Raw genomic sequence first — 108966 nt, 5'->3', positions numbered from 1 at the left:
CATGCACTGTTTTCAAAGTCATGCTATTTCAATGGTTAATAATAATCATTGCTCTGTTTAATCACAAAACAAATACCTTTTCTAGCACAAGAACTGCTATTCACATGGCAATGATAATAGTCTAAGTAGTCAACAGGCACAGTATGTCACTAGCATTATCAAATTCTTTATTTTTTAATTTATTAACATCAGTTGTGTTATCACAGGGTTGATATATCTAATCTATCATAATGTTAATTCAACACTGTTTTATAAAACTAAACATTAAAAACAAGTAAAACACTCTTGTAAACATATTCTCAGAACTAAAACATGCACTTAAAGAGGAGATAAAGTGAAAGTAGTATGAGATTTTATATAAATTGAGTGAATGCTGAAAGTCAGCATTTATCTGTTAAAATATAATTATGCTTAAATTTTGACAAAAGTATATCGGTCCTAGTTCATCCAAAGTAAGATCTGCTAGAACAGTAGATGTTGCAATCATATATTGCACAGTATGTGCATTCATAACCCAAACTGTATTGTGCTATTTCACACAACTTTCATGTGTCAGAATTTGCTTAATTTCTTCAAGTTTTGCATTACTGGTTGATACTAAAAGATGTTGATTCTGCACAATGAACTAATTATACATAACAGATCAATTTTTCATAAGAAGTTAAAATGTAGATGTACTCTGCATAAACTGACCAGGTTTTACAGTCCAAAGCAGAACACCTAAATCAGTTTGAATGTTAATATATGAAGATAAAAGATATTATACAAGGGCAGAACAAATCTTACATAATCATAGTATAGCAGTGCCTACCTTTATTAATTTTGATAATATGGGACATTTAAGTTCATTATATTCCAAAGCATGATATTTTCACATCCTCTAAAGCTTCTGGAGGATAGCAGATGGACCGTATGTTAATTTGTATCGAAACTATAACTGTATTTTTAATTTATTAAAGAAAAATGACACATTCTTAGTACTAACCAGTTTCGCAAAAGTATTCGGAACCTTCAAACAGTAAATTATGATTCTCCACTTGTTTATTTGCTTTGCAGTGTGATTGTGAAATATTACGTATAAATTTACAGTGTATTTTAGAACAACTACTACTAATATTAGTAATAATATAGTTAATAGTTGTATTACTATTAATTACTAATACTAGTAGTATTAATAGAACTTAGAAGTGTTAATATTACTATTAGCATCGTAAATCGTATATTAACTACATCGTAAATGTCCTTTACATTTACATTCGACGTACCTTTATTCTTTTGGGTACGTGTGATTTCTTTTTCAATTTCACTTATTTTATCAAGAATCCCCATTTTTTACCTTAAATGTATCAAACTACTATCACCCTCTAATAATTAATCTCAAAAACAACTTATCGCCAATTATAGTACACTACCACACAGAAATAATAACGCGGCCTCTGGTGTTCACAAAAATAATCACAACTTCAAATACTAAAATACATTATTTATGGTTGTTGTTTTTTCTTCACGTAATTTTTATTACAAAAAAATGCATTTAGTATACACTGCATCTTGTAAAAACAATTACAAAACTTTAAACAGTTAATGAAGAGAAATGTTGCTTCAGCTAGTAATAGCTTACCGTATAGTATGTAGAACACAATATCTCAGATACATCTTTACACCACGCTACATTCTGTAGAAATACTAAATAACAAAACCTAATAATTAAAACTAATTGTCCGTAGAGAGCTTTGAAACATACAATAATTAAAGTAACGCTACTTAGGTGTGTGTATCTATAAATATGTATACTTGAATAAATGCCAATATTAAAAGGTAAAAAACTGTCTTTTATCAAAGGAAATTCTCTATAAAACATTAAATGTTACTAATTAAATTATTAAACAAACTCAAACATTACGTTTCACAAAATTTTTTCCAAGATTGGATAAATGTTTGCTATTCAAGAATATCTTTACGACGTGATATGTCTTTAGTTTGTTAAAAATAAAAGATAATCTGAAAGACAGGAAGAAATAACTCATTGAATATTTTACAATAGTAGACAATAATTAGTTTTACGGTTTAGTAATATTACTTTGACTTGCATTTCTTGTATTAATAAACAAAAGTAAAAACATACATAATACCTAATATCTAAGATAAAATTAAATTTATTAATAAGAATCAATTTTAGACCGCAGTCAAACCGGGAATACTTACAACTGATGCTATTGTGATGTACAGGAATATATTATGTTTTCTACATGCTTTAGCAATATTGAGATTATTGCAATTTTCGGTTTTTAGTTTCCCTGCTGTAATCATAACAGTAGAGTAACATTTTAACTCATCTATCCCGCCTTATTCATAATGTTAAAATGAACACTAAAAATATCAAATCCTTCCTTTATCAATCAAATATATACGAAGCTTTCCCTTAAACTCCAGTGAATTAACTGCATCAGCCATATTTGATCCAATGGGCAACCATGTTGTGAGAAAAAAAAAACTGTATTAGCTGAAGATGTAACCTGCCCTGCTAAAATTTATACTTGTGTCCCCTAGTCTTACCACTCTCACCATTTAATATGAGAAAAAGATGAGGCGTCAACTCTATTCCCTAAACAATCTTAAACAGCTCAAACAAATCCCCTTTAGTTATTCTTTTTGGCTCGGTGGTTAAAACACTCGACTCGTAATTCGAGGGTGGGGGGTTCGAATCCCCGTCACACCAAACATTCGCGCCCTTTCAGCCGTGGGGGAGATATTATGTGACGGTCAATTCCACTATTTGATGGTGAAAGATTGATCAAAGCAGGCCTCTTTTCTTTCAGTGCAACATTCAAGCCCTCTAACTTTTGATAATAGAATTCTGATATAATCGTTACATTGAGTGGCAGCAACACAAAGTGAACCACACCAATAATATCACACCAAACGCTTAACAAGACTTTCTTAGGGTGGAAGTCCATTTTTAGCTGTACATTAGCCAGTGTACCTGCACTGAACCATTGTCTGTGGCACTTAACAATTTCATAAGATATCCATTTTTCATCTCTAGTCACTAACCTGCCGAAAAAAAAGTGAGTTACATTAACGAGAATGCAGAGAAGTGCAAATTTCCATTATTGCTCTGAGGTTGGCTTCTATAAAATCATGGGTGACCCATTTTCCACGTTTTGACACCTTTCCAAGTTGTTTCAGATGACGGTGAACTGTTATGGGTTGAATTAAGCTTCTGTGCTAATTTTCAACTGTTACAGCACGATATACACCAATTGCAGCCAGCAGCAAGTTATCATTAAACTCAACAGGACGACCTGAACGTAACGCATCACTTAAGCTGTAATCACCTGATCTTAACTTTTGAAACCACCTTTGAATGTTTCGCGTAGTTTATACTGCACTATTGCCTTTTTTAAACTCATAAAGCCTAATGTGCTCCTCAAACACATCCATGTTCATGAGAGTTATTTGGATAAATGATTTGAAAAAGTGGACTTGGGTTAATTTCTTTTATTTGTCTGAATATTTTTATACACGTCTATTACACATTTCGCCATTAAACCTTCTATAGAATCTACAAAGACAGAAATGATTATCCACTTTCTGTATTAAATTTTCGGACATTATTGATGGGATGACCTGATATATGTATAATGAAACAAAGAGGTTACTCGACTAGAGATTGCTTAACAGCTTAATAAAGGTATTTTGACACTGCTTGGTGTTAATTTTGTCCAGTTATGATGACTTCGTTTTGTTTTGCGTTTATTGATGTTCGGTTCTTGTTTAAAATTACGGTGAGTTGATATACCCAATTAACAAACAAACGAACTATAGAGAAAAAGTTACAATAGATTCATACCATTTTAAATGACCGGTTTTAACAACATTAAGTAACATTCCATCTGAAATAGTGTTAAGACGATCAAGCATTAATAGCTGCCTTAATGACACGCCAGAATGAAATATCCAAAGTAAGTTCTAGAGCAGGATATGAAGAAAATAGGTGATCTTAGTCAAGTATGCAAAATATTTGGAGAAGTTTGCCAGTATCTTATACAGATATTTCGTGTAAAATGACGGATTCATGGCACATGACAAATTAATAAAAGCCGTAGCAGCATAGACATGAGAACTGGACAAAAGTAAAGTAGATGTACCTCTTTAAAATAACATATTAATATTTTACCATTTAATGATATTTCTTGAAATTAAATAATCTCACTAAAACGTATAATTTTAATTAAATATGAAATATTTTCGTTTTTTATTTTCTCTTTCTGGAAACAATGAAAGAATGAAACACTTCTACAAAAAGTGAAAGTTAGAGACAACCATAAAGCCAAATTAAAATCTAGTTGTCGGTAATTCTAGCACTAGGAGATAATGATAGCGTCAATCTAACCATAAGGGAATAAAAAGATTAAACTGAGGAGTTGTTTTAGAATGATGCTCGAATATGATGATGATTGTCAACTCGAAGAAGATAAATTGTAAGAATGAAAAAATATGTTATAACAATTTTCTACTCGTAAAATTAAATTGTGAATTTTGGTCTAAGACACACTGGAGTATGTAGTGTAGATGTTGAGCTTGCGTTCAAAAGTAAGGCTAAGACTAATTCTGCTGGTATTTCCGTGCCGGTGACGTGTAATAGTTTAGACTTGGTGATAATACTGTAATTGTACAACTTGTTGAAAATAGTAGCAATTAGTAGGAAAAAGACTAATTACACATTAATAAATGTTTATATATACCAACAAAAGTAAACATTAGGCTATTTCAAGTCTTAAAAACTAATCAAACACGTTAAAGTTCTGTTACTAGTCTATAGAGTTTATTATAATTTTGCTTGGTATTACTTTGATTTAAAGTTTAAATGTTTTTTTCTGGTATTGGTTCTGTGTTTTGCAATTTTAGTTAGACTAACTAAGACATGCATCTCAAATAAACAATTTGTAGGTATTCATATATTTTCATAACAAGTAACTTAAAATAACCTATCAGTAATGTCGAGAAAAGCCACTTGTAGAGAAATATATATGCAAAAAATATTCTACGTAAAATATTTTCACAACCCAAACGAGCCGTTTTTGCATAAAAAAATAACAAACTATAAAGGAGCATTCTTTTTATATTTGTAGTATGTTTATCTTTGCAGTTTTTCAGAAATGTTTACTTTTAACACAACAAATAGAAAAGGACCAAATGGTAGACCAGCATGTAATTTATGTTTATATTAATGTTTTGTGCATGATTGAGCCGTTTTGTTCATTACTTTTGTGTTTGTGTGAAACTTGTTGTGACATTCAATAATAAATATTTGCAGAGATCAAGTTTTATTCAGTTGTAGGAAATAATATTATCTGCTTGTTTTTTTTTCTCATTAATTTTATTTAGCTACATGTAAGGAAAGCTGCTCGCACAGTGTTTTCTCTTATGATCTACTCTGTGTAGTAATAAATCATGTAGAATATGTCTGAAGAAAAACACTACAAATACCAACTGTTGTCTACTGTGGACCCTGAAGAGCATTATTCATTTGAATTTTTCACTATGATGGAAGATCGCATGTATGTTTCAAGTTTTTTTTTGTCATTCTGCTTTAATTTATTTACTCAGTTTCTTTTGTATGCTTTGTTTGTTATGTATCTGTATTTACTGTTTTTCGATCTTTAGCATTCAAACTGTTTTTTGTGTTTGTATATTTTTGTCTAATTTCTCAGTATGGTATAATTAAATGATCATATGGCATGATTTATATTTTGTAAATATTTTCTATTTTAATCTTTATCTTTGTGACTGTTTCCTTCATGGTGTAACTAAATCATGTGAAGATTGGATTTGAGCTCATAATGTTGAGTAATTATTAAGAAGTACAATCTCAATGTGTTTATGTGTAATGAGGTGAAATGACTATTATGTCAACCACGATTACTTATTTCATAACCAGTGTTAAATTTTTAGGCACAGTAAATATCAACAGAAATAAAGGATACAAGTGCAACAATAATAGCCAAAAATCACTATCTAAGTAAGTTTGGTTTGCACAATAACATGTCTATTGTTAGAAGGTTCATACAACAGTAAATTTGGTTTACACAATAACATGTCTATTGTTAGAAGGTTCATACAACAGTAAATTTGGTTTACACAATAACATGTCTATTGTTAGAAGGTTCATACAACAGTAAATTTGGTTTACACAATAACATGTCTGTTGTTAGAATGTTCATTCAACATTTCCTAATGACTGACCAGGTTTTAAATATCTTAAATATTTTTTAACCAAGTAATCTTTGACTCGATGACAGATGAAAATGTCTATTTTGGTAGATGGTGGATATCCATTGGATCCAGAAACCTATAAACAAGGTAAATGACCATGTAGGACATGATTCAGTTATCATTTTGCCATGCTCTTTACTTTGATCTAAATGATCATTGATGTGTTTATGTCATTATTGAAGTGAACACTCATCAAGCATGTTATTTTGCTATTATTATAGTACCTCTATTCAACTTATCCTTGTAAAACTCTTATCCTTCACTTAGAAAGCATCTTTGTGTTCTCCATTTCCTATCTGATGTTGAATGTTTCCATTTTTGTTACTCTCATCCAAGTTTGTTGGATAAATGCCCAAGTTTACTGCTAGTTTTCTTCAAACATTTGACGTTATCTCTAGCCAAAGATTCACTGACATCTGCTAATTTTTTGAGCAACTGGTGTGTCATCAAAGTTGCACATACGTGTTATACTTGTAATATGTTGGGTATTTTGCTGCTTTTACATTTACAGGTTAAATTTAAAACTTATCTTGTTTACATTTTATCAAAAATAGACACTCAGAGATTCTGGCTTGTTTTCTCAGCATTTATTTACAGGTTTCATAATATCTTTAGGAAATGGTGTGTTTTCCACAGGTAATATCCTAAACGAATGACATGACAGTTATCTGAATCAGGGTGAAAAAAAACACTCAACACTAGTGACAAAAGAAAGAGTCATAACCTATTTGGATGTTATCTCATTATACATTGGTGTATGCTTCTAGATTACTTATAAAATAATGCTAAATGTGTAGATTTTTCAAAAACAAAAATAAATTCCAGATATAATTCCTATTCTTTCTGTTGTTGTTGAGTTAGAGATTTATTTTTAACATGTTCTGTGCATGAACTTCACTGCTTTGTGAAGCACGGTCTCATACATTATCCAGTATACTGATGAAGGATGAAGTTCCCTGAAATCAGTATAACTTTGTCACAAGTGGTGAATTGAGAAGTAGATTAGGCTTAACAACTTTTATGAAAAACTTATGATGATGAAAACATTGGTTTATTGAAAATAGGAAGCTAATTTTTAGATTTTTAAACATCTATGCATGTTGTCTGGGTATTGGTATTGAAGATTTTCAAACAATGCATGTTGTCTTGGTATTGGTATTGAAGATTTTCAAACAATGCATGTTGTCTGGGTTTTGGTATTGAAGATTTTCAAACATCTATGCAAGTTGTCTGGATATGGGAATTGAAGATTTTCAAACATCTATGCAAGTTGTCTGGATATGGGTATTGAAGATTTTCAAACAATACATGTTGTCTGGATATGGGTATTGAAGATTTTCAAACAATGCATGTTGTCTGGATATGGGTATTGAAGATTTTCAAACAATGCATGTTGTCTGGATATTAGTATTGAAGATTTTCAAACATTGCATGTTGTCTGGATATTGGTATTGAAGATTTTCAAACATTGCATGTTGTCTGGATATTGGTATTGAAGATTTTCAAACATTGCATGTTGTCTGGATATTGGTATTGAAGATTTCCAAACATCTATGCAAGTTGTCTGGATATGGGTATTGAAGATTTTCAAACATCTATGCATGTTGTCTGGATATGGGTATTGAAGATTTCCAAACATCTATGCAAGTTGTCTGGATATGGGTATTGAAGATTTTCAAACATCTATGCAAGTTGTCTGATATGGGTATTGAAGATTTTCAAACATCTATGCAAGTTGTCTGGATATGGGTATTGAAGATTTTCAAACAATGCAAGTTGTCTGGATATTGGTATTGAAGATTTTCAAACATCTATGCAAGTTGTCTGGATATGGGTATTGAAGATTTTCAAACATCTATGCAAGTTGTCTGGATATGGGTATTGAAGATTTTCAAACAATGCATGTTGTCTGGATATTGGTATTGAAGATTTTTAAACAATGCATGTTGTCTGGGTATTGGTATTGAAGATTTTCAAACAATGCATGTTGTCTGGGTATTGGTATTGAAGATTTTCAAACAATGCATGTTGTGTGGGTGTTGGTATTGAAGATTTTCAAACAATGCATGTTGTGTGGGTATTGGTATTGAAGATTTTCAAACAATGCATGTTGTCTGGGTGTTGGTATTGAAGATTTTCAAACAATGCATGTTGTCTGGGTGTTGGTATTGAAGATTTTCAAACAATGCATGTTGTCTGGATATGGGTATTGAAGATTTTCAAACAATGCATGTTGTCTGGATATTGGTATTGAAGATTTCCAAACATCTATGCAAGTTGTCTGGATATGGGTATTGAAGATTTTCAAACATCTATGCATGTTGTCTGGATATGGGTATTGAAGATTTCCAAACATCTATGCATGTTGTCTGGGTTTTGGTATTGAAGATTTTCAAACATCTATGCAAGTTGTCTGGATATGGGTATTGAAGATTTCCAAACATCTATGCAAGTTGTCTGGATATGGGTATTGAAGATTTTCAAACATCTATGCAAGTTGTCTGGATATGGGTATTGAAGATTTTCAAACAATGCATGTTGTCTGGATATGGGTATTGAAGATTTTCAAACAATGCATGTTGTCTGGATATTGGTATTGAAGATTTTCAAACATTGCATGTTGTCTGGATATTAGTATTGAAGATTTTCAAACATTGCATGTTGTCTGGATATGGGTATTGAAGATTTTCAAACAATGCATGTTGTCTGGATATGGGTATTGAAGATTTTCAAACAATGCATGTTGTCTGGATATTGGTATTGAAGATTTTCAAACATTGCATGTTGTCTGGATATTAGTATTGAAGATTTTCAAACATTGCATGTTGTCTGGATATTGGTATTGAAGATTTTCAAACAATGCATGTTGTCTGGGTATTGGTATTGAAGATTTTCAAACAATGCATGTTGTCTGGGTATTGGTATTGAAGATTTTCAAACAATGCATGTTGTCTGGGTATTGGTATTGAAGATTTTCAAACAATGCATGTTGTCTGGGTATTGGTATTGAAGATTTTCAAACAATGCATGTTGTCTGGGTATTGGTATTGAAGATTTTCAAACAATGCATGTTGTCTGGATATGGGTATTGAAGATTTTCAAACAATGCATGTTGTCTGGATATTGGTATTGAAGATTTTCAAACATTGCATGTTGTCTGGATATTGGTATTGAAGATTTTCAAACATTGCATGTTGTCTGGATATTAGTATTGAAGATTTTCAAACATTGCATGTTGTCTGGATATGGGTATTGAAGATTTTCAAACAATGCATGTTGTCTGGATATGGGTATTGAATATTTTCAAACAATGCATGTTGTCTGGATATTGGTATTGAAGATTTTCAAACATTGCATGTTGTCTGGATATTGGTATTGAAGATTTTCAAACATTGCATGTTGTCTGGATATTGGTATTGAAGATTTTCAAACATTGCATGTTGTCTGGATATTGGTATTGAAGATTTTCAAACATTGCATGTTGTCTGGATATTGGTATTGAAGATTTTCAAACAATGCATGTTGTCTGGATATTAGTATTGAAGATTTTCAAACATTGCATGTTGTCTGGATATTGGTATTGAAGATTTTCAAACAATGCATGTTGTCTGGGTATTGGTATTGAAGATTTTCAAACAATGCATGTTGTCTGGGTATTGGTATTGAAGATTTTCAAACAATGCATGTTGTCTGGGTATTGGTATTGAAGATTTTCAAACAATGCATGTTGTCTGGATATTGGTATTGAAGATTTTCAAACAATGCATGTTGTCTGGGTATTGGTATTGAAGATTTTCAAACATTGCATGTTGTCTGGATATTGGTATTGAAGATTTTCAAACATTGCATGTTGTCTGGGTATTGGTATTGAAGATTTTCAAACATCTATGCATGTTGTCTGGGTATTGGTATTGAAGATTTTCAAACATCTATGCATGTTGTCTGGGTATTGGTATTGAAGATTTTCAAATTATAAAAGTATTGTCTTCAGATTATACAAATTATTGATTTCATTCTTTACAGTTGATTCTTAATAATGGTATGAGTAAATAAATATTTTAAATGTTCCACTGAATTCTTGTTTTGTTAATAGTTAAGTCTTTTCTGAAATGAGTGTCTTTCAGTACAGTTTTTAATAATAGATGATTGTATAATTTTACTATACCTTGTAATAATAGTTGAAAGTTTTACCTGTTTGTACAGTTTTATTTATAGATGATTGTGTAATTTTACTCTACTTTGTAATGATAGTTGAAAGTTTTACCTGTTTGTCCAGTTTTATTAATAGATGATTGTGTAATTTTACTCTACTTTGTAATAATAGTTGAAAATTTTACCTGTTTGTACAGTTTTTAATAATAGATGACTGTGTAGTTTTACTCTACTTTGTAATGATAGATGAATGTTTTACCTGTTTGTACAGTTTTATTAATAGATGACTGTGTAGTTTTACTCTACTTTGTAATAATAGTTGAAAGTTTTGCCTGTCTGTATAGTTTTATCAATAGATGACTCTGTAGTTTTACTCTACTTTGTAATAATAGTTGAAAATTTTACCTGTTTGTACAGTTTTAATAATAGATGACTGTGTAGTTTTACTCTACTTTGTAATAATAGATGACTGTGTAGTTTTACTCTACTTTGTAATGATAGATGAATGTTTTGCCTGTCTGTATAGTTTTTAATAATAGATGACTGTGTAGTTTTATTCTACTTTGTAATGATAGATGAATGTTTTGCCTGTCTGTATAGTTTTTAATAATAGATGACTGTGTAGTTTTACTCTACTTTGTAATGATAGATGAATGTTTTGCCTGTCTGTATAGTTTTTAATAATAGATGACTGTGTAGTTTTACTCTACTTTGTAATGATAGATGAATGTTTTGCCTGTCTGTATAGTTTTTAATAATAGATGACTGTGTAGTTTTACTCTACTTTGTAATGATAGATGAATGTTTTGCCTGTCTGTATAGTTTTTAATAATGGATGACTGTGTAGTTTTACTCTACTTTGTAATGATAGATGAATGTTTTGCCTGTCTTTATAGTTTTAATAATAGATGACTGTGTAGTTTTACTGTCCCTTGTAACACTGCACAACAAAGTTTTGCTTCTTGAACACTGTTGAGTGTTCCTTAAAGATTTTGGCTGCTGATCACGAAAATCACATCCAGATTTGCCCATCACGCACAGTTTCATTGAAATCTTCAGTTTTGCTACAATGGAAAAACGATATCAGGTCAACTGAAATCCATCAATGCTTACTGACTACTGTTGGACACTGCAACGTGATGCACCGGACATTGAATACAAATGAAAATCAGGAGGAAAACACTTTTAATTATGTTGAACTTAATAGCGTATTAGAAACATAAACACAATTAAATACATTATTGCCGGTAAACAGTTAACTGTTTATTTCTCAAGAGGTCCCATGTGATGAAGCAAAACCAGAACTCTATTTGTGCATACCCACCATGTACCTGTCACAATCAGCAAAAACTTTTTAAAAAAATGTTGTGCAGTTGTAATAACACCTGTTTGTATAGTTTTTATTGATAGATGATTGTGTAATTTTAGTGTACCTTGTAATAATAATTTAAAATTTTACCTATTTGTGCAGTTTTATTAATAGATGATTGTGTAATGTTACTCTACCTTTTAATGATAGTTTAAAATTTTACCTATTTGTGCAGTTTTATTAATAGATGATTATACAATTTTAATGTATTGTGTAATGATAGATGAAAGTTTTATGTGTTTGTGCAGTTTTTTAATAATAGATTATAGTGTAATTTTAATGTATTGTGTAATGATAGATGAAAGTTTTATGTGAGTGCAGTTTTTTAATAATAGATGATAGTGTAATTTAATGCATCATGTAGTGATAGATGAAAGTTTTACGTGTTTGTGCAGTTTTTAATAATAGATGATAGTGTAATTTTAATGTGTTGTGTAATGATAGATGAAAGTTTTACGTGTTTGTGCAGTTTTTTAATAATAGATGATAGTGTAATTTAATGCATCATGTAGTGATAGATGAAAGTTTTAACGTGTTTGTGCAGTTTTAATAATAGATGATAGTGTAATTTTAATGTGTTGTGTAATGATAGATGAAAGTTTTAATGTTTGTGCAGTTTTTAATAATAGATTATAGTGTAATTTTAATGTATTGTGTAATGATAGACGAAAGCCTTTACGTGTTTGTGCAGCCTTTAATAATAGATGATAGTGTAATTTTAATGTATTGTGTAGTGATAGATGAAAGTTTTACGTGTTTGTGCAGTTTTTTAATAATAGATGATAGTGTAATTTTAATGTATTGTGTAGTGATAGATGAAAGTTTTACGTGTTTGTGCAGTTTTTTTAATAATAGATGATAGTGTAATTTTAATGTGTTGTGTAATGATAGATGAAAGTTTTACGTGTTTGTGCAGTTTTTTAATAATAGATGATAGTGTAATTTAATGCATCATGTAGTGATAGATGAAAGTTTTACGTGTTTGTGCAGTTTTTAATAATAGATGATAGTGTAATTTTAATGTGTTGTGTAATGATAGATGAAAGTTTTACGTGTTTGTGCAGTTTTTTAATAATAGATTATAGTGTAATTTTAATGTATTGTGTAATGATAGATGAAAGTTTTAACGTGTTTGTGCAGTTTTTAATAATAGATGATAGTGTAATTTTAATGTATTGTGTAGTGATAGATGAAAGTTTTACGCGGTTTGTGCAGTTTTTAATAATAGATGATAGTGTAATTTTAATGTATTGTGTAGTGATAGATGAAAGTTTAACGTGTTTGTGCAGTTTTAATAATAGATGATAGTGTAATTTTAATGTATTGTGTAGTGATAGATGAAAGTTTTACGTGTTTGTGCAGTTTTTTAATAATAGATGATAGTGTAATTTTAATGTATTGTGTAGTGATAGATGAAAGTTTTACGTGTTTGTGCAGTTTTTTAATAATAGATGGTGTAATTTTACTGAATCTTGAAATGTTTTCATTGTTCGTTAAATCATAGGTAGTAGTTTGTCAGTGTGTGTTAAAAAATAGAAAAAGGTTTATTTGTGGAAAGTAGTTTTTCAAAATAGAAAATGGTTTGTTAGTTGAAAGTAATGTGTCAGTAGGTATTAAAAAATAGAAAATGCTTGTTAGTGAAAAGCAGTTTTTCAGTATTTGTCAAAAGAGGAAAGTGGTTTGTCACTGTATGTTGAGAAAAAGGAATAAATTTTGTCTATTTGTGAAAAATGGAACAAAGTTGTTTCATAGTTTATGTTCATTTATCTTTATTCAGGGATCGAAATTTTCTATTTAAAGCCAGACATGTCCGTTAAAAAATCAAGTTTGACTAGCACTTTCCCATCTATCGCCTGACATTGTGACCAGTGGTCATATTCCTAACATATTGGACACAAATACATCATCCCATCAAAAATAAGCGAGGCAAAAGCTGTGTATGCACAGCCCAAAGATTTTGCTTAAAAGTATATTCTATAATGAGTGGAAAATAACTTCCAAAATTTAAGATTTAATTTAAGACAAAAAATAAAGCAAATTTAAAAAAATAACGGTCGTGAATGCTCCCAAAATGCTCTTTTTAGGTTGCTTTATTAGTGCCGTCCGGATATGTCATGTAACTGCCAAATTTTCATGACGATCTGATCATGGCGTCTGATAGTAAATAAACGGGAAAGTCTCATGATCTGTTTCAGTTTGGCTTCACAAGCAAGACTAATAAATCAGAAGACAATACTACGGAACCCCGAGTGAAAAAACCCAAGCTTGTTGACCCAAGCCCAAGTGTTAAAGCAAAAACTGTTACCGCTAGTACTGGTGCTAAGCCTACTCGTTTCCAGGATGAATGGAATAGAGGCCGACCATTGCTGGAGTATAATAATGCTACTGGACTGATGTTTTGCTCAATTTGTCAGGAATATGACCAAAGTAGTGGAAGGCAGAAGAACACCTTCATAACAGGATCTTCCAACCTGAGAGCAAGTACTGTTAAGGAGCATGAAAACAGTCGTGGCCACAGTCTAAGTTGTCAAGCTAAGACAGCAAAAGAAACACCTGATTTAACTCCCATGATGAAAGAATTGAGCAAACTTACCAGACTGAGGAAGATCATTTGCTTGTGCTGTTCAGGACTGCCCTTTATATGGCTTTGAATGCCCAACCATTCAGCGATTTTCAAGAGCTTCTGTTGCTGCAGGAGCACAACTTTGATATGAACTTAACAGAACATTATGCCAGTGACAAACAAGCAGTTATCTTTACGAAGTATGTTGCAGAAACAATTAGAATTAATGTCATATCTCATCTGCACACCTCATTATTCTTTGGCATTGTGACTGACGGCTCAACAGACACTGCCAACATTGAGCAGGAGATAGTCGATGTGAGATACTTGGACAGAGACTGTTACCCAGTAACCCACTTCCTGTGTCTGCAGTCAGTTGAGAAGGTTGATTCTGAACACTTGCTACAGGCACTTAGTTCAGGTAAAGGTTTCTTAATTACCTGGGATGAGAATTTTCTGGATTTATCCTGAATTAAGAAAATTAAAATGGACAATATTTCATGCACATTTGTGTTTTAACTCAGGTTTACATAGTCATTCCATTATTAATATACATCAGTGAAAACTCGAGCATTTTTCAATTGATTTAAACCAAGAAGAACCATGTATTTACCACTGACAGCTTAACCCCGCACAACTAGCATAATCGGTAATGGAGCAATTGATTGTGTTAGTCACAGATTGGAACTTGTAATTAAGAAGACCATCAAGGATATCCCTTACCTTGATAGTATCCAAACCTTTTTAGAAAACCTATGAAAGTTTTATGACAATTTGCCACAGAACTGGGCTGGCCTCAAAGAAGCTGGTAAAGCCAACAACATTGTTGTTAGAGAGCCAACAAAAGGGACAGGAACCCGGTGGGTGGCCAACAAAGAGTGCACTCTGGAGTCAGTTTCTCATAATTGGCCAGCTTTAGCAGAGCATTTGTATCAAGTAAAACTGCATGACAAAGGGGAACATGAACAGAAAGCTGCAGGATTATACAGTACTTTGACAAGCCTTCAATTCATCCTATACATGGACATACTCTTGGCAGTTCTGCCTGTTTTGACATCTCTTAGTCTCATAATGCAAGACAATTCTGCTACTGTGAACATTGTTTCTGACAAACTCACTGCTTGCAAAGAGAAGTGGGCAATCATGTTGAGAGATCCCAGAAAATTGTTAAAGATCTCACAACATGTGAACTAGCAAGTGGTTACATTGAGGAAAGGTGATTGTTATTAGTGGTCAGACAAGGGCCAGAGGCTCAAAAAGTGCCACAAAAGAGAAAGTTGCTCAATCCATGGCTGAAGAAATTGCCATCTTCATAGGTAAATCTATCACATATCTGAATGAGAGATTTGAAGAATTTATAAGGATTTTATTGGTGCCTTTCAAATTGTTTGAACCAAGCAACTGGCCTAAAAGCAAGGAAGCATTGTCATCTTATGGCCACAATGAACTCCAGACACTATTGGACCACTTTGGTGCTCTTCTAGAAGCTAAGGGTTTCAACATTGCAGCTGATATTTGCCAAGCTGATTTACATGAAACATTGCTCAAAGCCACAAAACTTGCCAAATCAGCTGAGTCCCTGGCTAGTAGTGCAAGTGGATTGTGGGCCCACATATTAAGTCAAATTACCATTGAGGACAGTAAACCTTTCTACATGTCCTGCTGAAAATTTAGAATATTTCTACCCCTGTTATCAGTCTGAAAATTACTAGGTATGTAATTAAATCATGTATAGATATCATTGATGTACTATTATTGTATTAAAAATGTGTGTGTGTATATATACTTTGTTTAGGGGAATGACTGTGACTTCAGGCAGTGTCACAATACACAAAGATGAAAGTAACCTGATTGGAATCAGTATAGGGGGAGGAGCACCACATTGTCCATGTCTATATGTTGTTCAGGTGTTTGATAACACCCCTGCTGCCAAAGATGGCACTATACAGTCTGGTGATGAAATTGTGGGAGTTAATGGAACATCTGTGAAAGGAAGAACCAAAGTTGAAGTCGCAAAGATGATCCAAGGGGTTCAAGTTAGTTGACTGTAATTGTAAAATGGTCTAATCAGGAATATTTCTCAATTTTAACTTGTGTTAGTTGGCTCTAGTTGTAGTACAGTCTAACCAGTAAGATTTCGTAGTTTAACTAGTGTTACTTGACTCCAGTTGTTGTACAGCCTAACCAGGAATATTTATCAAAGTTCTGTTGGTGTTAAGAGTAAAAGTTGTCTTGTGTAGGCTGTTGTTTATAGAAAGAATTGTTTATAATTACAATTAAAAAAATCAAACTTAAAGAAATGTTGCTGTGAAAAGTATATTTTGTTTGTACCTAGTTATGTGAATATAGTGATGAAAGCAGTGAGTGTGTTCACAGTTTCTACCTGGTTATGTGTCTGTAGTGTTGATTGCAGTGAAGTCTGTTCACAGTTTGTACCTGGTTATGTGTCTGTAGTGATGAATGCAGTGAAGTCTGTTCACAGTTTGTACCTGGTTATGTGTCTGTAGTGATGAATGCAGTGAAGTCTGTTCACAGTTTGTACCTCGTTATGTGTCTGTAGTGATTAATGCAGTGAGTGTGTTCACAGTTTGTACCTGTTATGTATTTCTAGTGATGAATGCAGTAAGTCTGTTCACAGTTTGTACCTGGTTATGTGTCTGTAGTGATGAATGCAGTGAAGCCTGTTCACAGTTTGTACTTGGTTATGTGTCTGTAGGGATGAATGCAGTGAATTCTGTTCACATTTTGTACCTGGTTATGTGTCTGTAGTGATGAATGCAGTGAATTCTGTTCACATTTTGTACCTGGTTATGTGTCTGTAGTGATGAATGCAGTGAATTCTGTTCACAGTTTGTACCTAGTTATGTGTCTGTAGTGATGAGTGCAGTGAAGTCTGTTCAGTTTGTACCTGTTATGTATTTCTAGTGATGAATGCAGTAAGTCTGTTCACAGTTTGTACCTGGTTATGTGTCTGTAGTGATGAATGCAGTGAAGCCTGTTCACAGTTTGTACTTGGTTATGTGTCTGTAGGGATGAATGCAGTGAATTCTGTTCACAGTTTGTACCTGGTTATGTGTCTATAGTGATGAATGCAGTGAATTCTGTTCACAGTTTGTAACTGGTTATGTGTCTATAGTGATGAATGCAGTGAATGCTGTTAACAGTTTGTACCTGGTTGTGTCTGTAGTGATGAATGCAGTGAATTCTGTTCACATTTTGTACCTGGTTATGTGTCTGTAGTGATGAATGCAGTGAATTATGTTCACATTTTGTACCTGGTTATGTGTCTGTAGTGATGAATGCAGTGAATTCTGTTCACATTTTGTACCTGGTTTTGTGTCTGTAGTGATGAATGCAGTGAGTGTGTTCACAGTTTGTACCTGGTTATGTATTTGTAGTGATGAATGCAGTGAGTGTGTTCACAGTTTGTACCTGGTTATGTGTCTATAGTGATGAATGCAGTGAGTGTGTTCACAGTTTGTAACTCGTTATGTGTCTATAGTGATGAGTGCAGTGAATTCTGTTCACAGTTTGTACCTGGTTATGTGTCTATAGTGATGAATGCAGTGAATTCTGTTCACAGTTTGTACCTGGTTATGTGTGTCTAGTGATAAATGCAGTGAATTCTGTTCACAGTTTGTACCTGGTTATGTGTCTCTAGTGATGAATGCAGTGAATTCTGTTGACAGTTTGTACCTGGTTATGTGTCTGTAGCGATGAATGCACAGTTTGTACCTGGTTATGTGTCTGTAGCGATGAATGCACAGTTTGTACCTGGTTATGTGTCTGTAGCGATGAATGCACAGTTTGTACCTGGTTATGTGTCTGTAGCGATGAATGCACAGTTTGTACCTGGTTATGTGTCTGTAGCGGTGAATGCACAGTTTGTACCTGGTTATGGGTTCGTAGTGATGAATGCAGTGAAGTCTGTTCATAGGAAATGTAATTAGCATTTGAACATATGCTTTCATTGTTATTGCTTTGATGAATACAAATAAGATAGTAATGGTTTTCTAATGTATCCAGCAGCTTCTGTTATAAATTTATTTTATTACATGTATTGGAAGTAAGCACCTCCTCTTAGAATGTTTATTTCTATTAGGATAATCAACTCATATTCTGAAGTTCTCTTTAATATCAAGTTATCAGTATAGAAAGTTAATGATGCTTGAGGTGGCTGTCAGATAATCTATTAGTGGAGGTCGTTATTTCAAATCTGTTTAACTTTCCTAAGTGTTAAGTAAGTACAAATTAAATTTGAGAGAAAGTAGAAAAATATGTTTATCATTGTTTTTTTTCAATATTTGGCAGGATGAAGTTACTATTAACTATAACAAGCTTCATGCAGATCCCAAGCAAGGAAGGACACTGGACATAAGTATGTTGTATGTTTTTGCTTTCATCATGTTGATTTGTTACAGTAGTTTTACAGATAATGAATATTGTTGTTTCCTACATATTGAGGTCTTTCAATATGAATTACTGAAAAGAAATGTATAAAAATTGTTTCTGTGTGTGATAATCTTACTGTAATGAGAACAAATACTACATAGTTTATTTGTTGTTGTTGATACACTACACTGAGTGTGTTTAATCTTAAATGTGATAAAATATACAAAGTATAAATATATGAAAGATTTCATAGGACATAAATATACATTTCATTATTCACGTCCTGTGTGTAAAACAATCCAATAACACAATTTTTATTCAGTAGAGTAGATAAAATGTCTCTTCTGTTTTAAAACTGTGTTTGTTACATACTACTAAATCTGCATGTACCCTTTATTCTCTGGTAAATAATCATACTATAATGGAACTTTTGCTTATATGATACTGGAAACAGTTTTTTATTACATGATGTGCAACCCTTAACTTTCCACAATCTTTATCCTGTGTGCATGTAGATTTGTAACAGGTGTCATGATTTTCCTCTTTCACCATCATTTCCCACCATGGGAAAACTTTATTCACTTCATTCTCAAGATGCATGTATAATGTCATGAAAACATCACATGCAGATCTAATACATTTCTAATTTCAGTTTTCATGCTTTATACAAAAAATTATAAATATAGTGTCATGAAAGTTCTATCAACTTTATTGTCTAGAGTACTAAACCAAGAAATATCTTTATTAATGTTTCTATTTACCTTCATAGTCAGAAACAGCCAAGGAAAACTTGTACACTGTACATTATAGAAAACTTTTACTCAGAGACTCATAACTAACCTGTACACTACTACACTATACATTATAACTTTATTTTTTAAGATCTGGTGCCTTCAGTGCATCAGTCTGTTTCTGACCCTTGAAGTAACATACCGTGTTATCTCGTAGTGTGACAGTTTTATTTTATGCATGAAGTACTTTTATTTATTTATTGAATGTATTGTGTGACATTTTAATGATTTGTCTACAACTATTACAATTTCAGTTTTGAAGAAGATGAAACACAGAGTGGTTGAAAACATGAGTTCTACTACAGCAGATGCCCTTGGTCTAAGCAGAGCAATATTATGTAATGGTATGTTGAGAAGTTGTTCCTTACCAGTATAGAAACAGTATTATGTAATGGTAAAGTGACATGCTTAGTTGTTGTTTACCAGTATAGAAACAGTATTATGTGTAATGGTAAGGAGACATGCTTAGTTGTTGTTTACCAGTATAGAAACAGTATTATGTGTAATGGTAAGGTGACATGCTTAGTTGTTGTTTACCAGTATAGAAACAGTATTATGTGTAATGGTAAGGTGACATGCTTAGTTGTTGTTTACCAGTATAGAAACAGTATTATGTGTAATGGTAAGGTCACATGCTTAGTTGTTGTTTACCAGTATAGAAACAGTATTATGTGTAATGGTCAGGTGACAAATTTAGTTGTTGTTTACCAGTATAGAAACAGTATTATGTGTAATGGTAAGGTCACATGCTTAGTTGTTGTTTACCAGTATAGAAACAGTATTATGTGTGATGGTAAGGTGACAAATTTAGTTGTTGTTTACCAGTATAGAAACAGTATTATGTGTAATGGTAAGGAGACATGCTTAGTTGTTGTTTACCAGTATAGAAAGAGTATTATGTGTAATGGTAAGGTGACATGCTTAGTTGTTGTTTACCAGTATAGAAACAGTATTATGTGTAATGGTAAGGTGACAAATTTAGTTGTTGTTTACCAGTATAGAAACAGTATTATGTGTAATGGTAAGGTGACAAATTTAGTTGTTGTTTACCAGTATAGAAACAGTATTATGTGTAATGGTAAGGAGACAAATTTAGTTGTTGTTTACCAGTATAGAAACAGTATTATGTGTAATGGTAAGGAGACAAATTTAGTTGTTGTTTACCAGTATAGAAACAGTATTATGTGTAATGGTAAGGTGACAAATTTAGTTGTTGTTTACCAGTATAGAAACAGTATTATGTGTAATGGTCAGGTGACAAATTTAGTTGTTGTTTACCAGTATAGAAACAGTATTATGTGTAATGGTAAGGTGACATGCTTAGTTGTTGTTTACCAGTATAGAAACAGTATTATGTGTAATGGTAAGGTGACAAATTTAGTTGTTGTTTACCAGTATAGAAACAGTATTATGTGTAATGGTAAGGAGACATGCTTAGTTGTTGTTTACCAGTATAGAAACAGTATTATGTGTAATGGTAAGGTGACATGCTTAGTTGTTGTTTACCAGTATACAAACAGTATTATGTGTAATGGTAAGGAGACATGCTTAGTTGTTGTTTACCAGTATACAAACAGTATTATGTGTAATGGTAAGGTGACATGCTTAGTTGTTGTTTACCAGTATAGAAACAGTATTATATGTAATGGTAAGGAGACATGCTTAGTTGTTGTTTACCAGTATAGAAACAGTATTATGTGTAATGGTAAGGTGACATGCTTAGTTGTTGTTTACCAGTATACAAACAGTATTATGTGTAATGGTAAGGTGACATGCTTAGTTGTTGTTTACCAGTATACAAACAGTATTATGTGTAATGGTAAGGTGACATGCTTAGTTGTTGTTTACCAGTATAGAAACAGTATTATGTGTAATGGTAAGGAGACAAATTTAGTTGTTGTTTACCAGTATAGAAACAGTATTATGTAATGGTAAGGTGACATGCTTAGTTGTTGTTTACCAGTATACAAACAGTATTATGTGTAATGGTAAGGTGACATGCTTAGTTGTTGTTTACCAGTATAGAAACAGTATTATGTGTAATGGTAAGGTGACATGCTTAGTTGTTGTTTACCAGTATAGAAACAGTATTATGTGTAATGGTAAGGTGACAAATTTAGTTGTTGTTTACCAGTATAGAAACAGTATTATGTGTAATGGTAAGGTGACATGCTTAGTTGTTGTTTACCAGTATAGAAACAGTATTATGTGTAATGGTAAGGTGACATGCTTAGTTGTTGTTTACCAGTATAGAAACAGTATTATGTGTAATGGTAAGGTGACAAATTTAGTTGTTGTTTACCAGTATAGAAACAGTATTATGTGTAATGGTAAGGAGACATGCTTAGTTGTTGTTTACCAGTATAGAAACAGTATTATGTGTAATGGTAAGGTGACATGCTTAGTTGTTGTTTACCAGTATACAAACAGTATATATATGTAATGGTAAGGAGACATGCTTAGTTGTTGTTTACCAGTATACAAACAGTATTATGTGTAATGGTAAGGTGACATGCTTAGTTGTTGTTTACCAGTATAGAAACAGTATTATGTGTAATGGTAAGGTGACAAATTTAGTTGTTGTTTACCAGTATAGAAACAGTATTATGTGTAATGGTAAGGAGACATGCTTAGTTGTTGTTTACCAGTATAGAAACAGTATTATGTGTAATGGTAAGGTGACATGCTTAGTTGTTGTTTACCAGTATACAAACAGTATTATGTGTAATGGTAAGGAGACATGCTTAGTTGTTGTTTACCAGTATACAAACAGTATTATGTGTAATGGTAAGGTGACATGCTTAGTTGTTGTTTACCAGTATAGAAACAGTATTATGTGTAATGAATGCGGTGACATGCTTAGTTGTTGTTTACCAGTATAGAAACAGTATTATGTGTAATGAATGCGGTGACAAATTTAGTTGTTGTTTACCAGTATAGAAACAGTATTATGTGTAATGGTCAGGTGACATGCTTAGTTGTTGTTTACCAGTATAGAAACAGTATTATGTGTAATGGTAAGGTGACAAATTTAGTTGTTGTTTACCAGTATAGAAACAGTATTATGTGTAATGGTAAGGTGACAAATTTAGTTGTTGTTTACCAGTATAGAAACAGTATTATGTGTAATGGTAAGGAGACAAATTTAGTTGTTGTTTACCAGTATAGAAACAGTATTATGTGTAATGGTAAGGTGACAAATTTTGTTGTTGTTTACCAGTATAGAAACAGTATTATGTGTAATGGTAAGGTGACAAATTTAGTTGTTGTTTACCAGTATAGAAACAGTATTATGTGTAATGGTAAGGTGACAAATTTAGTTGTTGTTTACCAGTATAGAAACAGTATTATGTGTAATGGTAAGGTGACAAATTTAGTTGTTGTTTACCAGTATAGAAACAGTATTATGTGTAATGGTAAGGTGACAAATTTAGTTGTTGTTTACCAGTATAGAAACAGTATTATGTGTAATGGTAAGGAGACAAATTTAGTTGTTGTTTACCAGTATAGAAACAGTATTATGTGTAATGGTAAGGAGACATGCTTAGTTGTTGTTTACCAGTATAGAAACAGTATTATGTGTAATGGTAAGGTGACATGCTTAGTTGTTGTTTACCAGTATACAAACAGTATTATGTGTAATGGTAAGGAGACATGCTTAGTTGTTGTTTACCAGTATACAAACAGTATTATGTGTAATGGTAAGGTGACATGCTTAGTTGTTGTTTACCAGTATACAAACAGTATTATGTGTAATGGTACGGTGACATGCTTAGTTGTTGTTTACCAGTATAGAAACAGTATTATGTGTAATGGTACGGTGACAAATTTAGTTGTTGTTTACCAGTATAGAAACAGTATTATGTGTAATGGTCAGGTGACATGCTTAGTTGTTGTTTACCAGTATAGAAACAGTATTATGTGTAATGGTAAGGTGACAAATTTAGTTGTTGTTTACCAGTATAGAAACAGTATTATGTGTAATGGTAAGGTGACAAATTTAGTTGTTGTTTACCAGTATAGAAACAGTATTATGTGTAATGGTAAGGAGACAAATTTAGTTGTTGTTTACCAGTATAGAAACAGTATTATGTGTAATGGTAAGGTGACAAATTTTGTTGTTGTTTACCAGTATAGAAACAGTATTATGTGTAATGGTAAGGTGACAAATTTAGTTGTTGTTTACCAGTATAGAAACAGTATTATGTGTAATGGTAAGGTGACAAATTTAGTTGTTGTTTACCAGTATAGAAACAGTATTATGTGTAATGGTAAGGTGACAAATTTAGTTGTTGTTTACCAGTATAGAAACAGTATTATGTGTAATGGTAAGGTGACAAATTTAGTTGTTGTTTACCAGTATAGAAACAGTATTATGTGTAATGGTAAGGAGACAAATTTAGTTGTTGTTTACCAGTATAGAAACAGTATTATGTGTAATGGTAAGGTGACAAATTTAGTTGTTGTTTACCAGTATAGAAACAGTATTATGTGTAATGGTCAGGTGACAAATTTAGTTGTTGTTTACCAGTATAGAAACAGTATTATGTGTAATGGTAAGGAGACATGCTTAGTTGTTGTTTACCAGTATAGAAACAGTATTATGTGTAATGGTAAGGAGACATGCTTAGTTGTTGTTTACCAGTATAGAAACAGTATTATGTGTAATGGTAAGGTGACATGCTTAGTTGTTGTTTACCAGTATACAAACAGTATTATGTGTAATGGTAAGGTGACATGCTTAGTTGTTGTTTACCAGTATAGAAACAGTATTATGTGTAATGGTAAGGTGACAAATTTAGTTGTTGTTTACCAGTATAGAAACAGTATTATGTGTAATGGTAAGGTGACAAATTTAGTTGTTGTTTACCAGTATAGAAACAGTATTATGTGTAATGGTAAGGAGACAAATTTAGTTGTTGTTTACCAGTATAGAAACAGTATTATGTGTAATGGTCAGGTGACATGCTTAGTTGTTGTTTACCAGTATAGAAACAGTATTATGTGTAATGGTAAGGAGACAAATTTAGTTGTTGTTTACCAGTATAGAAACAGTATTATGTGTAATGGTAAGGAGACAAATTTAGTTGTTGTTTACCAGTATAGAAACAGTATTATGTGTAATGGTAAGGAGACAAATTTAGTTGTTGTTTACCAGTATAGAAACAGTATTATGTGTAATGGTAAGGAGACAAATTTAGTTGTTGTTTACCAGTATAGAAACAGTATTATGTGTAATGGTAAGGTGACAAATTTAGTTGTTGTTTACCAGTATAGAAACAGTATTATGTGTAATGGTAAGGAGACAAATTTAGTTGTTGTTTACCAGTATAGAAACAGTATTATGTGTAATGGTAAGGTGACAAATTTAGTTGTTGTTTACCAGTATAGAAACAGTATTATGTGTAATGGTAAGGTGACAAATTTAGTTGTTGTTTACCAGTATAGAAACAGTATTATGTGTAATGGTAAGGAGACAAATTTAGTTGTTGTTTACCAGTATAGAAACAGTATTATGTGTAATGGTAAGGAGACAAATTTAGTTGTTGTTTACCAGTATAGAAACAGTATTATGTGTAATGGTAAGGAGACAAATTTAGTTGTTGTTTACCAAGTATAGAAACAGTATTATGTGTAATGGTAAGGAGACAAATTTAGTTGTTGTTTACCAGTATAGAAACAGTATTATGTGTAATGGTAAGGAGACAAATTTAGTTGTTGTTTACCAGTATAGAAACAGTATTATGTGTAATGGTAAGGAGACAAATTTAGTTGTTGTTTACCAGTATAGAAAGAGTATTATGTGTAATGGTAAGGAGACAAATTTAGTTGTTGTTTACCAGTATAGAAACAGTATTATGTGTTATGGTAAGGTGACATGCTTAGTTGTTGTTTACCAGTATAGAAACAGTATTATGTGTAATGGTAAGGTGAGATGCTTAGTTGTTGTTTACCAGTATAGAAACAGTATTATGTGTAATGGTAAGGTGACATGCTTAGTTGTTGTTTACCAGTATAGAAACAGTATTATGTGTAATGGTAAGGTGACATGCTTAGTTGTTGTTTACCAGTGTAGAAACAGTATTATGTGTAATGGTAAGGAGACAAATTTAGTTGTTGTTTACCAGTGTAGAAACAGTATTATGTGTAATGGTAAGGTGACAAATTTAGTTGTTGTTTACCAGTATAGAAACAGTATTATGTGTAATGGTAAGGAGACAAATTTAGTTGTTGTTTTCCAGTATAGAAACAGTATTATGTGTAATGGTAAGGTGACATGCTTAGTTGTTGTTTACCAGTATAGAAACAGTATTATGTGTAATGGTCAGGTGACATGCTTAGTTGTTGTTTACCAGTATAGAAACAGTATTATGTGTAATGGTCAGGTGACATGCTTAGTTGTTGTTTACCAGTATAGAAACAGTATTATGTGTAATGGTCAGGTGACATGCTTAGTTGTTGTTTACCAGTATAGAAACAGTATTATGTGTAATGGTCAGGTGACATGCTTAGTTGTTGTTTACCAGTATAGAAACAGTATTATGTGTAATGGTCAGGTGACATGCTTAGTTGTTGTTTACCAGTATAGAAACAGTATTATGTGTAATGGTAAGGTGAGATGCTTAGTTGTTGTTTACCAGTATAGAAACAGTATTATGTGTAATGGTAAGGAGACATGCTTAGTTGTTGTTTACCAGTATAGAAACAGTATTATTTGTAATGGTAAGGAGACAAATTTAGTTGTTGTTTACCAGTGTAGAAACAGTATTATGGAGTGGTAAGGAAACAAATTTAGTTGTTGCTTACCAGTATAGAAACAGTATTATGTGTAATGGTAAGGAGACAAATTTAGTTGTTGTTTACCAGTATAGAAACAGTATTATGTGTAATGGTAAGGAGACAAATTTAGTTGTTGTTTACCAGTATAGAAACAGTATTATTTGTAATGGTAAGGAGACAAAGTTGTTGTTTACCAGTGTAGATATTGTTTTGTAATGGTAAGGAGACAAATTTAGTTGTTGTTTACCAGTGTAGAAACAGTATTATGGAGTGGTAAGGAAACAAATTTAGTTGTTGCTTACCAGTATAGAAACAGTATTATGTGTAATGGTAAGGAGACAAATTTAGTTGTTGTTTACCAGTATAGAAACAGTATTATGTGTAATGGTAAGGAGACAAATTTAGTTGTTGTTTACCAGTATAGAAACAGTATTATTTGTAATGGTAAGGAGACAAATTTAGTTGTTGTTTACCAGTGTAGATATTGTTATGTAATGGTAAGGAGACAAAGTTGTTGTTTACCAGTGTAGATATTGTTATGTAATGGTAAGGAGACAAAGTTGTTGTTTACCAGTGTAGATATTGTTATGTAATGGTAAGGAGACAAAGTTGTTGTTTACCAGTGTAGATATTGTTATGTAATGGTAAGGAGACAAATTTAGTTGTTGTTTACCAGTGTAGAAACAGTGTTATGTAATGGTAAGGAGACAAATTTAGTTGTTGCTTACAGGTGTAGTTATTGTTATGTAATGGTAAGGAGACAAAGTTGTTGTTTACCAGTGTAGATATTGTTATGGAGTGGTAAGGAAACAAATTTAGTTGTTGCTTACAGGTGTAGATATTGTTATGTAGTGGTAAGGAGACAAATTTAGTTGTTGTTTACGGGTGTAGATATTGTTATGTAATGGTAAGGAGACAAGTTTAGTTGTTGTTTACCAGTGTAGAAACAGTATTATGGAGTGGTAAGGAAACAAATTTAGTTCTTGCTTACAGGTGTAGATATTGTTATGTAGTGGTAAGGAGACAAATTTAGTTGTTGTTTACAGGTGTAGAAACAGTGTTATGTAGTGGTAAGGAGACAAATTTAGTTGTTGTTTACCAGTGTAGAAACAGTATTATGGAGTGGTAAGGAAACAAATTTAGTTGTTGCTTACAGGTGCAGATATTGTTATGTAGTGGTAAGGAGACAAATTTAGTTGTTGTTTACAGGTGTAAAAACAGTATTATGGAGTGGTAAGGAAACAAATTTAGTTGTTGCTTACAGATGTAGATATTGCTTTGTAATGGTAAGGAAACAAATTTAGTTGTTGCTTACAGGTGTACAAATAATATTATGGAGTGGTAAGGAGACAAATTTAGTTGTTGCTTACAGATGTAGATATTGCTTTGTAATGGTAAGGAAACAAATTTAGTTGTTGCTTACAGGTGTAGAAACAGTGTTATGTAGTGGTAAGGAGACAAATTTAGTTGTTGCTTACAGATGTAGATATTGCTTTGTAATGGTAAGGAAACAAATTTAGTTGTTGTTTACAGGTGTAGAAACAGTGTTATGGAGTGGTAAGGAGACAAAGTTAGTTGTTGTTTACAGGTGTAGAAACAGTGTTATGGAGTGGTAAGGAGACAAAGTTAGTTGTTGTTTACAGGTGTAGAAACAGTGTTATGTAGTGGTAAGGAGACAAATTTAGTTGTTGCTTACAGATGTAGATATTGCTTTGTAATGGTAAGGAAACAAATTTAGTTGTTGTTTACAGGTGTAGAAACAGTGTTATGGAGTGGTAAGGAGACAAAGTTAGTTGTTGTTTACAGGTGTAGAAACAGTGTTATGTAGTGGTAAGGAGACAAATTTAGTTGTTGCTTACAGATGTAGATATTGCTTTGTAATGGTAAGGAAACAAATTTAGTTGTTGTTTACAGGTGTAGAAACAGTGTTATGGAGTGGTAAGGAGACAAAGTTAGTTGTTGTTTACAGGTGTAGAAACAGTGTTATGTAGTGGTAAGGAGACAAATTTAGTTGTTGTTTACAGGTGTAGAAACAGTGTTATGTAGTGGTAAGGAGACAAATTTAGTTGTTGTTTACAGGTGTAGAAACAGTGTTATGGAGTGGTAAGGAGACAAATTTAGTTGTTGTTTACAGGTGTAGAAACAGTGTTATGGAGTGGTAAGGAGACAAATTTAGTTGTAGAAACAGTGTTATGTAGTGGTGAGGAGACAAAGTTAGTTGTTGTTTACAGGTGTAGAAACAGTGTTATGTAGTGGTGAGGAGACAAAGTTAGTTGTTGTTTACAGGTGTAGAAACAGTGTTATGTAGTGGTAAGGAGACAAATTTAGTTGTTGCTTACAGGTGTAGAAACAGTGATATGTAGTGGTAAGGAGACAAATTTAGTTGTTGTTTACAGGTGTAGAAACAGTGTTATGGAGTGGTAAGGAGACAAATTTAGTTGTTGTTTACCAGTGTAGAAACAGTGTTATGGAGTGGTAAGGAGACAAATTTAGTTGTTGTTTACCAGTGTAGAAACAGTGTTATGGAGTGGTAAGGAGACAAATTTAGTTGTTGTTTACAGGTGTAGAAACAGCAGTGCTAGAATAGAGGGTGCATTGATGTGGGTGGAGTACTCAGCAGTGCTAGAATAGAGGGTGCATTGATGTGGGTGGAGTACTCAGCAGTGCTAGAATAGAGGGTGCATTGATGTGGGTGGAGTAATCAGCAGTGCTAGAATAGAGGGTACATTGATGTGGGTGGAGTAATCAGTAGTCCTAGAATAGAGTGTATATTGATGTGGGTGGAGTACTCAGCATATCAAAGATTACCAAGATCATTTATGAGTGGTATAAAAGCATGTGAGACCAATGTTTAGATAGACAAAGGGAGAATTACAGAAGCAATACTATATAATAGTAAGGTGACGCATTAGATCTTGTGATTTGTAGCCTTGAACAGTTTCCATTAAGGAATGGTAATGGTTTATGTGATATAGTTTTTCACAGGTGTTAGTAGCTGAGAAGGAGCAAAACTGATCTGTTGTTCATTATATTTGTTTTCACATGGTTTCTAGGTGTTTAGTAATTCAGAATGAATTATAAACTTACTTGTTTTTATAGTTTTTCATATGGTTTCCAGGTGTTTGGTAATTCATAATGAATTAAACTTGTTTGTTGTTCAAGTTTTCACATTGTTTCCAGGTGTTTAGTAATTCATAATGAAAGAAACTTGTTTGTTGTTATAGTGTTTCACTTGGTTTCCTGGTGTTTAGTAGTTTGGAATGAATAAAACTTTGTTGTTGTTATAGTTTCGCACATGGTTTCTAGTTGTTTAGTAATTAAGAATGAGTAAAACTTGCTTGTTATAGTTTTTCATATGCTTTCCAAGTGTTTAGTAATCCCGAATGAGTAAAACGTTCTTGTTATTATAGTTTTTCATATGGTTTCCAAGTGTTTAGTAATTAAGAATGAGTAAAACTTGCTTGTTATTAGTTTTTCATATGGTTTCCAAGTGTTTAGTAATTAAGAATGAGTAAAACTTGCTTGTTATTATAGTTTTTCATATGGTTTCCAAGTGTTTAGTAATTAAGAATGAGTAAAACTTTCTTGTTATTATAGTTTTTCATATGCTTTCCAAGTGTTTAGTAATCCCGAATGAGTAAAACGTTCTTGTTATTATAGTTTTTCATATGGTTTCCAAGTGTTTAGTAATCCCGAATGAGTAAAACTTGCTTGTTATTATAGTTTTTCATATGCTTTCCAAGTGTTTAGTAATTAAGAATGAATGAAACTTGCTTGTTATTATAGTTTTTCATATGCTTTCCAAGTGTTTAGTAATTAAGAATGAATGAAACTTTATTTGTTTTTATAGGTTTTTACATAGTTTCCAGGGTTCTAGTGATTGTTCTTTATTATAATTGTTTTTCACAGCATCCATCAGCTTGATCACTTACCATTTTCATTGTTTTATACGAGTAAAAGAAAATTCATATGTTGGTGGTGACAGCAATATATATTACTAAGCTTCAGTAAAAATAAGTTCTTGTACAGATAGTTGTGTAAATTTTCCATTATGTGTTGTTTTGACAAAATGAATTTGTATTATACGTGTTTATGACATTGCAACAGATTGTGTGTGATGTGATGCCAAGTTTTGTTTTGTCATCATTGTCAGACAGCCTAGTAAAGAAGCTTGAAGAACTGGAAAGAAATGAACACATGTATAGGGGAATAACAGAGCACACAAAATCAGTGCTTAAAGCATTTTTTGATGTTTGTAAAGTCTACAGAGGTATGTATTCTCTTTTTCACTGATGTCAAAGTTACAACAGTCAAGTAACAAAGCATAAACACAATAGGGTTAAGTGAAAAGTGTTGAGTACAAAAACATTCTCTGTGTTTGGGTTTTGGATGTAAAACTAGTTGGATGAAGTGTTATACAAAACTTAGTTGTGGTGTTTGGAATGGTAGGTTTCTATCATAGGGATAGCAGGGGTGGTGTTGTGTTACTTTATGGAATGGTAGGTTTCTGTCATAGGGATAGCAGGGGTGGTGTTGTGTTACTTTATGGAATGGTAGGTTTCTGTCATAGGGATAGCAGGGGTGGTGTTGTGTTACTTTATGGAATGGTAGGTTTCTGTCATAGGGATAGCAGGGGTGGTGTTGTGTTACTTTATGGAATGGTAGGTTTCTGTCATAGGGATAGCAGGGGTGGTGTTGTGTTACTTTATGGAATGGTAGGTTTCTGTCATAGGGATAGCAGGGGTGGTGTTGTGTTACTTTATGGAATGGTAGGCTTCTAACATTGAATAGCAGGGGTGGTGGTGTGTTACTTTATTGAATGGTAGGTTTCTAACATAGGATAGCAGGGATGGTGTTGTGTTACTTTATGGAATGGTAGGTTTCTAACAGAGGGATAGCAGGGCTGGTGTTGTGTTTCTTTATGGAATGGTAGGTTTCTAACATAGGATAGCAGGGGTGGTGTTGTGTTACTTTATTGAATGGTAGGTTTCTAACATAGGATAGCAGGGGTGGTGTTGTGTTACTTTATGGAATGGTAGGTTTCTATCATAGGGATAGCAGGGGTGATGTGTTACTTTATGGAATGGTAGGTTTCTAACAGAGGGATAGCAGGGCTGGTGTTGTGTTACTTTATGGAATGGTAGGTTTCTAACAGAGGGATAGCAGGGCTGGTGTTGTGTTTCTTTACGGAATGGTAGGTTTCTATCATAGAGATAGCAGGGGTGGTGTTGTGTTACTTTATGGAATGGTAGGTTTCTAACAGAGGGATAGCAGGGCTGGTGTTGTGTTTCTTTATGGAATGGTAGGTTTCTATCATAGGGATAGCAGGGGTGGTGTTGTGTTACTTTATGGAATGGTAGGTTTCTGTCATAGGGATAGCAGGGGTGGTGTTGTGTTACTTTATGGAATGGTAGGTTTCTGTCATAGGGATAGCAGGGGTGGTGTTGTGTTACTTTATGGAATGGTAGGCTTCTAACATTGAATAGCAGGGGTGGTGTTGTGTTACTTTATGGAATGGTATGTTTCTATCGTAGGGATAGCAGGGGTGGTGTTGTGTTACTTTATGGAATGGTAGGTTTCTAACATAGGATAGCAGGGGTGGTGTTGTGTTACTTTATGGGATGGTAGGTTTCTAACAGAGGGATAGCAGGGCTGGTGTTGTGTTACTTTATGGGATGGTAGGTTTCTAACCGAGGGATAGCAGGGGTGGTGTTGTGTTACTTTATTGAATGGTAGGTTTCTAACATAGGATAGCAGGGGTGGTGTTGTGTTACTTTATGGAATGGTAGGTTTCTATCATAGGGATAGCAGGGGTGGTGTTGTGTTACTTTATGGAATGGTAGGTTTCTAACAGAGGGATAGCAGGGCTGGTGTTATGTTTCTTTATGGAATGGTAGGTTTCTAACAGAGGGATAGCAGGGCTGATGTTGTGTTTCTTTATGGAATGGTAGGTTTTTATCATAGGGATAGCAGGGGTGGTGTTGTGTTACTTTATGGAATGGTAGGTTTCTAACAGAGGGATAGCAGGGCTGGTGTTGTGTTACTGTTTGAAATGGTGGGTTTCTAACATAAGGATGGTAGGTAGAGGTTAGATGTTACTGTTTGTATCATATTTAACACAGGGATGGCAGGTAGTAATGTATTATTTTAAATGACATGTCAGAAAGGATTGTGAATGATATTTTGTGTTTTTATAAAACTCTAGGTGGTTTTTGTAATGTATTAGAGAAAGGCAGTGGAACTCCATGTCTTTCTAAGAGAGGTTAAGTAAAGCATAATTTATACTTTATATTACAATCAGGTAATGGTACAAGTGTGTATACTATGTTTTGGAATGTTTTTTATATCTATTTTCAATATACTTAAAGAATCATAGATTTTATTAAACACATAATATAATGTGGTATGATGTACTATTTTATGTTAGTTTGGTAGCTTGCTCCATTTGTGTAAAACATCAAGTTTTATAAAAGAAAAAAGTTCAATTTTTAGCCACATAGTTAGTTCTTTATTTAAGGTTTTGGTGACGTATTTTCATCTATTGGTGTGAGAGAACCACAGAAAAGAGCCAGTGAAGCTTTTACGAGGTTCGGTGAAGCTCATCGGTCAATGGAAAAATATGGGATTACACTTTTAAAAACTGTCCGGCCAGTAAGTTTGTAGTGTTTGTTTAGTAATTTTGTTTGCAGATAATGCATTGATCATCTGTTTTAACAGACTGCAACAGTTTGTGAAAAAACTAATTATGTGTATTGGATGATCTTGATAAGATAATGGATTCTAGGTTATTGCTTGAAAGGCTAAATGTATAGTTTTCAGTAATACTATGCCTATGTACTTAGATCTGTTACCTTTAGGTAAAGTGTTTGAATTTTATTCAGTGTACCTGACTTTTAACTTAAGGGACATGAAGGTAAAACCAAATCATGATATGATTACTGCAGGTACTTAAATCGGTTTTTAATGTATTTTCTATTCAAGCAATTGTGTTTAGAATGTAATTCATAATTGACCTTCTACCAGATGCTAAATGACCTGAACACATACCTGAACAAAGCAGTACCGGACACGAGGCTGACCATGAAGAAGTATGTTGATGCCAAGTTTGAATATCTGGTAAGTGGAACATCCTTACATACAGTCTTACTTCATAGATCATCACCATGTTCCTTAATGTTTGACTAACGCACATGAAATATTTGTTTGTAGTTCTATATCCACAGAAGATAGATAGTTTGGTAGATGTCTGAAAATTAAAATATCACATTACACTATTGTTTTATATAACTTAGTCAAACTGTCTGTATCACAATATCATTATATGTAGCTTCCAGTCATACTGTCTGTATTACATTACAGTGTCATTTTATGTAGCTTCCAGTCATAGTGTCTGTATTACATTACAGTGTCATTTTATGTAGCTTCCAGTCATAGTGTCTGTATTACATTACAGAGTCATTTTATGTAGCTTCCAGTCATAGTGTCTGTATTACATTACAGTGTCATTTTATGTAGCTTCCAGTCATAGTGCCTATATCACATTACAGTATCATTTTATGTAGCTTCCAGTCATAGTGCCTATATCACATCACAGTATCATTTTATGTAGCTTCCAGTCATACTGTCTGTATTACATTACAGTGTCATTTTATGTAGCTTCCAGTCATAGTGTCTGTATTACATTACAGTGTCATTTTATGTAGCTTCCAGTCATAGTGTCTGTATTACATTACAGAGTCATTTTATGTAGCTTCCAGTCATAGTGTCTGTATTACATTACAGTGTCATTTTATGTAGCTTCCAGTCATAGTGCCTATATCACATTACAGTATCATTTTATGTAGCTTCCAGTCATAGTGCCTATATCACATCACAGTATCATTTTATGTAGCTTCCAGTCATAGTGTCTGTATTACATTACAGTGTCATTTTATGTAGCTTCCAGTCATAGTGTCTATATCACATCATATCATTTTATGTAGCTTCCAGTCATAGTGCCTATATCACATCACAGTATCATTTTATGTAGCTTCCAGTCATAGTGTCTGTATTACATTACAGTGTCATTTTATGTAGCTTCCAGTCATAGTGTCTGTATTACATTACAGTGTCATTTTATGTAGCTTCCAGTCATAGTGTCTGTATTACATTACAGTGACATTTTATGTAGCTTCCAGTCATAGTGTCTGTATTACATTACAGTGTCATTTTATGTAGCTTCCAGTCATAGTGTCTGTATTACATTACAGTGTCATTTTATGTAGCTTCCAGTCATAGTGTCTGTATTACATTACAGTGTCATTTTATGTAGCTTCCAGTCATAGTGTCTGTATTACATTACAGTGTCATTTTATGTAGCTTCCAGTCATAGTGTCTGTATTACATCATAATATCATTTTATGTAGCTTCCAGTCATAGTGTCTGTATCACATCATAATATCATTTTATGTAGCTTCCAGTCATAGTGTCTATATCACATCATATCATTTTATGTAGCTTCCAGTCATAGTGTCTATATCACATCACAGTGTCATTTTATGTAGCTTTCAGTCATAGTGTCTGTATCACATCACAGTATCATTTTATGTAACTTCCAGTCATAGTGTCTGTATTACATCATAATATCATTTTATGTAGCTTCCAGTCATAGTGTCTGTATCACATCATAATATCATTTTATGTAGCTTCCAGTCATAGTGTCTATATCACATCATATCATTTTATGTAGCTTCCAGTCATAGTGTCTATATCACATCACAGTGTCATTTTATGTAGCTTTCAGTCATAGTGTCTGTATCACATCACAGTATCATTTTATGTAACTTCCAGTCATAGTGTCTGTATCACATCACAGTATCATTTTATGTAACTTCCAGTCATAGTGTCTGTATCACATCACAGTATCAATTTATGTAACTTCCAGTCATAGTGTCTGTATCACATCACAGTATCAATTTATGTAAGTTCCAGTCATAGTGTCTGTATCACATCACAGTATCATTTTATGTAACTTCCAGTCATAGTGTCTGTATCACATCACAGTATCATTTTATGTAACTTCCAGTCATAGTGTCTGTATCACATCACAGTATCATTTTATGTAACTTCCAGTCATAGTGTCTGTATCACATCACAGTATCATTTTATGTAACTTTCAGTCATACTGTCTAAAAGTAAAAGAAATGGATGATGAAGAATACACTTATCAAGCACTTCAAGAACCTTTGTACAGAATTGAAACAGGAAACTATGAGTACAGGTGAGTTTTAATAACATTAAAACTATGAGTAAAGGTGTGTTTTAATAAGTAACATTAAAACTATGAGTGAAGGTGTGTTTTAATAAGTAACATTAAAACTATGAGTGAAGGTGTGTTTTAATAAGTAACATTAAAACTATGAGTACAGGTGTGTTTTAATAAATAACATTAAAAATGTGAGTACAGGTGAGTTTAATAAATAACATTAAAACTATGAGTACAGGTGAGTTTAATAAATAACATCAAAACTGTGAGTACAGGTGTGTTTAATAAGTAACATTAAAACTGTGAGTACAGGTGTGTTTAATAAGTAACATTAAAACTGTGAGTACAGGTGTGTTTAATAAGTAACATCAAAACTGTGAGTACAGGTGTGTTTAATAAGTAACATCAAAACTGTGAGTACAGGTGTGTTTAATAAGTAACATCAAAACTGTGAGTACAGGTGTGTTTAATAAGTAACATCAAAACTGTGAGTACAGGTGTGTTTAATAAGTAACATCAAAACTGTGAGTACAGGTGTGTTTAATAAGTAACATCAAAACTGTGAGTACAGGTGTGTTTAATAAGTAACATCAAAACTGTGAGTGCAGGTGTGTTTAATAAGTAACATCAAAACTGTGAGTGCAGGTGTGTTTAATAAGTAACATCAAAACTGTGAGTGCAGGTGTGTTTAATAAGTAACATCAAAACTGTGAGTGCAGGTGTGTTTAATAAGTGACATCAAAACTGTGAGTGCAGGTGTGTTTAATAAGTGACATCAAAACTGTGAGTGCAGGTGTGTTTAATAAGTGACATCAAAACTGTGAGTGCAGGTGTGTTTAATAAGTGACATCAAAACTGTGAGTGCAGGTGTGTTTAATAAGTGACATTAAAACTGTGAGTGCAGGTGTGTTTAATAAGTGACATTAAAACTGCGAGTGCAGGTGTGTTTAATAAGTGACATTACAACTGCGAGTGCAGGTGTGTTTAATAAGTGACATTACAACTGCGAGTGCAGGTGTGTTTAATAAGTGACATTACAACTGCGAGTGCAGGTGTGTTTAATAAGTGACATTACAACTGCGAGTGCAGGTGTGTTTAATAAGTGACATTACAACTGCGAGTGCAGGTGTGTTTAATAAGTGACATTACAACTGCGAGTGCAGGTGTGTTTAATAAGTGACATTAAAACTGCGAGTGCAGGTGTGTTTAATAAGTGACATCAAAACTGCGAGTGCAGGTGTGTTTAATAAGTGACATCAAAACTGTGAGTGCAGGTGTGTTTAATAAGTGACATTAAAACTGTGAGTGCAGGTGTGTTTAATAAGTGACATTAAAACTGCGAGTGCAGGTGTGTTTAATAAGTGACATTACAACTGCGAGTGCAGGTGTGTTTAATAAGTGACATTACAACTGCGAGTGCAGGTGTGTTTAATAAGTGACATTACAACTGTGAGTGCAGGTGTGTTTAATAAGTGACATTACAACTGCGAGTGCAGGTGTGTTTAATAAGTGACATTACAACTGCGAGTGCAGGTGTGTTTAATAAGTGACATTAAAACTGCGAGTGCAGGTGTGTTTAATAAGTGACATTAAAACTGCGAGTGCAGGTGTGTTTAATAAGTGACATTAAAACTGCGAGTGCAGGTGTGTTTAATAAGTGACATTAAAACTGCGAGTGCAGGTGTGTTTAATAAGTGACATTAAAACTGCGAGTGCAGGTGTGTTTAATAAGTGACATTAAAACTGCGAGTGCAGGTGTGTTTAATAAGTGACATTAAAACTGCGAGTGCAGGTGTGTTTAATAAGTGACATTAAAACTGCGAGTGCAGGTGTGTTTAATAAGTGACATTAAAACTGCGAGTGCAGGTGTGTTTAATAAGTGACATTAAAACTGCGAGTGCAGGTGTGTTTAATAAGTGACATTAAAACTGCGAGTGCAGGTGTGTTTAATAAGTGACATTAAAACTGCGAGTGCAGGTGTGTTTAATAAGTGACATTAAAACTGCGAGTACAGGTGTGTTTAATAAGTGACATTAAAACTGCGAGTACAGGTGTGTTTAATAAGTGACATTAAAACTGAGTACAGGTGAGTTTTAACAACATTAAAACTGTGAGTACAGGTGTGTTTAATAAGTGACACTAATAATCAGAAAAGTTTTATTACTTTTGAAAAGTTAAGAAAAATTGTATTTAGATAAAATTTTATGTTATGTATCAATTTTCTGTAATATTGTACCATATTACACAATTTATATCTTGTTTGTAACAAAACTCATAGTCCAGTGGTTAAGACATTCAACACTCAATCTGAAGGCCACTTGTTTGTTTCCTCAACACCTGTATGGTTGCTGAAAGGGCTGGTCAACCACAAACATTTTGGGATTAACTCTATCTGTACAGGCTTAGTCAATTTGTCTGAGATTATGACCCAAAAACTCTTCAGTGTTTCTGTTACTGTAACATCTAATATTTTGTTTCCTTGCTGTAACGTCTAATATTTTGTTTCCATCCTATACCCTCTATTATTTTGCAGGCTTTTAATAAATATTGTCTTTCATAGAAAAAAAACAGAATTATTAGTAAATATATAAAGTCAAATTGTGTCGACCGGTTTAAGTGCAAAGTAATTTGCATGATGATATTACAAACATCTATGTTCTTAGAGCATCATATACTTGGACTACTTGTGAACTCACCTAGTGAAAAATTATTTTTCTCTATACTTCCTAATCTAGCCCAACTAGTTTCTTGTCTTCATATTTTAATTACTTTTATAATAATAATAAAGAATGTATGTGGAAACATACCTTAGTAACTGATTCCTACCTTTTCTTTATACTTCTGATCACTTGTTTATTTAGAACTTGGTTGTTTCTCCTACTGATCACTTGTTTATTTAGAACTTGGCTGTTTCTCCTACCGATCACTTGTTTATTTAGAACTTGGCTGTTTCTCCTACTGATCACTTGTTTATTTAGAACTTGGTTGTTTCTCCTACTGATCACTTGTTTATTTAGAACTTGGTTTGTTTCTCCTACTGATGAGTTATTTAGAACTTGGCTGTTTCTCCTACTGATGAGTTGTTTATTTAGAATTTGGCTGTTTCTCCTACTGATCACTTGTTTATTTAGAACTTGGCTGCTTCTCCTACTGATCACTTGTTTATTTAGAAATTGGTTGTTTCTCCTACTGATCACTTGTTTATTTAGAACGTGGTTGTTTCTCCTACTGATCACTTGTTTATTTAGAACTTGGCTGCTTCTCCTACTGATCACTTGTTTATTTAGAACTTGGCTGTTTCTCCTACTGATCACTTGTTTATTTAGAAATTGGTTGTTTCTCCTACTGATCACTTGTTTATTTAGAACTTGGCTGTTTCTCCTACTGATCACTTGTTTATTTAGAACTTGGCTGTTTCTCCTACTGATCACTTGTTTATTTAGAAATTGGCTGTTTCTCCTACTGATCACTTGTTTATTTAGAACTTGGTTGTTTCTCCTACTGATCACTTGTTTATTTAGAACTTGGTTTGTTTCTCCTACTGATGAGTTGTTTATTTAGAATTTGGCTGTTTCTCCTACTGATCACTTGTTTATTTAGAACGTGGTTGTTTCTCCTACTGATCACTTGTTTATTTAGAACTTGGCTGCTTCTCCTACTGATCACTTGTTTATTTAGAAATTGGTTGTTTCTCTTACTGATCACTTGTTTATTTAGAACTTGGTTGTTTCTCCTACTGATCACTTGTTTATTTAGAAAGTGGTTGTTTCTCCTACTGATCACTTGTTTATTTAGAACTTGGTTGTTTCTCTTACTGATCACTTGTTTATTTAGAACTTGGTTGTTTCTCTTACTGATCACTTGTTTATTTAGAAATTGGTTGTTTCTCCTACTGATAACTTGTTTATTTAGAACTTGGTTGTTTCTCTTACTGATCACTTGTTTATTTAGAACTTGGTTGTTTCTCCTACTGATCACTTGTTTATTTAGAACTTGGTTGTTTCTCCTACTGATCACTTGTGTATTTAGAACTTGGCTGTAACTGCTAGTGATCACTTGTTTATTTAGAATTTGGCTGTTTCTCCTACTGATCAGTTGTTTATTTAGAATTTGGCTGTTTCTCCTACTGATCACTTGTTTATTTAGAATTTGGCTGTTTCTCCTACTGATGACTTGTTTATTTAGAACTTGGCAGTATCTCCTACTGATCACTTGTTTATTTAGAACTTGGCTGTTTCTCCTACTGATCACTTGTTTATTTAGAACTTGGCAGTATCTCCTACAGATCACTTGTTTATTTAGAACTTGGCTGCATCTCCTACTGATCACTTGTTTATTTAGAACTTGGCTGTAACTGCTACTGATCACGTGTTTATTCAGAACTTGGATATATCTCTTAGTGATCACTTGTTTATTTAGAACTTGGCTGTATCTCCTACAGATCACTTGTTTATTTAGAACTTGGCTGTATCTCCTACAGATCATGTGTTTATTAAGAACTTGGTTGTTTCTCCTACTGTTGAGTTGTTTATTAAGAACTTGGTTGTTTCTCCTACTGTTGAGTTGTTTATTTAGAACTTGGATGTATCTCCTACAGATCACTTGTTTATTTAGAACTTGGCTGTTTCTCCTACTGATGAGTTGTTTATTTAGAACTTGGATGTATCTCCTACAGATCACTTGTTTATTTAGAACTTGGCTGCTTCTCCTACTGATCACTTGTTTATTTAGAACTTGGCTGTCACTGCTACCGATCACTTGTTTATTGAGAACTTGGCTGTAACTGCTACCGATCACTTGTTTATTGAGAACTTGGCTGTAACTGCTACCGATCACTTGTTTGTTTAGAACTTGGCTGTAACTTCTACCGATCACGTGTTTCTTTAGAACTTGGCTGTTTCTCCTACCGATCACGTGTTTCTTTAGAACTTGGCTGTTTCTCCTACTGATCACGTGTTTATTCAGAACGTGGTTGTATCTCCTACTGATCACTTGTTTATTCAGAACGTGGCTGCATCTCCTACTGATCACTTGTTTATTTAGAACTTGGCTGTAACTGCTACTGATCACGTGTTTATTCAGAACTTGGATATATCTCTTAGTGATCACTTGTTTATTTAGAACTTGGCTGTTTCTCCTACTGATCACTTGTTTATTTAGAACTTGGCTGTATCTCCTACAGATCATGTGTTTATTAAGAACTTGGTTGTTTCTCCTACTGTTGAGTTGTTTATTAAGAACTTGGTTGTTTCTCCTACTGTTGAGTTGTTTATTTAGAACTTGGATGTATCTCCTACAGATCACTTGTTTATTTAGAACTTGGCTGTTTCTCCTACTGATGAGTTGTTTATTTAGAACTTGGATGTATCTCCTACAGATCACTTGTTTATTTAGAACTTGGCTGCTTCTCCTACTGATCACTTGTTTATTTAGAACTTGGCTGTCACTGCTACCGATCACTTGTTTATTGAGAACTTGGCTGTAACTGCTACCGATCACTTGTTTATTGAGAACTTGGCTGTAACTGCTACCGATCACTTGTTTGTTTAGAACTTGGCTGTAACTTCTACCGATCACGTGTTTCTTTAGAACTTGGCTGTTCCTCCTACCGATCACGTGTTTCTTTAGAACTTGGCTGTTTCTCCTACTGATCACGTGTTTATTCAGAACGTGGTTGTATCTCCTACTGATCACTTGTTTATTCAGAACGTGGCTGTATCTCCTACTGATCACTTGTTTATTCAGAACGTGGCTGTATCTCCTACTGATCACTTGTTTATTCAGAACGTGGCTGTATCTCCTACTGATCACTTGTTTATTCAGAACGTGGCTGTATCTCCTACTGATCACTTGTTTATTCAGAACGTGGCTGTATCTCCTACTGATCACTTGTTTATTCAGAACGTGGCTGTATCTCCTACTGATCACTTGTTTATTCAGAACGTGGCTGTATCTCCTACTGATCACTTGTTTATTTAGAACTTGGCTGTATCTCCTACTAATCACTTGTTTATTTAGAACCTGGCTGTATTTCCTACTGATCACTTGTTTATTAAGAACTTGGCTGTATTTCCTACTGATGAGTTCTTTTAAGAACTTGTCTGCATCTCTTACTGATCACATGTTTATTTAGTACGTGGCTGTATCTCCATATGATCACTTGTTTATTTAGAACTTTGTTATACTTCCTACTGATTAGTTGGTAACATTGTGTACTTTTGAACGTGGTAAGTTAACCCTTTTAGGTACAGTTAATTATTATACTTGTTAAGAGAAAAATCAATACACATATTTCTATCTCAACCTGTTAGAGCACAATTGTTAACAACTGCAAGTTTTACAAATTAATCTGTATCAAGAAGTTCTTATTTAGTGTGACAATAATTAAATCTTGAACTCATAATATTATAGTTTGGTGACAGATAATTTTGTACTTTTCACAGTGAACCAGTTTTCCTGTTATGATTCTTGTTGTTATTTAAATTTGACTTCGTTAATGAAATGATAGTTTTCTTTTATTGCATGTAGAATAAATAAACTTTTCTATTGCATCCACTGGTGTCTCGCTTTTAAGTTCTTCCATTTATGTTCTGTATAACAAATAGTTTCTGCTGTATGTTTTTGTCTGACTTATTTTATTTTTGTAAAACGTCACGAAAAAATAAATATTATTTCATATATTAAGTTCTTCAGTGTGTCTTCTTTGAAAACACTGATTTTTTTTTTTACATTATTTCCTGGAGTCTTGTACAATTACTTTAAGTTTAGTTCTTAGAATATACATTATGCCATGAATATAAGTGTTGTAGCTCTAATAAAATTTTCTTCATGTTTTTTTATATTACAGGTTAGTCTTAAGATGTAGACAAGATGCAAGAGCAAGATTTGCCAAACTAAGATCTGATGTCCTTGTTAAACTTGAACTACTGGATCAGAAACATGGTAATCAGTGATTGCTTCTGTCTGTCCAGAATGTACATACATATGTAATCAGAATATTAGTGATGGCTTCTGTCTGTCCAGAATGTACATACATATGTAATCAGAATATTAGTGATGGCTTCTGTCTGTCCAGAATGTATATAAGTATATAATCAGAGTATCAGTGATGGCTTCTGTCTGTCCAGAATGTATATAAGTATATAATCAGAGTATCAGTGATGGCTTCTGTCTGTCCAGAATGTATACAAGTAGGTATATAATCAGAGTATCAGTGATGGCTTCTGTCTGTCCAGAATGTATACAAGTAGGTATATAATCAGAGTATCAGTGATGGCTTCTGTCTGTCCAGAATGTATACAAGTAGGTATATAATCAGAGTATCAGTGATGGCTTCTGTCTGTCCAGAATGTATACAAGTAGGTATATAATCAGAGTATCAGTGATGGCTTCTGTCTGTCCAGAATGTATACAAGTAGGTATATAATCAGAGTATCAGTGATGGCTTCTGTCTGTCCAGAATGTATACAAGTAGGTATATAATCAGAGTATCAGTGACGGCTTCTGTCTGTCCAGAATGTATACAAGTAGGTATATAATCAGAGTATCAGTGACAGCTTTTTGTCTGTCCAGAATGTATACAAGTAGGTATATAATCAGAGTATCAGTGACAGCTTCTGTCTGTCCAGAATGTATACAAGTAGGTATATAATCAGAGTATCAGTGATGGCTTCTGTCTGTCTAGAATGTATACAAGTACAGGGTGTTTGGAAAGTCACTGTGCACTTATACATTAACAGACATGTTTCAGTATAGAATACAGGAGGTAAATATGAATGACAATTATAAACAATGTTGAAAATGACCCCTGTTGGCATCAATACAGGCCTGGATCCTTCTTATTTTGTTTCTAAACACTGCTATCAGTTGCTGGCTTGAAATAAACTGAATAAAATATGATTACAGAACTGCACGGTGACTTTCCGAACACCCTGTATATAATCAGTGTTGCTTATGCCATCTCTACAAACCCTAACTGATGAGTCATGTTCCTGAAGGAATATAATGGTGGATCAGAATGCTATCAGTTTGTGTAGATCACTGACAATATTGTACTGACTTTTGAACCACACATCACTGGATATGTATTTTTTTATATTCAATAAGATAAACTGTTCATAATTGTGGAATATCGCTCAAACTTGTATTAATCTATAATAAGCACACACATTCTAGTTTGCTCATTCTCTGTTTGTTGTGTACTGTCCACCTCAACCTTTTAGTTAGATTACTTCTCCTGTGTTTGTGGTGTGGTGTCTACTTCAACTATTTTAGTTAGGTTGCTTCTCTGTGATGTGATGTCCACCTCAACCTTTTAGTTAGGTTACTTCTCCAGTGTTTCTCATGTGATGTATAACCTTTTAGTTAGGTTACTTCTCTGTTTGAAATGTATCTACTTCAACCATTTCAATTAAGATACTTCTCTGTTTGTGGTGGAATGTCTACTTCAACAATTTTAATTAAGTTACTTCTGCTCTGTTTGTTGTGGAATGTCTACTTCAACAATTTTAATTAAGTTACTTCTGCTCTGTTTGTTGTGGAATGTCTACTTCAACCATTTTAGTTGGGATACTTCTCTGTGATGTGTTGTCTACTTTAACCATTTTAGTTAGGTTACTGTGAGATGTGTCTACTTCAACCATTTCAATTAGGATACTTCTCTGTTTGTGGTGGAATGTCTACTTCAACCATTTTAGTTAAGTTACTTCTGCTCTGTTTGTGGTGGAATGTCTACTTCAACTATTTTAGTTAAGTTACTTCTGCTCTGTTTGTGGTGGAATGTCTACTTCAACCATTTTAGTTAGGTTACTTCTGCTCTGTTTGTGGTGGAATGTCTACTTCAACTATTTTAGTTAAGTTACTTCTGCTCTGTTTGTGGTGGAATGTCTACTTCAACTATTTTAGTTAGGTTACTTCTGCTCTGTTTGTGGTGGAATGTCTACTTCAACTATTTTAGTTAAGTTACTTCTGCTCTGTTTGTGGTGGAATATCTACTTCAACTATTTCAGTTAGTTTACTTCTGCTCTGTTTGTGGTGGAATGTCTACTTCAACTATTTTAGTTAAGTTACTTCTGCTCTGTTTGTGGTGGAATGTCTACTTCAACCATTTCAGTTAGTTTACTTCTGCTCTGTTTGTGGTGGAATGTCTACTTCAACCATTTCAGTTAGTTTACTTCTGCTCTGTTTGTGGTGGAATGTCTACTTCAACCATTGTAGTTAGTTTACTTCTGCTCTGTTTGTGGTGGAATGTCTACTTCAACCATTTCAGTTAGTTTACTTCTGCTCTGTTTGTGGTGGAATGTCTACTTCAACCATTTTAGTTAGTTTACTTCTGCTCTGTTTGTGGTGGAATGTCTACTTCAACCATTTTAGTTAGTTTACTTCTGCTCTGTTTGTGGTGGAATGTCTACTTCAACCATTTTAGTTAGTTTACTTCTGCTCTGTTTGTGGTGGAATGTCTACTTCAACCATTTTAGTTAGTTTACTTCTGCTCTGTTTGTGGTGGAATGTCTACTTCAACCATTTTAGTTAGTTTACTTCTGCTCTGTTTGTGGTGGAATGTCTACTTCAACCATTTTAGTTAGTTTACTTCTGCTCTGTTTGTGGTGGAATGTCTACTTCAACCATTTTAGTTAGTTTACATCTGCTCTGTTTGTGGTGGAATGTCTACTTCAACCATTTCAGTTAGTTTACTTCTGCTCTGTTTGTGGTGGAATGTCTACTTCAACCATTTCAGTTAGTTACTTCTGCTCTGTTTGTGGTGGAATGTCTACTTCAACCATTTCAGTTAGTTTACTTCTGCTCTGTTTGTGGTGGAATGTCTACTTCAACCATTTCAGTTAGGTTACTGTGAGATGTGTCTACTTCAACCATTTCAATTAGGATACTTCTCTGTTTGTGGTGGAATGTCTACTTCAACTATTTTAGTTAAGTTACTTCTGCTCTGTTTGTGGTGGAATGTCTACTTCAACCATTTTAGTTAGGTTACTTCTGCTCTGTTTGTGGTGGAATGTCTACTTCAACCATTTTAGTTAAGTTACTTCTGCTCTGTTTGTGGTGGAATGTCTACTTCAACTATTTCAGTTAGTTTACTTCTGCTCTGTTTGTGGTGGAATGTCTACTTCAACTATTTTAGTTAAGTTACTTCTGCTCTGTTTGTGGTGGAATGTCTACTTCAACCATTTTAGTTAGTTTACTTCTGCTCTGTTTGTGGTGGAATGTCTACTTCAACTATTTTAGTTAAGTTACTTCTGCTCTGTTTGTGGTGGAATGTCTACTTCAACTATTTTAGTTAAGTTACTTCTGCTCTGTTTGTGGTGGAATGTCTACTTCAACCATTTTAGTTAGGTTACTTCTGCTCTGTTTGTGGTGGAATGTCTACTTCAACTATTTTAGTTAGTTACTTCTGCTCTGTTTGTGGTGGAATGTCTACTTCAACTATTTTAGTTAAGTTACTTCTGCTCTGTTTGTGGTGGAATGTCTACTTCAACTATTTTAGTTAGGTTACTTCTGCTCTGTTTGTAGTGGAATGTCTACTTCAACTATTTTAGTTAGTTTACTTCTGCTCTGTTTGTGGTGGAATGTCTACTTCAACCATTTTAGTTAGTTTACTTCTGCTCTGTTTGTGGTGGAATGTCTACTTCAACCATTTCAGTTAGTTTACTTCTGCTCTGTTTGTGGTGGAATGTCCACTTCAACCATTTCAGTTAGGTTACTGTGAGATGTGTCTACTTCAACCATTTCAATTAGAATACTTCTCTGTTTGTGGTGGAATGTCTACTTCAACCATTTTAGTTAAGTTACTTCTGCTCTGTTTGTGGTGGAATGTCTACTTCAACCATTTTAGTTAGTTTACTTCTGCTCTGTTTGTGGTGGAATGTCTACTTCAACTATTTTAGTTAAGTTACTTCTGCTCTGTTTGTGGTGGAATGTCTACTTCAACTATTTTAGTTAAGTTACTTCTGCTCTGTTTGTGGTGGAATGTCTACTTCAACCATTTTAGTTAGGTTACTTCTGCTCTGTTTGTGGTGGAATGTCTACTTCAACTATTTTAGTTAAGTTACTTCTGCTCTGTTTGTGGTGGAATGTCTACTTCAACTATTTTAGTTAAGTTACTTCTGCTCTGTTTGTGGTGGAATGTCTACTTCAACTATTTTAGTTAAGTTACTTCTGCTCTGTTTGTGGTGGAATGTCTACTTCAACCATTTTAGTTAAGTTACTTCTGCTCTGTTTGTGGTGGAATGTCTACTTCAACCATTTTAGTTAGTTACTTCTGCTCTGTTTGTGGTGGAATGTCTACTTCAACCATTTTAGTTAGTTACTTCTGCTCTGTTTGTGGTGGAATGTCTACTTCAACCATTTTAGTTAGGGTACTTCTGCTCTGTTTGTGGTGGAATGTCTACTTCAACCATTTTAGTTAGTTTACTTCTGCTCTGTTTGTGGTGGAATATCTACTTAACCATTTCAGTTAGTTTACTTCTGCTCTGTTTGTGGTGGAATGTCTACTTCAACCATTTCAGTTAGTTTACTTCTGCTCTGTTTGTGGTGGAATGTCTACTTCAACCATTTTAGTTAGGTTACTTCTGCTCTGTTTGTGGTGGAATGTCTACTTCAACTATTTTAGTTAAGTTACTTCTGCTCTGTTTGTGGTGGAATGTCTACTTCAACTATTTTAGTTAAGTTACTTCTGCTCTGTTTGTGGTGGAATGTCTACTTCAACTATTTTAGTTAAGTTACTTCTGCTCTGTTTGTGGTGGAATGTCTACTTCAACCATTTTAGTTAGTTACTTCTGCTCTGTTTGTGGTGGAATGTCTACTTCAACTATTTTAGTTAAGTTACTTCTGCTCTGTTTGTGGTGGAATGTCTACTTCAACCATTTCAGTTAGTTTACTTCTGCTCCGTTTGTGGTGGAATGTCTACTTCAACCATTTTAGTTAGTTTACTTCTGCTCCGTTTGTGGTGGAATGTCTACTTCAACCATTTTAGTTAGTTTACATCTGCTCCGTTTGTGGTGGAATGTCTACTTCAACCATTTCAGTTAGTTTACTTCTGCTCTGTTTGTGGTGGAATGTCCACTTCAACCATTTCAGTTAGGTTACTGTGAGATGTGTCTACTTCAACCATTTCAATTAGGATACTTCTCTGTTTGTGGTGGAATGTCTACTTCAACCATTTTAGTTAAGTTACTTCTGCTCTGTTTGTGGTGGAATGTCTACTTCAACCATTTTAGTTAGTTTACTTCTGCTCTGTTTGTGGTGGAATGTCTACTTCAACTATTTTAGTTAAGTTACTTCTGCTCTGTTTGTGGTGGAATGTCTACTTCAACTATTTTAGTTAAGTTACTTCTGCTCTGTTTGTGGTGGAATGTCTACTTCAACCATTTTAGTTAGGTTACTTCTGCTCTGTTTGTGGTGGAATGTCTACTTCAACTATTTTAGTTAAGTTACTTCTGCTCTGTTTGTGGTGGAATGTCTACTTCAACTATTTTAGTTAAGTTACTTCTGCTCTGTTTGTGGTGGAATGTCTACTTCAACTATTTTAGTTAAGTTACTTCTGCTCTGTTTGTGGTGGAATGTCTACTTCAACCATTTTAGTTAGGGTACTTCTGCTCTGTTTGTGGTGGAATGTCTACTTCAACTATTTTAGTTAAGTTACTTCTGCTCTGTTTGTGGTGGAATGTCTACTTCAACTATTTTAGTTAGTTTACTTCTGCTCCGTTTGTGGTGGAATGTCTACTTCAACCATTTCAGTTAGTTTACTTCTGCTCTGTTTGTGGTGGAATGTCTACTTCAACCATTTCAGTTAGTTTACTTCTGCTCTGTTTGTGGTGGAATGTATACTTCAACCATTTTAGTTAGTTTACTTCTGCTCTGTTTGTGGTGAAATGTCTACTTCAACCATTTTAGTTAGTTTACTTCTGCTCTGTTTGTGGTGGAATTGCTACTTCAACCATTTTAGTTAGTTTACTTCTGCTCTGTTTGTGGTGGAATGTCTACTTCAACCATTTCAGTTAGTTTACTTCTGCTCTGTTTGTGGTGGAATGTCTACTTCAACCATTTTAGTTAGTTTACTTCTGCTCTGTTTGTGGTGGAATGTCTACTTCAACCATTTTAGTTAGTTTAATTCTGCTCTGTTTGTGGTGGAATGTCTACTTCAACCATTTTAGTTAGTTTAATTCTGCTCTGTTTGTGGTGAAATGTCTACTTCAACCATTTTAGTTAGTTTAATTCTGCTCCGTTTGTGGTGGAATGTCTACTTCAACCATTTTAGTTAGTTTACATCTGCTCTGTTTGTGGTGGAATGTCTACTTCAACCATTTTAGTTAGTTTACTTCTGCTCCGTTTGTGGTGGAATGTCTACTTCAACCATTTCAGTTAGTTTACTTCTGCTCTGTTTGTGGTGGAATGTCTACTTCAACCATTTTAGTTAGGTTACTTCTCTCTTTAATGACATCACTGTAAGAGGCACAGTGTGTTACGACTGTATCACATACTGTTTGGTAACCTCATTGTAACAGATGCACAGTGTCTAATTACTGTATCACATACTGTTTGGTAACCTCACTGTAACGGATGCACAGTGTATAATTACTGTATCACATACTGTTTGATAACATTTCCGTAACACACACACACTGTATAACTACTGTATCACATACTGTTTGATAACGTTACTGTAACAGAGACGCAGTGTATAACTAGTGTATCGCATACTGTTTGATAACGTTACTGTAACAGAGATGCAGTGTATAACTAGTGTATCACATACTGTTTGATCACGTTACTGTAACAGAGATACTGTGTATAACTAGTGTATCACATACTGTTTGATCACATTACTGTAACAGAGACGCTGTGTATAACTAGTGTATCACATACTGTTTGATCACGTTACTGTAACTGTGTATAAATAGTATATCACATACTGTTTGATCACGTTACTGTAACTGTGTATAACTAGTGTATCACATACTCTAGGATATATGTGGATGACCAATTATGTTTTCCAAGACTGGGCTGTAAGTTTCAACAAGTGCATGAAACGACAGCATCATGTTGTTGTTTTAGTATTAGACAATGTCATATTGCACAGTCAAAAGAATCTAGGAATATCAGAATTGTGTTCTAAGTTTGCAGTGCAGCATAAGTGCTAAAGCCTCATGACCCAGGTATCTATCATTCATGCATTGAAAGCCAACTTTGAAAACCACCAACTTCGAGAAAAATGTCTGTGTGCAAGAATGCTTGTGTTGAGTGAAATAAAGAACAGAACAGTGTAAAAGTAGACAAGAACAGTGTAAAAGTGGACAAGAACAGTGTAAAAGTGGACAAGAACAGTGTAAAAGTGGACAAGAACAGTGTAAAATTGTTTCATCAACTTCCCTTCAGAAGACAACAGAGAAGATGAAGACTAAAACATCCTTTTCCACAACAGCTTCAGCTGGCTGAAAACATCTTCCAAGGAATGTGTTGACCAAACAACAGTGTGCCTTCATCCAACGTTCTGTGACAACTGGGTACAAGAACATTTGACCAACCTGAATAATGACAGCAACCAGTACACAGACACAGAAGAGTGTACAATCAAGTCAAGATTGAAGTGTGTTGAATACGTTAAGAAGTTTGCAATGAAAGACCCAGCACTCCTTACAGTGATGAACAATTTGAATAATGTAGAAGATATTGTTTAAAAACCCATCACTTCAAACAGTGAAGGATAATTTAAATAATGTAGAAACATGTTCTGATGATATTTCTTGTTCATCTAGTACAATACAAGTCCAGCTGAACAGTTTTGTGTTAATACTGTCCCACTACTGCATATTGTAATGATGTTTTCTGTTTTATCTGATACAAGATATATAGTCCTCCACCTGAACAGTTTTGTGTTAATACTGTCCCACTACTATATGTTCTAATGATGTTTTGTTTTATCTAGTACAAGATAGTCCTCCACCTAAACAGTTTTGTTTTAACACTGTCCCATTACTATATGTTCTAATGATGTTTCTGTTTTATCTAATACGAGATGTTTAGTCCTCCACCTGAACAGTTTTGTGTTAATACTGTCCCACTACTATATGTTCTAATGATGTTTTCTGTTTTATCTAATACAAGATAGTCCTCCACCTAAACAGTTTTGTTTTAACACTGTCCCATTACTATATGTTCTAATGATGTTTCTGTTTTATCTAATACAAGATGTTTAGTCCTCCACCTGAACAGTTTTGTGTTAATACTGTCCCACTACTATATGTTCTAATGATGTTTTCTGTTTTATCTAATACAAGATATATAGTCCTCCACCTGAACAGTTTTGTGTTAATACTGTCCCACTACTATATGTTCTAATGGTGTTTTCTGTTTTATCTAATACAAGATATATAGTCCTCCACCTGAACAGTTTTGTGTTAATACTGTCCCATTACTATATGTTCTAATGATGTTTCTGTTTTATCTAATACGAGATGTTTAGTCCTCCACCTGAACAGTTTTGTGTTAATACTGTCCCACTACTATATGTTCTAATGATGTTTTCTGTTTTATCTAATACAAGATAGTCCTCCACCTAAACAGTTTTGTTTTAACACTGTCCCATTACTATATGTTCTAATGATGTTTCTGTTTTATCTAATACAAGATATATAGTCCTCCACCTGAACAGTTTTGTGTTAATACTGTCCCACTACTATATGTTCTAATGATGTTTTGTTTTATCTAATACAAGATAGTCCTCCACCTGAACAGTTTTGTTTAACACTGTCCCACTACTATATGTTCTAATGATGTTTCTGTTTTATCTAATACAAGATATATAGTCCTCCACCTGAACAGTTTTGTGCTAATACTGTCCCACTACTATATGTTCTAATGATGTTTCTGTTTTATCTAATACAAGATATATAGTCCTCCACCTGAACAGTTTTGTGCTAATACTGTCCCACTACTATATGTTCTAATGATGTTTCTGTTTTATCTAATACAAGATATATAGTCCTCCACCTGAACAGTTTTGTGTTAATACTGTTGCACTGCAACATGGTATTATGATGTTTTCTGTTTTATTTAGTACAATGTAAAGCCTTCCAGCTGAACAGTTTTGTGTTAATACTGTCCCACTGCAACATGGTATTATGATGTTTTCTGTTTTATTTAGTACAACGTAAGCCTTCCAGCTGAACAGTTTTGTGTTAATACTGTCCCACTGCAACATGGTATTATGATGTTTTCCGTTTTATTTAGTACAACGTAAAGTCTTCCAGCTGAACAGTTTTGTGTTAATACTGTCCCACTGCAACATGGTATTATGATGTTTTCTGTTTTATTTAGTACAACATAAGCCTTCCAGCTGAACAATTTTGTGTTAATACTGTCCCACTACTGCATGTTCTAATGATGTTTTCTGTATTATCTAGTACAAGATACAGTCACAAAAGAAAGTGTTCGTACCCCTGCGTCCCGAGTAATTTTTTGCTCATAACTTAGAAAGTATCACGATTAGGCTAATAGAAGTATAGTATTTTATAAATATTATACTAACACACATCTACATAAATTTTTATGTCAGTTAAAGGACAAATAAACTGTTTATAAACAAATAATCAAAAATAGGAGGAGCAGAAAGTGTTTGTGCAGTTCAGAATGTGTGAAAAAACTGATATTCATGTAAACATTTTGTTTAGTTTGGCAAATAAACTACATTATACCATTCCAGAACTAGACACTGGGTTCATAATTATTGCAATTTAGCCAGTAAAAATATGTACTTCTGGCAATTTAGCGCAGTCTCTGTCATTATCTGCTTGGTCATCATAGCGAACAGGAAACAACTGTCCAGTGATTTAAAAAACCGAATTATTGTAAAATACAAGTCTCGTGTATCTCTTTCCAGTATTGCTACACAACTTAATGCGCCAAAATCTACTGTTCAAAGCATAATTGTCAAGTTTAAGCTTACAGGGTCAACTGCTAACCTCCCTCTTTCTGGATGCCCCACCAAATTTCCAGAGAAAACCAAAGGAAGGTTCTCGGAGAAGTTAGTAGGAATCCTCGTTTAACACATAATGGCGTGCAGAAACTGGTAAGGAAGCGGGGTTGAAGTAAGCACCTATACAGTTATGAACATGTTATGCTCTTCTGGGTTCAAAGCATGCCGTCCTCGTAGAACTCCATATATAAAGCCTGTTCATTTAGAAGCACGATTGAGGTATGCAAGAAAGCATGTAGATAAACCCTTTACCTTTTGGAAAAGTATCCTTTGATCAGATGAGACTAAAATTGAACTTTTTGGCTACAACAATGTTAGCTATCCTTTCCATAAGAAGGGGAACAAAATCTTCAAAGAACACCGTCCCTACAGTTAAACACAGAGGTGGCTCGATCATGCTATCGGGTTCCTTCAGCTCTTCTGGTGTAGGCATCCTTAACCATGTCAACAGAATCATGAAAAAGAGAATGCGTTGATATATTAGGCACTTATATCAAGAATGATGCTCGGAACTTGCGACTTGGCGTCGTTGGATCTTCCAGCACGACAATGACTCTAAGCACACATCGAAATATGTGCAATCCTGGTTGCAGAGAAATCATATAAGTGTTCTGTAGTGGCCATCACAGTCACCCAATCTAGACCCAATTGAAAACGTTTAGCATGAGTTGAAAACCAGGGTTCATCAGCATCATACAAAAAACTTAGAAGAGTTGGAGGCATTCTGTAAAGAAGAATAGAAGAAAATACCAGTCGAGTACTGTCAAGCGATCATGGAGGACTATGAGGAGAGATTGTGCCAAGTAATTCACCTAAAAGGCTACACAACTGACCATTAAAGTAGATGCATGAACACTTTCTGCCCCTCCTATGTTTGGTTATTTGTTTATAAACAGTTTGTCGTTCAATTTACATAAAAAATTATGTAGATGTGTGTTAGTATAATATTTATAATATACTGTACTTTCATTATCCTAATTGTGATACTTTTTACGTTATGAGGAAAAAACTCACGGCCTTGGAGTCTGAACAGTTTTGTGTTAACACTGTCCCACTACAACATGGTATAATGATTTTTCTTGTTTCAACTAGTACAAGATAGTCCTCTAGCTGAACAGTTTTGTGTTAACACTGTCCTACTGCAACATGGTATAATGATGTTTCTTGTTTCATCTAGTACAAGATAGTCCTCTAGCTGAACAGTTTTGTGTTAACACTGTCCCACTACAACATGGTATAATGATGTTTCTTGTTTCATCTAGTACAAGATAGTCCTCTAGCTGAACAGTTTTGTGTTAACACAGTCCCACTGCAACATGGTATAATGATGTTTCTTGTTTCATCTAGTACAAGATAGTCCTCTAGCTGAACAGTTTTGTGTTAACACTGTCCCACTGCAACATGGTATAATGATGTTTCTTGTTTCATCTAGTACAAGATAGTCCTCTAGCTGAACAGTTTTGTGTTAACACTGTCCCACTACAACATGGTATAATGATGTTTCTTGTTTCATCTAGTACAAGTTAGTCCTCTAGCTGAACAGTTTTGTGTTAACACTGTCCCACTGCAACATGGTATAATGATGTTTCTTGTTTCATCTAGTACAAGACAGTCCTCCATCTGAACAGTTTTGTGTTAATACTGTCCCACTGCAACATGGTATAATGATGTTTCTTGTTTCATCTAGTACAAGATAGTCCTCTAGCTGAACAGTTTTGTGTTAACACTGTCCCACTGCAACATGGTATAATGATGTTTCTTGTTTCATCAAGTACAAGACAGTCCTCCATCTGAACAGTTTTGTGTTAACACTTTGTCACTACTGCATGTTATAACGATGTTTCCTGTTTTATCTAGTACAGGATATCGTCTTCCAGCTGAACCGTTTTGTATCAGCACTGTCCCACTACCATAACAATTGTCATGCTGTGATGAAAACAGCCAACATTTTTCCCATTGAAGTGGATCTATCAGGCAGCACTTTTCACTACCCAGATCCAACTGTTAGTCCATACCAAGATGAAGAGGATGACGATGATGATGATGAACTTTTGGAAGCAAAAGAAGCCAAAGAGATTGTAGAAGGCAATCTTCTAGGGGACTAGTGTGTATTAATTAAATAGGTTGGTTTCTCAAATGTATAAATATGTTACAGTATTCAAGGGTCCATTGAAACATAGCAAGAAAGTTAAGAGTTTTCACGAATGTAGTGTAGCATCATTGTGATGAATTATCTTTACACATTTATGTAGAAATGATTTATTTCTCTTTGTTACTTTGTTGTTTTGATTAATATGATCTCTTAGTTGGAAACAACAGGATGTGAACATGTTAACATGTATGAACTGCAGATTAGTTAAGCAGGTATGGTGTTCAGGTGTGACTTTTTTTAAAAATTTAAACTGTACTTTGTATGTCAGAAAGTTACATTATAATGAATGTGTAAGTATTCTGAATGTGATAGTGTCAATATGTTCAAATTATCTGTATGTTTGAAATGGCAAACTTCTTTTCTAGTCACTTTTATGTGAGTTACAGCATGATGACCAAGAACATTACAGATTATCTGAATGTGAGTTACAGCATGATGACCAAGAACATTACAGATTATCTGAATGTGAGTTACAGCATAATGACCAAGAACATTACAGATTATCTGAATGTGAGTTACAGCATGATGACCAAGAACATTACAGATTATCTGAATGTGAGTTACAGCATAATGACCAAGAACATTACAGATTATCTGAATGTGAGTTACAGCATAATGACCAAGAACATTACAGATTATCTGAATGTGAGTTACAGCATGATGACCAAGAACATTACAGATTATCTGAATGTGAGTTACAGCATGATGACCAAGAACATTACAGATTATCTGAATGTGAGTTACAGCATAATGACCAAGAACATTACAGATTATCTGAATGTGAGTTACAGCATGATGACCAAGAACATTACAGATTATCTGAATGTGAGTTACAGCATGATGACCAAGAACATTACAGATTATCTGACGTGGTAGACACTTTAAACTAAACTCGAGTCAATATGAAAAATCATTAACTCTGCAATTATGGCTTTTAAATAACAAATTTAATAAGTTATCATAAATTAATGTAATATATATATATATTTGTGCACGTTCTTAAGAGTTTCACTTATGATGATATGTAACATTTCTGTTATCTTTAGACAAGTGTATTTTCAGTTTTTGTTGTTTTTTAAGTTACATTTCACTTTTTTCTAAGTTGTTAAAGATAGAAAGTATGGGTTACTGTTTTTGTCGTTGAAATAATATTTCTATGCATAGTAATCTGATTTTATCTAGAAGGAAAATGTTTTGTCACATTTTAAAAGCTAAATCAAAACAGTAGTGTTTTCTGACATTCCAGCTTGTGATTCATGTTGTAGTTAAGTTTATGACCTGCTCTGTATTTCTAATTGGTAATTCTAACTTCATTTTATCTGTTAAAATGTTTAGAAGACAACTTAATGTGTAACTTTTAAAGTTGATCTTACCCATAAAAGTTTTCCAGAAATACATGGTTTTATAACTGGTATTTATTCTTATTACTACATCAGTTACAGGTGTTATGTAAACAAGGTTCTTGCAAACATCATTCTCTGAGAAGTACTTGTCACTAATTAACACAAATATTTTCTGAAGAGATTTTTAAACTGATATGATATATTTGAGATTTTTTCTTACATTTTAGTTAAGGTTTTATTTAGTCACCTTTCTGAGATGTCTTGTTTTTGAGGTCTTGAAATAAAATAATAAGATAAAAAAAAAAAACCATCCTGTTTGAATTATTCCATGTGTAGATTTATGGCAAGTTGCTGAAGTTTAGTACCCTTCTGAATAACACAGTATCTCAATATCTTTATAATTTAATGCCATATTTTAAAACCCACTTTTGTATATTAGATCAGAGACCCATAAATTAATGGAGATGTATATTTACTACACCTAAGATAGGAAGTTATAACAACTATGAAGAATTCCTGTAGATGTGCTACTAAAAATAAATATAATGAACATTTATAGAATGTTCTTGTGTATTGGAAACAAGTATTTCTATGTATACACTCAAACATTTCTGTTTTAAGATTTGGAAAACGTATCTTTTTTTTGGTTAATTTTGTGAGTGGATGTATAAACTGGCATGTTATATTAACACTGATGTAGGTTATAATACAGTGAATATTGTGAATGTAAGTAATTTATTGTCTTTAATTAGGCTAGACAAAAATATTTAGACAAACTATGGTGTTTAGTTATTTACAAAACTCAAGACTGTGGAAATGTTATATAAGGAAAAAATTAAACAAGGGCTGGAAAAGAAATATAAAGCATAAACTATGGTTTACTAATCACAAAATTATTTCTCTTTAATTCTCAAACTGGCTTTCTAAATTTAACTTGAAATCACTACTGTGTGTCTATAAAATGTGTTTTAAAAAGACAGAAGTCAACACAGGCATGTTTACCAGTCAGCTTTAAGAAGAGAGGTTTTAGCACACATCTATGTAAAAGGATAAGTTATATGTTAAAACCTGTGATTTAAAATAATGTCATGACTACATGTAGAACCACAAATAAAGATCTAAACTGACTTAGGAAAACATGCACAGATAATATTAATAGGATTATTTAAAGATGCTAATATAATTACAGAGATAACTGTTGCGTAAATATGTACTGCGGGTCCAACTGAATATTCATTTGCATCCTGTAAATGAAGCTGTGTGTGTGTAAAAAGTGTGCCAGGCAAATCTCTCTTCTCAGTAACACACAGAGTTGGTAGTGGTTGATCTGTACAAGCTGCCATTCATCTGGTATATCAGAGATGATCAATGAAGATAGCTTTAGCAGCTTTGTACAAATATTCAAAAACTAATTCAAAAGGTTGAATAAAAGTTACAAAGACAATTGAAACCAAATAGCTTTGTCTTATAGAGTAATACTTAGAAGTTACACTAGGAATCAGCAAAATGTCCTTTAAAAGAAAAGTGCTTATTGCAAGATACTGATGTACTTTGAAAAGGATATACTTGGTGTAGTATAGAAGTTAAGATAAAGAAATATGGCATGTACTGTTATAAGTAACTAATATTTGGGTTATGAGTTTGAAACACAATATAGCAAATCATGGAAATTAATTCCAGTATAATCTTGAAACATGATTTCAGATCCTAGGACTTAATACACAGAATATAAGATTGAATTATCATTTTCTATCAATTGCACACAGTAATACTGAAGTTTCTCAGGTAAGATGACAATATTTGAAAAGCAACACTATTAGATCCAGGAGTCCACTGATGAGAGTTCTAAGATATGATTAGCCTTTAAACAGACTAATATCACCTCATTACTTACTGATTAATATGTCTAAAGTTCTACAGAATTACCACTTAACTAACATGTTTCTTATCAACTAATTTTACACCTCTAAAGTGTTTCTAACCTACTAATTTTCACAAATCTTCACCAACATACTTCATATCAACTAATCATTACACAGTTAACAAACGCATTGCTTATCAACTACACCTGGCACACCTTCACCAACATGTTTCTAATCAACTGATTTTTACACATTTAACAAACGTTTCATATTAATCATTACTAGTTTTCATACACCTTAACCAACATGTTTCTTATCAACTACCCTGACACATCTTCACCATCATGTTTCTTATCAACTACATGTCACACCCCTTCACCAACTTGTTTATTATCAACTACCCTTGACACACCTACACAGACATGTTTCTTATGAAATACCACTGATGCACATTCACCAACGTTTCTTATTAACTACCTCTGACATACCTAACAAACATGTTTTTATCAACTAATCCTGACACACATTCACCAACATGTTTCTTATCAACTAATACTGAGACACCTTCACCAAGTTGTTTATCATCAACTGCCCCTGACACACCTTCAGCAAGAGTTAAGTGTCACACAGGTAGGTAGAAAGTGAGATTGTTCAACCTGGCCATTCTGTCTTTTTAACTCTTAAGGATTACAGCCTAAAGTGGAGACTCATAATTACAAAATGTTTCGTAAGGCCCCTTATAATAATAATATATACATAATTACAAAATGTTTCGTAAGGCCCCTTATAATAATAATATATACATAATTTACAAAATGGCCCCTTATAATAATAATATATACATAATTACAAAATGTTTCGTAAGGCCCCTTATAATAATAATATATACATAATTACAAAATGTTTCGTAAGGCCCCTTATAATAATAATATATACATAATTTACAAAATGTTTCGTAAGGCCCCTTATAATAATAATATATACATAATTACAAAATGTTTCGTAAGGCCCCTTATAATAATAATATATACATAATTACAAAATGTTTAGTAAGGCCCTTATATAATAATAATATATACATAATTTACAAAATGTTTCGTAAGGCCCTTATAATAATAATATATACATAATTACAAAATGTTTCGTAAGGCCCTTATAATAATAATATATACATAATTTACAAAATGTTTAGTAAGGCCCCTATAATAATAATATATACATAATTACAAAATGTTTCGTAAGGCCCCTTATAATAATAATATATACATAATTACAAAATGTTTCGTAAGGCCCCTTATAATAATAATATATACATAATTACAAAATGTTTCGTAAGGCCCCTTATAATAATAATATATACATAATTACAAAATGTTTCGTAAGGCCCCTTATAATAATATATACATAATTACAAAATGTTTCGTAAGGCCCCTTATAATAATAATATATACATAATTTACAAAATGTTTGGTAAGGCCCCTTATAATAATAATATATACATAATTTATTGACAACTATGATAAATATTCAAATCTTGAAAAAAGTGGTTTATCCTGAATAAGATTCGACTGGACAGTGAGGATAAAGTGGTCTTTCATCAAATGTAACCATAACCATACTTTAAAAGTTTCCACAATTCAAGTGAGAAGTATTCTTTCTCTAGAATATAGTTACGATAAGAATAATGTGTAAGTTCCTTTCTCCAAGTACTAGGATATCATGAAGAAGTAAATATATTTAAATATAAATATATGAAATATATTATGACATAAAAGTAAAATAACAGTCCAGTAATTGAAAATATTTAACCTTTCATGAATATATAATTCATGCAACCTTTGGTCTTCACTAAAACTAAGAAACGTCATTAAAATAATAAGTATGACAATCTTTACCTTTTTCTGTCCAGTAGATTAATCTTGATCAGTGACCAGATCTAGTGTTTGATACATTAAAAAACATATCACTAAGTTTGTATAACAAAGGTTTAATTCCTACCACATCAATAGAATATTTTCAGCTACTAGACATATACTAGAACAATGATATTATTCTAACATTACTTTTCAAAAAACCTAAAGTTTGAAATTATTGTAAATTAGTATATATTAGCTATGTATATTTTCATTTTCTGACTCAATATTTTGATAACATGAGAACCTTCATGGATGAGTAAATACACTTCACAACATAGAAATCAGTGTACATCATCCTAGAGTTCAGTCTTTCATTATTCTTAACTATACTCTTCAAAAAAAGAAACACAAAAGGCAAAATATGAGACAAATTGTTAACAAGTTTATTCTGGGTAGTTCTGTATGACATGTGTGAAACTTTGCACATTCACTGCTGAACATCCAAAGTTTGCAAAGGCCAAGTCCACGCTCATTGGGTGAAGTTTAACATCAATAACGAGTATGCCCCGTGAGCATCAATAACTGCTTGGCATCTCCTGCCCATGGAAGCGATGAGATGACGAATCACATCCTGTGGAATGGCTGTCACTCAGCCTGCAAAGCTGCTGCAAGCTGAGGTAGAGTCTGCGGTTGAGGTTGTCGCCGTCGCAGACGTCAGTCCAACTCGTTCCAAAGATATTCGATGGGGTTTAAATCTGGTGATCTGGAGGGCCAGGAAAGAACGTTGATGTTGTGGTGTCTCAAGAAGACAGTGGTGAGTCGGGCAGTGTGAGGACGGGCGTTGTCATGTTGAAAAACGTTGTTGACATTCACCATGATGGGTTGCACATGGGGCCTAAGAATCTCGTCAACGTATCGTTGAGCCGTAAGATTCCCTCGAACGTGCAAAAGGTCTGTTCTGGCACTGTAGGCGATGGCAGCTCACATCATGACGCTGCCACCATCAAATCTGTCAACATCCTGCACACAGTTTGCTGCAAAATGTTCACCTCAGCGACGGTAAACATGGGTCCTTCCATCCTGCCTACGAAGCATAAAACGTGATTCATCGCTGAACCAAACATGCCTACATCGTCGATGAGGCGTGCCGAGTCCACTGCAGCCGTGCTTGGCGATGTTGCTGGGTGAGGATGATACATGTGACTGGGCGTCGAGGTTGGATTCCTGCATCTTGTAGATGGTTGCGTGCGGTCTGATCGGAAATCCCTCGCAGCCCTGGTATGGTTGAGGCAGTAGATGTCGCAGTGGTGGTCCTATCCCAAAGGTGACATAACCGGATGTTGCGATCTTGTGCGGGTGTGGTCACACGAGGTCTGCCAGATCGTGGGCGGTCACATGTTGATCCATGTTGTTGGTGACGATTCCATAGCCTTGTGATGGTGTTTTGGTGGACATTCACAGCTCTGGCAACATCTGATCGAGATTCGCCTGCTTCTAAATCGACCAATGGCATTGTTGCGTTGTGCTTCAGTCAGTCTTGGCGATGGCTTAACACTGAGCTATGGAAACCGAGTACCCGTCACTTTTGTAAGGATTTTGCACATGTTGCACTTGCAGAACATGCAAATCTCTCAAACGAATTTATTGGACACGCATGCGTTTTGGCGAAAAATCAATGTTTTCCTCTGTTTTCAAAGTGCACAACTTTCATTGTCATTTTGGTCTGACAATCAGTGCCTTAACACGTGTAACATCACATACTCTGAGCTTGTAACGCTATTACATATATTTCTCTTTAAAATAACAAAAATATCCCTTTTGCGTTTCTTGTTTTGAAGAGTATAAATAAAACATAGTCAGTGATAACTATTTACATATATAAATAAAACATAAAATAACCTTATCTTCACAGAAAACAACTAGATCCATTAAAAAGATTTCAAAACAAACTACTGCAAGATAAACAAACCATAGAAGTAAAGATTTGACATATACATCAACATAAAATACTTATTTACTTCTCATGAATTTGGATCCAAGTGTGTGAAGCTAACCAGATGAGTACACTAAAGAATACACCTGCTCCTGCAGCTGATACAAACATGTAGACCATGCCTTCTCTAGAAACAAAATAACCTTTTCAGTTCTCTCTTAAATATTGTTTTTGTTTCATGTTATCTTAGAAATGTGTTTTGTCATAAGTATTTTTACACAACATACAAAGATAGGAAACTTTTTGTTTTCAATTAAAATAAATATCTGATTCCTTTCAGAAGTGTACCATACAAAATATCAATATGTGATTTCTTCCAGAAGTGTACTATACAAAATATCAATATGTGATTGCTTCCAGAAGTGTACTCTACAAAATATCAATATGTGATTGCTTCCAGAAGTGTACTCTACAAAATATCAATATGTGACTTCTTCCAGAACGGTACTATACAAAATATCAATATGTGACTTCTTCCAGAAGTGTACTAAACAAAATATCAATATGTGACTTCTTCCAGAAGTGTACTATACAAAATATCAATATGTGACTTCTTCCAGAAGTGTACTATACAAAATATCAATATGTGATTGCTTCAAGAAGTGTACTCTACAAAATATCAATATGTGACTTCTTCCAGAAGTGTACTATACAAAATATCAATATGTGATTGCTTCCAGAAGTGTACTCTACAAAATATCAATATGTGATTGCTTCAAGTGTAATATACAAAATATCAATATGTGACTTCTTCAAGAAGTGTACTATACAAAATATCAATATGTGATTGCTTCCAGAAGTGTACTCTACAAAATATCAATATCTGATTTCTTCCAGAAATGTACTATACAAAATATCATCCTTGAGTTATGAAATACAAATTGGATTTTACAATAAAATGTTCTGGAATTAAACAAAACTTGTTTTTTAAGCTGAAACACCTTGGACATTAACAACTGTATGTAACATTCACATTTCAATCAAACTGGCCAAATATAAAGATAATAACAAGTCACCTGACAACAACATAATAAGACATTATAAAATATAAAGATAATAACAAGTCACCTGACAACAACATAATAAGACTTTATAAAATATAAAGATAATAACAAGTCACCTAACAAGAACATAATAAGACATTATAAAATATAAAGATAATAACAAGTCACCTGACAACAACATAATAAGACATTATAAAATATAAAGATAATAACAAGTCACCTGACAACAACATAATAAGACATTATAAAATATAAAGATAATAACAAGTCACCTGACAACAACATAATAAGACATTATAAAATATAAAGATAATAACAAGTCACCTGACAACAACATAATAAGACTTTATAAAATATAAAGATAAGTCACCTGACAACAACATAATAAGACTTTATAAAATATAAAGATAATAACAAGTCACCTGACAACAACATAATAAGACATTATAAAATATAAAGATAATAACAAGTCACCTGACAACAACATAATAAGACTTTATAAAATATAAAGATAATAACAAGTCACCTGACAACAACATAATAAGACATTATAAAATATAAAGATAATAACAAGTCACCTGACAACAACATAATAAGACTTTATAAAATATAAAGATAATAACAAGTCACCTAACAAGAACATAATAAGACATTATAAAATATAAAGATAATAACAAGTCACCTGACAACAACATAATAAGACATTATAAAATATAAAGATAATAACAAGTCACCTGACAACAACATAATAAGACATTATAAAATATAAAGATAATAACAAGTCACCTGACAACAACATAATAAGACATTATAAAATATAAAGATAATAACAAGTCACCTGACAACAACATAATAAGACTTTATAAAATATAAAGATAAGTCACCTGACAACAACATAATAAGACTTTATAAAATATAAAGATAATAACAAGTCACCTGACAACAACATAATAAGACATTATAAAATATAAAGATAATAACAAGTCACCTGACAACAACATAATAAGACTTTATAAAATATAAAGATAATAACAAGTCACCTGACAACAACATAATAAGACATTATAAAATATAAAGATAATAACAAGTCACCTGACAACAACATAATAAGACTTTATAAAATATAAAGATAATAACAAGTCACCTGACAACAACATAAGACATTTTCTTATTATTACAATAATTTTTCACTATACAGCTTGATTAAACATCTTTGCACTAACCTCTGTTCTTAATAATGAGGGTTTATTTACATTATTTATTAAAAGAGTTCAACTGTTCTTAATAATGAGGGTTTATTTACATTATTTATTAAAAGAGTTCAACTGTTCTTAATAATGAGGGTTTATTTACATTATTTATTGAAAGAGTTCAACTCACAAGACATCCACACAAGTAGCCTGCATAGCAATAACATATTCTTTATGCATAGCTTGACAATCCAAGAGAGTAACCATCCCTGATACAGTCTTCTCTGCACTGTTTAACTTTGTGGACAGGTGGTGTAGTGTTGCTCTCACCTGAATTGAATACTTTACTTCACTATTACACACTAACGATAAAAGTTATCTTCAAGTGATAACCATGATCTAATATTGAACATGTTAAACTAAGGTAAGACCTTAATGTGATAATAATACTTTTATATTAAACATGTTAAAATAACATAACACCATAATGGGAAAACCACACTTTAAATACTAAGGTAACAATATAATGTAAAATGAAAAGATTGGAGTTCTCAAACAAGAACTGAACATTTATAAAGAAATTATTGTAAACTGACAGAGTTTAACTTTCATTTTAACCCTCTCACCATAAATATCTGTTGTTGCTGAGATTCTTAATGTTCTACCAATCAGTACAACAAAATATCTTAGTTAACAATCCATATGGTTATAGTATACAAGTTTTATGTTCTTAATTTTACAATTCAATACTAAAAAATTCTCAATTTCTACTAGTGTGAGAATATCACCAATGCTCGTACAAAGCATGATTTTCCTGGCCTTCAATCTTGTTTGGTTAAAGAGCCACCAAATGGAAAATCTGGCTCTTCTTGCCTGTCACATCCTCTCTTTCGTGATTTGTTAATAGATCTTTCTTACCTTCAGTTACAGATTACCAATAAAATGTCAAGATTTTCATCTATCAAATAATTTATTGTATAATAACAATAAGTTTACAAGTTCACTCACTTTTACCCATAGGAAAATTAAAGGCCAGTTTAGATGAATTTGTAACGACTCTTGTGTCATATTTGGGAAGCCAGAAAAATTTTGAGAGTTATAGAAAATTGTCTGCTTTTTGCATATTAATATTCTATATTATTTTAGGCAAAAATAAATAATAATAACACAACAGAAACGTTTTGTGAGCAGCTTATGGGTAATGTACTTCAATAGCATAATATGAGATGCATCTTTGCCAAGTGATTTACAATGTATGTTGCCACAAATAGTAATTATACATGGTTCAAAGAACAGTAAAATAATACAATTTAAGTATAACAGATTTAGAGTTATCAATTAAAAGCTACTTAGGATAAACAAATGTATTATCATGTTACAATCTGAACTCTATCTAAAAAAAGGATAAATTGGATTATTTTGATATTTTTGGTGATTACAAAGAAAATTAAATTGACCAATCTTGTATAAAGTTAGGGTAGGCAAAATAACAGATAAAAATATTACATTTCACGAAAAATAGTTTGGAATATATTTAAGATATCTTTAAAATTATACAAATGAAATTTGAAATTTTCAAAATAGAGATAAGTATATTTATTCTTAACATGAAAGTCACTTTGCACTTGGACTAGTAAAAAAAATAGGCTTGATATATTCACAGAGAAAACTTTGTTCAGTTTATCAAAATAGTTTGCTACAAAATCTGATCTTTTGTATCTAAATGACTTGTAATGTTTATTGAAAATCTGTCCATTTTCGTGAAGACATACTTACTGTATTAAACATTAGTAGTGTCCAAACTTTAGACAAGCACAAATTTATAATATGGTCAGTCAGTTCAACTGAGCCCGTGTACATAGAGTTAAGGAAAAATCCTAAATATACGAAGTTAAACTAAAGTAATTGTAAGTTCTGCATTTACAGGTTTACCAATACAAAATATTGAATTTAAGTAAAATCTGATTTGCATGAATATGATCTCACTTAAAACTAAATAATTGTGTTTAGAATATTCACAAAAACCGTGGTGGTGGTGAATTTTCGTAGTATTGACAGAAAATTTACTATCAAGGTGATGGCAGTTTTAGAGTGTTGAAATAAACACTGAACCAGCTACCTAAGCTTCACTACACATGAACAAGATGACTTGACATTCTCTACATGAGGCAACTGACCTTCACTACACATGAAACAACTGTCTGACATTCTCTAAAGTTCAAGTAAAAATTGAAAACATATCTCACCTGCTGCTCAGGATACAACACTCCAGTTATCTGAATTAAAACATTCACAGTACTGTCCATATTGTTTACTGTCATAGTGATTTCTTTGATTGGCTAGAAATAATGTTTGAAAATGATGACTTAAATAAAAATAGAAATTTATAATGATTAATTATTAATGTTAAAACTTCATAAACTTATTATTACTTCATTTATTTAACTTCCAAGACAATAATAGGAGAAAAACATCACAGTATTGTAATTTTTAAAGACAATTATCATTATATATGCAGGTATTCTTTCATTCTTTACAGGTTGTATTACCACCAAAAAAATATTATTTGTATTCTACTAATTACAAGTTGACTAAGTTTGAAAAGTAATATCAACCACTTATGAACACACTGACTAAATTAACTGATTATGAAGAGACTGACTAACTTTATAAAAATAGCATCAACTTATCATGAACAGACTCAATAAGTTTGTAAGAGTGATATTAACTAGTAATGAAAAGACTTTAATTTTATAAGAGTAATATCAACTGATCATGAACAAACTAAGTTTCTGAGAGTAATATTAACTGATCATGAATAGACTGACTAAGATTGAAAGAGTAATATCAGCTGGTCATGAACAGACTCTCTAGTTTTCAAAGAGTAATATTAACTATTCATGAAGAGGCTCTCAAAGTTTGTATGAGTAATATCAACGGGTCATGAACAAACTAAGTTTAGAAAATTAATATCAATTGATCATGAAGAGACTCAATAAGTTTGTAACAGTAATATCAACTGGTAATGAAAAGACTCTGTAATTTTGTAAGAGTAATATCAACAGATCATGAACAAAATAAGTTTGGAAGATCAACTGATCATGAATAAACACCCTAATTTTGGAAGAGTAATATCAACTGGTCAGAAACAGACTCTCTAAATTTAGAAGCGATATCAGCTAATAACGAACAGACTTTCTAAATTGGTAGAAGTGATATCAGCTAATCATAAACAGACTCTTTGAGTTGTTAATCTTATGTCAACTGATCATGAACAGACACTCTAATTTTGTAAGAATAATATTAAATGATCAAGAACAGACTCCCTAATTTTCTAAGTTTAGAAGATTAATATCAATTGATCATGAAGAGACTCTCTAAGTTTGCAAGAGTAATATTAATTGATCATGAAGAGGCTCAATACGTTTGTAACAGTAATATCAACTAGTAATGAAAAGACTTTCTAATTTTGTAAGAGTAACATCAACTGGTCATGAACAGACTCTCTAAATTTAGAAGAGAGATATCAACTGATAATGAACAGACTGACTAAGTTTGTAAAAATAGTATCAGCTAATCATGAACAGACTGAAAAAGTTTGTAAGAGTAATATCAACTGATCATGAACAGACTCTCCAAGTTTGTAACAGTAATATCAACTTGTAATGAAAAGACTGACTAAGATTGTACGATTAATATCAACTGATCATCAACAGACTCTGTAAGTTTGTAACTAATATCAGTTGGTAATGAAAAGACTTTCTAATTTTGTAAGAGTAATTTCAAGTGATCATGAACACACCATCCAAGTTTGTAAGAATAATATCAACTAATGATGAACAAACAAAGTTGAGAAGAGTAATATCAATTGATCATAAAAAGACTGACTCAGATTGTAAGAGTAATATCAACTGATTATGTACAGACTGACTAAGTTTGTAAAAGTAACATTAACTGGTCATGAAAAGTCTCTCTAATTTTGTAAGTGTAATATCAACAGATCATGAAGAAACTACGTTCAGAAGAGTAATCCCACTTGATCATGAACAGACTCTCTAAGTTTGTAGGATTAATATCAACTAATCATGAACAGACTGACTAAGTTTGTAGGAGTAATATCAACTGATTATGAACAGACTGACTAAGTTTGTAGGAGTGATATCAACTAATCATGAACAGACTCACTAAGTTTGTAGGAGTAATATCAACTAATCATGAACAGACTGACTAAGTTTGTAGGAGTAATATCAACTGATTATGAACAGACTGACTAAGTTTGTAGGAGTGATATCAACTAATCATGAACAGACTGACTAAGTTTGTAGGAGTAATATCAACTAATCATGAACAGACTGACTAAGTTTGTAGGAGTAATATCAACTAATCATGAACAGACTGACTAAGTTTGTAAGAGTAATATTAACTGATTATGAACAATCTTACTATGTTTGTAAGAGTAATATCAACAGATGATGAAACAGATTATAAGTTTGTAAGAAACCAAATTTAGAAGAGTGACATCAACTGATCATGAATAGACTATAAGTTTGTAAGAGTAGTCTCATCTGATAATGAAAAGACTATGTTTGTAACAGTAATATCAACTGATCATGAACAGACTCCTGATGAGGAATTCAAAGTAGCATGGGAAGTAATCTCAATGGCTATATCACGAACAGTCTTTGATTTTGGGAGAATATAGCTATGTTTTGATGTATATGTTTCCACCAAGATATCCCCATAACTAAGCTTCTTAACTAACTTCAGATAGCCAGCAAGCCCCTTTAATCCCTTCTAAATAAAAACACATTTGCCCTAAAAGTTTGTTTAATAACGAATGAGAATGAAAAAACATGGTACAGGTGCATTTTGGGATAGTGATTGCTATTGAGTATTCTAAATATGGTCTCTTTCCAATCATCGAGTTTTTTTGGTGGGGAGGTCACTGGGTGTAGAATCCATACAAAATTGAGAAACTTCAGTGCCCATTCACTCCACCCCCCCCATGAAGTCCTAAAAGTGGTGCACTACAGTTATCAAGCAGTGACATCAGGATTTCAAGAGCACTATACCAGCATCAGACACAATGTCTACAAAAGCCATTGAGGATGTCTAATGTTGGTACTTTGTTGACCCTAGTCCAATAGAATCAGCCAATTAACCCTTGAGGAACCACTCCAAGACCACCTGTCTACAGGAATTCAAATCCAATGTGGTTTGTTAACTCTTTCACAATGGACCACGAGTCAAAGGTCATGTCATGGCGTTTGTTGACCTCCATTCAAAATTTTATTGAACTAATATTTTATGAATTTATCTCAAGACGTTTGGTATTAAATTGTAAATAATACATTATTTACTTTCTTAATTTAAAGGTGAATATTAAAAGAACCCACCTAAATATATATTTTATGAGTCATGTAATATGTTGAATATAGCACTGTTTAAAAATAGATGTTTGTGATGTCAAAATAGTAAGTCTATAGTTTTGTGCAAATTAGGAACTCAGATTATTAATATTGACAAGCTAGAATGTAAAATAAGAACCTCATATCTTTTTATTTTACTGAGATATGGCTCTGGTACTGAATAAAACACAGTGGGCCTGTTTACTTCTTTCTGTTTTTTGAAACAGTCCATAAAATATACTTACTACAATATATGACTTTGGGATAACCAATCAACAGCTGAAAATTTCTCCTGGAGGTTTTCTCAGCCATTTTAATCTGTGAAAAGGCTACCACATTTTTTCATAGCAAAATTTCAAGAATGTAGGTTGTGTTTTTAGTCTGCTCAAAGTTTCATATTTTTTTAAACCTAAATATATCTTAGTTTGTAACTTAATAAATTATAATAGACTTCTGTGGTATCAGTAGAGCTATTTATATAAATTATAATAGACTTCTGTGGTATCAGTAGAGTTATTTATATAAATTATAATAGACTTCTGTGGTATCAGTAGAGTTATTTATATAAATTATAATATACTTCTGTGGTATCAGTAGAGTTATTTATGATTTTTTGGTTATTCAACTGTATGTATAAAAAAACCTAATATAATTTCTCTTTGATATCCACCACAGGCTAAATTTTAAAAGGTTTAGCTACCTATGTCCAGCAGCAAATGAGTTCAAAGGTCATAGCTAGAAGAGAGAAATGTTTGCTTCACTTCTGTATTCTAAGTTTTAAGAAAAATAAATTTAATAACTCATTTCAAAATAGTAGTGATCTGTATATATATATAATGTATAATAATTAAAATGTGACTGTATAATACAATATACTAATCCACTAAAACACAGCTAATACAGGAAAGATTAACGGTCATCCTTATATTACTGGATACATAATATGAGTGAATATGCACCACATAAATACAAGTTATGTAACGTTAGCTAAGCATAACTAGAGCCCCCATTAGTACAGCAGTAAGTCTACAGATTTACAACCCTAAAATCAGGGTTTTGATTCCCATCGGTGGGTTCAGCAGATAGCTAAATGTGGCTTTGCAATAAGAAAAGCACACATCCATGACTAGAAGGTCAATATAATAAAAAATAGTAAATATATATGTCAAAATAAATAGTATTATGAGACATAAGCTACTTAGACTAAACATTTGCATTTTCCTGTTGTAATACTTTGTCATTCTAGCATGAAAGAAGCATAATTTATATTTATTTCCTAATTTTTTAATGATGGTTACAAGATTGATCAAGTGTCAGTGCCCATATACCTATAGTATAGAAAATAACATAAAAATCTTACTGAAAAAAACGTTTCAAATGTATTTAAGAGGTTTCAGATATTATGTAAGTACTATCTGAGATTTTTTAGAACACAGAATAGTTTTTTTCATCACAACATGAAATTGCTTTGCACTCAAACTAGTAAGGAAGCAGTCATGATATATTTACAAACAAATCTTCAGTAAAAATAGTCAAAACATCTAATTTTTTGTGTATAAAAAACTTGTAACATTTACTAAAGGTCTAACAATTTTTGTGAAAATACACACACTGTATCAAAGGTTACAGTGCAAATAGCTAACATATGGAAATGTATAGAATAACTGGTGTATATTATACCAAGCCTATAATGAGAGGTTTAAAGTACCACTGTGTAATGGACTTAATATTATATATTTGAAAATGCATGTAATTTCTATTGTAAAATATGTAATACAAAGTCCCACCCATTCTCTAAATTTGTAGGAAATTCACGTGTGTAAGGATCAACCACGTAAAATGCCAGTATTATTCCTACATGAAGTTTCAAGAATCTCACCTAATGAGTACAAAAGGTAACCACAATAATATTCCCACATAAAGGTTCAAGAATCTCACCTACTGAGTACAAAAGGTAACCACAGTATTATTCCCACATGAAGTTTCAAGAATCTCACCTACTGAGTACAAAAGATAACCACAGTATTATTTCCACATGAAGTTTCAAGAATCTCACCTAATGAGTACAAAAGGTAACCACAGTATTATTTCCAGATGAAGTTTCAAGAATCTCACCTACTGAGTACAAAAGGTAACCACAGTATTATTCCCACATGAAATTTGAAGAATCTCACCTAATGAGCACAAAAGGTAACCACAGAATTATTCTCACATGAAGTTTCAAGAATCTCACCTACTGAGTACAAAAGGTAACCACAGTATTATTCTCACATGAAGTTTCAAGAATCTCACCTACTGAGTACAAAAGGTAACCACAGTATTATTTCCACATGAAGTTTCAAGAATCTCACCTAATGAGTACAAAAGGTAACCATTGCAACATGTGTGGAGAAAGTATAGTACTTTTGGTTTGCTACAATCAGTATACTTTGAATCTTGGAAGCCATAATTGTAATAAGTGTTTATTAATCAGAAAACTACAGATATTTGACCAGGAACATTTATAGATTGGAAACATTAACTTTGGACGTTAATATTTCTATAAGGACATTGGATAACTTTGTTGAAGAAAGGTCAGCTTGTAGATAGCATGGGGCTAGCCATTAAGAGAAGTGTATATATGTATTAACATAGAATTAATTCACTCTCCATAAACAGTTATTACAAATCATTATTCATGGTATGTATGCATGTCAAAGACATAAGTGAATATTCAGATCCCAGAAGAAGTAAACTGCAGATACAGAACCCTCACCACATATAGGAATTTACATATGAGTGTATCAAACTTGAGAAAGATCCATAAAGGTACAATACTTCAGGTGAGAAAAAAAAAATGAAGACATTTATTCAAGACTAGAGATTTTATATCTAAAAATATGTGATAGTCTAAACTCAGCCCAAACTATAGAAAGTGAAAAACAACTGAGCTATCCTCCTGTTAATACCAAACAGTACAACACACTACTGATTACAGTAGCTTAAATGTCTAGTATAAATTACTTTTGATTTGTTTCTGTATAAATTTAAATATTTTAAGAAAAATAACACTTTTTTCTTCTGGAAAATGTGATAAAACATCAACATGGTTACTCTGGTTTGTCAGTATTTCATTCAGAATACTAAAACTTAACATATCAAATCTTTAGGTACAAAAGAAGCACAAGAAAATGTATACTTACAGTATATATATATATATACTGACAATATATATATATACTTCCAATATATATATATATATACTGACAATATATATATATATATACTTACAATATATATATGTATACTTACAATATATAAATATGTATACTTACAATATATATATATGTATACTTACAATATATATATATGTATACTTACAATATATATATATATGTATACTTACAATATATATATACTTACAATATATATATATGTATACTTAAAATATATATAAATATATAATTACAATGGTAAATGGATTATCAACCATGTGATCACAATGTAGGTAGTAAGATACTACATCTGTATCAAATAAAGATTGGATATAAAATGATGTGATAGATAGAATAATAGAAAATCAAGATAAAGACATAACTATACAAAGCATCAGAACTGTATATAGGAATGTACATAGAGGGGGTGGACAATAAAAACTGTATATAGGAATGTACATAGAGGGGTGGACAATAAAAACTGTATATAGGAATGTACATAGAGAGGGTGGACAATAAAAACTGTATATAGGAATGTACATAGAGGGGTGGACAATAAAAACTGTATATAGGAATGTACATAGAGGGTGGACAATAAAAACTGTATATAGGAATGTACATAGAGGGGTGGACAATAAAAACTGTATATAGGAATGTACATAGAGGGGGTGGACAATAAAAACTGTATATAGGAATGTACATAGAGGGGTGGACAATAAAAACTGTATATAGGAATGTACATAGAGGGGTGGACAATAAAAACTGTATATAGGAATGTACATAGAGGGTGGACAACAAAAAACTGTATATAGGAATGTACATAGAGGGGTGGACAATAAAACTGTATATAGGAATGTACATAGAGGGTGGACAATAAAAACTGTATATAGGAATGTACATAGAGGGGTGGACAATAAAAACTGTATATAGGAATGTACATAGAGGGGGTGGACAATAAAAACTGTATATAGGAATGTACATAGAGGGGGTGGACAATAAAACTGTATATAGGAATGTACATAGAGGGGTGGACAATAAAACTGTATATAGGAATGTACATAGAGGGGTGGACAATAAAACTGTATATAGGAATGTACATAGAGGGGTGGACAATAAAACTGTATATAGGAATGTACATAGAGGGTGGACAATAAAACTGTATATAGGAATGTACATAGAGGGGTGGACAATAAAACTGTATATAGGAATGTACATAGAGGGTGGACAATAAAACTGTATATAGGAATGTACATAGAGGGGTGGACAATAAAACTGTATATAGGAATGTACATAGAGGGGTGGACAATAAAACTGTATATAGGAATGTACATAGAGGGGTGGACAATAAAACTGTATATAGGAATGTACATAGAGGGGTGGACAATAAAAACTGTATATAGGAATGTACATAGAGGGGTGGACAATAAAACTGTATATAGGAATGTACATAGAGGGGTGGACAATAAAACTGTATATAGGAATGTACATAGAGGGGTGGACAATAAAACTGTATATAGGAATGTACATAGAGGGGTGGACAATAAAACTGTATATAGGAATGTACATAGAGGGGTGGACAATAAAACTGTATATAGGAATGTACATAGAGGGTGGACAATAAAACTGTATATAGGAATGTACATAGAGGGGTGGACAATAAAACTGTATATAGGAATGTACATAGAGGGGTGGACAATAAAACTGTATATAGGAATGTACATAGAGGGGGTGGACAATAAAACTGTATATAGGAATGTACATAGAGGGGTGGACAATAAAACTGTATATAGGAATGTACATAGAGGGGTGGACAATAAAACTGTATATAGGAATGTACATAGAGGGGTGGACAATAAAACTGTATATAGGAATGTACATAGAGGGGTGGACAATAAAAACTGTATATAGGAATGTACATAGAGGGTGGACAATAAAACTGTATATAGGAATGTACATAGAGGGGTGGACAATAAAACTGTATATAGGAATGTACATAGAGGGTGGACAATAAAACTGTATATAGGAATCTACATAGAGGGGGTGGACAATAAAAACTGTATATAGGAATGTACATAGAGGGGTGGACAATAAAAACTGTATATAGGAATGTACATAGAGGGTGGACAATAAAAACTGTATATAGGAATGTACATAGAGGGGGTGGACAATAAAACTGTATATAGGAATGTACATAGAGGGGTGGACAATAAAACTGTATATAGGAATGTACATAGAGGGGTGGACAATAAAACTGTATAAAAAGGAATGTACATAGAGGGGTGGACAATAAAACTGTATATAGGAATGTACATAGAGGGGTGGACAATAAAACTGTATATAGGAATGTACATAGAGGGGGTGGACAATAAAAACTGTATATAGGAATGTACATAGAGGGGTGGACAATAAAAACTGTATATAGGAATGTACATAGAGGGGTGGACAATAAAAACTGTATATAGGAATGTACATAGAGGGGTGGACAATAAAAACTGTATATAGGAATGTACATAGTGGGGGTGGACAATAAAAAAGTGACCTTCCTGAAAATCTTGTTAATTTGTTATATCTCTTATTAGGTAACAGAAAAATATGTAATAACTACATGCTTTAAGAACATGCTCAATGAAATCGATTCACATATTATCTCAGATCCTAATTTTAACATTAGCTTTTGTTAGAATCAGAATGTTTTCATCATTTTAGTTGCATGTTCTCATATAAAATGTTGTTCACGTGCCGAAGTTTCTTAGATCTTATGCCAATTAACCTACAAAATGATCGAACAGGTTTCTCTGCAATAAGTGAATGTAAAAATTAAACTTAAAATAACACAAACCAGTTTCACAAGTTAATACATAGTTGGTATTCCCTTAGGTTTCAGTGCTGCTTCACATTGACATGGTATACTTTCAATTAGTTTGTACAGACATTCATCAGTGATTAACTGCCATCCTTCTTTGAGTACATCAAAAAGTTCATTTTCCAAGTTTGGCTTGCCATCTTTCATTAATCAGTTTAACTCGGCCCATAAATTTTCAGTTAGATTGATATCAGGTGACTGACCTGGCCATTCCATAAGATCAATTATCTTACTTCAAAGATATCTTTTAATGATTCCACAACTGCAGAGAAACTTATTTAATCATTTTGTAGGCCAACTAGAATAAAAAGATCTGAGAAACTACAGCACGTACAAAACAATTTCTTGATAAAATGTAAGTAATGTCAAGAAAAATTCAAGTGTTTACCAAAACCAGTGTTTAAATTAGGATATGAGATCTTATATGAGCAGATCTCATTGAGTGTGTTTTAAAAAACATATAGTTTTTACATCTTTTTCTGTTATCTATTAAAAGATAAAACAAATTATGGAGACCACTATTTTTTTCCAACCCCTATAAGTATATCAATTATGCAGATTGTAAAAAGTTAATTTCAAAGAAACATTTTTTATTAATTTGGTGTATGTGTACAAGATTTAATATTATAATTTCTCATTCACAGCCATCTCAGTTAAAGTTATAAACCTACGTGATTTGAATGTTTAAAAAAAAATTGTTATCAACAACCATCTTAGTAAAAGTTATAAACCTACATGATTTGAATGTCAAACTTTGTTATCAGCAACCATCTAAGTTAAATTTATAATCCTAGATTATTTTAATATTAAACTTTAATATCAACAACCATCATGATTTGAATATTAAACTAAACTTTGTTATCAACAGACATCTCAGTTAAAGTTATAAACCTACATGATTTGAATGTTAAACTTTGATATCAACAACCACCTCAGTTGAGGTGTTATTAGTAGTTTTTATAATCACAACCTATTTACAGAAAGAATTTCTAGGAAATAAAAACAACAATAAATTAAACAGACATTATATCATGTATAGTGTTAAAAAGATACAGAAACAATATGTTTATGTTATGCAGTTGTTATTATACAATGTCCAGTCAAAGGTATGCAAACAAATTGGACATTTCTTCAACACTTGACATGTCCCACTCAGCATGCTCTACAATGAATCTGGACTCCCTTTCAACATTTGACATGTCCTACTCATCATATTCTACAATGTACCTGGACTCCTTTTCAACACTTGACATGTCCCACTCAGCATGCTCTACAAAGTACCTGGACTTCCTCTCAACACTTGACACGTCCCACTCAGCATGCTCTACAAAGTACTTGGACTCCCTATCAACACTTGACATGTCCTACTCATCATATTCTACAATGTACCTGGACTCCCTTTCAACACTTGAATGTCCCACTCAGCATGCTCTACAAAGTACCTGGACTCCCTATCAACACTTGACATGTCCCACTCAGCATGCTCTACAAAGTACCTGGACTCCTTTCAACACTTGACGTCCCACTCAGCATGCTCTACAAAGTACCTGGACTCCTATCAACACTTGACATGTCCTACTCATCATATTCTACAGTGTACCTGGACTCCTTTCAACACTTGACATGTCCCACTCAGCATACTCTACAAAGTACCTGGACTCCTATCAACACTTGACATGTCCTACTCATCATATTCTACAATGTACCTGGACTCCCTTTCAACACTTGACATGTCCCACTCAGCATGCTCTACAAAGTACCTGGACTCCCTATCAACACTTGACATATCCTACTCATCATATTCTACAATGTACCTGGACTCCCTATCAACACTTGACATGTCCCACTCAGCATGCTCTACAAAGTACCTGGACTCCCTTTCAACACTTGACACGTCCCACTCAGCATGCTCTACAAAGTACCTGGACTCCCTTTCAACACTTGACATGTCCAACTCAGCATACTCTACAACAATCTCAGTATTTTAAATAAATAGATATTTATAATAAATAGATACCAAATAGATATTTCAGTAATGTTTACATCTGTGCAACATGAAAAACTGTTAAATGAATATGAGAGAAATTGAAATTATTGTAAGATTTACAATGTGTGTAGAATAACTGATACATGAAATAACTACAATGGTTGGTTTAGTTAGATATGCAACAATATCTAAAAATCTGGGAAAATTGGTGCCAAACACTTTCTGGAAATGTGAGGAAATTAAATTCATTTTTAGAACAAATTAACGACAATTTAGTACATTCAGTCTAGCCACATGAGAACAGACACCATCTAATTAACGATACTTTAGTACATTCAACCTCGCCACATGAGAACAGACACCATCTAATTAACGATACTTTGGTACATTCAACCTAGCCACATGAGAACAGACACCATCTAATTAACAATACTTTAGTACATTCAATCTAGCCACATGAACAGACACCATCTATAAGGTCTTCAGAAGGTGTTCTCCTTGAATTTGTATAGGTTTGATAGACTCAGAAAGGAAACACTAATCAACATTACTTTGTTTAACTTATATCTTAATGGCTGGTTATGATGAAGGAAAAACAACCATCTTCCCAGATTTGAAGTGATGGGCAAACTTCAGTCTTCTAATGATTCAACCATTATGCTGAGAAACACTGTAGTGAAGGTTTTGTAGTGTAAGCTGTATCATGTACAAGTATAATCTACAAAGCACTTAGTAGTCTAAGGTAAATATCAAAAGATTTGCTAATTATATTCAGAAGCCATGTAAGTATAACATATAACAGGGAAATACATTTATAAAACATCTAAGACTGGATTACATTATGCCACAAATGTTCCATCTGGGAATGTACATTAGCTGGGACCAAACATTTCATGTTGTAATTATATATCTAACTGTTTTTTATTCCTACAGCTATTTTAAATGAAGGATATCTCAAAAATGAATATATAAGATAATGTGTAAAACCACGAACAGTTTCACCTTAACTATATTAAACTTCTATGGTAATATCTGGAAGAGACATCGTCATATCATTCTGGTCACTATCATAAAGCAAATGACACAGCTGCTCAGAGTTATAAACCAGAAGTTATATTAAGTCATCTCTCTATAATGGTATGTTGAGATACTCTTGGCAGAATAGAATAAACAGTATGTGTGATCTTACATCTGCCAAAAAATACTTTATTTATAAAGAATATATTTCTTAAGGAAGTAAAACAGATAAAAATCTATCAGTTAACACAAATAGTTTTCTTTAGGTTAGTACTAGTTTCCTACTGGTATTGATACTTGATTGAGCTTGCTTATACAAGAATGGTTCTGGATGCACACAGAAGTCAGAGACAGCCTAAAAATAAAAAAAATACATCAGAAATAAGTCTATGTTGAAATATTTATACTTCTTATACAAAGTGTCTTTTTGTGGTATGACTTACTTTACTATAGTATCACGATAGTAGTCTATTGTTAGAGTATCTCTAAAATTTTCACTTTACTCTTGTGAAAACCTTCATTTCCTGCAGAAGTGTGTTGAATAGTAGAATCTTTATAATCTGACGTTACTAATGTTCAAGTCTGTAACCACTGACAATAATATTTACGTGTTTTTCTAGATTAGATAATAAATGAATTCAGTGTGACGTTAAAATTTTTGTGTAGATGTCACTACAACACGGATTTCTCACAAACCCAAACATTCAGGTCTTGATAAAAGTTAATTAATAAATATGAAATAAAAATGTTTAACTGAGACTTTTGAGCATCCACTCAGTTTCAGTAATTTAGTAACTGACCAATGGCATTTCTCCATCTTAATTAATGAAATTAACCAATGAAACTTTGTCATTATAACTGACTGCCACTTGGACTCCCACAAATAAAGCACCTGAATAACTACACAATATAATTTCAACAGTGCTATCATCATATTTGCTCCTAACATCAATTTCTAAACAGCTTGCCATCATAGATGAGATAAAGGGGCTACCCAATCATCCATATAGACAAAAAATGTGGCATCACTAAGTGGCTACTCAGACATCCATATTGAAAAAAATACACACAAGGCATCAAAGTTGCAAACAAGAAGACGAATTTTTGCAAAGTTTCCATGGAGATAAATGAATATGAAAAACAAACAAAGAAGACCTAATTATCCAACAAGCAACTGAACAAGACAGCTTTCATATGGTTCAATCAACAGCAAATTGATGCAGTAACAATATCTGAACCAATTCTCCAAGCAAAAGTTTGTGTGTAATTAAGCACAACACTACACAATGTGTTAGCTCACGGGTGACTATTTTAAATTTAAAAGTATTTTTACTTGATATCATTAATCCAATTCTTCCTTGTTTTAAGCACCACTGTCTTCATGTTGCTTATGGTCTTGTGAGGATATCTGAACAATTGTGTGTACATTCAATTTTATACTCACATTATATTTACATTTTCTTAATAAAAGTGAGTTTGTATGTAAATCCACATAAGTTGTCTTGTTCTTTGTATCATTCATTCATGGTTTTTGGCAGTTTGGGGTTGAACAGGATGTCAATGAACATGTTGAGAACCCACCTTAAGTGGTAGTGTGACAGGACATCAGTATAATGCACCAAAGTCATATTGCAGTCCCACAATATAGATCTTGACTTCTGTGTTATAGAATACACTTCTGTGTATTCACCTTATTTGCCAATCATACCTAATGTATCTTCAGCCTTTAAAAATATATTAATCTAACATGAAATTATATTCTGGAACAATCAGAAACTATAAGCAAAATTTCAAATCTGTAGTCTTTTTCCTAAGTGTTGTAAACTTCCTTAAATAGAAGTACATCAAACACTACCTATCTTGGAATCTCAGTATAGCTAACACATCTTAGAGTATCGGTAGATTGAATACATCATTATTCTAGAACATCAGTACACCAAACACATTATTTCCCACCTATCATAGAACATCAACATATACATCTTTCCCAACAATCCTAGAACACAAGTACATCTAATACATCATTTCATAACTATTCTAGAACATCAGTATATTCAACACACCATCCCTTATACATTTGTCAGCTACCAAAGGAACATCTAAGTATACATGTAGAAACCTAGGAATATCTTCTAGTTAATACAGATTGCATCTGCTAAACAAACAATAATGAGTTTTAAATCCATGTATACATGTAGAAACCTGGGAATATCTTCTAGTTAATACAGATTGCATCTGCTAAACAAACAATAATGAGTTTTAAATCCATGTATACATGTAGAAACCTGGGAATATCTTCTAGTTAATACAGATATCATCTGCTAAACAAACAATAATGAGTTTTAAATCCATGTATACATGTAGAAACCTGGGAATATCTTCTAGTTAATACAGATATCATCTGCTAAACAAACAATAATGAGTTTTAAATCCATGTATACATGTAGAAACCTGGGAATATCTTCTAGTTAATACAGATATCATCTGCTAAACAAACAATAATGAGTTTTAAATCCATGTATACATGTAGAAACCTGGGAATATCTTCTATTTAACACAGTTTTCATCTGCTAAACAAACAATAATAAGTTTTAAATGTTATTCTGAAGATATTTTACATGATAATTGTTTTCTACAAAGGCTTGAAAATATTATGTATGAATGTTATATCAAAATTAACTCACAATAGCTTCTATTAACTAAAGATAAATATCTTCTTAAATTTCTAAAATTAAACAAATTCTGAAATAAAAAGAACAAAAAAATTAAATATAAATATTTTAAACATTAAAAGAAGAGATGTACATTTCCACGTTTTGAAATAAGTTAAAAAGTGTTACATTTTGGAAGTAAAGTTAATTTTAAACAGGTAATTTTCTCTAACTTACTGAACATTTCTTGTCATGTTTGTGGCTATACATTTTCTAATGCCTTTACATACAGCAGAAAATGCATCACTTACCCATAATTCTCCACTCTCCTCTTTCTATATGGTTTTACTGTGCAAACATCAGGGTATCTTATATAAGCTCTGCTTTCTTCACATAACTTTTTTTTTATTATTCACTTCTACCACTTACACAGCTGGGCTACAGTGATCCATTATTTTCTAACATCCCTTGTAGGTACAGTGATTGTGTAGATGCTTAACTTATGTACCATTCTGCATTAACTTTTGTTTTTGATGAAGACTGATATTTTTGCTCAGGCCTACTTTCCTTCAGAGCTTCCCAAACTGGATTTGTCTACTACAATGCCAGTCCTAATCCTGATGACAATTTTAATGGTCTCATTTCTTTTGCTCTCAACTGTGTTACAAATTTTCAATACTGAACCTATTTCCAACTTACTATAATATACACAAGGTGTATGTCATTATCCACATATGTAACCAAAATCCCTGCATTATTTATTGAATGGCACCACAAATAAAAACCAATAAAAAATTTCATACTTTGGATATTCAAGATCTAGACAATTAGAAAAATAGCTGTTTTATGTGCAACAATCACTTCTTTATAATACAACACAATTTCAAATGATAGTAGTTACAATAAGAACACAACTTTCACTAGGCCTGCATGTCAGGATTTAATTATATCTTTATTGATGCAATTTTCAAATGTTGTACTCAGAAGCTGAAAGTCTTAGAAAAACTATTATTTTTTCATTAAATGGTAGCACATTTAATATATAAAAACATTACAGTTTATATCATCCAAATGTATGAAAATTTGAGCTTGAATGATTTTAATACAAGTTTTGTGTGACTAAGTTGTTTTGTGTGACTAAGTTTTGCGTGACTAAGTTGTTTTGTGTGACTAAGTTTTGCGTGACTAAGTTTTGCATGACTAAGTTGTTTTGTGTGACTAAGTTTTGCATGACTAAGTTGTTTTGTGTGACTAAGTTTTGTGTGACTAAGTTGTTTTGTGTGACAAAGTTGTTTTGTGTGACTAAGTTTTGCATGACTAAGATGTTTTGTGTGACTAAGTTTTGCGTGACTAAGTTGTTTTGTGTGACTAAGTTTTGCATGACTAAGTTGTTTTGTGTGACTAAGTTTTGTGTGACTAAGTTGTTTTGTGTGACAAAGTTGTTTTGTGTGACAAAGTTGTTTTGTGTGACTAAGTTTTGCATGACTAAGATGTTTTGTGTGACTAAGTTTTGCATGACTAAGATGTTTTGTGTGACTAAGTTTTGCATGACTAAGTTGTTTTGTGTGACTAAGTTTTGTGTGACTAAGTTGTTTTGTGTGACAAAGTTGTTTTGTGTGACTAAGTTTTGCATGACTAAGATGTTTTGTGTGACTAAGTTTTGCATGACTAAGTTGTTTTGTGTGACTAAGTTTTGCGTGACTAAGTTGTTTTGTGTGACTAAGTTTTGCGTGACTAAGTTGTTTTGTGTGACTAAGTTTTGCGTGACTAAGTTGTTTTGTGTGACTAAGTTTTGCGTGACTAAGTTGTTTTGTGTGACTAAGTTTTGCATGACTAAGTTGTTTTGTGTGACTAAGTTTTGCGTGACTAAGTTGTTTTGTGTGACTAAGTTTTGCATGACTAAGTTGTTTTGTGTGACTAAGTTTTGTGTGACTAAGTTGTTTTGTGTGACTAAGTTTTGCGTGACTAAGTTGTTTTGTGTGACTAAGCAGCACAACCTGAACAAATTTCCAATGCACTTCCCAGAAAAAAAAATTCTTTTCATGAACATTTTTTTTTCTAAATTTTTTCAAGGAAGTAAGAATACTATGATTAATAAATACTAGCATAAATATCAGTGATTCTGCAAGTTACATTAATTATGAATATGTAATGCACATTCTGCAATGTGTAGAGGGCATTCAGAAATATTTACCTGCATGCTTTGTTCACAGAATGAGTTAAATTCAACAAAAAATATTTTTATTAATTCAGAAATCAATCTACCTGATTTGAACAACAAACTTACAAAACAAAGTCCCAAGTAAAGAGACACAAGAACCCAGCACAGGACCACTGACACAATCCCCATCACAGAGAAACTAAAATGAGAAAAATCAAAATAACCTACTTTAAACTGTGTGAGAATTTTGTTTCATGCTTTGAAATTTGACTCAATATGAAAAAATAGTTTTTAATTTAGTATTTGTACTAGTAATTTTATTAGTACAATTACAAAGATGTGTAAAATTTTTTATACACATAACTTATAAATCACAAAACTTTCATAAACTTAAAACAAAGAGTAAAATGATGTCTCATTGAGTTTACTCTCCTGTCCAGTACTAAATATATAAAAGTTTACTCTCCTGTCCAGTACTAAATATATAAAAGTTTACTCTCTTGTCCAGTATTAAATATATAAAAGTTTACTCTCTTGTCCAGTATTAAATATATAAAAGTTTACTCTCTTGTCCAGTATTAAATATATAAAAGTTTACTCTCTTGTCCAGTATTAAATATATAAAAGTTTACTCTCTTGTCCAGTATTAAATATATAAAGTTTACTCTCTTGTCCAGTATTAAATCTATAAAGTTTACTCTCTTGTCCAGTATTAAATGTATAAAAGTTTACTCTCTTGTCCAGTATTAAATATATAAAAGTTTACTCTCTTGTCCAGTATTAAATATATAAAAGTTTACTCTCTTGTCCAGTATTAAATATATAAAAGTTTACTCTCTTGTCCAGTATCAAATATATAAAAGTTTACTCTCTTGTCCAGTATCAAATATATAAAAATTTACTCTCTTGTCCAGTATCAAATATATAAAAGTTTACTCTCTTGTCCAGTATTAAATATATAAAGTTTACTCTCTTGTCCAGTATTAAATATATAAAGTTTACTCTCTTGTCCAGTATTAAATATATAAAAGTTTACTCTCTTGTCCAGTATTAAATATATAAAAGTTTACTCTCTTGTCCAGTATCAAATATATAAAAGTTTACTCTCTTGTCCAGTATTAAATATATAAAAGTTTACTCTCTTGTCCAGTATTAAATATATAAAGTTTACTCTCTTGTCCAGTATTAAATATATAAAGTTTACTCTCTTGTCCAGTATTAAATATATAAAAGTTTACTCTCTTGTCCAGTATTAAATGTATAAAAGTTTACTCTCTTGTCCAGTATTAAATATATAAAAGTTTACTCTCTTGTCCAGTATTAAATATATGAAAGTTTACTCTCTTGTCCAGTATTAAATGTATAAAAGTTTACTCTCTTGTCCAGTATTAAATATATAAAAGTTTACTCTCTTGTCCAGTATTAAATATATAAAGTTTACTCTCTTGTCCAGTATTAAATATATAAAAGTTTACTCTCTTGTCCAGTATCAAATATATAAAGTTTACTCTCTTGTCCAGTATTAAATATATAAAGTTTACTCTCTTGTCCAGTATTAAATATATAAAAGTTTACTCTCTTGTCCAGTATTAAATGTATAAAAGTTTACTCTCTTGTCCAGTATTAAATATATAAAGTTTACTCTCTTGTCCAGTATTAAATATATAAAAGTTTACTCTCTTGTCCAGTATCAAATATATAAAAGTTTACTCTCTTGTCCAGTATCAAATATATAAAAATTTACTCTCTTGTCCAGTATCAAATATATAAAAGTTTACTCTCTTGTCCAGTATTAAATATATAAAAGTTTACTCTCTTGTCCAGTATTAAATATATAAAGTTTACTCTCTTGTCCAGTATTAAATATATAAAAGTTTACTCTCTTGTCCAGTATTAAATATATAAAGTTTACTCTCTTGTCCAGTATCAAATATATAAAAGTTTACTCTCTTGTCCAGTATTAAATATATAAAAGTTTACTCTCTTGTCCAGTATTAAATATATAAAGTTTACTCTCTTGTCCAGTATTAAATATATAAAGTTTACTCTCTTGTCCAGTATTAAATATATAAAAGTTTACTCTCTTGTTCAGTATTAAATGTATAAAAGTTTACTCTCTTGTCCAGTATTAAATATATAAAAGTTTACTCTCTTGTCCAGTATTAAATATATGAAAGTTTACTCTCTTGTCCAGTATTAAATATATAAAAGTTTACTCTCTTGTCCAGTATTAAATATATAAAAGTTTACTCTCTTGTCCAGTATTAAATATATAAAAGTTTACTCTCTTGTCCAGTATCAAATATATAAAGTTTACTCTCTTGTCCAGTATTAAATATATAAAGTTTACTCTCTTGTCCAGTATTAAATATATAAAGTTTACTCTCTTGTCCAGTATTAAATGTATAAAAGTTTACTCTCTTGTCCAGTATTAAATATATAAAAGTTTACTCTATTGTCCAGTATCAAATATATAAAAGTTTACTCTCTTGTCCAGTATCAAATATATAAAAGTTTACTCTCTTGTCCAGTATCAAATATATAAAAATTTACTCTCTTGTCCAGTATCAAATATATAAAAGTTTACTCTCTTGTCCAGTATTAAATATATAAAAGTTTACTCTCTTGTCCAGTATTAAATATATAAAGTTTACTCTCTTGTCCAGTATTAAATATATAAAAGTTTACTCTCTTGTCCAGTATTAAATATATACAAGTTTACTTTCTTGTCCAGTATCAAATATATAAAAGTTTACTCTCTTGTCCAGTATTAAATATATAAAAGTTTACTCTCTTGTCCAGTATTAAATATATAAAGTTTACTCTCTTGTCCAGTATTAAATATATAAAAGTTTACTCTCTTGTCCAGTATCAAATATATAAAAGTTTACTCTCTTGTTCAGTATTAAATATATAAAAGTTTACTCTCTTGTCCAGTATTAAATATATAAAGTTTACTCTCTTGTCCAGTATTAAATATATGAAAGTTTACTCTCTTGTCCAGTATTAAATATATAAAAGTTTACTCTCTTGTCCAGTATTAAATATATAAAGTTTACTCTCTTGTCCAGTATTAAATATATAAAAGTTTACTCTCTTGTCCAGTATTAAATATATGAAAGTTTACTCTCTTGTCCAGTATTAAATATATAAAGTTTACTCTCTTGTCCAGTATTAAATATATAAAAGTTTACTCTCTTGTCCAGTATTAAATGTATAAAAGTTTACTCTCTTGTCCAGTATTAAATATATAAAAGTTTACTCTATTGTCCAGTATCAAATATATAAAAGTTTACTCTCTTGTCCAGTATTAAATATATAAAGTTTACTCTCTTGTCCAGTATTAAATATATAAAAGTTTACTCTCTTGTCCAGTATTAAATATATAAAGTTTACTCTATTGTCCAGTATTAAATATATAAAGTTTACTCTCTTGTCCAGTATCAAATATATAAAAATTTACTCTCTTGTCCAGTATCAAATATATAAAATTTACTCTCTTGTCCAGTATCAAATATATAAAAGTTTACTCTCTTGTCCAGTATTAAATATATAAAGTTTACTCTCTTGTCCAGTATTAAATATATAAAGTTTACTCTCTTGTCCAGTATTAAATATATAAAAGTTTACTCTCTTGTCCAGTATTAAATATATAAAAGTTTACTCTCTTGTCCAGTATCAAATATATAAAAGTTTACTCTCTTGTCCAGTATTAAATATATAAAAGTTTACTCTCTTGTCCAGTATTAAATATATAAAGTTTACTCTCTTGTCCAGTATTAAATATATAAAGTTTACTCTCTTGTCCAGTATTAAATATATAAAAGTTTACTCTCTTGTCCAGTATTAAATGTATAAAGTTTACTCTCTTGTCCAGTATTAAATATATAAAGTTTACTCTCTTGTCCAGTATTAAATATATGAAAGTTTACTCTCTTGTCCAGTATTAAATGTATAAAGTTTACTCTCTTGTCCAGTATTAAATATATAAAGTTTACTCTCTTGTCCAGTATTAAATATATAAAGTTTACTCTCTTGTCCAGTATCAAATATATAAAGTTTACTCTCTTGTCCAGTATTAAATATATAAAGTTTACTCTCTTGTCCAGTATTAAATATATAAAAGTTTACTCTCTTGTCCAGTATTAAATGTATAAAAGTTTACTCTCTTGTCCAGTATTAAATATATAAAAGTTTACTCTCTTGTCCAGTATTAAATATATAAAGTTTACTCTCTTGTCCAGTATCAAATATATAAAGTTTACTCTCTTGTCCAGTATCAAATATATAAAAATTTACTCTCTTGTCCAGTATCAAATATATAAAAGTTTACTCTCTTGTCCAGTATTAAATATATAAAGTTTACTCTCTTGTCCAGTATTAAATATATAAAGTTTACTCTCTTGTCCAGTATTAAATATATAAAGTTTACTCTCTTGTCCAGTATTAAATATATAAAAGTTTACTCTCTTGTCCAGTATCAAATATATAAAAGTTTACTCTCTTGTCCAGTATTAAATATATAAAAGTTTACTCTCTTGTCCAGTATTAAATATATAAAGTTTACTCTCTTGTCCAGTATTAAATATATAAAGTTTACTCTCTTGTCCAGTATTAAATATATAAAGTTTACTCTCTTGTCCAGTATTAAATGTATAAAAGTTTACTCTCTTGTCCAGTATTAAATATATAAAAGTTTACTCTCTTGTCCAGTATTAAATATATGAAAGTTTACTCTCTTGTCCAGTATTAAATATATAAAGTTTACTCTCTTGTCCAGTATTAAATATATAAAAGTTTACTCTCTTGTCCAGTATTAAATATATAAAAGTTTACTCTCTTGTCCAGTATCAAATATATAAAGTTTACTCTCTTGTCCAGTATTAAATATATAAAGTTTACTCTCTTGTCCAGTATTAAATATATAAAAGTTTACTCTCTTGTCCAGTATTAAATGTATAAAAGTTTACTCTCTTGTCCAGTATTAAATATATAAAAGTTTACTCTATTGTCCAGTATCAAATATATAAAAGTTTACTCTCTTGTCCAGTATTAAATATATAAAAGTTTACTCTCTTGTCCAGTATTAAATATATAAAAGTTTACTCTCTTGTCCAGTATTAAATATATAAAAGTTTACTCTCTTGTCCAGTATTAAATATATAAAAGTTTACTCTCTTGTCCAGTATCAAATATATAAAAATTTACTCTCTTGTCCAGTATCAAATATATAAAAGTTTACTCTCTTGTCCAGTATTAAATATATAAAAGTTTACTCTCTTGTCCAGTATTAAATATATAAAGTTTACTCTCTTGTCCAGTATTAAATATATAAAAGTTTACTCTCTTGTCCAGTATTAAATATATAAAAGTTTACTCTCTTGTCCAGTATCAAATATATAAAAGTTTACTCTCTTGTCCAGTATTAAATATATAAAGTTTACTCTCTTGTCCAGTATTAAATATATAAAGTTTACTCTCTTGTCCAGTATTAAATATATAAAAGTTTACTCTCTTGTCCAGTATCAAATATATAAAAGTTTACTCTCTTGTTCAGTATTAAATATATAAAAGTTTACTCTCTTGTCCAGTATTAAATATATAAAAGTTTACTCTCTTGTCCAGTATTAAATATATGAAAGTTTACTCTCTTGTCCAGTATTAAATATATAAAAGTTTACTCTCTTGTCCAGTATTAAATATATAAAAGTTTACTCTCTTGTCCAGTATTAAATATATAAAAGTTTACTCTCTTGTCCAGTATTAAATATATGAAAGTTTACTCTCTTGTCCAGTATTAAATATATAAAGTTTACTCTCTTGTCCAGTATTAAATATATAAAAGTTTACTCTCTTGTCCAGTATTAAATGTATAAAAGTTTACTCTCTTGTCCAGTATTAAATATATAAAAGTTTACTCTATTGTCCAGTATCAAATATATAAAAGTTTACTCTCTTGTCCAGTATTAAATATATAAAAGTTTACTCTCTTGTCCAGTATTAAATATATAAAGTTTACTCTCTTGTCCAGTATTAAATATATAAAAGTTTACTCTATTGTCCAGTATTAAATATATAAAAGTTTACTCTCTTGTCCAGTATCAAATATATAAAAATTTACTCTCTTGTCCAGTATCAAATATATAAAAATTTACTCTCTTGTCCAGTATCAAATATATAAAAGTTTACTCTCTTGTCCAGTATTAAATATATAAAAGTTTACTCTCTTGTCCAGTATTAAATATATAAAGTTTACTCTCTTGTCCAGTATTAAATATATAAAAGTTTACTCTCTTGTCCAGTATTAAATATATAAAGTTTACTCTCTTGTCCAGTATCAAATATATAAAGTTTACTCTCTTGTCCAGTATTAAATATATAAAAGTTTACTCTCTTGTCCAGTATTAAATATATAAAGTTTACTCTCTTGTCCAGTATTAAATATATAAAGTTTACTCTCTTGTCCAGTATTAAATATATAAAAGTTTACTCTCTTGTCCAGTATTAAATGTATAAAAGTTTACTCTCTTGTCCAGTATTAAATATATAAAAGTTTACTCTCTTGTCCAGTATTAAATATATGAAAGTTTACTCTCTTGTCCAGTATTAAATGTATAAAAGTTTACTCTCTTGTCCAGTATTAAATATATAAAAGTTTACTCTCTTGTCCAGTATTAAATATATAAAAGTTTACTCTCTTGTCCAGTATCAAATATATAAAGTTTACTCTCTTGTCCAGTATTAAATATATAAAGTTTACTCTCTTGTCCAGTATTAAATATATAAAAGTTTACTCTCTTGTCCAGTATTAAATGTATAAAAGTTTACTCTCTTGTCCAGTATTAAATATATAAAAGTTTACTCTCTTGTCCAGTATTAAATATATAAAAGTTTACTCTCTTGTCCAGTATCAAATATATAAAAGTTTACTCTCTTGTCCAGTATCAAATATATAAAAATTTACTCTCTTGTCCAGTATCAAATATATAAAAGTTTACTCTCTTGTCCAGTATTAAATATATAAAAGTTTACTCTCTTGTCCAGTATTAAATATATAAAGTTTACTCTCTTGTCCAGTATTAAATATATAAAAGTTTACTCTCTTGTCCAGTATTAAATATATAAAAGTTTACTCTCTTGTCCAGTATCAAATATATAAAAGTTTACTCTCTTGTCCAGTATTAAATATATAAAAGTTTACTCTCTTGTCCAGTATTAAATATATAAAGTTTACTCTCTTGTCCAGTATTAAATATATAAAGTTTACTCTCTTGTCCAGTATTAAATATATAAAGTTTACTCTCTTGTTCAGTATTAAATGTATAAAAGTTTACTCTCTTGTCCAGTATTAAATATATAAAAGTTTACTCTCTTGTCCAGTATTAAATATATGAAAGTTTACTCTCTTGTCCAGTATTAAATATATAAAAGTTTACTCTCTTGTCCAGTATTAAATATATAAAAGTTTACTCTCTTGTCCAGTATTAAATATATAAAAGTTTACTCTCTTGTCCAGTATCAAATATATAAAGTTTACTCTCTTGTCCAGTATTAAATATATAAAGTTTACTCTCTTGTCCAGTATTAAATATATAAAAGTTTACTCTCTTGTCCAGTATTAAATGTATAAAAGTTTACTCTCTTGTCCAGTATTAAATATATAAAAGTTTACTCTATTGTCCAGTATCAAATATATAAAAGTTTACTCTCTTGTCCAGTATTAAATATATAAAAGTTTACTCTCTTGTCCAGTATTAAATATATAAAAGTTTACTCTCTTGTCCAGTATTAAATATATAAAAGTTTACTCTCTTGTCCAGTATTAAATATATAAAAGTTTACTCTCTTGTCCAGTATTAAATATATAAAAGTTACAATATGTTATATGGAAAAATTAGCTTCTACTCTTGTTAAAACCTAATTATTCAAATAACTTTCCTTATATACTTACAAAATAAGTAGCCAGCGAGAATGTTGGATGATTCCGAACAACAGAATAAGGCAGGAAAAAATTAAAAAGTAGAGAATGACAACTGTAACTAGCCTCCTGAAAACATTATTTACTCTGTGTTTTCATTCTTTCATTGGAATATAACACTAAAACAAACCATTAAAAATCAAAGTAAAACTTCATTTTGATATGTACAAACAATAACTATCGGACAGAAATGTGATTTTAACCAATTTCTAATAAAAAACTCATGTGTTGGATGATTCCGAACAACAGAATAAGGCAGGAAAAAATTAAAAAGTAGAGAATGACAACTGTAACTAGCCTCCTGAAAACATTATTTACTCTGTGTTTTCATTCTTTCATTGGAATATAACACTAAAACAAACCATTAAAAATCAAAGTAAAACTTCATTTTGATATGTACAAACAATAACTATCAGACAGAAATGTGATTTTAACCAATTTCTAATAAAAAACTCATGTGTTGGATGATTCCGAACAACAGAATAAGGCAGGAAAAAATTAAAAAGTAGAGAATGACAACTGTAACTAGCCTCCTGAAAACATTATTTACTCTGTGTTTTCATTCTTTCATTGGAATATAACACTAAAACAAACCATTAAAAATCAAAGTAAAACTTCATTTTGATATGTAAAAACAATAACTATCAGACAGAAATGTGATTTTAACCAATTTCTAATAAAAAACTCATGTGTTGGATGATTCCGAACAACAGAATAAGGCAGGAAAAAATTAAAAAGTAGAGAATGACAACTGTAACTAGCCTCCTGAAAACATTATTTACTCTGTGTTTTCATTCTTTCATTGGAATATAACACTAAAACAAACCATTAAAAATCAAAGTAAAACTTCATTTTGATATGTACAAACAATAACTATCAGACAGAAATGTGATTTTAACCAATTTCTAATAAAAAACTCATGTGAAAACAAATTAGGTTTTCCTTTTTTGAGAAAAGTCAAACTGATATTTGTACTTTATCTGATAATACCACATTAACGTATGAGAATGTAGTACAAACTCATACGTCATCAGATGATGTAAAAATGTAACATTTTCCTACATTGATATTCTCATAGATACTGCCATTCACGTAATAGATTTTCTTGATTTGTAAAGTTTTCTATATGCACAACTTTTGCTTGCCACAAGCTTTTGAAGCTCCCACTTAACATTATGTGTTCATACATGGCATAGTTTCATCATAGCATGCAAATTAGCAAGCAACAATCCTCCAACAGTAGGAGTGTGAGATACTCCTAGTGCAGCAGACTCCCTCTACACTTGGGACAAAGAAAGGTGCACCAAAGTTTGGGAGGATGAAAGGAAAATAGGAGAACAGGTAATTATTTATCTGAAACACATTTTCAGTATAGGAGAACATTAACTAATAGCTAGAATCCAACAGTAAAAAGGTGGAAAGACAAGTTACATAGGTGAGCACTTTTTGGAAGGCCCCAAAAGAAAACCCATGAAGACAGAAACCCTAGTGTACAGAATCACACTTGTGGGAGATTTCACCTCATCTGTTACACCCATACTGTTGTAAAGGAAATGTATAACAAAACTGGATAGAGAAGATTCAAGTCTAAACAGTAATAGATGTCACATCAGACTGGGTCAACTCCCGTCCAACACCAGGAAGGGTCAAGCATTTGACATCAGGTCCACAGTAGGAGGAGAGTCCCGACCCTCTTCACCTCAAGCCCAGATGGAAGCCCAAGTCCCCAGGAGAAAGAGAACATCCTGCACAATGAAGGAAGAAGGAGACATGGCAAGGAACACCAATCACTCCAGAACAAGAGCTGAGGGTTGCAGATACATGAATGAAAAAACACCTAAATGAATGAGACATGAAATGAGTGTAAGATGCAATTCCTCCAAGATAAACCAACTCCAACACCTCCACAGAAGGAGAAAAGGGTAGCTGTAAAAAGCTTGTTAGGATAGAGCCAAAGGAAAAAGAAAGCATCCAAGATAGCCATCTTGATCATCCAAAAATCTGAGGTGAGAGATAAATATAGGGTGAGAAATTTTCAATGCAAAAGTGATGGAAGATAAGAACCTGACTACAGACTTCCTAGAAACTAAGAGCAGACAAGAATTAAAACCTGGAAAAGATGAGAAATCCATCCAATAGTTACTGAAACCATTAGGACAAACACTGCTATGGACCATTGTTGGCAAGAAACAAGATCCTTTGGATGAGACACTGGAAGAGCAGAAGAAAAGCAAAGATTAAGACACTGATAGAAATCCCTATGCTCATCAAATGGCCACATATAAAGGGCAATGGTCCATAAACCTAATGAAACAGGCCCTACTAACCTTGGTTCTATATGACAGCTACCACTTAGCTTGACATCACTGAAGTCTAACAGCAATGGAAGAATGGATGGGAAGAGAAATGGAAAGTAGTAACAGAGAGAGATAAGGAACCAGGAAGACAGGATGCAGAGGCAAAGAAGCAGCACAGGAGAAGTGGTAAAGTAGTCCATGAGTGTTTTAACACTAGTAATGAAACAAGATGACACCATTTCAAAAATATGGTAAAACCACACCTGTGAAAGTAGTCAACAACATCTGTACAATCTACCAATGAAATATGGTAACATTGTTTAATACATGAATACTAATTGGTGAACTCTCTAGTAACGAAACAATAAAGAGAAATGTATATATAACAGGAACCCACTGCTTTCTGTAATTATTTTTAAAATATGAGTAACTGACTAAATTATGTCTACAACTGCAAACCATCACATCTTCTCCTAAACTGTAAATTGGTCCTGTAACTACACGTAACTTATACCATTCTGGTAACAGTTTTTTAATCCCAAAGGTAAATTAACTCTGCTACACAATTTATAACAATATACCTGAAAATTTCCACCTCATGGATTGTTTCTGGAACTTTCTGTAGATCCACAAGGTCAATGTTACTTTTTATTTCTCGTAGCTGTTCCGCACCTTTTGAGACATTACGTTTAATGCACGCTAAAGCCACCTGTAGAAAGACATGGTTTGTGCTGTTCAATATTGGCTCCTTAAGCAAATCTGTCAGCGTGTCAAGTTCTTCACTGATTTCACTGTTCAGGATGTATTCAAACTCTGTGGTCTGAGAAACAATAATACCTTCTTGAAAGTTCATATTAAATCTAAAACATGGTATGATGTTGATAATATAATGAAAACTGAGAAAACAAACCAACTTCATCATATTTTCAATATCTTTTATGAGCCTTTATGAATGAAAGTGAAATATGTCACATACACATTATCTGATTTATCCTAAAAACTGTTTCAAATTGTATGTTGCATGATTTGCCCTACAAACTTTTGAAATTGTATTCACATGGTTTGTCCTACAAACTGTTTCAAATTGCATTCACATGGTTTGTTCTACAAACTGTTTCAAACGATATTTTACATGGGTTACCCTACAAACTATTTAAAATTCTATGTCACATTGATTTCTCCTGCAAACTGTTTTAAATTATATGCCACACTGGTTTCTCCTACAAACTGTTTCAAATGGTATGTCACATTGTTTTCTCCTACAAACTGTTTCAAATTGTATGTCACATTAATTTCCCTACAAACTGTTTTAAATTATATATCACATTGGATTCCCTACAATCTCTTTCAAATTTCATGTCTCATTGATTAACTTACAAACTGTTTTAAATTATATATCACATTGGTTTCCCCTACAAACTGTTTCAACTCTTTAAATTGACAATCTATGTACAGCTTCTCACACTATCTACTCTACAGACAAGTCAACTGTTGAACTAGACAGTATATGTGTAGCTTCTTGAAGTCTCCACTCGAGAGACAAATCAACTGCTGAACTTGACAATCTATGTAGAACTTATCAAAACCTCTACTCAATAGACAACTAAACTGTCAAACTAGTCGATGTATGGCTTCTTGCAGTCTCTACTCTATAAACAAGTCAACTGTTGAACTAGAGAGTATATGTATAGCTAATTGAAGTCTCTACTCTGTGGACAAGTCAACTGTTGAACTAGAGAGTATATGTATAGCTAATTGAAGTCTCTACTCTGTGGACAAGTCAACTATTGAAATTAACAATCTATGTGTAGCTTCTTAAGTGTCTCTACTCTATAGACAAGTCAACTGTTGAACTTTACAATCTATGTATAGTTTCTTAACTGTCTCTATTCTATAGACAAGTCAACTGTTGAACTTGACAATCTGTGCATAACTTCTTACGTGTCTCTACTCTATAGACAAGTCAACTGTTGATCTTGACAATCTGTGCATCGCTTCTTAGGTGTCTCTACTCTATAGACAAGTCAACTGTTGAACTTTTCAATCTATGTGTAGCTTCTTAAGTGTCTCTACTCTATAGACAAGTCAACTGTTGAACTTGACAATCTGTGCATAGCTTAAGTGTCTCTACTCTATAGACAAGTCAACTGTTGAACTTGACAATCTGTGCATAGCTTCTTAAGTGTCTCTACTCTATAGACAAGTCAACTGTTGAACTTTACAATCTATGTATAGTTTCTTGAGTGTCTCTACTCTATAGACAAGTCAACTGTTGAACTTTACAATCTATGTATAGTTTCTTGAGTGTCTCTACTCTATAGACAAGTCAACTGTTGAACTTTACAATCTTTGTATAGCTTCATTGAGTGTCTTTACTCTATAGAGAAGTCAACTGTTATACTTAAAAATCTATATATAGCTTCTTAAGTGTCTCTACTCTATAGACAAGTTAACTGTTAAACTTGGCAATCTATGTATAGCTTCTTGGAGTCTGTAGAGAAAGGTGAAGAGTGAATTAATAAAACATGTCTTGTTTCATGATTATAGTAAAAAATCTTGCTTTTCACCAAATCAGTTATTTCATTTTTAAATTACTCAGTAAGATACACAGTTATATTTTCATGTAATTAAATTTCGTAGATGTTTTTATACACATGTGTACTTTATTTTAACATTACTTCTGAGACCAGGTGCTCTGGAATTGTCCTGGATGGCAAACCTGGAATTGTCCTGGATGGCAAACCTTAATATATAGTATCATTTGAGAATAAGGTATCATTTGTATCATTTTTCAAGTTGAAATAATATCGCACACAAAGTTTGTTACTTTCGTAGTACACAGTAATAAATTTAGAATGTGTATGAGTGGTGTTGTGTTGTTGACTTACCCACTCTACCTCCAGGTTAAGATCAAGCACAGTTGTTGTGTTCTTGGCTGAGTAGAGTAGTGTTGTTCACTTACCCACTCTACCTCCAGGTTAAGATCAAGCACAGTTGTTGTGTTCTTGGCAATTTTTGCCTGTTCCTGTTCTTGTCTTTTTTTTTCTCTGATAATTCTCATCAGTGGTACTCTACCACTTTCAGTGCAACTTACAGTAATGCTGGAGAGATTGTACTGTAGATTGAAACCCATATTTCAGTAGACAAAAGTGCCATCTAACTGTTTTAAAAGTTTGTTCTTTAGTCTCCAATCTCTCATTAACTTCTATGAATGTCAATAATTAACATAACAGTACAAGAACAACATTTCTCTGGCAGAACTTGTTGCACATCTTTAGCAGGTGAAAATAGTCTTGTATCATCAGACTTTTTTGCAAATGTCATTTCAAATCATGTTCATAAGACATCTGGATCTCCTGGAAGTAACATCATGCATAAAGTCCAAATACATTCACACAGAATGCAAGAAATGAATTGTTCTTGTCTGAAACTTTCTGTTGAGTTTCTTCAGTTGGAAAGTTTGATGTCACTGTGGATTCGATACCAAAGAACTGCCAAATGTGATAGACGTTTCTCTCACACCCTGCTGGAGTATTACAAAAATCCCTTGAATGCCTTGCTTTCACACTTGAGTTCTTGGATGGTCTACATCCATTATATAATGTCTTGAAATCCAAAGGATCTTCAGAAGTAATGCCAGGCATTTCATCTTCATCAGCTTCCAATGGTACAGCACAATCAATCCTTCCTTTTTACTTTCTTCATATCTTTAATTTCTCTTTGGCTGTTTCCCATCTGCTTTTCATGGGTCTAAGTTGATGCAGCCAAAGTGATATTGAGAGTACTTCCTACAAGTACCACACACAGCCAAAGTGATATTGAGAGTACTTCCTACAAGTACCACACACAGCCAAAGTGATATTGAGAGTACTTCCTACAAGTACCACACACGTGAACTGTGCACTTACAAGCCATCTTGTTCTTTTCATGTATTAACATTGCTTTATCAATACAAAATCAGTATATTTACTCACTGGATGTCACTAATATGTTGGTATCCATTTTGTGGCCAGCTGTTGATCTGGTTTTCACAAAGGATGTGGCAGCCACCTGCTTTTTGTCCAATTAGGTTTTGTTGAGAGAGTTAGCCAATAAACAAGGTTCTAGAATGACTTGATAAATCATGTTCTGCAATATCCTAGGTGCTTGGCCAATGGAAGCACTGTTAAAAAACCTTTGTGATTTATGTACTTTGTTAATCTATAAGGAAAGTTATGTGTCCTGTAACAATACGTTTAAATACTACATTACAGTATGTTTTGTGTTTAAATACTACATTACAGTATGTTTTGTGTTTAAATACTACATTACAGTATGTTTTGTGTTTAAATACTACATTACAGTATGTTTTGTGTTTAAATACTACATTACAGTATGTTTTGTGTTTAAATACTACATTACAGTATGTTTTACGTTTAAATACTACATTACAGTATGTTTTACGTTTAAATACTACATTACAGTATGTTTTACGTTTAAATACTACATTACAGTATGTTTTACGTTTAAATACTACATTACAGTATGTTTTGTGTTTAAATACTACATTACAGTATGTTTTGTGTTTAAATACTACATTACAGTATGTTTTACGTTTAAATACTACATTACAGTATGTTTTGTGTTCTGTAGCACTCATTATAAAACATTGTAAATTTATAAAATTCACTGAATCTATTAGTATAAAAACTATGTAAAAAATGTACCATGCAAAACTGTGTAAAAGTAACATATTTATCAAGTAGCACTACGAAAAATGTACCCTTCAAACTACATACAGACTTAACGAACATAAAAATACTTTACTCGTGCAGATAAGAAGTACCTACTATCACATTAAGTTAGAATTATTCCATTTACCTTTTCTTGAATGACTGTTTACAAAATGGGGCCTAGTTTCAAGTTCGCAGAAATCTCAAACAGGTTTAAAATTATTTTCAAAACTTATGTAAAATGTATATATTTAAAGAAATAATATTTTAGAAATAGTGAATATATATTTTTAAAGCAAACAGACCTTTGCTTTATATATATATATAAATAATTTATTTCAATACATTTAAAATAATACATAGCAATTAATTTATAATGTTTCTAAACTAATGCTAAATAAACCACAATTGTCTTAAAAGAAGCACTTACCTTGTTTTGGACAGATTGGACTATCTTCTCCATGTTTTCTGTAGCCATCTTGGCACTCTTCATACCGTTATGAGTTTCTTCATTTCCAAATAACCCAAGAGATAAAGCACCACTAAATAAATTAATATTCAAATAACATAAGTATTCCACAAATCACATGTACTCAGAATACAAAAATCAGTTTTTATTTCTACACTACTGAAGTTAGGAAAAATTAAAATGACTGGACTAAAATATTTGTTATATACCATCGAGTTCAAACATTCTATCACAATTCACTGAGACCACAGACTACCATCCCAGCTCCTCTATTGTCTCCCATTACTAAAAAACTTACTTAGAAGGGAAAAAGTCCATACTAGAAAAAAGAGAAACATTTTAAGATACCTGTCCTCAGGTAAATGTACCTGAAACATGTTAACAGAACAGAAACCTTGGCAAGTATAGAGTTTAGAGAGGGTGGTGAGCATCCTGTCACAACTGGGGTGTTTGAAAACATCTTCATTCTCGCAGATCATAAAGTATAAGCTTATCTTGGAAGACTGGAGTTGTTTTGTTACTATGGGATCAGAATAAGCTTATCCTGGAAGACTGGAGTTGTTTCATTATTATTAGTTCAGAATAAGCTTGTCATTGGATACTGCAGTTGTTTTGTTACTGTGAGGTCAGCATAAGATTGTCATGCAAGACTAGAGTTGTTTTGTTACTGTGAGATCAGAATAAGCTTGCTATGGGAGGCTGGAATTGTTTTGTTACTGTGAGATCAGTATAAGCTTGCTATGGGAGGCTGGAATTGTTTTGTTACTGTGAGATCAGTATAAACTAGCTATGGGAGGCTGGAATTGTTTTGTTACTGTGAGGTCAGCATAAGATTGTCATGCAAGACTAGAGTTGTTTTGTTACTGTGAGATCAGAATAAGCTTGCTATGGGAGGCTGAAATTGTTTTGTTACTGTGAGGTCAGCATAAGTTTGTCATGCAAGACTAGAGTTGTTTTGTTACTGTGAGATCAGAATAAGCTTGCTATGGGAGGCTGGAATTGTTTTGTAACTGTGAGAGCAGTATAAACTAGCTATGGGAGGCTGGAATTGTTTTGTTACTGTGAGATCAGTATAAACTAGCTATGGGAGGCTGGAATTGTTTTGTTACTGTGAGATCAGAATAAGCTTGCTATGGGAGGCTGGAATTGTTTTGTTACTGTGAGAGCAGTATAAACTAGCTATGGGAGGCTGGAATTGTTTTGTTACTGTGAGGTCAGCATAAGATTGTCATGCAAGACTAGAGTTGTTTTGTTACTGTGAGATCAGAATAAGCTTGCTATGGGAGGCTGGAATTGTTTTGTTACTGTGAGATCAAAATAAATTTGCTATGGGAGGCTGAAATTGTTTTGTTACTGTGAGATCAGTATAAACTAGCTATGGGAGGATGGAATTGTTTTGTTACTGTAAGAGCAGTATAAATTAGCTGTGGGAGGCTGGAATTGTTTTGTTACTGTGAGAGCAGTATAAACTAGCTATGGGAGGCTGGAATTGTTTTGTTACTGTGAGATCAGAATAAGCTTGCTATGGGAGGCTGGAATTGTTTTGTTACTGTGAGAGCAATATAAGCTTGCTATGTGAGGCTGGAATTGTTCTGTTACTGTGAGATCAGTATAAACTAGCTATGTGAGGCTGGAATTGTTTTGTTACTGTGAGAGCAGTATAAACTAGCTATGGGAGGCTGGAATTGTTTTGTTACTGTGAGGTCAGCATAAGATTGTCATGCAAGACTAGAGTTGTTTTGTTACTGTGAGATCAGAATAAGCTTGCTATAGGAGGCTGGAATAGTTTTGTTACTGTGAGATCAGAATAAATTTGCTATGGGAGGCTGAAATTGTTTTGTTACTGTAAGAGCAGTATAAATTAGCTGTGGGAGGCTGGAATTGTTTTGTTACTGTGAGATCAGTATAAGCTTTCTATGGGAGGCTGGAATTGTTTTGTTACTGTGAGATCAGAATAAGCTTTCTATGGGAGGCTGGAATTGTTTTGTTACTGTGAGATCAGAATAAGCTTGCTATGGGAGGCTGGAATTGTTTTGTTACTGTGAGATCAGAATAAATTTGCTATGGGAGGCTGAAATTGTTTTGTTACTGTGAGATCAGAATAAGCTTGCTATGGGAGGCTGGAATTGTTTTGTTACTGTGAGATCAAAATAAATTTGCTATGGGAGGCTGAAATTGTTTTGTTACTGTGAGATCAGAATAAGCTTGCTATGGGAGGCTGGAATTGTTTTATAACTGTGAGATCAGTATAAACTAGCTATGGGAGGCTGGAATTGTTTTGTTACTGTGAGAGCAGTATAAACTAGCTGTGGGAGGCTGGAATTGTTTTGTTACTGTGAGATCAGTATAAACTAGCTGTGGGAGGCTGGAATTGTTTTGTTACTGTGAGATCAGTATAAACTTGTCATGGAAGATTGAAATTGTTATATCAACATGAGATCAGAATAAGCTTGTCGTGGAAGACTGGAGTTGTCCTCAGCTTTGAAAAATAGTGTTATGTAATTTGTGTTTGGGCACAGTACATGTTGTATACTGATACTGTTTTGTGTGGTGCACATCACATGGCATGAAGGGCAGAGATGAGACTGTTTCTTGTTTCTACTAGTTTGTAGAGGTAAGTTACTTGCTTTGTGCAAGTAATCTGTTAGAGTTAATTTTAGGAGCCTTAGGGCTAGTCTTAAAACATGATTCTGTTAATGTTGTATCCATCAAACTTTCCTGGTAACATACAAATGGTGACTTGACAACCATATTCGATTATTTGGTGGATGTAAGCTTTGTATATATGTATAATGCTACTAGCCTTGCATCATTTGTTTGATCCTACAGTTAGTTTGAGGTGAGGTGATTAATTCTTTCACTGATAGTTTCATGTTTTCTTGATGTGCTCTACATATGTGAGTCTTTTGTCAAAATTAATTTCGAAATATTTACTTTGGGGCATATTATTTATTATTATTATTATTATATCTTTACATGTCCCACTGTTTATTATCCTGGATCATCAGTCGTTACCCACAAGACTTTCAGAATCAGCTGATAACAGTTTCAGGTCTTTATTATCCTGGATCATCAGTCATTGCACATAACACTTCCAGAATCAGGTGACAATATCATCTGGTGTAGATTAATGTTTGCTCTTCACATTGTTTGTTGTTTAGAACTGAGACTGTTTACAATAAAAATGTCCCTTATAAACTTCTATAATGCACTCATCGTTTAAATATTTTAAACAAAAAGTGCATAATGAGCAATTGAAATGTGTTAAACATATATAATAATGTAACTAGATCTTCTGTTCATTAGAAGTAAAATTAATGACAGTAAACTTAAGGACAGTAAAATTATTTCTAAAACAATTAAATTCCTTTACTTAATCAACATTTAAACCATAAATTTTAGTGAATTGTTCTGTCAAAGTTTGAATTCAAAGCAATGTTCCAAACATCTTAATCATAAGGCTCAATAGACAAAAAATGTTTTTAAGTTAAACTTTCAACCTCACATATACAGGATGATTGAAAATTTTCTTTCCTATTTTAAAATTTGATAATATAAGAAATATAACCATGTAGTATTCAATATCATGTAGCCCAATTGAAATACCTTTTATTGTCATGTTACCCTGTAAACTGGCATCTGTGCATAAAAAGGCTCAATGTGGTGGACTGGTAAGTGTGGGTCAACTCTGTGTTCACAGAACATCACCCCACTCAACCTCTTTCTCTGGATATGTTAAGAAGATAGTGTAACACACAAATACAACAAAAATCCCAGAGCTAATGATCAGTACAACAGACACCATAACTGTGGCCATGTTATAATGAATATGGACTGACATAAAGTATAAGTTAAACATGGTGCACACACAGAAGTCTATTATCAGGCCAATAAAAAGTGTTCAAGTTGGGCTACTAATTTGTAATTTAATTGTTAAATTTTAAAACAAGGTAATTTTGTACTGCCTTGTATATTATAAGGTAATTTTAATGATACAAATGATGTACAATTCATTACTGTAAAGCCAATCAATATGAATATAGCTAAAATCAAACTTTTAATACAACTAAATCTTACTTACCAACAAAGCAAGGCAAAAACAGATAATGTCCATTTTAAAGGGGTTAACTTTTTCTTTTTCTTTAAAGTGGCATCACACCGTTGATAGAGTAAGAACACCACAAAAATGAGAATGGTGACAATTATCCAGAAGCCTGGGCCAGCTATGATAATTCCCAGAGCCTACAAAATTAAAAAAATACATCTTTAAGTGACCATTGGTACCTGTAAAATCATACAAAAATCAGAACAATTTTAAATAACATCTCAGTCACTACTGTGTTGTCATACACCAGCTAACTTGTTGAACTCTGGTGTTTAGCCTTGTCATCACTTGATATAGCAGGCATAGAGTAATTAATATATGATCATACATTGTTTTTATAAGTTCTTAAAAATATTAACTTTGGTATTATACACATAATAACAGTTTCTTCTTCCACATGCTATTAATTAATAAGACATTTATACTAATATATCACAGTTAATTTGTTCTATTCTAATTATTTTAAAATCTTTAATAGTTTACTATTGTTTTACAGCAATGAGCACAAACAATTTTTTAACCTAAGAAAACAGTATGATAAAGATGTAAAAACAACAACAACATACTGAATAAGATGTGTAAGTATAGAGTGTACTTACTGGTCGCCTGATATTAGCATACTGTATTTTAAAGTACATGAAAATCATAAATACCAGTATATTGTAATCAGAGATAGTTTTAACAAGCACCCAATACTGTCAAAAAGTACTAGGTGTAACGTGTTAAGGACCATAGTAATGATGCTGTTAATATTTAAAACCTGCTGGTCACATGAAACACTTCTAGTAACTTGATACAGAAACCCATCATCAATACTTAGAGACCCAGGATTACATAAACAAACACATCTACTCACTCTGAAACTTCCACTTTTAAATGTTTAACCTGAAGCACAAAATTATGGCAATAATTTTCTTTTTTAACAGAAATAAAATTTTGGTTTTCTTTATTTAAATATAATGTCATGACACATTTTAATCTGTAGTTTGTACAATAACTAGGCTTATGTACACGTTGGAATTCTTACTTTCACAGAAATTTCACATTTACAGCTTCAAATCCTATACAATTAATGTCCTATAGCAACAAGCTGAGTCAGCCAAAGGTCATAAAGGTTATAACTGAAACTTATTTATCTACATATTGTACACCTTCAGATTTTTAAAGTGTATATTCTATCTTTCTCAGATGGATACATAACCAAGTTTTTCCTACTTGCATTAGACCATGTATTTTGTTTTAAAACAAAACAGACTTACTAAAAAGTAAAGTGCATTACATTTACTCATCACTTCAGGACTGTTTTCTCTGCAACCAAACCACAATTGTGGTGAGCAAGAGAAAATCTTATCTGTATATGGTAGTAATTATTTGTTACATCAAATGTAGCATACACTGACTCTAAAATATGAGACAAAACATGAAACCAGTTGGTTCTGTGAATCTTCTCACTGGAGTACAGAACGATACGTAGCTGTCTGAAATAAGATAGATAACTCATAAAACAGAGTTAAAATAATTTCACAGAATGTACATAAATAGACTCAATTTACACACATTACACATAAAAATATTCAGTATACCCTTAAACAGACAATGTTTTCATATTCCTTACTGTATCTCCATTACAAATCATTCTCACTACAGTAATATTAAAATATCCATACTATATTCCATTAGAATGTATTAAGTGTAAATTCATTTTGTCATGAGATAGCACAATAAAAAGACTAAACTTTATTAGACAGTGAGGCACATTTAATTTAATAAGTTCAGATATTCATTCGTCCTAACCTAAACTTGCTTTAGATTGTTAATCTAAACTATCATTTTCAATAGCTCTTTGATGATTATTTGACAGAAAAGAATTTGAATGCTACATAAAAGGCTGAATTAATTGTTACACCTATATCAAAGTTATTTGGTTTGTGTCCACATATCTTCCAGATGCAAAGAACAAAAACACTAGTTCAGTAATTGTTTTTAATTAGACACTAACACCAAGTAATGTTTGGATTATTCTCTCTTGCTTGCTACTACATAATAGTTCAATGAGGAACAATTACTGACAAATCACAAAACTTCTCTAGATACAGCGGCATACTAATTTATGTATGAATACAGTTACTGTGATAAAGTATAGTGTTACAGCTAATTCTAATGAAACATAAGACAGTATAAACTAACTCCTGAGGAACTCGTTTAAATAACAAAGGAAAAGATACTAAAAATATATATAATAATAAACAACAAAATGGGAGTTAGAGACTGGTCATTGCTTAAAATTTAGTTAGAGCGTTTCAGTGTTACGAGTTACAATTACTCAGAGATTCTGAATTATTAAGTATATTTTCAGGTAAGTTATAAAGACAGTTTTTATTTTCGTTTTTTTCTTTCGTAACTTCTTATGTTAAGATTATATTAGTAAACTGCACATTTCAAATGCATTTGTCATCATTTTTTTTAAAAATCAGGGCCTGACAGTTCTATATTGTGAATACATTCTGTTTAATCTGAAGAAGTTCTGCCCATAGCTAGTACAGCGGTATGTCTCCAGATTTACAACGCTAAAATCAGGGTTCGATTCCCCTCGGTGGGCTGAGCAGATAGCGTTATGTGGCTTTGCTATAAGAAAACACACAAACACACACTGAAGAAGTTCTAATACAAGGTCTCTTTTTGTTTTCCTTTCAGAATTCTGGTGTGAACAACACAATTATTTAGAATAGAAGAAGAATATTAAGATTACAAGCAAACATTTCACATCTACTTCTGTGTCGAAAGAAAATTCATCACTTTTCAATCTTTTATAAAACATCAAAATTGCTTGTCTGGTTCAAAAGTATTTAAATTGTTTTGTTTGTTTTTTGGAATTTCGCACAAAGCTACTCGAGAGCTATCTGTGCTAGCCGTCCCTAATTTAGCAGTGTAAGACTAGAGGGAAGGCAGCTAGTCATCACCACCCACCGTCAACTCTTGGGCTACTCTTTTACCAACGAAAAGTGGGATTGACCGTCACATTATAACGCCCCCACGGCTGGGAGGGCGAGCATGTTTAGCGCGACGCGGGCGTGAACCCGCGATCCTCGGATTACGAGTCGCGCAAGCGTTACGCGCTTGGCCATGCCGGGCCAGTATTTAAATGAATATTTCATCATACAAAACCAGTTTTAAATGATTCTGTAAACATTTTATCTAAAATGGAGATCAAATTTTTTTGTACATGTATTAGATATTCCTACAAAACTACACAAGAGCTGTCTTTATCAGTCATCCCCAATTTTGACCTTATAGATTAAACTAAAAGGAAAAACAGCTAGTCAACAGCATTCACTGACAACAATGTGGCTATTCTGATTGAATAGCAGGACTTACCAACCACATTTATAATGCATCTATAGTGCCAAAAGTGCATATTTTTTGTTTGCTTTTGAATTTCGCACAAAGCTACTCAAGGGCTATCTGTGCTAGCCGTCCCTAATTTTGCAGTGTAAGACTAGAGGAAAGGCAGCTAGTCATCACCACCCACCTCCAACTTTTGGGCTACTCTTTTACCATCGAATAGTGAGATTGATCGTAACATTATAACGCCCCCACGGCTGAAAGAGCAAGCATGTTTGGTGCTACCGGGATTCGAATCAGCGACCCTCGAGTCGAACGCCTTAACACGCTTGGCCATGCCGGGCCCTCAAAAAAGAGAGAGAGAAAGAACATATTATTTACACAGTTATCTCATTTGGGTAACTTAAGTTCCTGATTGGTATTTTTTTTTTCACTTTGTCTAAATTTCTAAAATATTAAATTTTCAATTTTAAAATTCTAAGAGTGAGAAAATTTGTTGTTACAAGTTACATCTGGTTTACTTATTATTATTAACCAATTCATAAACTTGAAACGGAGATAATTGGTATTACCGCTAACGTGGATAATGGTTGTTTTAGATATATCTTGATGAACTCAGTTAGTGATATCAGGTTGCAAAATGTACTTTAGTACCAAAAATGTATTTCCAACACTGTTATTTCGATTTTTGTTAAGGCGTGCGACTCGTTATCTGAGGGTCGCGGGTTTGCATCCCGGTCGCGCCAAACATGCTCGCCCTTTCAGCCGTGGGGGCGTTATAATGGTACGGTCAATCCCACTATTCGTTGGTAAAAAGAGTAGCCCAAGAGTTGGCGGTGGGTGGTGATGATTAGCTGCCTTCCCTCTAGTCTTACACTGCTAAATTAGGGACGGCTAGCACAGATAGCTCTCGAGTAGCTTTGTGCGAAATTCAAAAACAAACAAATGATATTTGTTTGATTTGATAGAGCTGGAATATCATTGTATCTGACGACACAAGCTTCGTATAGCAAGTAATGATATTATTATAAAGTTGTTATTTTCGAAGTTGGTTCCTTTAAATTATCTGATGAAAAATAGTTCAATGTCCAGTCGATAATAATTTAGTTTTTTCTTCCTTTATCGTTTCTTTAAGATTTAACACTGTGGTATCTTGTAGACCAATTTATAGCAACGTTAACTGTACTACACTAACGTAAAAACAAACTTACATGCACAACTCCACGGCTGATGAATCCAGTAAATAACAAACAAGACACTGTGTTATTCACGACCATCTAAAACAAAAACAACCATTTATTGATTCACTATATTGACTAGAAACAACGTTATAGCATGCTTCATTTAACTTCTTTTTTTTTTTATAAGCTGTTGCTCAAAGTTACTAGAAATACTAATGTCAAAATTTTTAGAACTTTATACGCCTACATTATAAAACTTTTTAGTCTTAACATCGCGCATTCTTTAGTTGTCATCTAAATTGCAATATAAAAAAATATAGCTTATAACCCTTTCATGGATTCTTAAATCCTTTGAACGATCTTAATTAAAACTAAAATATCATTTTAAATTGTTCATTCAACAAGTCTTGTTGGTGATTTTGTCTTCCAAGGCCTGTGGTATTTGGATGGAATCTCATCTTGTCCGTTGTTGTCTCTTGACACTGTCACTGTGGGAGTTCTCCTTAGATAAATGGTTAAATGAATCCACTAGTAGCACCAACTTTGATCATACTCTTGAAGTTTTCTTTTACTCTTTGAAATTCCAAATTAGCCGTTCTCTCAGTGATATACTTCCAAAGACAATCACAATGGACCATCTTTGGCTGGGATCACCTCTGCATCTGGCTTCCAAAGACAATCAGAATGGATCATTTTTGGCTGGGATCACCCCTGCATCTGGATTTTGTAAACCACATCATTATTACTTTTTCCATGCAGCATATAAGGCTTTTTCTAAATATGCTTAAATTTAAAATTGGTCCTTTCTTGTGGTGGGGGTTGTACAAAGATACCATATCATCTTGTTGGAATCCATTCCAATCATCATCAACGTCAGGGTAACTTTTCATTTTATTACTAGCTTTTATTTGGTTAAGTCATTTATTTTTCTACTTATAGTGTGTAAGACTCTTTTGAATGATTATTTGCAGAATGACTGTACAGATGGTATAATACCACTTTATGTTCTCTCCTAAAACATCAATGATTATGTTGTGTTGATGACAGTTTCATGCACTGTTATACAATAGTTCATCAATAACAGCTGGAGATCTTTATCCATATACATGATTATTAGATTTAACAATGTCCAGTTGTATATTTTCACCATGTCATCAGGAAATGGAATTCCGTAGAAACACCAAAGCTTGGGAAATATTTATTGACGAGTTTAATTGCAAGGGTTTCTGCTTTTCGGTTAAGAACAGCATGTACTTTTAGCCATTTGTTGAAATAGTCCATCATAACTGTGATGTCTCTGTTCCAACTGTTACTCTGTAAAAGAAGAAAGAATGCATCGACAGAAACTCTCTGTAATGGAATTAAACTTAATTTCGTTGTACTTACCCATGCTTTTTCTTTCATAGACCTTTGTTAACAATCACTGTATGGGGATTTCTCTGGACTAATATCGACGTTAGAGCCTTTTTTATCGTTCTACAAACCACGAGAAATATACCTCTAGTACATAAGCAGTTCACAAGCTGCATGACGTCTCATTTCTGGATAGTGTTTGCTTGTGCTTGCACTTTGAGATTTTTCAATATTATTTATTCATTGCTATGGCAACAAGTGAGAAAATAACCCAAACATATTCTGTTATAT

General features: G+C 32.4%; 2 protein-coding genes across 7 annotated transcripts; one reads left to right on the top strand and one right to left on the bottom strand.

Moving 5' to 3' along the window:
* The first annotated feature begins 4335 nt into the window (after positions 1-4335).
* On the top strand, positions 4336-55454 carry LOC143237358 (PRKCA-binding protein-like). 5 transcript variants are annotated; one of them, XM_076476517.1, is made up of 12 exons: positions 4383-4484; positions 5392-5564; positions 6328-6366; positions 16159-16399; positions 18675-18741; positions 19801-19890; positions 30480-30596; positions 32844-32977; positions 33350-33442; positions 35485-35585; positions 42418-42512; positions 54415-55229. In XM_076476517.1, exons 4-12 carry the CDS (start codon positions 16163-16165, stop codon positions 54660-54662), a joined length of 1182 nt encoding a protein of 393 aa, XP_076332632.1. In that variant the 5' UTR covers positions 4383-4484; positions 5392-5564; positions 6328-6366; positions 16159-16162; the 3' UTR covers positions 54663-55229. The 5 variants fall into 5 exon arrangements, with proteins under 5 accessions (XP_076332631.1, XP_076332630.1, XP_076332634.1 ...); XM_076476515.1 differs by lacking the exon at positions 6328-6366 and having other exon boundaries at positions 4347-4484; positions 54415-55454; XM_076476519.1 differs by lacking the exon at positions 6328-6366 and having other exon boundaries at positions 4347-4484; positions 54420-55444.
* Positions 55455-56936: 1482 nt separating this feature from the next.
* Positions 56937-103567, bottom strand: LOC143239523 (protein tweety-like). Of its 2 annotated transcripts, XM_076480675.1 has the most exons (13): positions 103399-103567; positions 102776-102936; positions 98656-98767; positions 94095-94333; positions 91190-91285; positions 83365-83437; positions 78712-78781; positions 72814-72869; positions 66204-66296; positions 64148-64287; positions 61789-61890; positions 59810-59850; positions 56937-57399 (listed from the first exon to the last, which is right to left on the bottom strand). In XM_076480675.1, the coding sequence occupies exons 1-12, from the start codon at positions 103444-103446 to the stop codon at positions 59838-59840; spliced, it is 1203 nt and encodes a 400-aa protein (XP_076336790.1). In that variant the 5' UTR covers positions 103447-103567; the 3' UTR covers positions 56937-57399; positions 59810-59837. The 2 variants fall into 2 exon arrangements, with proteins under 2 accessions (XP_076336790.1, XP_076336791.1); XM_076480676.1 differs by lacking the exon at positions 91190-91285.
* Between the last annotated feature and the right edge of the window lie 5399 nt (positions 103568-108966).

The sequence above is a fragment of the Tachypleus tridentatus genome, chromosome 13 (assembly GCF_004210375.1).
Source record: "Tachypleus tridentatus isolate NWPU-2018 chromosome 13, ASM421037v1, whole genome shotgun sequence".
Lineage (NCBI taxonomy): Eukaryota > Metazoa > Arthropoda > Merostomata > Xiphosura > Limulidae > Tachypleus > Tachypleus tridentatus.
The sequence above is the reverse complement of the archived record's forward strand: the minus strand, read 5'-3'. Positions and strand labels throughout refer to the sequence as shown.

Excerpts from the sequence above, each read along its gene's own strand:
- LOC143239523 (XM_076480675.1), bottom strand. The coding sequence starts at position 103,446 with ATGATTTTCATGTACTTTAAAATACAGTATGCTAATATCAGGCGACCA. Across the intron at positions 91,286-94,094 it reads CATGAGGTGGAAATTTTCAG|GAGGCTAGTTACAGTTGTCA; the intron begins GTATATTGTTAT and ends TAATGTTTTCAG. Across the intron at positions 64,288-66,203 it reads TGTTGTATCCTGAGCAGCAG|GTGAGAGCAACACTACACCA; the intron begins GTGAGATATGTT and ends TATTCAATTCAG.
- LOC143237358 (XM_076476515.1), top strand. The coding sequence starts at position 5,467 with ATGTCTGAAGAAAAACACTACAAATACCAACTGTTGTCTACTGTGGAC. Across the intron at positions 30,597-32,843 it reads TGTTTGTAAAGTCTACAGAG|GTTTTGGTGACGTATTTTCA; the intron begins GTATGTATTCTC and ends TCTTTATTTAAG. Across the intron at positions 42,513-54,414 it reads ACTACTGGATCAGAAACATG|TACAGGATATCGTCTTCCAG; the intron begins GTAATCAGTGAT and ends TGTTTTATCTAG.